The sequence below is a fragment of the Amblyomma americanum genome, chromosome 8 (assembly GCF_052857255.1).
Source record: "Amblyomma americanum isolate KBUSLIRL-KWMA chromosome 8, ASM5285725v1, whole genome shotgun sequence".
Lineage (NCBI taxonomy): Eukaryota > Metazoa > Arthropoda > Arachnida > Ixodida > Ixodidae > Amblyomma > Amblyomma americanum.
In genome coordinates this window covers 22,395,487-22,528,041 of record NC_135504.1, presented here as the reverse complement: position 1 = coordinate 22,528,041, position 132,555 = coordinate 22,395,487, and the positions used below count along the sequence as shown (strand labels likewise).

At 47.8% G+C, this 132,555-nt stretch overlaps 6 protein-coding genes and 1 pseudogene across 7 annotated transcripts; 4 read left to right on the top strand and 3 right to left on the bottom strand.

Moving 5' to 3' along the window:
- The first annotated feature begins 4,541 nt into the window (after positions 1-4,541).
- Positions 4,542-11,576, top strand: LOC144100136 (protein argonaute-4 pseudogene; annotated as a pseudogene). Its single transcript, XR_013307529.1, has 3 exons — positions 4,542-6,601; positions 8,036-8,165; positions 10,943-11,576. The product of XR_013307529.1 is annotated as a protein argonaute-4 pseudogene (transcript).
- A 6,790-nt stretch (positions 11,577-18,366) lies between these two features.
- Positions 18,367-27,744, top strand: LOC144102217 (protein argonaute-2-like). The gene is made up of 4 exons (XM_077635529.1): positions 18,367-18,505; positions 19,345-21,625; positions 24,361-24,490; positions 26,936-27,744. Exons 1-4 carry the CDS (start codon positions 18,367-18,369, stop codon positions 27,623-27,625), a joined length of 3,240 nt encoding a protein of 1,079 aa, XP_077491655.1. The 3' UTR covers positions 27,626-27,744.
- Positions 27,745-34,611: 6,867 nt separating this feature from the next.
- Positions 34,612-80,616, top strand: hdm (meiosis specific with OB domains hold'em). The gene is made up of 12 exons (XM_077634108.1): positions 34,612-34,919; positions 35,954-36,103; positions 40,188-40,263; positions 40,795-40,996; positions 58,084-58,184; positions 66,115-66,167; positions 67,954-68,046; positions 69,920-69,997; positions 74,606-74,759; positions 76,058-76,250; positions 77,236-77,322; positions 80,336-80,616. The coding sequence occupies exons 1-12, from the start codon at positions 34,757-34,759 to the stop codon at positions 80,444-80,446; spliced, it is 1,461 nt and encodes a 486-aa protein (XP_077490234.1). The 5' UTR covers positions 34,612-34,756; the 3' UTR covers positions 80,447-80,616.
- Usp39 (ubiquitin specific protease 39) lies at positions 41,415-56,160 on the bottom strand. Its single transcript, XM_077634107.1, has 6 exons — positions 55,884-56,160; positions 54,661-55,059; positions 52,373-52,576; positions 50,044-50,202; positions 47,103-47,419; positions 41,415-43,676 (listed from the first exon to the last, which is right to left on the bottom strand). The coding sequence occupies exons 1-6, from the start codon at positions 56,139-56,141 to the stop codon at positions 43,502-43,504; spliced, it is 1,512 nt and encodes a 503-aa protein (XP_077490233.1). The 5' UTR covers positions 56,142-56,160; the 3' UTR covers positions 41,415-43,501.
- On the bottom strand, positions 62,070-63,418 carry LOC144101092 (uncharacterized). The gene is made up of 2 exons (XM_077634106.1): positions 63,127-63,418; positions 62,070-62,528 (listed from the first exon to the last, which is right to left on the bottom strand). The coding sequence occupies exons 1-2, from the start codon at positions 63,299-63,301 to the stop codon at positions 62,104-62,106; spliced, it is 600 nt and encodes a 199-aa protein (XP_077490232.1). The 5' UTR covers positions 63,302-63,418; the 3' UTR covers positions 62,070-62,103.
- A 2,472-nt stretch (positions 80,617-83,088) lies between the features above and the next one.
- LOC144101091 (ADP-ribosylation factor-like protein 16) lies at positions 83,089-84,737 on the bottom strand. Its single transcript, XM_077634105.1, has one exon. It carries the CDS (start codon positions 83,852-83,854, stop codon positions 83,339-83,341), a length of 516 nt encoding a protein of 171 aa, XP_077490231.1. The 5' UTR covers positions 83,855-84,737; the 3' UTR covers positions 83,089-83,338.
- Positions 84,738-85,071: 334 nt separating this feature from the next.
- LOC144101090 (ras-related protein Rab-40B-like) lies at positions 85,072-131,993 on the top strand. Its single transcript, XM_077634104.1, has 7 exons — positions 85,072-85,346; positions 127,350-127,642; positions 128,257-128,491; positions 129,322-129,420; positions 129,905-130,007; positions 130,802-131,091; positions 131,952-131,993. The coding sequence occupies exons 2-6, from the start codon at positions 127,455-127,457 to the stop codon at positions 131,080-131,082; spliced, it is 906 nt and encodes a 301-aa protein (XP_077490230.1). The 5' UTR covers positions 85,072-85,346; positions 127,350-127,454; the 3' UTR covers positions 131,083-131,091; positions 131,952-131,993.
- The last annotated feature ends 562 nt before the right edge of the window (positions 131,994-132,555 follow it).

The window sequence follows — 132,555 nt, the reverse complement described above, 5'->3', positions numbered from 1 at the left end:
CGCAGGAGGCTTCTACTCGAGTCGTGGCACATCCAACAGACACGGGAGAATGTTCACCGCTCCCTGGGGACACTTCCCTCTTCTTACACCCATGGTTTGCGGCCACTGACCCGGAGTTGCAGTTGTCGGTTTGTTACTGTGTAGCGCGTTATTCAAGCCAAATGTACAACGGTGGCTCAGTGGTTAGGGCGCTCGACTACTGATCCGGAGTTGGCGGGTTCGAACCCGACCGCGGCGGCTGCGTTTTTATGGAGGAAAAACGCTAAGGCGCCCGTGTGCTGTGCGATGTCAGTGCACGTTAAAGATCCCCAGGTGGTGGAAATTATTCCGAAGCCCTCCCCTACGGCACCTCTCTCTTCCTTTCTTCTTTCACTCCCTCCCTTATCCCTTCCCTTACGGCGCGGTTCAGGTGTCCAACGATATATGAGACAGGTACTGCGCCATTGCCTTTCCCCCCAAAACCAATTAAAAAAAAAAACTAGCCCACATTGCTGCCTTGCTTACGTCAATTTTCACATTTTCGTGTGTGGGCCATTTTGGGGATGTCTCAGGTCAGTTTCGATCTTGGGACAACTCAGTCTTCAAATTTTGGTGGGTGGTACATCCAAAGTGTCGGTCCCTCACTATTTAGAGTGATCTGCCTGCCTTCTGGATCCATACGCTGTGCGTCAATAAGAGTTTATGTATCGCCTGAGCCTTCCTCGGTTGCTCGAACTGCCCCACATCCGCATCGCTGAAAACGTGAAAAGGCGCGGAATGCCAGGAAGCTCAATGGAAGAAAGGCAAGTATCTGATCCCTACGTGCTGACAGCAAAAGAAAAAAAAACGAAGAAAAAAGAAATGAGTGGGAGGGTGCCTTCAGCAAGGCCGAGCGCTTTAAAACAGGGAGTTGAGAGAAAATCTACTCAAGGGGATTTACCTACTGCATTAAGTGTTTTTTTTTCCTTTTTCTCTCTCTGAATAAGACCAAGTGATTGTTAAATTAGAAATACAACTAATTACGTTAGATAATTGAGCCTGGCGACGCCCGCCGTCCCATAGCTCCAAAGGCCCGTTTCGCGCTAAATATTTTCTGTTGGTACGTGTTAAGTTAGAAGCACATGGCGTCGGTGGGACTGCAGCTCGAATTTCGTGTGAGAATACGTTTCGAAGCAGACTACAGAGTCGATGTGACCGTGGTCTCGCGGTGATGCAGTACAATCAGCCATGTTACGAGGCAATCAGATTACTAGAGCAGGCGATATCTAAAGAGCGACTGCGATGAAGAAAACGAGCGGAGGGTGAAAGTTGGTTCCGATAGCAGCGCTGGTAACGCTATCAGACGATTTTCCCGTGATTCTTTGCGTTCGCTCTGGAAACGCCCCTAACCCGTAACGACAACGTCATTGTTGCGTAGACAGCGCTGCTATATATTTAACTGGGCTGCCTAGAAAGCGCTCAGAAAGCCTGTGCTGGTGCTAGCAAACGGACTGACCTAGCTGGAGCCACGGTAACTGCGGTGCCGTGCGCAGGACCGCGTGGTTGCAAAGTTGCAGCCGCACGGAAAGTGCGCAGTGTGGCCGTAGGAATTGCTTTTTACTGCAGCAGTCGCAGCCTGACACGTTACGGCACCGTGAACTTGAGGAGGCAGGAGTGACAGCGGCAGTGTTGTGCGGTGTACTACTTCTCGACGAGTGCCGACGATACACGAGACATGGCGTCTGAAGGTGCAGGTGGCCGACGTGGCTGGGGCAGAGGCAGAGGCTGGGGCAGAGGCAGAGGCTGGGGCAGAGGCGAAGACCGAGGTCGCGGACGCGGAAAGAGCCCCTACAGAGGTGAGCACATATTTCAAAACTGTTCGAAGGTGGCGCGCTCTGCGGCAAAGTGCACGCCTGGCATGTGACGCTGTTGGGGCGTGTCGGCGTTGCAGCTGCGTCTAAACTTGGCGGCATTCACGTGCATTTCGTAAACACTGCGTGCACAGAACACGCTGTTAGGCTTTCCTGGGCGTCTTAACTTCTTTCGACAGTGAACGTGATGGTTAGGCATTTGTTTGCGCTCTAATGTTAGACTCCCGGAATCTTTCGCCTTACTGATACCCTCGGTTGTTTGCTGTGTCGCTCGTATTCAAGAGAAAATGTCTGGGTACACTTCGCCGGCACCTTCTACTCCATGTGTTGCGTCAAATTTTTCCTCACTTAACTTAGCAAAGCGTGCGCTGTTTCACCGCTCCGCGCACTGTGTGAAAACAGTGCTTTTCCTGTGGTAATTCGCTGCGCTGTAGTCAACCGTGAAAAAGCAGACGCCGACCATACGGGATTTTTGTTCACTGAAATGAAGGTGCAAGTGATAGCTGTTTAAATACGCCTGAACAGACACCCCAGGAGGCTTGCGTACACAAGGGATGGAAATCCATCGTGCAGATATAGTGCGTGTGATTTGTCGTTTTCATGAATGATTGCAAGTCTAGGCGAGACATCAACTTGATAGCATCAGGTTGATGTCATATTAATTATGGTTTCCCAGGGGAACATATTCGAAGTTGCAATGTCTTCCAGTGTGATTTGTCTTTCTGCAATCGCGTTTTATCAGGGTACACAGTCATTCACCATTCGCCTCTGTGCCGGGTGTTTCGCCTGAGATTTTCTAATTTTTAACAGCGTCTTTTTGGGTTGGAAGAGGGCTTGTTTTCGGCACAGCATTGTTGGCGCTATAGCCTATCAGAATACAGCTCAGATGTTCTGTTAGGTTGGTTAACTAGTATTACATGGATGCCTTTATAACCATTCTTGTCAGTCGCCTGTAATGAGACAGCATTAATAGGTTGTGGCGCCGGAAGTGTCCGAAAAATGTGTCGTCAGCTGGTGACGTCATCAGTCATGATGTGAGGTATATGAATTCAATGCTTAAACAGTTCCGAGTCGGTCATGATTGATACGCATTGTACAATATAACGACAGTAATTTATCACAATTCATGAAGAAAATAAATTGCCTTAATTAATGGGGTTATTCAGTGCGCCCACGTGACGTCATATATGTTTCGAACGCATATACCAATCTGATGCCTATGCGCATACAACCAATTACAGTACAGAAACAAAGTACGCATTGTCAACTGCTATAGGATTATAGATCCAAGAGTTGCGGTCATATCTTAACGTAGTGGGTAAGTAGGTGTAGAGAGGCGTTTAACAGGAGCCACCAACGTCGCACAAAACGGTCATGATTTTGCATTTCTCCAGTGCAGTCTCTGTAGTGGCGTATAGATCGTTTTTTTTTTTTTACCCAGAGGCGTGTAGCCCACCGTATACAATTTCCATATCACTTCTCATAATTATGAAAACGCAATTGCCCTCCAGGTGGTGGGCCACCAAATTTTTGCCTAAATCGTGCCAAAATACATGCGTTTTCGAAAAGCTCGCAGGCAAAGCAACCCCTCCTGTGCACGCAATTGAAGGGAAGCATCACTGAATCCGTGATTGCGGCCGAAATCGGATCTCGGCTAGGGCAATTCGCTCAGCCGGCCACAGACTCCGAACAGAAGGGGCGCCAATGACGTCATACCAGCAATGCTTGCTCTCCGGTCGCCTCCGAGAATTTTTAAAGTAGGCTCTTGCTACCAGTAATGGTACTGCGGAAGGTTTCAGCCACCACTCTGCTCAAGGCAGCCACTGAACACATTCCGAGATAACGCTGATATACTGCAATTAATACGCAGTCTGGTGGCAATAGCGCGTTCGCACTATACAGCTGTTAGTGCCAATGACTGTCTCGCGTATATCGGTGGACACCTGCACCGCGCCGTAAGGAAAGGATAAAGGAGGCAGTGAAACAAGAAAGGAAGAAAGAGGTGCCGTAGTGGAGGACTCCGGAATAATTTCGACCACCTGAGGATCTTTAACGTGCACTCCCATCGCACAGCACACGGGCGCCTTAACGTTCTGCGTCCATAATAACGCAATCGCCTCGCTCGGCTTCGAACCCGGGGAACTCCGGATCAGTAGCCGAGCGCCCTGAGCACTGAGACACCACGGCGGGGCTTTCGTTACTAACCATCCGAAAACTGTACTCGTATACTACATATCTCTCAACAGTCTGCATTTGTCGTTGACCTGCATCTCTTCACTTATCTGCACTTTTCACACCTTGTGCGTGGCTGTTCTTATTTGTCCAGACCTTGTCCGTTCCTTTAAGATTGCTAATTCAACGCATTTGGTCTTCACTGCAGACGAAGCCCCTCGTGAACAACAGGGACCTTCCCGGCCCGCGGCAACGCAGCAGCAGCCCCCCTTACAGGCAACGCAACAGCAGCCCCCCTTACAGGCAACGTGGCAGCAGCCCCCCTTACAGGCAACGCGGCAGCAGCCCCCCTTACAGGCAACGCGGCAGCAGCCCCCCTTACAGGCAACGCGGCAGCAGCCCCCCTTACAGGCAACGCGGCAGCAGCCCCCCTTACAGGCAACGCGGCAGCAGCCCCCCTTACAGGCAACGCGGCAGCAGCCCCCCTTACAGGCAACGCGTCAGCAGCCCCCCTTACAGGCAACGCGGCAGCAGCCCCCCTTACAGGCAACGCGGCAGCAGCCCCCCTTACAGGCAACGCGGCAGCAGCCTCCCTTACAGGCAACACGGCAGCAGCCCCCCTTACAGGCAACACAGCAGCAGTCCCTCGAGGCCGAGCAGCCAGCCCACATTCAGGACGGAGGTGCTAGCAGAAAATGGGCCGCTGTTGTTGCCGCACCTGCTAAACCAGTCACGCCTCGGCAGCCGGTCGCCCAGCCTGAGGGTGCTGCGGCAGCCGCCAGAGAGCCCGTGGGCATGGGCGCCATACGGAAAGCCTTGCCCGCCGTAGCACCTTCTCCTTCTTCTGGTGTTCCGCAGAAAATGGCTTCGTTTTCCGAGCGAAAAGAATATCGCAAAGCGAAGGATCAGATATCACTGCTGGTCAATCACTTTGCCATGAAGCTGCCACGCGGCAATGTGTTTCATTACGATGTCGCGATCCGGTCCTCTTCAAAGCAGGTGGAAGCCAATGTACCTGAAGAACAGACTCTCTGCCTCAGCGCACGCGTCAACAGGACGGTCATCAAAAGCCTTGTGAAAAGCGATCCTGTAATGGATCAATATCTGCCAGTATTCGATGGCCGGAAGAACTTGTACACACGCGAGGAGCTGCCCTTCGCGAAGCGAGACTTCGAGGTTCCGTACGACGAGGATGGCCGGCAGCGGAAGTTCAACGTTACTGTTAAGTACGCGGCCACGGTGAGCCTGGATGCGCTTAAAGATGTGGAAAAACGCAAAGCTGCCCTTCAGGTGCTCGATATCATCGTGCGGTACGGCCCTAGCATCGAGTGTACGCCCGTTGGTCGGTCATTCTTCACGGAGCCAGAACAGGGACAAGACCATTCCCTTGGAGTTGGCCGCGAAGCGTGGTACGGCTACTACACCAGCGTGCGGCCTGCTCAGTCCATGGCCATGCTCAATGTTGACCGCTCGGTAGCGGCTTTTTACAAGACCATTAAAGTTACAGATTTCATGGTCCATCTTTTTAAGGAAGGCGTCCGCAGAAAGCAGTTCATACTCGGTTCGGAGCTCGATGAGTTTGACCGCGCAATGCTCTCCGGTGAGCTGAAAGACGTGAAAGTGAAAGTCCATCATGCGGCCTGTAAGCGGCAGTATCGAGTGGTCAAGGTGACTCACGAATCGGCCGAGGAGCTGAGGTTCGAATTAAAAGACCACGGCGAGACGACGGTGGCGAACTACTTCCGCCAGAGGTACCCAGAGTTCATGAAATTTCCTCAGTTGCCCTGCATTCAGTCGGGCACCTCGCAGCGCAAAGTCTACCTTCCTCTCGAGGTCTGCTCCATAGTGGGGAAACAGCCGTGCAGGAGAAAGCTGAGCGAGAGCGTGACCGCCAAAATGATCTCGCATACCGCACATGCTCCGGCAAAGCGGTTTAAGTCCATCGCTAACTCTGTCAACGACGTAGTGAAGTTCAGCGAGCCTTACCTGCGCAAGTTCAGCATCACAGTAGACACGAACCCAACAAAGCTAACAGGTCGCGTCCTGAATCCCCCGTTACTGCTCTTTAATGGCAAGAACAAGCATCCCAAAGACGGCACGTGGAATATCGCTGGCGTCAGACTCTTCACGACCAAGCCCGTTCAGAAATGGGCACTGCTGGGCGTGAACTGCGAGCTCGGGGATGTTAAATCTACCCTGATAAAAGATCTCCGGAACACTGCTGACAACATCGGTATGTGCCTGAAAGACCCCGTTCCCAATGTGCCGACAGGCGTCAAACGAGGGGAGATTGTAAAAGCGCTACTTGAACTGAAGGACAAACAAGTGGAACTCGTAATAGTGGTGCTCGGGGATGAGGCGCCCTACGCCGACATCAAGGAGGCCGCGGAGGTACAGGTGGGCATCCGCACCCAGTGCATAAGAATGCAGAACGTGGTGGACAATTGGAGCCGTCCGCTGATCATCAACCTCTGCCTCAAGATCAATGCCAAACTGGGCGGGACCAACAACGCGCTCGCGAGCGCGCAGATGCCTCAACTGCTCAATGAGTTTGCCATGATCATCGGCGCCGACGTAACCCACCCAGCGCCCGGAGACAGGTGAGCCACTTCTCGCCTCTCCGTACGGTGCGCTGTTCTGCCATCCATTTGCGCGAGTAGTCATAATGGTAATAATGCGAAATCATCATTACTAATGTGAAAGCATTTCTAGTCTGTCAGCACTGGAAGTGTCCGCAAAACGTGGAAATAACGGCACTAATTAACAACTCGAATCACTTATACTAGTTGATGATGGCTAATGTACTGATCAATGAGATGTTTAACATGTGTAATTATTTACGCTAAATAATGGGACCAGTTGAGACCGTGTGACGTCATAGATGCACGACTTCATCCTATACGTCTCATGACGTCACTCAAACAGCCAATTAAGGCACAAAAAAAAAACCGGAGCCCTGGATGTCAGTGTCTGAGAAGTAGGACGATGTGCAGGTTTTCAGATAGTTCTGGAATATTGCGTATGACGTCATATGGACAATAGCTACCAAACGCTACTATCGCGACGTACTGATACTTCCTGTCGGTAATAATAATGATAATAATAATTGGTTTTTTGGGGGAAAGGAAATGGCGCAGTATCTGTCTCGTATATCGTAGGACACCTGAACCGCGCCGTAAGGGAAGGGATAAAGGAGGGAGTGAAAGAAGAAAGGAAGAATAGGTGCCGTAGTGGAGGGCTCCGGAATAATTTCGACCACCTGGGGATCTTTAACGTGCACTGACATCGCACAGCACACGGGCCCCTTAGCGTTTTCCCTCCATAACAACGCAGCCGCCGCGGTCGGGTTCGAACCCGGGAACTCCGGATCAGTAGTCGAGCGCCCTAACCACAGAGCCACCGCGGCGGGGCCTCTCGGTCATAGCGATTTGGTTTCGGTCGTACGAGTTTCGGCCCAGTTGCCGCAGAAATTGTTCATTTTTATATTCACTCCTCTGCTTGCTGACACTATACCACACCTAGCAAGAGCCATACAATCGAATTTTACCTAATAGAAATTCGGGGGGTCTGGGTCCTCTCAATGTACTTTGTTCGGTATTGCGCGCAAACCATATGGCATTTGCCGATTGCATTCTAAGACATCATTGTGATTTACTCGACCATTAGTTTCGCAGTACCGCGCAAAATTGCTTGCAGCTCATTCGGGCCGCCTTGGCTAGCGGGTTTCAAGTTTCATCATAACTTGTCGGCCTAGTTGGTATGATTCTTCATTAGGGACAACACTCTTGAACTGCATAGATATGCAGTCTCTCTCAATATGTACCTGTCCATACCGAAAATATGTAAACACCTTTACAGCTGTCGGTTAATCTAATGTTACAGTGGTATCCGTCCCGTCAATATTTCGGTCCCTCTCAAACCTTTGATTTGAATGCGATGGTCAGGGTCGCCGATCACTGAATCTGCCAGTAGAAGGGTCACTGTGTCGGCGCGTTAAGCGGGACGGCCTTCTGTACACTCCTTGTTTTGCACAGCGTGAAGCCTTCCATTGCTGCCTGTGTGGCAAGTGTGGACAAAGTTCCCTCCCAATACCGAGCGGCCATCCGTGTCCAGATCCAGCAGCAGGAAGCCGTGGCCAGGGTGGAGATCATCGAGGACCTGAAGGTCAGTGCCGTACACTTCTGTTTGCAGTCGCAACACAGTGAAAGTGCGCAGAATGAAAAAAGCAGTGCAGCTCCATGTCGTTCTGAAGATGGTGGCTAATTGTCTTCCCGCTATGATACGTGCCTTCGTGCAAGATTTTTCTAGACAAAAAAGTGTTACCGGAATGATACCGGAGGCTTGGAGGAAGGCTGTTGTCCCATTCTGCAGTCTTGGAAAACCGCAAGCTTCTCATAGCAGTTACAAGCTTATAGCCCTGACTAGCTGTTCAGCTAAATCCGTTTTAAAATTTCGGATATTGGGTTGATGGGAGAGTGAGAACAACGCTATCGACCTTTTTTTTTTATTAGTTAGCCCCCATGTAGTTCGGCATTTCGGGGCTTTGTTTCCGCTCGTCCGGCAGCGAATGCTACATTTATCGCTACCAGATTTCGATTCCAAGCTAAAACTTTTCCCGCCACTGCGATTCAAACCCGGGACTCTCTGATAACTCGATAGAAGAGTGGCGTAAGGCGGCGGAAACTGGGACTTCATGACTGCTGGGTACTGATCCGGAGTTCCCGGGCTCGAGCCCGACCGCGGCAGCTGCGTTTTTATGGAGGAAAAACGCTAAGGCGCCCGTGTGCTGTGCGATGTCAGTGCACGTTAAATATCCCCAGGTGCTCCAAATTATTCCGGAGCCCTCCACTACGGCACCCCTTCTTCCTTTCTTCTTTCACTCCCTTCTTTATCCCTTCCCTTACGGCGCGGTTCGGGTGTCCAAAGATATATGAGACAGATGCTGCGCCATTTCCTTTCCCCCAAAACCAATTAAAAAAATTTAAAAAAAAATGACTGCTGGCGGCGAGCGCTGCTCTCCCGCTTAATAATAATTGTTTTTTTTGGGGGGGGGGAAAGGACATCGCGCAGTATCTGTCTCACATATCCTTGGACACCTGAACCGCGCCGTAAGGGTAGGGATAAAGGAGGGAGTGAAAGAAGAAAGGAAGAGGTGCCGTAGTTGAGGGCTCCGGAATAATTTCTACCACCTGGGGATCTTTAACGTGCACTGACATCACACAGCACACGGGCGCCTTAGCGTTTTTCCTCCATAAAAACGCAGTCGCCGCGGTCGGGTTCGAACCCGGGAACTCCGCATCAGTACTCGATCTGCGCTCCCGCTTAGTAGCAGCTTTCAAGCTCGCCCCGTCTGCCCACTGACTTCATCGGGGTAGGGGACGCGCGGACAGGTGCGCCGCCCTAATCGGTTGAGAGCTGCTGCGAGCAGATGATTTTTAAGAATTGTTGCTAAATTACAAGCTCCACGCAGAGCTTTCAAATTTGACTCTAATACCCACAGGGACTGCTTCTATAGATCTGCTGCGCTAGATTATGTCCATCAAAGTCATTTCAGGGTCCCTTTAATGGAAACAACTTAGTGGACACAACGGCAGCCGTGTACCACCGTCGCGAAACTCCGATCGCGACCGGGGTGATATGCCCGCCAAAGAAATGTCCTTGGGAACAGTTGTTTTACGTTAACAGACACGTTGCATAGCCCCATGCAGTTCAGTAATCCGGATACTGTACACTGTTATAACAGACGCGAGCGAAAAGGCTGCTTTTCCTTTCCGCCATATCCAGCGCGCTATAGGAAACGTAACCGGCGATAACATGTCAATCGCAGCGCACAATCATTTCTAAGACACGTGGCAAACAGCCACTTCATCACTGCCACGATCAATATAACATCTCTGCTATCACTCGGAGTTCTCATTGTGGTCTTTGATACTAGTGTTCATTTCATTACCTTACTGCCCCCCCCCCCCCCCATTGATAACAAGAGGGGAGGGCAGTAAGGTAATGAAATGAACACTAATATCACAGACCCCCCCATGGATAGCAAGGGGGGGGGCGGGGCGCCCTTATTGTCGCATGTGACCAATATCTTTCACTCAGTTGCCATTTTTCCTTCAAGGCATTGCAGACCTGTCCACCGAGTATGTGTCACTTCCTGTGCCATTTCCTTATCTCAAGACACAGCTGCGCGGTTGCCGCCGCGCTGATGTGTGCAGTAGAGGAGCCCACGACCGACGTTAGCCAAAAGTGTGCTCCGTGGGATGCTTGCACATTCGCTGCTCCGGCGGCAGGCCATGCTCTCTATTCCGGCGAGAAAGACAAAAACCTGTTCATATCGGAGCTATGTGTAAGGCCGCATAAAGTTGTGTAGGGCAGTAACCACACAAGTTCGAAACAGAGGAAGTGCCTAAACCTGCTCGAAACCAACAGGCCACAGTCAAGTAAACATGCTGTTAATCGGAAAGTAGCTGTTTGTGTCAGGGTGGCTTGCCGCGTGCATAAAATGTCTAATTGTTCTTGTGTCAGTGCTAGTGTTCTTATTCCCTTATAAAAATAGTTTAGTCTAGACTTCTTATGCTATATTGCCTTTCTATAGGTATTTCCTCTGTAGACCCGTCTACTGTATGGCCATAAATCCATACATCGTCTATAGGATCTGTCTGTATTGCTTACTATTCTCTAACATTTGTCCATAGACAATCTATAGCCTTTATAGCCAATTTCATAAACTGGCCAAAGAGACTTTTGTCAGGGTTGTCTCATTGCATGCATGCGCCAGACCGAACTTTACCTGCTGTAAGTGCCGCCAATTGCAACCAGATTTCGCTGCATAATTCACTAAGCACCTCCTCTGTAATCTCTCGAGTTCACTTTTGTATACCTCGTTTTTAGCTTTGCTACGTTTGAGCCGAGCCGCCAACTATTGCGCGTCATTGTTGCAGGGGATGGTCAAAGAGCTGCTGACGGCTTTTCGACAGGAGATTAAACAGAGGCCGCAGCAGATCATCTTCTACCGAGACGGAGTCAGCGAGGGCCAGTTTGACATTGTACGGGACCAGGAGCTGTCGGCCATTCGGAATGCCTGCCGCGAGTTCGGCCTAGACGACTCATACAACCCGCCCGTGACGTTCATCGTCGTCCAGAAGCGTCACCACACCCGCTTCATGCCGGTCAACGAGCGTGACGGCGTGGGGTCGGGCAACAACATCCCTCCTGGCACGACCGTCGACAGTGTGATCACGCACCCCTCCCATTGCAACTTCTTCCTCTGCAGCCACGCTGCCATCAAAGGCACCAGCAGGCCTGCCCACTACTACGTACTCCATGACGATTCGGAATTTTCTCCAGATGACCTCCAGAAGCTGAGCTATTACCTTTGCTACACCTACGCTCGCTGTTCCCGCAGTGTCAGCATTCCAGCGCCGGTGTACTACGCGCACCTGGCGGCGTTCCGCGCAAAAGAGCACATCGCTAGTGCATGCAGACAGCGGAGAACAATGAGCTTAACCACCAAGCAGTACGAGAGGGCAGTAACAGTGAGAGAAAACTTGAAAGACACAATGTACTTTGTGTGAGTACTTCCCCCACGCTCCGACTGCTTTTGCGTTGCATGACATTTTAATGACTCGCAGTTTTCTTTTACGCGTGCAATTCGCGATGAGCAGTACGACAGCTTCAGTCATGGTGACTGAGGCAATGCAGAAGACAATGTATTTCGCGCCAGTACTTGGGCTACTTTAGCTTCGAATGATATATGGTTTTATGACTCGATAATAAATCTCACTTTTATCCTGTTTGTGGAATTCCTTTCCTTTTCAGATATCGATATCACTGCGACTGCCCGTTTTCTGTAGTCACTTTTTTGGGGGACTGCACTGAATCCATGAACAAGTGATCCAGATATGCTGGGGCGATTATTGACACCAGTTGTAGCTGTACACTCGGCACGCTGCAAAGAGGTGGTTCCCTGGAGATAACATAAACAACGTGAGGCTGCTGTTGGTGCTCCCGTTGCCCGGCACAATGGGGGCATGGTGCACAAGCCTCATTGTACATAGCATCCCGGTCACGTCATGGTGGAGCGCGTAGTTGGAGGCTGCTTCAGCTAGCATAAGCGGAAAGTCTTGCATGTGGAGCTCTGCCGTTTGCGCGACCGTTGAATTTTGCACGAGGACGAGTCCATAAGACCGCTTCTTAAGCTTGCCCCCCCCCCCCCCCCCCGTATACCTTACCCGCCACGTGGTGGAGCTGATCTGGGTGCCTGCGCTCCCAGGGTACCCCGGCAACGAAGCCGCCATAGACGATGCCCCTAGGCCTCATCAACCGGACAGCGGCGGAATCTGCCTCTTCCCGGGAGTGCATGCACTCCTCAAGCGAGTTGACACAGGCATCTACCCCACCAATCCCTTGACATTTATCCGATTAAATTGGCCGATTAAAATCTAGCGGTAACCCCTTTCATGTGATTTCCATGGAATGTGATAAGCTTCTAAGATGGATGAATAGACTCGGAGACAAACCTAAACAAGAAAAAAAGTTTGTGGTGGTTCCTTACGCACATTGTGTTGGGCATGGTTTAAGGAATGTGGCTGCGAGATACGATGTTGATGTGGGTTTTTTTCAGCGCCAAGGAAACTTAAAGCTGTGTGCAGACAGGTGGAAACGAAGGCAAATTCAACATCCCCGAAGAAAGAGTGGAGGCTGTCAGACCAACCATAAGAGCCCTTTTGTGCCCTGCAATGTCGGGGTTGTCTACAGGACACCGTGCACTTGCTGGGTGACTTATATTGGCCAGACTGGGCGTTGAGTTAACGCTCGTCAAAGTGAGCACCACAGGTCCCGAGATAATGGGTCATCTTGAAAACTTGCCCGTCACTGGAGGGAAGGTACATGCACCCCTCTGTCTTCTAAAACAGTCTTCTTAGGTAAACATAATGAAAGCCCAACGCGTGAGATATTGGAGGCTTTTCACATCCGCTTGGAATCAGATAGTTGCATGTGTGACCCTTCTGTCGCACTAACTGATAAAGAAATGATGTTCTTACCCGGCCAAAATGTGGGCATGATGATTAGCTTTTGTGTCTTGTTTTCCCTCCGGTTTGTATTTGGTGTTAGTATCTAAGATGCTTTTGACGTGAATAAAAATCTAGTTGCGAGTCAGCGCTTGTGGTGTCCATTATTCGTTGTGTCCCATTGTTTTCTTGCGCTGTTCAAATATGAATTATCACCAAATATTAAGGCCCCGCCTCCAGGCCCCTATTTCCAGCATCCACCCGGCAGCATATATACAGCCCCCCCCTTTTCCCCTCTGCACCCGCCCCCACGCTACCCTTAGCCGCATACTCCTTGAATGCCCTGCGGACCCTCCGCCAAGGGGCCCGCAACTCCTGACCACTTGGGAGGAATGGGAGACCCTACTGCGCTCGACGGACCCAGCCAGGCAAAAGATCGTCGCTGGTCGGGCCACCCACGTTGCGGAACTTCGCCAACTCATCAACGCATAGCGCAGTGTGGTCGTGGGGGGCCCACAGATTACTAGTAACACATTACTAGCAGTGTATCAGATTACTGGCAACCCACTACTGAAAAAGGAAAAAAATAACTGCAGAGAGCGTTATGCCTTAGAAAAAATACTAAATGCCTTAGAAATTCCGACAAGATGTAATTTATTAAGATGGATAGCTGGGCGAGTTAATTGGCAGTCGTTGATTGTGGGTGGTACAGCGCGAAAAACACGAGACAAAGTAGAAGCCGACACGGAAGGGCGCTGATCAGTGATCAGTCGGAACTAACTTGTTGAAAAACATGTTTTATACATCCGTCCTGTGACGCTGAAAAGCCCAGAGCACTTGCAAGCAACTCTTCAAGGTGATGTAACATTGTCATCTCATCTGCAATGTGATGATTCTCTGTAAAGAAACCGAGCCTCTCCCTTTTCTATCTGATGTCATCATGATTTATGAAGAAACGAAACCTCTTTATCAACGAGCAATCATAAGTCTGGCTAACACATTGTAGCTGTTTCTTTCGGATGAAATATGCTTATTATTTCTTTTGTTGTTTTATCCCGGTGGCGAAACAAAATGTGTTTGCAACCAAAGCACGGCACTTTGTCATGTCTTCTTTCCCGCAATTGCGGCCATCGTTGATCGCGGCATTGTTCTTTCAAATGGGAATGAATTGATTCCGGCACTGAACTGAGACGTTCACGCGGATGAATGTTAGTGCATCGGCCGGTTTAATTCCTTGTTTGTGGCTTTATGTTTAGCCACCAGCCAGTTGCAGCAACCTTGCAATGAGGTTTCGTTTCATGAGAGTTCATGATGACTTGGGGTAGAAAAGGGGGGGGGGGGGGTGGGGGGGGAGTGGCTCGGTTTTTTTTAACAGGGGCTTACCACGTGGCAGAATGAGTTAGAAATGATAACGTTACACTAGCTCTAGGAGGTATGGGAGGCAACGCTCGACCATGTCGTCTTCTGCTATGTCTTTCGTCTTTTTCGCGCTGTACCGCCCACAATGAGTGTAGTCTATTGCAAGTAATCGGTTACGTACAAGTCTGCACTCATGCGGAGTCAGCTAATTGTTCGGAAAGTTTTCAGCGCCGGGATTCTTTCATTTGCGACACGTTACGTGAAGCAGATGCGAAAAAAAAAACGTGCATTTTTGCATCGCTCGAGAAAAATGCATCATAGCAGGTGCAGCACCAATAAGTAAATTACCCTTCAGTAATCTTTGTTTGTTTGTTTGTTTGTTTCACCCGTACCGCTGCTAGAACGCCACAAGTGTTCTTCGCTCTAAAGTGAATAAAAAGCGGGATATAGCAGGTGTTTCAGGGAAGACTTTCAATAATTTTAAATAATAGGTTTTTTGAGGTAAAAACACGGCCTTTTCAGCATAACATTGCCAGTTTTGGCGGACACCAGAAAGCCGGTGAATCGTTTTAAGTAGTAAGCTCGTTAACTAAATTTAAATAACCAACTTCTTCACTAGTTGGTTGCAATTAGAGATTTGTAGTCGTTCGTTTGATAGGTCTACGGTTTAAGCGGTTTTAACGTCCCAAAGCGACTCCGGATTTGAGGGACGCCGTAGTGAAGGTATCCGGAAATTTCGACCACCGGGGTTCTTTAACGTGCACTGACATTGCACAATACATGGGCCTCTCTCAATTCGCCTGTATCGAAATGTGACCTCCGCGGCCGGGATCGAACCCGCGTCTTTCGGGTCAGCATCCGAGTGCCATAACCGCTAAACCACCGCGGCGGATAGCCATGGCTGATTTTAGAATTCCGAAAACGCGCTTACCCTTGGCGCTGTGGCTGCACAAAATATGGCTTGTTTGACTTGTTACGCGCACTAAAAAAAGGTTGCCTTGCTTGCATGCTTTCCGAAAGCGCATGTATTTTGGCACGATGTAGCCAAATTTTTTCGATCCACAGCGCCGATGGTAATAGCGTTTTCGAAATTCTAAAAAGTTATATGGCTATCGCTAACGACAGGCTACAAATCTCTAATTACAACTACGCGCCTAACTCTAATAGTTGGAAAGTTAATTATTACAAAATTAGTTAACCAGCTTACAACTTAAAACGATTCAGCCAATGTCGCAGAAAAGCCGATGTCGTCACCGTCACTGAGGATGACCGAAAAATCTACGAAAAATATCCAAATATCCACAGAAGCAACTTGGCTTTGCTGGCACGTGGGCCACAAGGTCACATAACCTTGTGGCTCACCTGCCAGCGTTACCAATTATGGCGTCATCACAACCTGCACATTAGATTTTCAGCAAGCTGTCCACCGTGTCATGTGGAAGTTAATGATTGGTCGCCCCCCCCCCCCCCCCCCCCCCCCCCGCTGTTCCGGTGTCTCTGGCTGTCGACATGCGGGCGATGTCAAGGGTTTGCCCAGACTTCGGGAATGCAGGAGATACGTCTAGGAAGGATCAAGTGATCATTATTCCCTTGACGACATTATTCCCTTGACGACTGTCTTTTTTTTTTCTGTAAAGAACCGCACTTGAGTGATCGTTCCTTAGGCGTATACGATTTTCTACCATGAACGTGTTCGAAGGAGATGACAAATGTCAAAGTTAGCAATGTAACTTCTGTGCGGTGGGAAGTGGTAGGGGTGTGTATTAATTGTGCTGTTTGTGTGCTTGTTTGCAACATCAACATTCCCAAATGTTTGTCTAGTCGAGGGAACTGCAGAGTTTTGGCCTTCCTTTCCCCGACCATTGTTTAATCAATATTCTTTCCCCGATCAATTGATTAGACGGCGGAAACCTTATTTTCCCTTTTCTAATCACTGATTGGTGAGGAGGTTGGTGAGGAGGGTCACTTGTTACCTGATTGGTTGCTGTCCCCGCTAAGGGCGGAGACAGAGGGTTGACAAGTAAGCGCTCTGGGTTGAACCAGGGCTGAATTCGTCCGATCAACGGTTTAGTCATGTTCTAAATAGTTTTCTCCTTGCGTTCGTTTCTTCTTGTTTTATTTATGTTGTAAATAAATAGATAACCTTCTCCTTTCCTCGAGTAACGTGGATGTTTCCAAGTTAGAAACAAAAATAATAAATCGGAGTTCCCGGGTTCGAACCCGACCGCGGCGGCTGCGTTTTTATGGAGGAAAAACGCTAAGGCGCCCGTGTGCTGTGCGATGTCAGTGCACGTTAAAGATCCCCAGGTGGTCGAAATTATTCCGGAGCCCTCCACTACGGGACCTCATTCTTCCTTTGTTCTTTCACTCCCCCCTTTACCCTTCCCTTACGGCGCGGTTCAGGTGTCCAACGATATATGAGACAGATACTGCGCCATTTCCTTTCCCCCCAAAAACCAATTATTATTATTATTAAGCGCTTGTTTCCTTGCCTGTTATTTCGGTTTGGTTTGGCTTATGGGGATTTAACTCCCAAAGCGACTCGGGCTATGGAGGGACGCCGTAGGTGAGGGCTCCGGAAATTGCGACCACCTGGTGGTTCCTGTCCACCCAAAAGGGGAAACACAACTGGCGCAGTCGAGAGAGGATCTCAACTGGCGCAGTCGATAGGGGAAGAACAACTCCAAGTAGGAGACAGGAAGGCGCTACTGCCTGTTCTCACGTTTTCTTCGCTGGTTCCGCAATGCCAGATGTAAGCAAAATAGCCCGCATTGCGACTTAGTTATCGTCCTTGTGGCATTTCACATCTTTTTAGCTATATATTCGTGAGCATATGTGTCTAAAAGTGTTTCCACACGCTCGGTGTTTAAATTTCTCGCGGTTCATGTAGCCCCTTTATTTCGTCACATCTTAGAAGTGGTTTCTTGAAAACAAAAAATAATAAATCGGCAAGCACTTGTGTTCTTGCCTGTTCTTTCGGTTTGGTTTGGTTTATGGGAATTTAACGTTCCAAAGCGACTCAGGCTATGAAGGGAAGCCGTAGTGGAGGGCTCCGGAAATTTCGACCACCTGGCACTAGGCTTCAAACAGTACTCGCGCAACAGCGTTTCGCCTCCATCGAAATGCGACCGCCGCGGCCGGGATCGAACCCGCGTCTTTCGGATCAGCAGCAGAGCGCCATAACCACTGAGTCACCACGGCAGCACAAATATAATTTCTTGGCATCGTGTAAAAGCTGTCATTGGGACAGCAAACGATCCATTGACAATAACATTTAATAGTATCGTTTATTTCCTGCGCAGAAGTACAAATGCTGTCTTGCCGAAAGCCTCGAAAGGCTTCAGACGCCCTCTGCACATTTAACACATCGCAAGGCGTGCTCCCAGAAAGCCTCATAACATTTTCATTTTGGGAGCACTTCAGTTCGAATTTCGTGTGAGAACACGCTTCGAAGCAGTCTACAGAGTCGATGTGACTGTGGTCTCGCGGTGATGCAGTACAATCAGCCATGTTACCAGGCAATGAGATTACTAGAGCAGGCGATATCTAAAGAGCGACTGCGATGAAGGAAACGAGCGGAGAGTGAAAGTTGGATCCGATAGCAGCGCCGGTAACGCTATCAGACGATTTTCCCGTGATTCTTTGCGTTAGCTCTGTAAACGCCCCTAACCCGTAACGACAACGTCATTGTTGCGTAGACAGCGCTGCTATATATTTGACTGGGCTGCCTAGAAAGCGCCCAGAAAGCCTGTGCTGGTGCTAGCAAACGGACCGACCTAGCTGGAGCTACGGTAACTGTGGTGCCGTGCGCAGGACCGCGTGGTTGCAAAGTTGCAGCCGTACGGAAAGTGCGCAGTGTGGCCGTAGGAATTGCTTTTTACTGCAGCAGTCGCAGCCTGACACGTTACGAGCCCGTGGGCTTGAGGAGGCAGCAGTGACAGCGGCAGTGTTGTGCGGCGTACTACTTCTCGACGAGTGCCGACGATACACGAGACATGGCGTCTGAAGGTGCAGGTGGCCGACGTGGCAGAGGTGGAGGCGGTGGCTGGGGCAGAGGCGGTGGCTGGGGCAGAGGCGGAGGCTGGGGCAGAGGCGAAGACCGAGGTCGCGGACGTGGAAAGAGCCCCTACAAAGGTGAGAGCACATATTTCAAAACTGTTCGAAGCTGGTGCGCTTAGGCTCCTTACACTACCTCCAGTGCACGAGCTGCTGCAAACGAAGCCATGCCATTCTTCTGGAACGACGTCTTACGTTATCCAGCTCATTCCGCAGTTTGCTTGGGGGAACACGGTCCACATTCAGGGGAGGCGAACTTTGTGCGCCTATGTAATTTATATCCAGCTCCGCAATGCACTACCAGTGAAATCGTGCAATTTGTTTTCTTAATTTACTGCTGCATTTTTTAAAAGGCGCCTTTTGTGTCATTGTCTAATTACCAAAAACAATGACAATTCATGATATGATTATCGCCGTTCCTTGCACAGCTCCTGCTTAGGTGCGTTTAACAAGCAATGAACTGAAATTGGCTGTTGGCCCCAGATGAAACATGTTTCATTCCTTCCTACGACCAATAATGCATTTTCTGCTTATCTCCTTTTGGAGTCTTTTTTTCTTCAGAAAAGTGTAATGGTGCCTTGAAGATAATAAGGAGGCAGCTCCAACCCCCCAATTTCAAAGGGAGACATAAGTTCTGTTGGTCCCGAAGGTTGTTCTGCTCCTGTCTTGCACCTGCTGATGATCTTAAATGCGTCTTGGTGTCTCGCAGTGCAAGGGCTACGTGCGTGCTGGAATATCAAGGTGTATTAATCAGACTAGCTATTCTGGCGACTTCTTTGGTTACTAACCATCTGAAAACCATACTTGCACACTAGGTTTCACCTGTCTGCATTTGGAGGTGTCAATTTTTCGTTGACCTGCAAGCCTTCATTTCTCTGCACTGCTCACACCTTGTGCGTGGCTATTCCTTTTTCCAGACGTTGTCCGTTCCAGTAAGATTGAAAATTCCACGCACTTGGTCTTCACTGCAGACGGAGCCCCTCGTGAACAACAGGGACCTTCCCGGCCCGCGGCAACACAGCAGCAGCCTCCCTTACAGGCATCCGAGCGGCGGTCCACCGAGGCCCAGCAGCCAGCCCACATGCAGGCCGGAGGTGCTGGCATACGATGGGCCGACATTGCTGCCGCACCTGCTAAACCAGTCATGCCTCGGCAGCCGGTCGCCCAGCCTGAGGGTGCTGCGGCAGCCTCCAGAGAGCCCGTGGGCATGGGCGCCATACGGAAAGCCTTGCCCGCCGTAGCACCTGCTCCTTCTACTGATGTTCCACAGCAGGCGGCTGCCGCACCTGCTAAACCAGTCACGCCTCGGCAGCCGGTCGCCCAGCCTGAGGGTGCTGCGGCAGCCGCCAGAGAGCCCGTTGGCATGGGCGCCATACGGAAAGCCTTGCCCGCCGTAGCACCTGCTCCTTCTTCTGGTGTTACGCAGCAGGCGGCGCTGTTTCCCCCGCGAACGGAATATGGCACAGCGGGGACTCTGATAGCCCTGGAGGCCAACTACTTCCAGATTGAACTGCCACGCGGCAACGTGTTCCACTACGATGTTACGATCCGGTCCTCTTCAAAGGAGGAGGACGGCAAGGTACCCGCAGAAATGACTCTCTGCCTCAGCGCACGCGTCAACAGGACGGTCATCCAATCCCTTGTGGATCAGCATGGTGAAAAGCTGGACAATATTCGGCCAGTATTCGACGGCCGCAAAAACTTGTACACACGCAAGCAGCTGCCCTTCACGAAGCGAGACTTCGAGGTTCCGTACACTAAGGATGGCCGGGAGCGGAAGTTCAACGTTGCCGTCAAGTACGCGGCCACGGTGAGCTTGGATGCGCTGCATAAGATGTACGAGAGGGAAGTGCACGTGTCGCAGCAGGCGATTCAGGCGATTCAGGCGCTTGATATCATCGTGAGGCACGGCCCCTGTATACAGTCTACGCCCGTCGGCCGGTCAATCTTCGGGACTTCAGAAAATGGGTACACCCTGAGCAGTGGCCACGAAGTCCGCTTCGGCTACTACACAAGCGTGCGGCCCACTCAGCAGAAGCCCATGCTCATTGTTGACAGCTCGGCAGCGGTGTTCTACGAGGCCATTCCACTTACCAGTTTCGTAAAAAAGCATTTTTCTGATGGCCCCAACAGGGTCAATCTAAACAGTGCCACGCGGCTCGACGAGATTCAGCGCGATGCTCTCTCCGCGGAACTCAAAGACGTGAGAGTGCAAGTTGATCATTTGAAGCCCCCTCGCAGGCATCGAGTGGTCAAGGTGACTCATGAATCGGCCCAGCAGCTTGAGTTCCCATTCAAGGACGGCAGTATGACGACGGTGGCCAACTACTTCTTAAATCAGCGCAACATCACCTTGAAGTACCCTCTCCTGCCCTGCATTCAGTCCGGCACCCTGCAGCGACCCATCTACCTGCCACTCGAGCTCTGCACCATTGTGGAGGGGCAAGCCTACAGGAAAAAGATTAGTGCAAGCATGACCGCGCAGATGATCAAATGCACCGCACATCCTCCAGATGAGCGCTTCAAAAAAATAGCGAAGTCGGTCGATGAGGTAGTGTGTGCAAGTGAGCCGTACCTACGTGCATTCGGCATCACGGTTCTCAAGGGTAGCACATACCTGAGCGGTCGCGTCCTGCCTGCCCCTTCCCTGCGCTTTGGCGGGGTACGGCAGGAGGCACAGCATGACTGCAAGGGTGTGTGGAACTTCAAGGACCGCTGGCTCCTGCAGGCTATGCCCGTGACGAAATGGGCGATTGTCTACGTGGCATGTCGGAGATCAACAAGTGATTTCAATACCCTCAAAGCAAAGCTGCCGGTCGTCGGTGGTCAGCTGGGGATTACCGTGAGTCCTCAGCCTGGTGGGTATCGAGCCAGGACGCCACAGCAGACTTTGGACCTACTAAATCGCCTCAAATCCGAAGGCATTGACTTCGTCATTGTTGTGCTCGGGGATAAAACTCTCTACGCGGACGTTAAGGAAATTGCGGAGGTGAAGGTGGGTATCATGACCCAGTGCATCACGGAGGAGAACGCTACGTCCAATTGCACATACTCTCTCATCACCAACCTGTGCCTGAAGATCAACGCCAAGCTAGGCGGCACCAACACTGGACTCTTCCGCGGTGACCAGCTGGGCCGGTTGCTCGGAGAGTCTATCATCATCGGGGCCGACGTAACGCACCCAGCACCAGGAGACGGGTGAGCCGCGGAATGTCCTATATTTCGCGCAGAAGCGTATCCCACGAAGCACGTACCTTCTATAAGACTTCAAACATCTAGCAACGTCTAACTCTAGATTGAAACGTTTAAAAACATTACAGCAATGGAGGTTTATCCACGAACGTTTAAAAAAAAAGTTGGGCTGAGGCTTAGCTAAAGTGTTAAGCCTGGATATCTCGAAGCGAAAAGCTTCGTGGCGATGCTCGTGGTTTAGCTTAAGGTTTCATACATAGGGTTGCAATTTGGGTATACCTTTCTAGCTTTTCCAAAATTTGTCTCAGGTATACAAAGCTTGTACAATCGTCAAAGATCCGGCAAAGGTCATAGTCTTTCACACACGTGGCCGAACGGGTTGTCCACAAAGTCTGTCGTAAAGACCTTGGTCACGCTGGCACTTTCAGAGTTTCAACATGTAGTCTGTGTAGCGGCGAGTCTTTACCTCTTCATCCATATCGTCGTCGTCGTCTTCACTCTGTTGGCTGCTAACACTGGTATAGGAAGGAAGGCCTCAGACGTTGCTGGCACATACCCACTACGGGGGAGTGGCCAAGACACAGGCGGTTAATTGCTGGATACAGGAAAGTTTTGACGGGAAAGGGAGTGGTAATAGGATCCAGCCTGATAGATTGGAAGACGGAAGGACAGGGGTCCTGTTAACTTGGAGATCGAAGACGGGACAATGGCTTAATGTGCATAATAGTATACAATGCCTGTAATGTTCCAATGTCGTACTGACTGAGAGCGGGAAAAAGAAATTAGAATGTGAGTCGCTGCGTTTCTTGAATAAAAATTTGCACAGCAGAGCGCACAGTCCTGTCGCTTCGTCCAAGCAAAGAAGCGCCAATGGAAAGAACAACCGCGGAAGACACAGGCAAGCCCAGTTGATGAAATGGAATGTGCAAAAGACGCTTCCTCAAATGATAGAAGCGGCGGCAGAACAGCAGGAAGTGATCTATTGTCTCAGGTTCGGCACAAAAAGGGCACAGTGGGGAAGCCGCAGTGAGGCACTGGTAGCAGACGCGGCTAAGAGCCGCTTTTGAGCGTCTTGCCGTTCGTCGTTTAGCGAGACGCTCCTATCGTTGTGCTCGAGTGTTTCGGTTGCTCGTTTAGCTCTGGCCTTTTCATTCGTTCTTCGAAACCGCTCGACGTCTCCCGAAGTAGTCTTCGCTCACCTGTCCACTCTCAATTGACGCAACCAAACGGCGCTACTCAGCGTCATTTTGCCGCCGCTTAGCAAGCTGTGCCTCTCGTGATTCTGGCGTTTCAGCCGATTGTCTAGCCTCGCACTTTTCATATCTTCGCTGGTTTTGAGCAAACTCCCACGCTACCACTTCTGGGTCTTCTTCTCCTCCTTCCATGGCGAAAGGTCAGACGACGGAGTCAGCGCGCGGTGGCTACGACAGCAGTGGCTGCGGCAGCACCTGCGCTCCGCGTGACGTCACTCGGTTTCGCGCATGCGCAGCTGTGGCAAATCTGTAGTGTGGCTCACGCGAAGCCCGGTGTTGACGAGCCTAGTGAAGCTTTTCGCTTCAAAATACCGTCAATTGAGGTTTATTCACAAACCTTTTAGAAGCTTCTTTAAACATACAATTTCCAAGCACCGTTTTAAAAATTTCTGGCGAGAGGTATACTCGGGAACGTTTAACGTGTTTATTTACCAGCCATTTGTTCCCAACGCATCTTTGCATGCATGTCCAAGTATACTTGACGCAAACAGTCAGTAGGGCCGCCGCGGTGGCTCAGTAATTATGGAGCTAGGCTGCTGTCCGGAAAGACGCGGGTTCGATCCCGGCCGCGGTGGTCGAATTTCTATGGAGGCGAAATTCTAGATGCCCGTGTACTGTGCGCTGTCAGTGCACGTTAAACAACCCCCAGGCGGTCAAAATTTCCGGAGCCCTTCCCTACGGCGTCTCTCATAGCCCGAGTAGCTTTGGGACGTTAAACCTTCATAAACCAAACCAAACAGCCGATACATGTGAACTAACGCCACAGTGAACCTAAGTCCAATCATATGAATTTTTGTGAATCCTTTATTTCGATGATTAGTGACGACTGAGCTAGCCATGTGAATGACTCCGTGCGCAATTAACATGAGATAATTGCGCACGGCCATTACGGCAGCACATATCCTGAGCGAACTGCACATATCATGAGCAAACAATCTGCAGTTCTAAAAAACATGGGCACTAAGCCTAATGCAGTCCTACTGGTTGATCTTAGAGGATTCTGAATATATAGCACACTGTTGTTGAGTCTATAGGCTTCATATAAGCAGCGATTTCCAAAAAAAAAGTAAATACGTTCCTACTAAGAGGTTTTCTAGATCTTTTTTGGCGGTGCATTAGCAGTCATATAACACCTTTTTTTGCCTCCTGGTCTACAGAACATCTGAAAATAAATTTCTTCTAGACAATACCGTGCACTTTTGTAGACGTTTGTTACACGATGCGTAGCGTGATTCGTGTATCATTGTAACTAAAGAAATGGAACAGCAATTGGAAAACGGGGTGTTCAAACGTGTCTGAATACTCAGAATGGAAAGCCAGTGCTTGATGACCCTAATTCAGCAAATTTATTGTGTCGTTGCTGGTCTTCTGTCGTGTTGGTCTTTCTCTGCCTAATGCAACAGCTCGGTCTCTCATGGCCGGTCCGCCGACCGGTTGGCCCGTCGTGTTGTGCTCATGACGGCCCCCTTTCCTCGCTATCAAACACAGGCAGAGACCCTCCATTGCTGCCTGCGTGGCAAGTGTGGACAAAGTTCCCTCCCAATACCGAGCGTCCATCCGTGTCCAGATGCAGCAGCAGGAGGCCGTGGCCAGGGTGGAGATCATCGAGGACCTGAAGGTCAGTTGGGTGCAGGTCTGTTTGTGGCGCCAACGAGGTGCAAGTGCGCAGAATGTATTAGACGTATAGACCTACTATGCTATTTCATCCTGAAGCACCCCTACCCCCTTAAGCCCAGTCTGCATTGTTCGAAAGCAGAATTGTAAGCGGCCCTGGCGTACTTCGAGACCAAGCGTCTTCGGAATATCTGAAATGCGTGCGTATTTTTTGGCTCGCAGCACGAGTGCGCATTTGTATCCGTGAAAAACTTCGTTACATTTGAGAGGTGCCTTTATTACGCGTAGAATTTAACTGATGCAAATGGAAAATGGAATCGAAGTGCCGTAGTGGATGGCTCCGGAATAATTTCGACCACCTGGGGATCTTTAACGTCAGTGCACGTTAAAGATCCCCAGGTGGTCGAAATTATTCCGGAGCCCTCCACTACGGCACTTATTCTTCCTTTCTTTCACTCCCTCCTTTATCCCTTCCTTTACGGCGCGGTTCAGGTGTCCAACGATATATGAGACAGATACTGCGCCATTTCCTTTCCCCAAAAACCAATTATTATTAATAAACCGCCCTGGAAAACAAGAGGGTTGAATTTTTTTTTTTGGCAGGCCTCGTATAGTTATTGGTTAAATCTGAATCGTAACAGCACAATGTTTGTAGGCAGTTCAACAGCCACTAAGAAGAGCTATACAGACAATCAGCATTCAGACGTGTACTTAGCCACCCAACTAGGGGCAACAAGATGGCATACAGTTTCGAAGCGAAATGTGCCGTTACAGCATGTCATTCTGCATCACTTGGTGCTGTGACAGGACGGAGGCGTTCCAGCGATGCAGTTACGGCGGAGAAATGCTAGCTTTGGGAGCAGTCTCGTTCAAACAGCGAATGCAGCGTACTCCTATGCAGTTTCAGCGATCCGAAAACTGTAAATTACTAACGTAATGCAATAGGAAGCGGTTGCTTCTTAAATTTTTCTATACGGCAACCGCACTAGGGAACGTAACAGCCCGTAACAACTTATGAATCGCAGAGCAGGCGCAGCGACTCCATCCTGCATAAAACTCAAGCCCCCCCCCCCCCCCCCCCCCCCCCCCCGAAAATCGAGGGTTGAACGGAAACCCTCTTGGTCGGGTACGGCCAAGCATATCGTGTCCATCCATTGAATGAATGTTGAAGAGGCTCCGAAACTCATAACCAGTGCATTGTGTTGCCTGTCGGATACAAACAATGAGTTAGTGACGCTATTCGGATCGGTTATGGCCCGTGTACTTAACTGGCTCGCAAATAGTCATGGCGCTGACGGTACGTGACTATATAGTGGAGGTTTTTACCAGTGGATATGACATCATTGGATGGGAGCTTGATGATTGGACAAACGGTAAATATACTGCAAATTGTTCATAGCTATGTTTCGCGTTCTATATTACATAAGCAATATATACCACCTGGTTTGCCTTAGATAAAAGCGCTGTACAACAAAAATACACCACCCGAGGCTCTGGCTGTTTTTCCTTCGAAGGACTTTGCGCCTCTCTGTACACACCCAACGACCTAGCGCACAGCAAATTTAATTATGGCTATCTGTTCGAGCCATTGCACTCTACAAGCGTTCGTTTCGGTCCCAAGGAAGGATGCGTAGGAAGGTTATATCGTCAGCTTGAAGGATCACATGGCGCCACGTTCCCGTCAACAGCGCGTGTGCCTAGCTTGCCGTGACCAATCAGCGCGTTCCTATAATAGCGAGCCATGGTCCGCGGTAAACAGGAGCGGCACGCTACGCGTGAAGTGTCTAGTATCTTGCGCAGGCGGTCATTCCGCCGCAGTATCTCGCGCTCGAGTTGCGATCCCTAAGTCTCGCAACGTCACACATCAGCGTTCCCTTCTGCGCCGCCGACGTGACGATGAAGCATCGCTGGGTCAGCTGGGCGTTCACCTGGTTGCTGTAGCAATGAAAACGACGCTACCAGCCTTGGAAAGAACGAGTTACAGAGATTAGGCAGCCACGGTGTGCAAACTTCCGCGATGTGCACAGGTAGGCTGTTTTGATTGGTCCCTCCCCGTGTCCTCATTGGGAGAAGGGAATGGAAAGCCCCACTTCTTTTGGGATACCTTCATTGAATATCTCTCGTTCCTATGCATCTATTCCTATAATTCTTTTTGGGTAGGCATGTGACATACAGAATCCATCTCAAGCATAGCCGGCGTCTGGTCAAGTGTTTCGCAACCCCTTTAACGTTAGGACCATTCCTACAGTGGTCCGTGTTTCGCCTTCAGTTTCAATGTGACAACCTCTGCTTGCAGCCTCCATAGTCTGCCGTGAGGAGCACAATTCACCGCTTGAGCGAACTCGGTACTGTGTACACCTTGCTCGCTTATTGGCGGTGTTCGCTTTCGTACACCTCTTGTTTCGTGCATCGCAGTACAGCAACCAACCTCTGCTTGCTGTTCGTGCAGGAAATGGTCAAAGAGCTCCTGCGTGCCTTCTACCAGGCGAGAAAGGAGATGCCACGCAAGATCATCTTCTACCGGGATGGCGTAAGCGAGGGCCAGTTCAGCTCTGTACGAAACTCCGAGTTGTTGGCCATTCGGAACGCCTTCCGCGAGTTGAGCCCAGAATCTCAGCACGAGCCGCAGGTGACGTTCGTCGTAGTCCAGAAGCGTCACCACACTCGCTTCAAGCACAAATCCAAACATGAAGGCAACAAGCGCCAAGGTGGAGCTACGAACAAGGATGTCAAATCTCAGGGCAACAAGCGCCCAGCTGAAGCTATTAACATCCCTCCAGGCACGGTCGTCGACACGGTGGTCACGCACCCCTTCGATTTCGACTTCTTCCTCTGCAGCCACGCTGCCATCAAAGGCACCAGCAGGCCCGCCCACTACTACGTACTCCATGACGATTCGAAATTTTCTGCAGACTTCCTCCAGGAGCTGAGCTATTACCTTTGCTACACCTACGCTCGCTGTTCCCGCAGTGTCAGCATTCCAGCGCCGGTGTACTATGCGCACCTGGCGGCGTTCCGCGCCAAAGAGCACATCGCTAGTGCATGCAGACAGCGGAGAACAATGAGCTTAACCACCATGCAGTACGAGAGGGCAGTAACAGTGAGAGAAAACTTGAAAGACACAATGTACTTTGTGTGAGTACTTCCCCCACGCTCCGACTGCTTTTGCGTCGCATGACATTTTAATGACTCGCAGCTTTCTTTTACGCGTGCTATTCGCGCTGAGCAGTATGACAGCTTCAGTCATGGTGACTGAGGCAATGCACAAGACAATGTATTTCGCGCGAGTACTTCGACGCTTGGGCTACTTCAGCTTCGAGTGATATATGGTTTTATGACTCGATAATAAATCTCGCTTTTATCCTGTTTGTGGAATTCGTTTCCATTTTCAGAAACCGAGAACATTCTGGCTGCCGGTTTCTGCAGTTATTTTTTCGGGGGACTGCACTGAATCCATGAACAAGTGCTCCAGATCCGCTGGGGCGATTATTGACACGAGTTGCAGCTGTACACTCGGCACGCTGCAAAGAGGTGGTTCTGTGGAGATAACTTGAGGCTGCTGTTGAGAGGCTCGGTTTTTTAACGGGCTTACCACGTGGCAGATTAGTTAGAAATGACAATGTCACACTATCTCTTGGAGATATGCGCAACTGCTCTAAGCTTCTTAGTGTCACGTGGCTATGATGTATACAATGTTTTTCGCAATAAAAATTCATCGCGAGGCAACGCTCGACCATGTCGTCTTCTACTATGTCTTTCGTATTTTTTTGCGCAGTACCACCCACAATGAGTGTAGTCTATTGCAAGTAATCGGTTACGTACAAGCCTGCATTCATGCTGAGTCAGCGAATTGTTCGGAAAGTTTTAAGCGCCGGGATTCTTTCATTTGCGACACGTTACGTGAAGCAGATGAAAAAAAAACGTGCATTTTTGCATCGCTCGAGAAAAATGCATCATAGCAGGTGCGGCACCAATAAGTAAATTACCCTTCAGTAATCTTTGTTTGTTTGTTTGTTTGTTTCACCCGTACCGCTGCTAGAACGCCTTAAGTGTTCTTCGCTCTAAAGTGAACAAAAAGCGGGATATAACAGGTGTTTCAGGGAAGACTTTAAAGAATTCTAAAAAAAAATTTGTTCGAGGTAAAATTACGCCCTTTTCATCATAGTAATACCTGTCTTCGCGGACACCAGAAAGCCGGTGAGTCGTTTTAAGTAGTAAGCTCGTAAACTAAATTTAAATAATCAACTTCTTAACTAGTTGGTTGCAATTAGAGATTTGTAGTCGTTCTTTTAATAGGTTTACGGGGTTTTAACGTCCCAAAGCGACTCAGGCTATGAGAGACGCCGTAGTGAAGGGCTCCGGAAATTTCGACCACCTGGGATTCTTTAACGTGCACTGACATTGCACAATACATGGGCCTCTCTCAATTCGCCTGTATCGAAATGTGACCTCCGCGGCCGGGATCGAACCCGCGTCTTTCGGGTCAGCATCAGAGTGCCATAACCGCTAAACCACCGTGGCGGATAGCCATGGCTGATTTTAGAATTCCGAAAACGCGCTTACCCTTGGCGCTGTGGCTGCACAAAATATGGCTTTTCTGACTAGTTACGTGCACTGAAAAGGTTGCCTTGCCTGCATGCTTTCCGAAAGAGCATGTATTTTGGCAGGATGTAGCCAAGTTTTGTCGAGCCACAGCGCCGATGCTAATAGCGTTTTCGAAATTCTAAAAAGTTATATGGCTATCGCTAACGACAGGCTGAAAATCTCTAATTACAACTACGCGCCTAACTCTAATAGTTAAAAAGTTAATTATTACAAAATTAGTTAACCAGCTTACAACTTAAAACGATTCAGCCAATGTCGCAGAAAAGCCGATGTCGTCACCGTCACTGAGGATGACCGAAAAATCCACGAAAAATATCCAAATATCCACAGAAGCAACTTGGCTTTGCTGGCACGTGGGCCACAAGGCCACATAACCTTGTGGCTCACTTGCCAACGTGACATGAAGGCGTCATCACAACGTGCCCATCAGATTTTCAGCAAGCTGTCCACCGTGACATGTGGCGGTTAAATTAATGTTTGGTCCCCTCTGGAAAAATGTTGGATGGCGGCCATCCCCCTCCCCTTGTTCCGAGGTCCCTGGGTGTACCCTCAATTTTTTTTCATAATAGCACTGCATTCGTTCATTATAATCTTGACATTTATTTTTTTTTCCACAATAGCACCGCATTCGTTCTTTATAACCGTGCCATTAATAAGTCGGCTTGGTGGTACAGCTATTTCCTCTTTAACTGTTGTTCCATTTATAATTTCCTTCTCCTTCTGACCGTTACATGTTTACGTAATTGATCCTGTTGTTGGACGTATGTTATTTGTCTTCCTGATCTTCCCACTGACCATTTTGTTGGCCTTGGCCTCTGTTATTACGCTGCCTTCTTCAATGCCACGTTACCCGAAGCTAAAGAGTTCCCACTGAGCACCCCAAAAAAGCTACTGCACAGCCCGCAATGCGCCAGCCTATCTTTCCTAGCCCCTATCCACTCAAATGGATGCCGTCTCGTCCAAAATCTCTGCCAACGCTAGCTCCTCGCACTTCTCTGTTCATGTTTACAACATAAAAGCGCTTATTTCGTGGCCTAACTTCCAGACCTTCCAATTCATTACTAGCACATACCGCTCTACCTCTTTACTCTATCATCCACTGGTGTCCAATCCGAACGAGCCGCAAGGCATGCTGGTTACTCCGACTTCCGGGTGGTTCGGCGAGATGCGCGTTGTGCGCGTGTACAGCGCTTTGCTTTAAATGCGGAATTGACAAGCTTGAATTTGGCTCTTCATGTGTTAATACGCGCGAATAAAGTCGTAAAAAAAGGTGAGCATGCTGTACGTGCATTATGATGCCCGCGCTCGACGTTCCGTACTTAATGACGAAAAAGCGTTGCAAGTGCCAACGTTTCGGCGTGCGTAGTCTGTTCGCGCAGAAGTTAAGGACGCTTCATTCACGCGCTAAAAAGTTCTCCTGTTGTTACTCGGCCGCTGCACTGATATCTAATATACGTTAGGGTGCATATTTCCGAGAGGTTTCGCGCTACCAGGCACTGAATGTATGGACTACCAGCAACTGTAGCCTAGCGTTACGAGCGCACTGCTGCGCACATATTGTAGCAGAGTGGCTACGGCGGCGAAGAGCTTGCATCATGCAAATCCTCGGAGGACTTCAGGTACTTTTTTACACCAGCCGCGGTGGCCTAGTGGTTAGGGCACTCGGCTACCGAGTCGGAGGCCCGCGCGTTCAATCCGGGAAGCGGCGGCCGCGTTTCGATGGCAGCGGAGGGCGAAAGGCGCACCCGTGTGCTGTGCGATAGAACCCGTCTAAACTAATCCGGAGCCCTTCACTACGGCGTCCCTCATTGCCCATGTATCGCTTCTAGACGAGACACCATACAATTTGCAATATTTTATGATTTTCTAGTCTACAAAGCTTTCATGTGCACTGCATCGGAGCTGCAAGGGTTTCTTGCTACGCGGTAGCACCGGAGCTTTCGTTGCTTGCAAGCAAGGTATGCACCGCGTTTTAGTTGCGCTACAATTGGCACATGCGGCAGGTTGAGCTCCTCCCAAAAATCTGTACTTAACAATGCTTCACAACCTTAGCAAAGGTGCACAATCTGTTTTACTGTCTGTTATGTTCTTGTCAGCTCAACTGCTTTTGTCGAATATTTGCTATGGCTTATGGAATAATTACTGCACTAGCTGGCATGCATAACAACAGGCTCAAGAAATCGAATTTCGGTTCATCTGTAATGCAAAAATGCAACTGCATGACAAATGTGTTGCATTTTCAGCACTACTGTATTCTTTCTGCTAGTACGAATTGCACCGAGCATGCGCCTAGACTTTGTGGCTGAAGACCTCTACTATTGTGTGTCAAGGGCATGGATAGGCAAGTGGCATAGCAGCTATTCCAGCACTGAAAGAGGTGTGCTCATTCACTTAGGCTTTGGTATGAGCACAAGAACCTCACTCACACGCAAACTTAACCACGCAGTGCATATCACAGCCCACACATGATGGTGCGGGACATTACATGCCATTTACATATAACTTGCAGCTCTCAATGTTAAGAATTCATGAGATTGATTTCCCAATGCTGGCTGCTGCTTTATGTACATGAAAAAGAAGTACTAAAATAAATGCTTTGTTTTATGGCATCCCTTGAATGGTCACTAGCTTCAGAATGTAAATCAAGACAGAGGCGAGTCTGTAGCAATTTTGCTGTCGTGTACTTAGTGCTCAAAGCCTGGTCGAATAAGAAACACCAGCCAATGTACGGACAGATGTCCCAGTGTCTGGCACCTCAGCTGTTGATGCATATGTACAGAAATGTGGAAATGTAAAACTTATGCATTGTATGCAAAGTGTTGAAGGTAAGGTAGGCAAGTAACAGCACAAGCAGCTAGGCAGAAGATTAGCCTGCCTTGTGTTTTTCCTGATGAAAACCCCAAGTCAAAGCAAAGCATCAAAGCCTGCTGAACAACTTTGCTACAGGCACCACAACATAAACAAAGTCAGGCACACAGACAAAACATAAAGCAGACCACAGCCAAAAGCAGAACAAACTCTTCACATAGGAAGCTTCACTGTTTAACTGCAAGAGAAAGTTCATCAGCTGTTAACTGGAAACCCTTCTTGTCATGTGGGTAATAACATCTGATATAACCTTTGTCTTGCAAAAACTCTTGCAGGCACAAATTATACAGCACAGCATGTAATAAATAATTTTAATGCAGGAGACCTGAGTGACAAATAGTAAATTATAATAAATAGCATGGTAGAGCGTAAAAAATCCCGCTTCGGCTTTTCCAGCACATACAGAGGCTTGATCCGAGTTTGTTTCAGCATTTTCTACAAGTTCCTTTGACGAAGTCCTGTGCTATGTTGAACGAAAGGCATTCCCATCCAGTTTTAGTTTTGGCGTGAGCACAGCTGTGGCATAGCTTGAATGTTAACTGGCTTTGGTAAACTGTCCCTAAGACACTGGTGATACCAAAAAATCTGGAATGTCTGAACACAATCTGCTCCTTGGCCTTTCAAAACTAGCAATTTTATAGTATGTTTATTACTCTTTATCCTTATGGATAATTGTCCCAACGACCACCAGACTGGTCTCTTCCGTCCTTGCAGCATTTCGCACTCCTTGAAATCACTAACGTCCCTCGCAATAAGACAACCATTCAGTGCAATATTCCTATATGCAATCATGCAATGCATCACGTGTAAGCTAGAGACGCAAACATTTATTTCACATGCATGTTCAGCACCTAACAGTTTTCAAATGATGCTTTGCTGCAGAGCGACAGCTCAGTATTATAACATTTGTCTCGGATGTCAATTCTCCCACGTGCTGTACAATAAAAGGTGAAAGCAGTTGGACTATGTTGACTGCTATATATATTTTTTATTCGGTTATCCTGAAGTGAAGCTTCTCATAGCTTACTGCCTGAGTATGAAAAGAATAGCGGTGAATAAGCCTTATCACTTTTTAATGTGATCAGCTTGTACGTCACTCTCCCTCTCCGCACACAGGAAACGGAGAAACACGTAACTTCAACATGCGGGTCCACACAAACGGGTAACTTTAACACAACAGCTATAGCTTATAATTTCCCCACACCTGCTGTGTGCTCATGTCGATCGACTGGTCTGCTGGTAAAAACATGATACTGTAGAAGCTTGGGCAAGTTGGTGTGACCCCAATGGGCACTGCAGCTCCCTTGGATGTCCTGGGGATGTGTGGGACGTCCTGTGAACGTCCACTGAACGTCCAGTGTAGTTTCAGTGCCCGTTGGGACATTGCTTTTCAGCAGCGCAGCGGACAAAGGGTGTCTGTACACTTGTCTCGTCCTTTGTCCCCTGCGCTGCTGAAAAACAATGGTAAAAACATGTGTTTCACTTTGGACATGAAGTTGGGAAATATGTTCACATAAAACAATTCTTAAATCTTAAAAGTGCTCGTAAACACATACTGCGACCAGCAACGTCAGGCAACGGGACCAGGCCGTGGCCGGTGTCCCCGTTTCGGCAGCTGACTGTTGCGATCGCATAGGCCTCTGAATTCCAGCAACTCGCATGCAGCACAAATTCCTAAGCAATAAATCGTTCTGTCCTTTAACATCTTGCCGAGTTGTAGTGACGGAGGCCAAACAGCACATATCTGCACCCCTACGACAGCGTGGTGCTACGTAACGCAGTCATGCGAGAACGACTGTGTCCGAAGTTGTCCGAGTGAGAAATTGGTGCTCCTCAAGGACAGAAAACAGCATACTTAACCGAACCCCCAAACTTCCACAACGCTCTGAAAGTTTACCACCAACAAAATGCTCGAAGCAAAGCCAAGAGCTGTCCGTGGAGCTCGTAGCAGGCAGTCTGCCACCGGATCGCAACGCCGTATTGTTTTCGCCATTCACTACTTAATGGTACTCGGAACATGTTGCATTCCGCTGCTTTGAAGTTACTGCAGTTTGAGGCAGCGCATAACGTCATTTTTCCAGCGGTGTGAGCGCTAGTATTAAGCGAAGGCCGAAACCGCACGTCTGCAAGCCAACAAAACAAAACCGCAGAAACGACCCGGAAGTCCAAATTCACGTGAGAGTGCTCAGTCGTGACGCAATGTCCGATGTATTCTGAACAGCACCTCTTGCAGTGATATTTCTCGCGTATCCTCAATTTCCTGCGCTAATTGATCAACTGTAGTTTTGCTCCATTGCTATCCAGAACATCATTTAGCCTTTCGGCTAACATTAGGAGGTGTACAACCTGCACATGCTCCGATTTTTTTTTTCCTAGTGGACATGCTATAGTAGAGATCAGTGAATGAAGAACGGGCTGTAAGCTGGCGCCACTGCACGGTCGTTCAGTGAAACAAACTAGCAATCTGCAATCGCACGTTGACACTGCCGCGGCGCACTTGCAGACGATAATCGTCATGTTTCGCGATGAAATATGCTTGCGGTATATCACAAAATAAAATCCTATGAAACATTTATTAAATCCCTGCTTAATCTTTAGCGTGATTGGTTTAGTGAATGAAAATATGCTTGAGCAAACGGCGACGTAGCGAACCCGTCGCAGACGGCAAACAAAACTGCACCTCGCGCAGCACTTCTTTTCCGACGCCGCCTCACCTCTCCGTCGAAGAAGCTCGAAATTGGGAGAACGCTCGCTCCAGGTGCTACTTAAAAGTTATAAGCTACCTTTTACACCTGTCATGTTTCCGTCCAACGCCGCTGGCAATGCGCTGACTCAGATGGAGCGCGATGCTGTGCTCAACCGGACGTCCATCGACAGGTTGGATCCTAACACGACCAAAGTGACTGTTCTTGGCATCGTTATCGCCAAACAGTCTGTTCGAACAATTGCTGCAGGTGCAGGTGAGGTACCTCCAAACATGTTATACTTTGCAAACACGTGATATTTTACGGCTTCGTTCGGCTGAAGCAAGCGAATAAGTTTCAGGTCTTCGGAGCAATGCGATGAGCTCTACAAATAGGCTTGAGATGAAATCTCCTACCCTCGGTTCCGGAGCAGAATTCAGGCTATCCTTCATATCGACTCACTGGAAGTTACTTTTCGGCACCGTACGATGCGTCACTTGATGACTGAATCTGTTCACCGAGGGAAGTTGTTAACCGTTTCTGCGATCAACGGTGCGTTGTGTTCCTGTTCTCACAGATGCTCCGAAAAAGCTGTACAGGAGTTAAGCCTGTGTATCGTCTGTAGTATGCCTTAATTGTCGGCTTTCCCGCACTCGTGCTAACACAGAGGTAAAGCCCACCGTTGGTGAATGTTTCTGCGAACGAATCTTTTCGTCGATTGAAAACGAAACTGATATTTTGTCTGACCAAAAGTTTTTCTTTCCTTTGTTTGCTGCTCCTGTATATATTAATTTTCGTTTTCACTTTCTGCTGTTTCATGTAAGATATTCTTGCCCAAATATCGTCGTGTAGAGACCCCATTTGATGGGGATTTTTAATGGATTTACACATACTATGCATGTGAACACAAATCGTTTGGCGAAGTTGACTAAAGCCCATTGTAGTAGTAATACCCTTTCTAATTTTCAAAATTAAAATTCACAGGGACATCCAATTCCGTTACTTATACTATCTATTGGCAATGCGATATCATTGGCAGCCATTGACGCCTTTACTGGAAGCGACGTCACGTCCGGTCTCGTGGCGTCACTTCACCTCAGCCAGTGGTAATGCTCCGGTCTTATGACGTCACTTCTCTCCAGCCAATGGGAGTGTTCCGGTTTGATGACGTCACTTCTCTCCAGCCAATGAAAATGCTCTGGTTTGGTGACGTCCTTCCCTCCGGCCAATGGGAGAATTTTATGACCGACATAGCATTTTGGCCCATAGTGCTTCTAATGATATCACGTTAAAACGCATAAATTTTTCAGGCCCATCGTCATCTGGCCGCTCGAGCGAGGAGCGTAGCGTGCTCAACTTCACGCTGCGTGACTCCCCCCGCGACACGGTGAATGCCGCCTGCTGGGGGGAACCCAACAACGTACTGCGTGTGGCCGGCATCTTCCGCATCGGTGACTGCAGTGAGCCCCCCTTCGCATATATTGGTAGCACTGAGACATCATGCAAGACTCAGACGCATGCCCTTCCAGAGCTTTTGCGAAGACGAGCAGTGGTTGCGCTGCTCCTTGCTGTATGTGTTTAAAAATTACTTTGAATGTAGTTACCTCAATAATTACTAATTGTTATACTAAAATGATCCAAATTTAAATAGATTGCATTCCCAAGTATTGCTCACAAAAAGTAATATCATTGAAAGTAAAGGAGTTATTGGTAAATTACTTTCTTTCTAGTTTTGACGCACACACCGGGGAACACCATAGTGGCAGTTTTCAAAACACTTCTGTTTCTTAGTTTGTTGTGCCATAGAATACTCAATATTTACAAGAACCTATATCTATGGGGCTTTCAATTCATCAGCACTACCACGAGCCATCAGATTATGGAATGACCTAGCGGACAACATCGCTTCCACATCTAATCGAGATTCTTTCCATACTCAACTCATCACACATTTCACTGAAACCGTCATTTAGCACGCCTCTCTTCAAATGTATTTTTCTTACTTTTTGTTCCTTACTTTGCTGAAACTGTCGTGCCAATTTTTACGTTTTCTTATATACTTATGTTTGCCTGTTATGTTCCGTTCTTTTTTTTTTTCTCTAACATGCTTGCTTTAATCCCGCTGTGCTACTCATTGTTACCACGTTCTGCAAGCACATTATCCTTTATTGTTGTGCTTTATTTTGTGTCGCATATTCTTTTAGTTTTTTTTCCCCCTGTTGTTATTTCTGCATCGCTTCTACTTCTCTACTAATTTGTTGATATATTGCTTATCATGATTGTATGTTTTGCTTTTGTTTCCTTTCGTTATTAATGCACTGTATAGTACTTTTATGGCCACCTTACACAATACCCAATGGGCCTGTAAGGTACTTCACATAAATAAATATGAAGGTGGGCTTGAAAAATACTTGTTGAAAATTTTGCCCTGGTTTGACGGCACACAAACCAAGGCACTGCCAGCACAAGGAGGAGTGCTTGGTAATTCCTAAAGTAATTAATTATTTTGCAATGAAATTACTGTCATTGAGGAATTCATTACAGCACTACACTACTAGACAAGAAAAATAATTCATTGCATAACAAATTACTGAGACAAGTAATAAATTACTCAAATTTCATTTCTTCAGAGTGACTGTTTTCAGGAATAAGTGTCGCTTTTTATTATAGAGCCGTGACAATGTACCATCGGAGGGAAAAAGTAACAGACCTCTCATCCTCCAGGTTCCGGCCTTTGCTACTCTGCGTGGGGGCGCCACCTGAAAAAACATTTCTGATGTCGAGACTGGTGCTGTGGGCCCATTTCGACACCAGAAGTCCTTTGTCAGGTGGCGCCCCCTACACAGAGTGGAATGGGTCGGAACTTAGAGTGGGGGAGGTCTGTTACTCCCCCCCCTGATGGTACATCAATCTTTTCGAGAATAAACCGACACTCTTCTTATTTTTATTTTACACTTTAATATATCGATGCAGTGTAAATAGCATCGGCCAAAAAAAGGGATGAGAGGAATGGGTGGGAGGGGGGGAATGCAGCGCTCAGAAAATTTAGGGGGGTGTTCTGACACCAAACCCCTCCTGGCTACGCCCCTGCAGGATATATATTTCCAGCTTTGCAAAATACAAATGCAGGGTCGAGGAAAGTAGACAAAAAGCCTTCTGAAGGCTTGATTGATCCTGCATCCTGCTATACACTTGGCAGAGTAGCGGGTACAAACACCTCATTACGAACACGAGAATGAATAAAAGGAAGCCGAAAAGAAAGCATAAAAAAATTTACAAATTGCTTATCATAATAAGGAGGTATATTCGGTTAAGAGCAGTTGGTAATGAAGCATTTCCCACCCGTAACTTGTTAGAGTACATGGTAGTATTCAAGGGTCATTGCTGCGCGGGTTGTGTACATTGGTTCATAATGTTAATGAAGCAAGTTCTTTTATAAATGCATTGTTTTTTGCTATGCTCTTCCTGTACTGTGAAATAAGTAGGAAACTATAAAGGATGTTAGAGGCAGAACTTTTTAACTATAGAATTTTTTTTTTGTGTGTACGTCAAAGCTAGCATTGGTAGTTATACACATCTCTTTTTTTCTGTCTGTGTTAGTTTTCGAAGTTAGAAGAATGTCTGTGTTGGTTTTCGTGGTAGTGGCCCAAGTTACGAAACAATAACTTAATGTGGCGAAGAACAAGGAATTGCAGGTTAGCATTTTGATAGTCTGAGGTAAAAGAAAGCGTAATCGCGATATCAAGCCAACAGTGCAAGCGAGTTTTGGTTCGAATACAACTAACATGCGAGTTCCGGGACATATTTTTATAAAATACGACGTCAAGGCTTCTCGCTTCCGATGTTATTTCTATGTTGGAGGAACCAATACAAAGATTAAGGTCAGCATCTCTGATTTTATTTCGAGGGTGAAATGTTACTGCTTTCGTTTTGGAGGCATTAATGATCGATGAATTATAGGTACTCCAATTTTTTAGCAATGTGAGTACTTTATTAGCTATAACTTGCACTTCAGGTAAGGACGTACAGGGTCAAACCAAATTAGTGTCATGGCATAAATTATAAATTGGGTAGCTGGATCAAATCAGCACTGACAGGAATAAAATGGGAGTAAACTATTCTCTAGCGCACACCCTTACTCCGTTTTACTCCCATATAAGTGTAATCGTGTTTAGAGTGTGTTCACTGAAAATGATACTCTTGTACTCATCTTTAAGAGACCTGGTCCACGTCGATATTATCGTGCTCTAACGGCAAAGACGCTACTTTTCCAGAAAACGGAGTTTTCATGAGCTAGAAAAAGTTTTGGTTTCCGCGGGCTTAACGACCCAAAGCGACTCAGGTTATGAGGGATGCCATAGCGAAGGGCTCCGGAAATTTGGACCAACTGGGGTTCTTTAACCTGCACTGACACCGCGCAGTAGAATTTCCTCTAGAATTCTGCCTCCATAGAAATTCAACCGCCGTAACCCGAATTAAACCTGCCTCTTTTAGGTCAGCAGCCGAGTGCTTAACCACTGAGCCACCGCAGCGGCATTTTTAAACTAAAGCCTCAAATCACTGCCCTTAGTTGATCCCCTACGCAATAACTCAGCTTTCGACTTTCGCGCCCACCACGCTTCTCTGTCTACTTTAGACGATTTGCACAGCCAGCACACATGCACGCAATGATTAATCATGCATAGGCCATCGGTGTGTACTTGACCAGCATAATTGTAGAGTTTCAATTCTGCAGTTTTTTACTGCCTTTTTGGGTTGCCATGTTCTTTCTGGGATGGTGTCACGGGAGGTTTAGAGACGTACTTCGGTTCCCGCGCTTGGTGGAAGTGAATTTTTCGATGGCAGGTGCGAGTTTACGGCACCTCCTTGTTCGCTATAACCGAGCAATGCGAGTGACAGTTGTTCGTTGTATCCGAAGAGCATCGCTAAGTGTGGAGGCCACTGCTATCGTGTTTCCTTTCATGTTTCTACTACCTGTACTCTGCCAGGAGTGGTAGTAGGAGAGGTTCGGTCTTCGGGGGTGAAGCGAGCCAGCTCTCCCAGTTCAGGGCTTGCCTGTCTTGGTATAGATTTTGTTTGTTGCCTTGTATGTGCGGGCACTCCCAAATGGTCTGCTTGTTGTTGGGATAAGCATGCAACCTGTGCAAGTTCGCCTTCCATGGCAGATAGACGATAAATATACTGCTTATAGTTTTGCGTCATCAGTGCGTGTGTCTGGGCGTGGCAGACATGTGTTTGGGTAGGCATGGGAATGCTCTTCGATTGTGTCATAGTTCTTTGAATGTTTTGCAAGCGCTGTCTGTGAAATTGTTTATGTTGTCATTGGTCGTAGTCCTCAGGCCAGAGAGAGGGAGGTCACACATTTACAACAGTGGGGGAGAGTGCATGCTTAGATTCCCTCCTATGCCCTCATTACCGGGAACCCATTGTAGAGTGACGTGTGAGGATGAGTTTGTAGGTGTTTTTCTAGGATGGAGTGAAGCTGTCGATGAATCTCGCGATACACGGTGGTACCCATCCTGTGTCTATTTTACTTGGCTGCAGTACGTGTGACCAACGCCGTAGTGAGGAACCGGAACCTTGGATCAACGCACGACCAGTACTCGCCCGATGCGTCCAGGTGTGTGTGCAATTCTACATCACTTGTATATGTGTGCGCATGAAGTGTATGAACAAAGTGCGAATGAAATAAATGACAGCACTAAAACGTGAATGACTGGCTACTTAAAGGGACCCTGAAACGATTTTGATGGGCATATTTTAGAGCAAAAGATCTGTAGTGATGGTCTTTGCAGGTATGGTATTCGAGTCGAATTTGAAAGTTCTACGGGGACCCTAAATTTTGAAATACTTTTTAAAAATCACTGCTCCCAATAACTCGCAACTGATTAGGGTGACACCTCACCACCGCGTCCCCCACCTCAGTGACGTCAGTAAACAGCGCCACTGCGCTTGTGTAGAACGTCCCGAGGGCGCCAGATGGCACCACCTGCCTGGGACCAATCAGCGCGTATGCAGTGGCGCCCTGTGGAAGTGGATCACGGCAGCGGACCATGCTATGATACAACTATTAAAGCGATCAATTGAAATGGCTGGTTAACAATGCTGACGGTGACAACACGTTTTCTCTCCCTGATGCTCAACACGGTAGCCAGTTCCACCTGGTGCTGAGTGTGGACCGCGAGCCGCGCAGCGAGGTGTCCATCGCTGACGAAGACACGTTCCTCGAATTCATCCCGCTTCTACAAGTGCCGCTGCGGGGCGCTTCGCACGTGACCACCATTGCCGACCTGCTCTACTGTGGGCACGAGATGAACGGCCGACACGTCTCGCTGCTCGTCGGCGTTCAGAAGGTACGTTCTGGCAGCACTAAAACTTGTCATAGTCTTACAATTAAAAATTACGGACAGCACTCAAGACTACTTACGTGCTTTGAATGCAAAAGCACTGGCTTTATTCTTATTACCTTTGTTTTTAAAATTTTTCTTTCCCTTCTAATGATGCACCTGCTCCCTAGAATGCAGTCATTAAAAAGCCCAGGGTTCAATTCCCCATGCCTTCAGAAGATATTCAATTTTTCTTTGATTTCATGATTTTCTCTGATTTGACATCATCTGGGATTTTTGGGACTACTGTTGCTGGTCGACACTGATGCTGGGTTTCGTTGCCGATGAGCTGTATAGTAGTTTCTCATTAAAAAGGACAGTGAGAACAAATTTAAGTATCTTGCATCAACAGATTACCGCGTTCCAAAGACAGAGTTCGAATGACTTCCCTTAAAACTGGCCTTTATGAATTATAAAAGGTCAAAAGGTGAAATACAGGTGTCGCCACCGCAGGCCGTTTTCATAAGCAAACTGCAATGGCATCGTGTACCTTTTTATGTCATGGATCTGCGAGGCTAGACCACACTGCCATTCACTTTCGAGGTATCACGGAGTCTAATTCTATCATCACCATCATCAACATGACGAGGTTGAATTTAGTGGCCGGAAAAAATATTCCACTTTCAGCCCCTAATTTATCAGCAGAAAATATGCCTCTGAAGTGCTGGCGAACAAATTTCAAAGAGCCACAAAAATACTCAAATCAAATTTTACGTTTTGCCAAAGCAAAAATTGAGTGAGTTGTCCCTAGTGTCCACCAGCTACAAAGCTCTAGTTTGAAGCCTAGCTACCAGCTGGGGTAAGAGTAAGAAGGCTGGCAAATGAAGACATTGCTTCTGAGCTTGTGAGCTGCACCACAAAAAAGCCTGAAGACCTCAAAAATTTGGACAAGTCATTGCATTCCATTTCAGAAGTGACCCGAGTAAAGAGCTGCAGCAACATCCACAGTGTGTGCTTCAGGTTAATGTAAATATTGGAACGTGTTCAATTCATACTGGCAAACATGCAATCTATTGTGCCTTATTATTAAATTAAATGATTAGTATAGGTATTATTAAAAATGTTGACAGCAATAAACTGCGAATGTTTGCACACGTGATATTTACAACTGAGAACATGCCCAGTGGCACAAATGCTTCTGAATAACTGTTTTCAAGGTCATCAATTATGACAGCAAAGTATATAGTGTTGATGCAGAGCACAATTGGACCATTCTGGCAGTTAGTGAAGGACATAAGAAACTGTTAGTCACCGCAGAAACTGGTGTCTACTTAGCCGTCTATTAAGGAGCTTGAGCACATTCTTAGTGTTGCTAACATTCATTTAGTGGCAAAAAGTGCATAAGCAGTCTTGATAAGGAGCCTGCGTCATCAAATTCCATGTTTCAAACTCATAGTATCAAGAAAATAAAAAAAATTAAGTCCACAACACAGGAAAGAATATAATTGGATGTAGCCCGAAAAGCAAGTAGCAAGCACACAACAAGTCTGCATACAATAAGCAGTCACTATTGTTGGCCTACACTTGCATGAAAGAAAGACCACCAGCACATTTGTTTTAACTTCCAGCAGGATTTGTGGAGATGGCATGAATTAAACACCAAAATTCAAAAGCCGTACTATAAAAATACAGCCACTATGCGGAGCGCTTTCTTCTTCACGTGGTAGCTGGATATAGTGCTAGGAGTAGGCCTGGCTGACTGTAACGTCACATTCTATTGCAAAGAGAATAATGACCTCAAACTCATGATCGAGTTACATAATAGTGTTGTTTATCATCATTCATTCCACCTCCTCTGCCGCTGAACATGTTAATGCAAGTTTGATCCTCAACACACGAAGTGAGTTTCAACCAGGTGACATATAAAAATACTTAGCATGTGATCAGATCCGATGTCATGCCAGAGAAGCAGCATGGTGGAAAACAGAGCCCTTTGATCTCACCAGTTGTGAAACTTCCCATCGGTCCCATGTATCAGATAACAGCAGTGCAATCTGGATGAAATTCAAGAATTTACGGATTGTTGCGACGCCCGCAGTCAATAACGTAGACTGTGTTTAAGTTGCAGACCCCATGATTGATAAAAAAACAAGTGCCTAGCAGCAAAATCAGTGGAACAGATGCAGTAACAAAAAGGCATAGGTACAACAATCCAAGAGTTAAATCGGGAAGCAGAACAATTAAAAAAAAGCGCTTCTCAGAAGATATAAATGACAAATGATGGTAGCGTATATTTTCCGTGTCTAGGGAAAGCCACATCAGAATCATCATCACCACCACCCACAAGAAGGTTCCTGGGATTAGTCCTTTTTTGAAGCAGAGTTTCGCAACTGGTATGATCTAAGAGGTCTGGTTAAAAAAATTTGCAGTGCCAAGAATCACGGCTTCGCATTCAACGAGTAGAACGACTTTGGATTTATTAAAATGAGTGGATGAAAACAGCTTCGAAGAGAGGGTAACCCTGAAAACAAATTATTTAGCTGGTGTTGTTGCCGCTGCCGCAGCCTGTGTTGCAGGCTTCTTTCGTCGCCGCTCCCATATCTGGATGTAGGCCTCAGACAACGTGATCATCTGGGGCAAGATCTCAGTGACGTGAAGATCCTGAAGCTCGTACCACTTTCCCGAGCCACGGTGCAGAATGTGAGCCCTGTGAAAAAAAAATCAAACGTTCAAAGCCAGAGTCAAAATTTGTTACAATGAACACCGATAAAATCAAACCCTGGTACTACTACAAAATAGTATGTCATGAAATAATGGCTATAACAGAAAATAGCTATTCCCATAGGTAGCTCCCGTAGAAGCCCATGTTTTTAGCATCTTGCTTTTATGAAGTAAAGTACCTCCTAAAAAGGAAAACAGAGTACTCACTTGCCCACACTGAGTATGATCAGCATTCAACACTACTTGCATTCCCGTTCCACATACCAAACTGAAATTGCTGTGCATTGCCTGCTCTGTTGTGCATTGCGCCAAACAATGCAGAAAACCTTTCTCTTCTCAAGCAGGGCTCATATGGAAAGCTTCTCTAGATGATTTGTGGGGTCTGGTGCTTGATTTGTTGCAGGCATGCCTAATGTTTGTCAAAACTAGAGTGTGTAGCCCGCTGAATGATGCCACACTGCAAAGTACACGTGGCCCACTTGGCGCGTTACGCTGCGGCTCAAATGGGTAGCCACAGCCACTGGAGTTGCCTCGCCGTCTAAACTCCTCACTGTGAGCGCACTGTGCTTCTCAAGGGCTGTGCACTGCTTAAACATTCAGACTAAGAAATTATTAATTTATCCGTATTACCCTTAAAGGCACTCGCAGGGAGGGTAGTCACAGGGTTTTGACTGTCTGGTAGTGGGTTTGCTGTGCTTGGCAATACTGATGTCCAACTGGCTTCACAAGTTCAAGCGGTGGAAAACAATAGTGCTAAACAAATTCCGCTGACCAAAAGGCGGCTATTATTACACAGTACTATTGATTGTAAGAGAGCTGACATAGGTCTGGCGTAAGCTTTCTCTTCCGGACACTGCTGTCAATTGGCACAATTAGTAGCAAGTGTTTTTGTGTCATGCAGGGAAGCGAACCATAACAGGTACTTGTGAAGAAGTTGCCGTTGCCCACCATCTCTAATACAGCGGCCCACATTGGCTTCAGTCTCTAAAAAAACGGGCTAAATATTCTGAAAAGGCTTCTCCCTGTCCTTTGTGTTATTATTCTTCCAGGAACCCTACTCTATGCACAGAAGCCAAGGCAGGCTGCTGAAAAAACTACAGAGAATGTTTACTATATTCGAATCGGTGCGAAAGCACGGTATTGTGCTACATAGAAGACGACGATGAATGGGCAGTGCCGCGGGACAGAGCACTCGCGCTAGGCTAGCTGTGGACACGCGAGGGACGATTTTGTTTGGGTTAGTGAAATCCACCGGGTTAGTACCACGTAGAAGACAATGATGAGCAGGCAGTGCCACAGAACGAAGTGCTCGTGCTGGGCCAGCTGCGAGCAGACAAGGGAATAGACAACGGACGATTTTGCTCTGGTTTGGTACCCATCGAATTAGTGCAATCACACTAGAAAAGGTGCGCGCGTTGGCAAGCCTGCCATATTTTCTTGCTGCGTATACATTCTGCTGCACAGTGGGCTCTCGGCACATGCTTTGAATGTTCAAAGCCAGCTTCGCTGTCCTTAGTCCACACAGTGGCAAGTAAGTCTGCTGGCATGCGACAATTGCAGTCATGTATGTCACATACTGCTGTAACAAGGCAATGGCTATAACGAAGAAATCACGGTGTCCCTTCGACTTCATTATGGCTAGGTTCAACTCGACAGAGATCACTGTGCTTTATGTCAGTGGGCATTCGGTCACAAAGAAACAAAAATGCACAGTCAAACAATTCGCCGACAAGAGCGAAGCAATCTATCACTTGTGCACACATTTATAATTTATAACTGCAACCTTCAGAACATCTGTACAGTATGACATGCAAAAGAGTGAACTGTGCTTGCGTCTTTCATGAATTGACACTATTTTTAAACTCCACAGAAGGTGAAAGGTAAAGATGTACTATCACGATCAAATGCTTACAGGGCGCCTGCTCTCAGAAAAAAGTTTATAGTAACCCTGCCCCGTGACCCAGAAATTGGTGTGGAACAGCAGTCAATCCTTTCAGTCACACCTAATGAGCTCATCTTGTTCAAGATGTTAAGCATGCTTTAGCACTCGTCCATGAAAAACGTGACTGGTTTTGCAAGTCTTTAATTCGCCTAGAAAGGTCAGTCCCTTCACCAGTGAAACATTCCATTTCACAGCTTTATGCATGACAGAGAGGAGCAGGGCCAGTCTCAAATCTGAGAGAGTGTGCAGTCTGGTGAAAGTGGCTCATTTGCCAGGCCAGGTGACAATGAAACCAACTGAACCATTAAACAGACAACCCAACTGTGCAAACGCCACTGGGACTTCACGATTTTGAATTTGCTGGATACAACAGCTTCATGTGAACTCAGCAAGCAGATTGCAAACTGAGGTACACAATCTTATATGTCAGCAGTACTCCTTGCCAAGTTTTCATCCAATTTTGACAGTACCCATCGAAATCGAATCGGTGTTCATAAAAAGCAAAAAGCCACTCATGGACAAGAAAGTATGCATCTGATCAGGTGCAGCTGCTAGCATATAGATGGGGTGCTGCTGCTACATGTCCTCATTTTTCTTACCTTTTTAGGTTATGAAAGTTCTGTTTCCAGTACTTTGTTATCCTGGAATGCTAACCTATCAAATAGCTTTATTTAATATTGCTGCAAAGCTTGTAAGGTTTGTTTGTTCATGCTCAAGCCACCAGCACGCACTTTGCTTGTGATGAGAGATGCAACTTTATCTGCAATGTTTGTAGTCATGCACAACTGCTTCTATGTTGTTCCGAGAAGGTTGTAGGTGCTTTCCTTGTCTGACCACGAAAGTTCTTTGTCAGCCTTAAACTGAGCAAAGCCGAGAGCGGCAGTGATTCTGGACTTCCACAAGTGCCAAGTGCACTTACCACTCTCACCGCTGCCAAGTTGCTTTACTGTTTGTGGGCACATTATCGCCCAATGAACAGTTTTCTTTGGGATCCTTTTTACTGTCTGCCAGCCTGCCCGACTGCCGTCCCAACTGTGTCACAATATGTAACACGTATTTATTACAGTGCAGTGCTCGCCTGCCTTTTCTCTGTCACACTATTTTGAGCTGTGGCTCGCCCAACTTTCCGTCCTTCGGAAGACACAATGTCCCTTTAGTGTCCTTTAAGTAGCAACACAGGAACTGCGAAGAGATCCGTGATCAAGCTTATCAACAATATTTGTAGAATGAAAATAGCCGAAGAAAGCGATGCCACATCTGATTTAGTTTCTTATCTAAAGCATCACTCTCGCTAGAACCTCAAAGCGAGCATTCAGAGCTTAAACATGTATTGAAAGGTGTGCTCAACATGAAATTTGTCGCGAAGTAAAAACAGCTCCCTGCAACAACATTCTTAAATTTTTCGCGTGGAGATCTGACAATACAAAACCACCATGGCTAATAACGAAGAGCTCCGCCTGAAAAACCCACCTGTATGTTCCTTTTCCCGATCCAGGTTCACCTTCATGCACAACGTTGGCGATGAGGTCATAGACGTATGCTCCCTCAGAGGCATCTGGCACGTTCGCAGTTATCAGTTCGCCGAGGTCGACGTCCTTGATGGGGAAGTTGACGATGGTGGGATTCTTTTCGACAAAGAAGGTGTTCTTTGTGAAGCGCTTGATGTATAGGATGAGGTATGGAGGCAGTGATGTCAGCTCGAAGCGCTTCAGCGTCGAGTCCTTGTACGTCCTGTACTCCTTTTCGCTCGTTCCGTTGAACTTGGAGAGAATGGTGAATAGTGGGACCTGGAGAAGGTAAAGAAGTACCAAATGAGCTCAGCGCCTCTCACTTAACATGAATGAACATGACTATGAACCCATGGCCCTGATAACGATATAAAACACGCACCTAACCACAACACAGTTTGCAGTGTAATTTAGTTGGTAGAATAACCACACCTCCGACTCACTTTTCAAACAGATTTTTAGAAAAGGTTTAGCTCCTTGACAGCTATTTCATGACTATGCTAATCTAAACGCCTGCATGCAAAGCTCAACAATAGCTTCTACAATAGATGCAACAAATCCAGTCTTTATTTCGTTCAAGACAGCACTTTGTCAGTGAAGGAAAGCATTTGTTCTATTTGCTAGTCCTCTCAGGATGTCTGGCAATTTCGCAGCAGCTGGTGTAATTTATGTGCAAATAACATTCACAACCACCTTCCTCTGAAAGGCTTTGAGCAACTATGGGTTTTTATCATCACAAGACTGCAGCCACCACCGTAGCCAATGAGCATACCACACTAAATTGACTCTAAGCACCTTATTTCTTTACACAAATGATGGTCAAGAGTAGTCGAGGAAAGCATCTTTGGAGTTAAACTATAATTTAATACCAGTGCTACACAGGTACGCTTGAACGATATCCGAGTCGAATGGCATTTGAAACTTCGAATGGCATTCGGACTCGACGGACTCCCGCAGTGCTACAAGACAACTTCCAAACACATCAGAAAGCTCCAGCATTCGCTCGCCGTATCGCAATGGTGCTGCTGCCACTGAGTTTCACTTTTGCCGTTCGCTCGTTTTCAGTGTGTACATCAATGCGATGGCGGCATCAGTGGTCACAGCGGGCGCACTAGACCGACAACAGCAGCCTGACCAAAAGCCACATATCATTGTAATGTGAGATGTTTTTCAGGCCAATGACACCTACACATCAGGTCAGCAAATGGTCGTCCTTCATGCCCATGGCAGACTGGTGGCTGAGCGAAACTCACGCTGATGAGAGGTGACTGTGTTACTATATATGCGCTTGTTTCTGCCTTATCTGCATTACAAATAAGAGAAACTATAGCAGCTACATTTCACATGCACACAGTTCTACACTCACCAGTGATAAATGCTCGACAAAGTCTTAATTTTGATCAACAATGACCCCCTTCTGCGATGAGTAGGGCTAGGAAGTCCATAACATTTGTGTGTGCAATCTCGACTATTATGGAGAGCAAATTCACCAGTTTTAGAGAATGCAGGTGGTTAACAAGAGTACTTTTGTCAACAGTGACCCGATATCGACTGTTGCTTACATTGCAGTTTGTGCAATGAAAGGTTGTACAATGAAAGAGAAGTGCCAGTGTGACCTAGACTGCCCAGCAATGCTTTAGGTGGCCAGCAGCAGTCATCACCATCGCTAGCTTGTAGATAAAAAATTAGGACGTTTCAATTAACACGAACGGTCACCAAACACACTTCTGGATAGAGTGATTAAATCAAGCACACTTGTCACATCGGAGAAAGCAGGGACAATTAGATAGAAGCGTCGGTCCTATGCGATGTCGGCTATCAAGTGTTCACTAGGTAGGTGGCGATTGCGTTGGCGGGTACATTCAATATAAAAGAGAAGAGATTAGTACTCAATATAAGTGAATAATGCATTTTATGTCATGCAAATAAGCACTAGCTGTTTGTACACAGCAATGTAAACAAGAGCACTGAAGTGCAGTTGTCTTGATCGACACACTTGTGGGGAAATTTGTGCTCACGCGGTATAGTATGCTAAGTGGTGTACTATTGTCTTCAAGCACTCATTTAGTGAGTACAGTAGCTATCTTCTAAACAAACAGCAGATATCAGAATCAACAGCCACGGAGCCAAAGCAGCTGCATGGCTATGGATGGGGCAAAGGAACGGCTAATGAACGACACAGGCTGTGTTTGCGTTTGGAAGGAATTCCAAAATGTGCAGCATCTTCGTGGTGCTCCGTGGACTCGAATGTCATCTGAACCGAACGCCACTGAAAAACTTTGCGCAGTAGTTCAGCAGTACAGCCGAATGACATTCAGCTGGAAAGCATTCAAAATGCCCGTGCAGCACGGGGGTATAAGATGTTACAAATATTTTTTGAATGGAACAAGACAGCTGTGATGTATTGAAGATGTATATACAAACTGAAAATGCATGTATATATATAATATAGGCATATGAGTCTCTCCTACATGATACAGAAGTGCATTCAAGCAGCCAGCAAGCCTTCCTTTAAATATTTCATGGAAAAGCATGTATGACTTGAAAAACTACACCAGGTGTGAAAATGAGACAATAGTAAAAAAAAAATCAACAAATGGCAACGCAATGCCAGGTGTTGAGTACAGTTCAAAAATAGCTCATTTCCCTGATTCAGCAAAGGCAGGCGTATCGTTAGCACTTTGGGACAAAGGGCTAACTGAACCAATCTCAATAGCAGTATGCATCATACATACAAGAAACAACACATGGCTACGAAAGGTTTAATCAGTGTTTCAAAAATTCATCAGGCACTTTTAAATGGTAATCATTTTACAACCCAGAGTATGTGCTCCACAGAACAAGCAATGAGTTTGTCAAAAAAATAAAAAAGGCGAAGTTTGAATTCAGAGCGCGAATCCAACCTGAGGGATGATGTTCTCCCGCAGCTCATCCTTGAACAGCGGCTGTGCAGGTAGATCCGCAGTGAGGTACATGAAGCCCGTGCTCTCGACCTTCTCATCATACTCTGTGGTGCGCAGGGCAGCACGCCTCTCTGCTTCCGTCATTTCCACAGGGATGACCTGGACAGGATAAAGTGCTGCTTGTACTAGGGCAGTGTACAATGGAAACAAGTGACTCATGCGCTCGACTTCTGCCGATTCCACATCTGGTGAATCCACAGCTGCTGGTCTGTGTTTTCCTTCAGATCGTATTTCCTTAGAAACTTAGCATGTTTATTTATTTATTTATTTATTTATTAATACCTCAAAGGCCCCATTGAAGGGGTATTACATGAGGGGGTGGAACTTTAGCAGTAAATTTCTTCAATTGACGATCTGAATGACGATGGGTCGATCTGATCAACGATGGCGTTTGGCAGGTCATTCCAGTCCCTTGCTGTATGAACGAAAAATGATGAGAGATGCGCAGAAGTACGGGCAGGGGGAGGGTAGACTGCCTTCCCGTGGTTTGTGCGATTGGAGATGCGATGTGCGGGGCTGATAATGGAGTTGAGATGTGGATGATGATAGAATTTATGAAACAGACACAGTCTGGAAATTTTTCGGCGGTTCGCTAAAGTTGTGAGTTGAGCATTGCATTTTAGTTGAGTTACACTTGCATGATAAGAATAGGCTGAGAAAATGAAACGAGCTGAGCGATTCTGTACAGATTCGAGAGTAGTGGAAAGGTCCCTGAACATGTTCACAGACAAGCTTTAGATCAGGGGTTCCCAAAGTGGATTCTGTAGAACTTTTTGGTTCCTCAGAGTGCCTTTTTGTTCCCTGGAGCACATAAACCCATGCATGCCACAACTCCAACATTTTGTTCTGCCCACTTTATTTTCACTAATCATACTGTAATTTTTAACAGCAGACTGTTTCACTGTACACCCAGTCATTACTAACTGAAATTGGGTATTTTTGAGAGGCAGCATGCCTGCGCACTCTTTAAAGAAAGCATGCTAGGCAGAAAGGGACTTAAGCCAGGACAGGACATGCAGAGTTGCTCAGCACCTTTTGAAAGTCACTGTGGCTCCTCGAAGCTAAACAGATTTAGAACCCCTGGTTTAGACTTAGCCCTAAAGTCCTGACAGGTGTGGATGCTCTAATACGGGAAATAAACATTTTACCTCAAACATCTTTACCTCAAAAAGCCAAATATTGATTTGGACCAGGTTCAATACCCAGTGGACGGGTAACAAACACTAGCTGTCACAGTCAAGAGGATAACAGAAAAAGTATGCATGAACTGGCAGTAACTGGCAGTATTCCGCATGTCGCAAACAGAGAAGGTTAAATTGTCTAGAAACTGTGACCGACTGCTGCTAAGTGGAAGATACACTCTGACTTATAATGCTTCTTCATGAGCAACAACACTGGCAACCTTATTGCTCACATCACTACTTTAAGGTCTTCTACAGAGGGCACACTTATGAGCAGAAATAGAACATTACAATAACAAAACATTTCACGCCAAGAAAGGATTAAGTGAATGCAATTATTCAACCCATTCTGCAATCATAACTCCAAATTATTTTCAGCTTATTCTGCATGCTGCAACACTGTCATATTAATGGAGGTCACATGTCATCATGATCATCAGACTGACTACACCCACTGCACGGCAAAGGCCTCTCCCATGTCTCTCCAATTAACCCCTCCTTTGCCAGCTGCGCCCACCGTATCCCCGCAAAATCCTTAATCTCATGCGCCCACCTAACTTTCTACTGCCCCCTGCTATGCTTTCCTTCTCTTGGAATTCCCTCCTTTACCTTTACTGACCATCAATTACTTCACCTTCGCATTACATGCCCTGCTAAAGCCCACTCCTTCCTGGTTTCAACTGGGATGCAATTAATCCGCGTTTGTTCCCTGACCAACTCAGCCCTCTTCCCGTCTCTTAACGTTGCACCTATCATTTTCCTGTCCATAGCTTGCTGCATTGTCCTTAATGTAAGCTGAACCCTTCTCGTTAGCCCCCACGTTCCTGCCCTATAGAAGAATAGCAGCAAGATACAGCTGTTATATACTGATCCCTTGAGGTCGAACATGTGTAGCACCAAATAATGCACAATCAGAGGGACAAGAGTATGCATTTCATGGGTGGATAAGATAAGGCAAACTGGATTTCCAATGGCATTCAGACAAAACAGCACCTTTCAGGTTGATGCGACATCAGTGGCACAACATCAAAACTCGAAACGCTCGGCACTCAATTTCATCTTTCGCGGTAATGGGACACAAGAGGCACCTTGCGCGAGTAGACGTTCATTCCACCGCGGAACGTCCGGTAGACGATGCTGCTGTTCATGTTCTGCGTGCCATTGAGGGCCATGTGCAGGCTGTTGAGGAACCAAGAAAGGAAGTCGATGGGGTCACCCTGCTGGGTGATCTGGAAGCGCTTCTTACTGCACAGCACCACGGCCTGCAGCATCTCGTGGGGGCTCACATGGGCCTGCAAGAAAGCACAACAAAAAGTGAGGGAAGAGAAAAAGAAAAAAAAAGGCAGCTTATATCAAAGAAACATTGAGGACAATCCCATTCCAATGTGGTCCCTAGTAAAACTGTTTTTTTTTTTTCGGCTCTTTGCAGCTCTGTTGACATTCGTTCAGCAGCAAATGACACACCGATTACGGAGAAATTTGCAGTTAAAAGCATAACCTTTTTCCTATCACTATCCAAACTTGTGACATCGATGATGTCACATCATGGACTCCATGCCTGCTGGCCGCCAGCTGATGGTGGTGGGCTGTGGCTTCACGCATTAGGTACAAAAAAAAACAAAAAACGCCTTGGCGTCCCCAAAATTTTCTTGTAAAAATGGCTTGTGGCAGCAATATCTGTCTCATCTTTCGGCCCCTTCTGGTGCTCTCTTATATATGCGGCCACAACCTTAACACTATCAAATCTCACCTGTAAAGGGCACAATTTACATTAAAAGCGTGAACTCAATAAATGCACTAAGTCTGAAAAACTTGCGTAGAAAGCTTTAGGTCAGGCATGCAAAATGAACGCAGGCACCTTTTTTTTTTTTAATGTTTTATGGTAACCCTGGTATGGCTCCGGTGAGCGTCAATTTTTGTTTGCTTGTTGTGCAAGCTTATAACTTTTTAAAGTGTGTTGATTTGTTTACAAAATGACTTATTATGACCAGCATGAGTGAAAATAAGTGTAATTTAGACCTTGAATATAGTACTGAGTCATGATAACGACATGCAAGGGCCCAACAGAAATTGCAGGTTTAATCATTGGGGAAGGTTGGAATTTTTCCTGTGAAATCTTGGCACGCTGCTTTGCAAGTATCTTAAATTATAAAATTTTTTCCTGTCCTGGATCATAATTTGCACCTGAAAGGGCTACAAAAGCTGTGTTTTCGGTAACAGTAGTCTCTGTACCGTTACAGCATTATAATTAGTCATTATAAGATAAGATAAGTCTTTCTTCAAAATTACTAACGGGGTTTTCTAAAATGGTAGACCCACCATGGTGGCTCAGCGATTAGAGCATTTGGTTGCCACGGGTTCAACCTCAGCCACGGTGGCTGCGTCTCAATGCAGGCAAAACGCAAAAGACACCTGTGTGCTGTGGCACGTTAGCACACATTAAAGAAACTAGGGTGGTTGAAATTAATTCGGAGCTCTCCACTAAGGTGCCTCTTTCTCTCCTTCATCTATCACTCCTTTGTGGCTTCCCTGATGGTGCGGTTCAGGTGTCCACTGAGATGTGAGACAGTTACTGCATCTTCTCCTTCCTTGACAACGAATTATTGTCATCACTCCTCCAGATGAAACTCTTACCACACATTTAAGGAAGCAGAGCCATGATCACTTGGACGGCATTTTCTTCTTGAAAAGAATAACTGCAAATCGCAACACAACATCTGGTAGTGAGTAGTAATTCATTCCCAAAACTACACTATTTTAAAGCTTTCAAACACAATGCAACTGCCACAAGCATGAGATGGAATGTAGAAGTTTTGGGAATAACGATGTGTCCACAGCTTTACTGTATACAGGACCCCTTCATATTGTCCGTACTGGCGGCAATCTGTTTTGACTGCAAATTGTGTACACGAAAAATTTGGTGAAAAAAAAAGCTTACATTTTCCAGATAGTACAGAGTCAATCAATCATGCTCGCTATAGCTTGAGCAGCACATAAGGTTTCAACCATGTTAGCATGTGAAGCAGCTGGCCAGTAATTCACAAGTGGATGTCTATATACCTAGATAATGTCAATTTACTCAAACGCAGAAACAAACTTTAAGTACTGCTTGCATCATGATAGCTTTGCGGGTTTATATTTTGGAGCAAGGATGTTATGGCCTTGACAAAGAGTTCATGCAGAATTACTGTGTTTTCATTGCTGAGGCATATAGGTAAACATTTAGAATTCGCTTCCAGAGGTGTGGGCATCAGCAGCTAGGTTTAAGAGAGTGCTCAGGGGCTAAAACAATTTTTGATAACCAAAACAAAGGCGCAAGTGACAGATATAAGAAGAAGTGTGTTTTCTAATGGCTTTCCCAGCGACGAAAGCGCACCTTGAAGTTCCTGGGGTTCCATAGTTTGCGAATGAGCTCGCCAAAACGCTGCACAATGAGTGAGTTGATGTCGCCAGGCGGCCTCTTGAGGGACACGTAGTTCTCCTCCCTGAGGAAATAGTTGCGCAGTGGTGGTACGTGGGAGAGGGCTTGCAGGATGACGTTGCAGTAGTCATTGGCCTTGATGTTGTTCAGACCCACGATGCCCGGCAGGTACGTGGTCCCGTCGTAGGCACGCGACAGGCGGTCACTCGTGTCCAGCCGGACAATGTCCTCCTTGGTGAAGGTCGGCCTCAGGACGTACGTGATGTCGTCCAGGGACGAGTCAACGATCTCGTAGTTGTCTGGCAGGCAGTAGAAGCGAAGAGTCTGGAGGTTCAGGAATACGTGGTGGCTCACCTGCGCACAGTGTTGGAACAGAACCGTATTTGCTTGTTATTCATTCACAGCATCCACGAACCAAAATCACTACAGATGGGTGGGGGCATGAAGAGGTAGAGCAACTAATAACATAAAAACAGTACGGAACCTAGCGAACAACTACAAACCAGGAAGAGTAGCTAGCTGTATTAGCTGATGCCCTCATGGCCAGTGCTATCCGTACAAATCCAGTAGCTAAAACCTGGTAGTTCCAACGCTTACGGATTTGGTAACCAGTAGCTAAAACCTGGTAGTTCCATAATAATAATTGTTTTTTTTTTGGGGGGGGGGGAAGGAAATGGCACAGTATCTGTCTTATACAGTGTTGGACACCTGAACCGCGCCGTAAGGGAAGGGATAAAGGAGGGAGTGAAAGAAGAAAGGAAGAAAAAGGTGCCGTAGTGGAGGGCTCCGGAATAGTTTCGACCACCTGGGGATCTTTAACGTGCACTGACATCGCACAGCACATGGGCGCCTTAGCGTTTTGCCTCCATAAAAACGCAGCCGCCGTCGGCTACGGATTTGGTACACGAGGTCATCTAAACTAAACTAAATAAATAAAACCTAATCTCTGATCAACTATTCCGTGTTTGATTTACATAAAAAGAAGACATTGGAACCAAGCTGTTGAACACGAAACGAATGCGCCGAAACGCCACATATGCAGCCGCGCTCTAATGGTATGTTCCACACTGACAGAACACGTCGCTGAATCGGCTGGCGACACTGAAGTAGGACGCATGAGAGCGGCGCAGTCAACAACCTGAAAGTGAGCGAAGATAAACACAAGATCGCCGACTCACCTGAACGCTGTGCGTGTAAGCGTGCGTGTTGGTGCCGCGGCCCTGGAAGTACTTGCCGCAGACCAGGCAGGCGTACACGTTGATTCGAGACAGCGACACCGAGCACAGCTTCTCGAAGTCGAAGTCCAAAACATTCCGGTTGATGGTGTCCAAGTAGGGACAGTTTCTGCGCTTCGTCTGGCCCAATTGCGCGACGACTGTCGTCGGTTTGGTCGGATCGCTCAGTTTACGCTTTTTCGCGTCCGGCGGGGCCGCCATGTTTGCCGGTGGATTGGATCGGATTGGATGTGCGAAGAACTGCATGGCCGATCACAGTGGTGTACGCTTTGCTGGTTTCGGTTTTGAGGAAACGTTAGTCGCAGTAACTTTCTCACTTCTTTGGGGGACACCTCAACCATGCCGTAAGGGAAGGAAAGAAGGTAGGAGTAAAGCAATAAAAAATCGGCATAGACACTTAAGATTGCGTACGTGTGGGAATGCTGCAGCATTAACGTCCCCGGGTTCATTGTTTACGCGTAATGTTTGTACATGTTGCATGCAGCATAAAAGTTCTTTTCTGCGATTTTATCTCTTTGCGCGCCAGACCAAGCGCTTTCGTTCTCTCTCACGCGCGAACGCACGTGCTCGCGCATATGACACCAGCCAGATCGCTCTAGGACGGACAGTTCCATCACAATTTTGTTACGAAAGTCTGGGAATGCATATAGTTGAAAGTGCATATGCCGTCACCTCGAATCCTTCGCAAGCTACCCAGACAACACTAATGTCCTGAGGACGTACTCAAATGATCAAACGTATTCATCCCGAACAGGACATTTTGAGTACCTTCTGAGTGCATCCATCGATGGCTAAATGTCCTCAGTTCGCACTTTGCTGGACGGCTCGAAGATAAAAATTCGTCAAATGGCCTATCGCAGGATTATACTGTGAAACCGAACTGAGACAAAGCCAGCTTTTTCTCTCACATTCGGCTCTCATTAATTAAAAAACTGCAGGTTTATTAAACGATGTGTGTACAATAGTGATCCAATGTTTAGATTTTTGGGCCACTTTTCCATTCAGGCAGAATTCAACTCTAGAGAGCTACTCTCTGTGGCCCCTGGTAAACCCGTTCTTTTTGCTTGTTCTGGTTACCTTAATTCACTTACATTAGCTTTCAATATAGCGCTCCCATGAAAAAAAAGGTCTTGATACAAATCCTGAAGTAGTACTGAAAACGTCCCCAAACATGATCAAGACATCCTGAGTGCGCAACAGATGGACAAATGGATCCCAGTTGTACTGCTTGGGGACAAGTTAGAGGCAACCTGAGGACATCTGAACATCCTGACACGGACATCACCCACGGTCAGCTGACTTCTGCTGACGGCGGCCGCTTTGTCGGTACTTCCGGTTATGCCGGCATTTGGGACTTATTAGGTTGGGGTGGGGTATAAAGAGCCGTGTACTCCCCTGCAATTTACGCCACTGTGTTTGGGCACCTATTTGATTCCCTGACAGATTGCAACTGATTCCAGATTCGGTGAAAGAACTTGGTGAGAGAAAGCGGACAGATATAATTATAGCTATAGTTATAACCAATATAAACAAGCCGCATTTAGATGTCTCAACAGACCCCCGAAACAGGTATTTATGTTTATAAGATGCCTTGTCAACATGTGTTGGACATCTTGCGGACTGCTTGCAAGACGTTGCTAAGGATTTTGAAAAATCTTGTAAACTCAGCTAATGCTCCTATTTTACTGAGCTACAACACGTTTTGAAAGACATCTAGTTATCTCAGACACAATTCCAGATGACTACGAATGACTTCCCACTGAACACCGATTGGACAGACATAAGGCGTCTTACTAAGCTGAACAAGACGTATCGTAGACTTCTCAACTGGCCGCTGAGACTGTTAGTGAATGTTTATAAGACGTCTTGACAAGATGAGCAAGACATCTTGCTGAGTGCTTGCAAGATATTTCTAGACATCTTGAAACATTCGGCAACCATCTTCTAGCTCTGCTAATGCTCCCACTTTTCTGAGCTTGACGTCCTGAGCTACATTTCTTATCATTTCTCAAGGCGCCCGATAAGCATTGACTGTCGGGGAATACCTTTGTCCATGCATCCAACTTGATTCGAGTGGTGACGATTTTGGGGCCACTCCTGCCCTTTACCACCGAATTCCAGACCGCTTCCCCATTCTTCGCAGATCGGGACCGTGACTCCGATATCGACGAGGGACGGCAGACAGGCGCAGAAGCTGGACATAACCGTGTGCGACCAGTCCCACTTCGGCTTCAAAGTCACCCTGTAAGCAACTGCTTACCTTGTTGGGGTTTTAATAGTGGGATAAATACGTTTTCCCCCATCTAATCGCGACTGACATCATTCAAAACCGCCGGACCACACCCCGTGATCGCGCACACCGATCACGGCAGGCCTTGCTCTGAAGGAAACAAGAGAACGACACTATCCCCCGTATTCTTAAACAGACCTCCACTTGAAATTTCACTCGAGTTGCTCCTCGAAGCCCGTTTCGTGCTTCTTAAACCCTCCTCCACTCCTACCGGCCCTCGAACGGAGGAACTCCTCCACGCTCTCCTCCGAAATCTCGAGGTGGCGCTGCTGCTACCTTGAACGCCTCCTCGACCGAAGCGTCCCCCCTCAACCGTGTTGAGATGGCTGCCGGCTCGCTCGCCGAGTTCGCCGAACGTGTGCTACGTGTGGACGAACTGTTCCACGACGGCGCCGACGATAGCGAAGCTTCAGTTGTGCCACGACGGGCGTTGCGGGACAGAATAAACCCGCTCGAGCATTTCAGCGATGGGGAGTTCCTATCCCGGTACCGGTTTTCGAAGGACACCGTGCGAGAGCTCCTGAAGTGCCTGCCCATGGAAGAAAGCGTCAGCAATCGCGGTCACCCGCTACCACCGATGCTTCAGCTGGCCATTGCACTTCGATTTTATGGAAGTGGAACGTTCCAAGTCGTCACCGGTGACTTGGTAAATGTTTCGCAACCGACGGTGTGCCGTGCAGTGGAACGAGTATCCACGCTGATCGCGGCACATATGTTCCCTCGAACTGTTAAGTTCCCCGCTACTGCAGCCGAGTTTCAAGCGGACACGAGAGACTTCTACCGCCTTGGCCGTTTCCCTGGGGTGACTGGGTGCATAGACTGCACCCACATTAGAATCACGTCTCCTGGCGGGCAGCTCGGAGAGGTGTACCGCAACCGGAAAGGCTACTTTTCGATCAATGTGCAGGTGAGCCTATTTTTCTTTTTGCAAAACTTTATCGCGTTCTAGGTGGCATTAAATTGTACTAACGCGCGTTGATATAGAACCAACTTGAGGGCCACTTTTCTTCACATTGCCCATCTTAGCTGTCGTCTTCTTCAAATAATGTTCATGTAAATATTGACCAAAAAAAAAGGATCGATCTCTTGGCGTGCTGAACCTGCACTGCATCACTTTTCAAGATTGGAGGGTCCGGTTTAATTATTGCGTGTACGTATACGCAAACCCGTTTTACGTCCAAAGCGACTGCTATCAATTCATCAGTGATGAAGGTATTTTTTGTACAATATTTTTGTTATGCCTCAATATTTGCCTTGCGTTGTATAAACACCAGCACATCTAATGATTTTACTCTCTATTTCTTAGCTAACATTGTATATATAGGAGCAATAATTTGTTTTTCGCATTGCTTGTTTTGCATTTCATTCTTCCTGCACCCTTTTCAAATGCCTGTATGACCCCGAGAGTAAAAATAAATAAATACCATGAATGTTACCTAGCGTTCCTGTTACATGATGCACCAAATTTTCACTCGCATTGAAAGTAAACAACTTGCACCATTTCAATGAAAGTGCTAATTTTTCTGGCTCTTGTTTCCTGTAAAACATAGAACCTAAGTTTTATGAATATATATTAATTGCTGAAGAGTAGAGTGATCTGACATGTAGGCACAAAAATTTATTTTCATTTCCTGAGAATATTTTCACGAAAAAGACATAATATTTTATCCTCAGGCAATCACAGGGCCAAGGCTTGAATTTTATGACTTGGTCGTCGGCTGGCCTGGATCAGTTCATGACAGCAGGATTTTTGACAACAGCCGTGCACGGGTCCTCTACGAGACAAAACGAGTTCCTGGGTTGCTGCTGGGAGACGCAGGTTATCCCTGCATGTCATTTTTAATGACACCTCTGGCAGATGCCAAACCGCCAAATACCCCAGAGGGCAGGTAAGTACAAGAGGGAACGTAGCACCATAGTTTCTTTGATTGAAGGCAGCACAAATGTACGAATGTCATCTCCTTTTGTTGCTGTACTGCTCCGTAAACACTTTACATCAAAGAGTGGAATCTTCATTTTTATTTGTTACTGAAACACATAATTTTTCTATGCTTTTCCCATTTTTTCATTCAAATTCAACAAGAAATAAAAATTCAGATTTAGTATACATTTGCCACCAGTTGACGGACAACGCCCCTGAAGCTGTCTTGCTACTTTCCGAGGCGTGCAAATGTAATTACAGCTTTATTATTAGCTGCAGAGGGGCCACTGAGAAAGTAATGCGCAGACTGCTGTGCTCTTCAATTTAGCACATCTATACAAATTTTTACTTCGAACTGCTCGTCTTTCATGCAGGTATCAGGCGGCCCACATCAAAACGAGAAATAGTCTGGAGAGGGCTTTTGGAGTTTGGAAGCGCCGCTTCCCATGCCTAGACATGGGCCTCCAGAACCGCCCTGGGTGCTCAGCAGTTATAATAACTGCTTGCGGCGCCCTTCACAATCTCGCCGTTCTACGGAAGGACCCGGAGCCACCTGCTGTGGCCCTCCCCGTTATCCAGCAGCCACAGCCCAGCGTACAACCACAGCAGCTTCATGTGCCACCGCAGCTTTCTGCCGACACAGTGAATGGCTCTCGTGTTCGGGTGGGGCTTATAGCAGGATCGTTCCGTTAAATGTCCCAATTACCTTCTCCGAAAATGTACACGATACTTTTCTAGTGTTAGAGAACCGCTATTTTTATGGCATTTGCAGTGTTTTTGTCTATTTCTTTGAACTGGGTTCTCTTATAGCGTATAATGTCATCATCAGCTGAACCTCGTCCATGGGAGGACGCAGGCCTCTCCTGTATCTTTCCAATTAACCCTGTGCTGTGCCAGCTGCGGCCACCTTGTTCTTGCAGAATTCCTAATCTCATCAGCCCACCGTACTTTCTGCCGCCTTCTGCTATGCTTACCTTCTTTTGGGATTTATTCCGTTACCAATGGCCCAACATTTATCTTGAATTCACATTACATTCCCTGCCCATGCCCATTTCTTCTTGATTCCAGCTTGGACATTACCAACTCACGTTTATTCCCTCATTCATTCTGCACTTTAACCGCTACTTCTATCATTTTCCTTTCCATAGTTCGCTGCACTATATCTGCCCCATAGGTTATAGGCTTTGCCCCACAAGATATGGCTGTTGAGGAATACTAGTAAACTGCCATTCATGGCTGGAGAGTGCCTGGCAAATGTGCTGCACCATCATTCTTATTCTCCTAGTTAGTTTACACATGTGGTGCAGATCTGTGGTCACTATGCTCTAAATAGGTGCGTTTACCTTACAACTTTAATGCTTTACTGCCTCTTGTCGGCTGTTCCGTTCTGAGTGTTAACATTACTGAAGATCTCAATATGCATTTTTACTCCCACCGTTCTGCTTCCTTTGCTTTGCTTGTCTTCGACCATGTTTGGAAGTTTGTTCTCAGCTACTTAGCAGTGAAATATTTTTAGAAAATCTGAGATTATTAAGGCATTCGCATTCAATTTCATACTCAGTTGTTTCCTCTCGAGTTCTCTGAAAATATCCTGGAAGCACGTGACGAATAGTACTGGAGAGAACGCGTCTCCCTGCGTGACACCCTTCACAACTGGTATTTTGTCACTTTCCTCGTGAACTATTATGGCACCTTCCAATTTCTGCCAACGAAAGATTTCTTTTGGCTGCTTTTAGGCTACTTCCTTATTTTACTGCTTGATCCTTTCCATATTATATTTCCTTATACTGTTTATACATGTGCAAGTGTGTTAAATAAAGAACATTGTTTTTAAGAAACTGAAGGAACATGCAAATAATACTGTACGACTGCATCAAAATGACGACAGTGTTGGTAATTGTACACAGAAGTGTTCCGAGACAAATATGTACAAGTTAATTTTATTTCTCTATTTAGCGCTTCAGTGCTTCTAACTGCCGCTTTTTGATTTCAAAATCCAGAGAAAGCAGCTTGCGCTGCATTTTGTTTTTGAGCCGCTGCTCGGCCAGCTGGCTCCTGCGGAGTTGTAGGTCGAGTTGGTGTAACTCTTCCTTCCGCCGGTCCTCAGCTTCAATAGCCTTAATTCTGGCTGCTACTTCAGGAGCCAGTGTCCGCTCCACCGCAGCAACTCGGGGGCCACCTGCCCTCGTGCGAGCAATTTGTGCTGGTGTGATGTCCTCAGGCACACTCTGGCACGACGGCACGACAGGCACGAGCACTGTTGGTCTGCCTGCACTGAGGCACTCTTCCTGAACAGGAAGTGCCTCGTAAGTTAGTGGTCGGCTGTTCAGCCATGGTGATGGTGCTGCCTGCATTGATGTGGGTGCAGGAACCTCGCCTGCAAAAACATGCACACACATACAATACCTTCATGAGAAGTCTGCAATGCTGTAACAAAATTGGTGGGCTCTTATGCTTACATACATACTACTGTGATATGACATGCAAAGAACAAATAAGACCATAAACAGAGGCTATTCAGACCATAACAGGGAACCAAAAACAAATGCTTTACATGGTCGCGACTAGTGTAGACATCTAAAAACAAACTTCTCAACATGTATGTGACATGGCGAAAAATGGACCCAGTACGAGCCCGCAAGAAGTCCTGATAAATATGTGGCCCGCCTGCTTGAGCACGTGCACATACCACGAGCAGAAAATAACTAGTGTTTGCTGCAGTGCCGCTCGATAGCCGAGCACCAGTTGCGAATTGAATCTGGGATGCTGCGCCCACATATCGACAGGTGCAAGGAGCTGTGTAAACGCCCGTGTAATGCGGCATGTAAGCGGGCGTTAAAGAATCCCTTGCAGTTGAAATTAATCCATAGCCCTCCCCAACAACGTCTTTCTCAGCCCAGGCTTTGGACTTCATGCACGAGGAAAACTAACCGTGACAGTTGTAACTAGTATTTAAAGAGGGCAGCCTTACTTACTGGAAAAGTCGTCTTGGCTTGGTTCGTTGTCATTTACCATCGCCTCCAATAATGCAACAGGTGGCAGGGATAGCACTGCCTCGCTGACATGGGCCCCGTCGCTGTCAAAGGAATTTGGCAGTCTGGTCGCCATATGGTCGGCGACTGCACCAACCAGTTCTGTTGCCGGACTCATTGGCCAGCATTCAAGGGTACCGCCACCTGCACCAAAATTCTTAATTGTAGATATCCTACAGCACAATCTGCGCAGTGAAACACACTGAGGTGAAGTGCATTCTGTGCGCAGCACGCAATGCTTGAAAAGGAAAAACAAACAAAATCGCTAACCAGTAGAGTACCACCAGTAATGTTTTGCTCAAAAGTAGTACGCAGATTTTTAAAAATTTTTCACAAAAATTCACAATAAGAAAAAAGATTGCATTTATGCTTAAGGACGGAAATGCGAAAGCCTTCCCTTTTTCTCTTGCTCCCTCTGTTCCTTTTTTTGGTTGGAAACTTCTTATTTCATTTATTTTGTAGTTGCTTGTTTTTCATTTTTTAAATTTGTTTTTTATACTAAGTAAGCCTTGTCGTGCATTTACATCGTTTTTCATCGAATCGGTCGCACAAAACCTGCTTCAAACACAGCAATTTTTATTTCATTATTTCAATTTAATTAACTAATTACAATTCATCAACCAAACTTTTCCCACTTCAAGATCTACTCGCGCACTGCCTAACTCAAACTTTTGCATATTTATCTCCACAGAACGACATAACCGTGCAGACAGAATTCGCGGACACGTTTTGCTGATGCGAAGTAACCATATAATTTTTTCGCATTATTAAATAATGCCAAATTGTTAGGATTAAAATGATGTCAGAAGATGAAACGTGCGAACATGCAGGAAAATGTATGGGACAGTTTTTGAATGTAAAACTGTTTCGCTCACCTGTCCGAAAGATTTCCCTCGTTTCTTCAGACTTCTTCTTTTTCCACCGGGACTTCATATTATCCCACAGTTTTCGTAGCTGTGCTACACACACAGTGCGTGTGCCGGCCAAGCTATTGTAATCATCGCAAAGTTGAGACCAGGCTTCATCCTTTGCCTTTTTAGTGGTAGTGTCCGTTCGTTTGTTTTCTATCACGTCGCGATACTTCGCCATAATGTTCCTAGAGACGTGGCGTTCATCTACGGTGAAGATGAATCGCGGACAGGCGGGTCGTTTCTTGGCGCGCTGGGTTGCGTCAGAAGCGGATGCCGATGGTGTCGTGCTGAAGTCCGAAATGTCGAGATCGGACATTGTGCAACCAAAAAAAAAGAAGGGCAGACACAAAAACACGTGCACACACGAACAGTCGAACACGCGCAAGCACAGACACTGCAACAAAGCTGCAAGAAGCGAGTCAGGAGCACAGCAAACGGACGAGAACACGCGGCGAGCAAGCGGAGAAACGAAAGAGGGACCGTAACAAAAATGCCGCGCCGGACAGCTGCGACTGCTGTGGTTGCCAGACAGGTAAAGAAAACTGGTTATTTCTTCTGAAAGTACACGTTTTTTTATGGAAAAACAAAAAATATGCATTTTTATTGTTTTTACCTTGCAGTTTACCACTAAAATAGACAAATTACTTCTATATTACCAAATAGGTGGTGTTTTATTTGCATAAATTTACAATACTCTCGTCATCGGCAGTTTCTTTCTTCTCCTCGAAAGCACTGGAGTGGAGGAGGGCTACTCGGCCAGCTCCTCGATGGAGGAATGTTCGAGGTGTGTTCAAGAAGCGCGACTGCTCCTCGGGCCGAGGATGAGCGCTCTCCTCCACTCCTATGAGTGGAGGCGCAGCGTCGAGTGGAGGGTTGTTTGTGAATACGGCGGTATGGCTGACACAAACAGGCATTTATTGCAGCAACAACAATAACTCCAGCTAGCAACAAAATACGCTAAGGAATCGAGGTCGTCCGACTCACCAGCAAGGTTACGAGCGAATGTTCGCCCACGCTTGGGCAGGGGGAAACTCTGAGGCCGGACGGGACGAGATGCGGGAGAACGTTCCTCCCTACGAGGCCTCGACCTGCTGGCGGAGAGCGGAGCGTTAGGCCGAACAGTCCGTGCGCGCCGAAATCCCGAGCCAAAGAGTGTGCTCTCCCGCGCGCGCGCAGCGGTCACGCCGTCCGCGGCGCTCATGTCGCTGCGACGCCGGCGCCCTCTCTTGTTAACAAGTTAAGGTAATTGACCAGAGGAGGATGCATTTCGGGAAAGCAAACCGAAGGGAACGTCGTACGTGGGGCAAAGTCTCCACAACCTGCGTTTAATTCTCACAGTTTAGTTAGCTAACGCCCCTGATTCCAGGAACTCGACTAGCACTGTCATGGCACAGTCATGGAACAGCGCCTGTGAAAAAAACGAAATATTTTACTCGTACATTTCCAGCTACCATGATTCACGTTTCTGGTTGAAAGGTCTAGAGAAGTATATATTCATAAAACGGTTGGAGAGGGCGAGGGATATACCTTGTTGCAAGATAGAAAAGTAAGGCATGTGTGCGTTCGCGTTTCAATTCGGCCCTATATTACGTCATGAGCTAACTTAGTTTGGTCTATCAGACAATACACCGCTTACAAAACTGGGGTTCTGAACGCCGACGTATACCGTCTTCGCCAAACGTAACCAGCTTGCCCCGACCGCCGCACACATGATCAGGCGACTTATTATCATTCGGGGGATATAATAGCCGTTATATTTCAATTGATAAAAGTATCACGTTATCTGTTGCTCACTTGTGATATTACGCATCTTTCGACAGCTAAAACCGAAACTACGTGGAAGAAAACATTGAGTTATAAGTTAGGTACAAAGCTTAGGGGAACTTCACGCGCTGATTCATGTTTACTGATGTCTTACGCATCATTCGAAAGCAAAGATACGCTACGAAAATTTTGGTTCCTCTACCCTTTTAAATGTGCTACTCAGAAAGTATTGTTCGTATGGATTCTTGCACTCCAGGTGGGACGAAGAACACATTCACATGTCGCACCTGTGGAAGGCCAAGGAAACAGGTGAGGTGAATTTCTTGCCCGTTAGCACTTGCTTTCTTCATATTTATATATATAGGACCGTATTTTTTCACCCTATAGCATGCATGATATACTCTGCAGGGCTCACGGTGTACCATGGCAGGGCTAGTCAAGTGCGCATCGTTATAGTTCTCATAGCGCACCGAGATGCGAATTGACAGAGAAGGAAGACGAACACAGCTCTCCATTGCTCTCCCATAACCGTCCGTTTGCGTCTTGGGCCGGTGCAAGAACTACAAAGATATTAAGCGTCTCAGGGAAGCCCGCTAGTAATTTCTAAAAATAGGGTAGGTAAAGGAAAGCTCTTTTGCGGCATATTAATACCAATGCTGGCGAACGCCAAAAACAGGTGAATCACCAAATAGTAAAGTGGTTAACCAAATTACCGATAGACGACCAATCGCAATTACCGCTTTGTAACCGGATGTTATTAATAACTACATTAGTTTTTAGAATTTCGAAGATGCGATTACCGTCGTCGCTATGGCTCAACAAATTTGTGCCATTCCTCGCGCCATTCGAAAAACGCGCGCCTGCGGGGAGTGCGACGCGACGTCAATCAAATCGCGTTTCTCCGTGACGCACTTACTACATGACAATCTCTGCCCCGCCAGTGCTGCGGTGCTCCCCGCTGCTCCAGCGCGTGAGGGGCTGAGATTAGGCACCGTTAGCATATCGTGTGCCGTATTACCGGTACTGGAGTACCGGGAGCTCGCGCGCAACTAATATGCATGCTCAAATCGCCTTGACGGCGCCAGATGGCGCCAGGAACCCGGCAGCTGAGGCAGCTGCTCTCGCCTGCAGCATCCGGACCAATCAGCGCGTGCTCGCCGGTGGTGGGCGGGCTCCCGATATTCCGGTAACGGCAACGTTGTTACGGTATGCTAAATGTATCTGGTGTCTATTGTCGCGTGGTACGTGCGTCACGTAGTGACGCTATTTGATTGACGGCGCTTCGCGCTCCCCGCAGGAGCGCCGTTTCCGAGTGGCGCGAGAAATGGCCCAAATTCGTTGAGCCACAGCGGCGAGGGTAATAGCATTTTCGAAATTCTAAAAACTGATATGGCTGTTACTGGCAGCCCGCTACACACCCCTTTGAAATCGGGCGCCTGTCAGTAACAGTTAAAAAGTTGGCTGTTATAATAATCACTTATTGTTAACGCGATTCGCCTGTTTTTTTTTTTATGACCACCAACACTGGTATTACTATGTCTAAAAAACTTCTCTTTACCTCAAAAACCCTATTTTAAAAAAAAAACATTACTGGCCAGCTTCCCTGAAACGCCTAGTATATGGTATACGTATCTATTTTAAATTTCGCCAGCCTCAATGGCGTCGGCTCAGTACCGATACTCGCCCTGCATAGTTGGTGCCCGTTTTGTAATTGGCATGATTGCTGATGCGCAGTATCATTTAGGTGCTTCCCTAGAATACGCAGACTCGCTGATGCGCAGTACCAATTACGTGCTTCCCTAGAATACGCAGACTCGCTGATAAAAAAGCGTCGAAGCCACGGTAGCCTCGAGAGCCTCTTTTTTATTTTTTTTGTTACCGCATGCCCAGAGTGAAGAAGTGATGAACTGCGCTAGCGCTCTGTTCGAGAGTTCTATAAACGAACTTCAAATGCAAATTTTCTATGTACTCTGTGAACACGTTCACTGGCTGCACAGTTCTGCCTCTGTTAAGCGCGCGCTGCCCTTAGACCATAGCATTGCAAATACGGTCCCTAAGAACTAAGGGGGCCGCGTTTATTCTTCCTTGAAAACAGTGCTGTACATCGCCGACGTACGAGTGAGGCTCAACACCCTCTTCGGACTTGCGGCTTCCGCGGACGGGAAGACTGTGATCACCGTGAATCCCGGTAAGGATCGAGACAGCTGGCGGCGCGTTCAGGTGCCAAACTGTGGCACACCAGACAGACTCTCGCTGTGCGAGCGAAATTTTGGTGCGCTTGATATTATAAATTCCGCGACGCTGCATGCAGTCAACGACAATGCCTAGAAGACGTATCAGGGTGTGTACAGCTTGAACCCTTGGTATACACCACGGCGAGTAGCGATACTGTAGTCAGATACAACTCAAGAACGAAGCGGCAAATGCCTCCCAAAGAAGCCCCTCTAGCCAATGGCGTCGGCCTATACTCCCCCTCCCTTCCGTTGACCGATCCCTTTGGTCTTGCTATGTAGGATACAACTCAAGAACGAAGGGGCTCTTCCCTGTCCAAGGGCCCCCTTCCAGCCAATGGCGTCGGCCGATTATCATGAACCTGCTTGTTATAGCAGTATAGCGCCTAGAATATCTGGGCACTATACTCCTAGTGGGACAATGCAGGAAGGTGACTATCCCCTTTCATCTTCCGCTCCCTGCAATACTGTCGCGCTAGCAGGGTCATGAGAATCGCCCGACGCCATTGGCTGTAAGGGGGTCCTGTGAGGGGGAAAAGCCGCTTCGTTCTTGAGTTGTATCCGACTATAGCGTGAAAGTCAGCATCTCCCGAAGTAAAAAAAAAACTTGCTTACCTAACATTTGTTCGTCCCAAACTTGAATTTACATCATCCATCTGGCATCCCTCTCAAGCCTACCTCACCGCCGAACTTGAGGCCATCCAAAACCGCGCGACCCGTTTTATCACCTCTGAATACACAAAAGAAATTGGCATCACTGCACTCAAGCGTTCTATCTCCCTGCCCACACTTGAGTCACGCCGCATTATTTCACGCCTTTGCCTACTACACAGCTTTTTCTACCATCCGACGTCAAAGCACCCCCCTGCTGAAACCACCGATCCGAACTTCCAGTCGCCTAAGCCACAGCCATCCCATAGCAAGCATCAAGAGTTGCACATTAGCAATGAGCAGTTCTTTTTTTCCTGACGCAATAACACATTGGAATGCCCTGTCAAACGACATAGTTTCATGCAACGATCGCAAAACATTTCGCGCGAAACTCACTAGCCATATTCAGAACACGTGAACCTGTAGTTGCCCTGTATTTTTTCCCTGTATTTTTGTGCTTTTTTCATTTTTTTTTGCTTATCCTTTTTGTAACCGCTTGATCCTCCTTATTTTATCCTTTTTTTAGACGGTTTACAGTTCCAGTGTTAAGTTCATTGTGCCTATGTTTTCATCATGAGTGCATATACACAAAACCATTTGTAAGCCCCTCCTTATGTAATGCTTTCGGGCCTTTAAGGATGAAATAAACGAAATGAAATCGCAGGGGGTGGAAGATGAACGGGGAGTAACGGCGGGTTAATCGGATTAACCGGGGGATCATGAAAATTGGTCCACGCTATTGGCTGGAGGGCCTTCTTTGAGGGGCATCTACGGCTTCGTTCTTGAGTTGTATCCAATTTTATAGTTTCGTTAAATCATCAGATATTTGCTTAACCTAAATGTACTCAAATGCACAGAAATAATGAAATATTAAGACGGAAATAAAAGCTACAATTTTTTTCCCACAGACCAAGAACCTCGGTGACCACGCTGAATATAGCTATAGGCCCCGAAGAGTTATTCCCGACATAGACAAAAAGGGGCTGAGGAGGTACCCAAATATGGCATCGACATATCCGCCGAGGTGGTACTTAATACGTTTATCTTAAATATTCGGCGAAGGGGTCGTGTCCTTTGTTCCTGTCCTGATTATGTGTTCTCTGCTAAGGAACTCTCGACCTTTCAAAAGGGGCCAACTAATCCACCTTGCGTGGCCTGTGTACCTCATTTTCTGTCAAGACATGCCCGAAGCCGTGGCGCTCTTCGACTACCAGCAGGGCGTCGATCTGGGGGACGACGTCAGCGAGGAAGCCTACGGTGAGTGATTTCCGATGACGTCTTTGCATATGGTAGAGCTTGAGCCAGTGCTTCCTAGCGTATGGGCTTCAACGGCTTTTCACGATTTCATTTTGGCGGGGTGCCCGAATGTACAGCCCCTCCGCCCACACATTTAGCATTCAGTCCTGCAAGCTTCGAGCCTCAGTCCACCCCAGTTGTCCACTACATATGTGGCACATGTATGGGGATGTAGTACAAACACTCGTGGTGCACAGAACCATGGGAGCATAAATTAATTCAGCTAATACACGTCTGTAATGTGCTCAGCAGAGGTGGGCATTTGACCTCAAAAATCTGGACCTCACCTCAACCTCAAAAAGAATTTGCCGACCTCACTCAACCTCATCAGTTGAGGTTGAGGTCTCCTTAGACGCCCTCACCTCACTTTTTCTGAGGCCACTGCTGACCTCACTCAACCTTACCTCAGCCTCAAATTGTGAGGTTGAGGTCGGCTGCTAGACCTCAGAGAAGAAACTATAAACAAAACAAAAAGCGATTAAGAAGTTTTTCAGTTAAAAACAATTCTGAGAATCATGTGAGAGAGGAAAGACAAAATGATGATGGTATTGTTTAATTAGGTGTGTACAGACACTATCGATGTGCGCGCAATAGGAGAAGCTTATAATCTGGAATGAACCCTCAGAGAGTTTATGGCCTGCGGGCAGGGGTGTCCCATATGCGGTTACCACCAGTACGTCGGTAAGTACTTTATATGTGTCGATACCTGGCAACCTGCTTCGTGTATACTTGTTCGTATTGGAAGCCTCTCGCTCATTCACGCACGAACCGGCAATCGACAAACACAGCCTTTCTATACCATCTACCAGAAATTGGGAGGAGGGGGAGGTATTCACGATACTCTTTTCAGGCTTGACAATAGTTACAGGATATTAAGAAACTGATCGTCGATGTACCTTCCAATGCGACGGTTATGCAGACGCATATAAGAATATTCCGATTTCCTGGCTCTATCCGGCATAGCGAGAATACTCTTTCAGTCATCTGTATGGTGCCTTCGGAAACACTTAACAAGCTGCGACTGTAGTACACCAACAGAGGCACGTTGTATTTATGTCTGTGTAGAAGCGAGCGGCTTCTTTTATTAATGCGAAATCATTAGATGACTCACTTTCAAGGTCATATCCGCAAAAAAGTGTCCGCAAGAAACCGCGCCATGCGACGTCACGAGCCGAAGGTGATGACGTCATATAATTAATGAATACTAATTATTATAATTAGGTAAATGCTAAGACTAATTAGTATAATTCTTGATGGCTTCATGTGAGTGTGACGTCATACCAGGTCCCTTGACAGCGATGTAATGTGCCACTAAACCTGGTCACGTGACGATTCTGTAATATGAAATCACACCTACTCACGTGACAACGATGTAATTTCTCGTCATACCAAGCCCCCATCCACACCCCTTCCACCCCCATTTCAAGATCCATATGGATCCCACATTACTACACATGCGCGCATGACGCATTACAAAGAGTGCCCACAACCCGGTCCACATCAATGACATTAATATTGTACAGCAGGTAAACGCGCCAGTTCTCATGTATGACAAGCTGCAAAGATCATGCAACGACACATGCCTTTGACTCTCGAGATGATGGCGATGATGATGATGCTAACAGTGTATCCTTATGAGTCCGGGGAAGTCTGATACACTGCTACCAAATTAAATGTTGCCAGAATATTGATTAAATATTGTACATACACAGCAACCAAAGATAATTATTGTGCGAGAAAATAGGAATACCTGCAGCTAATAATTAGTATTGATGATGTTGATGTTCCTGGTAGGTCAAGACCCTCCCCCGTTTCCGCCACTTCCCTCCAGGTGGCGATGGTAATGGTTTCGAAATCCTGGGGATTCTCCGATGACTTGATGAACCCGCGGTATTTTGCAAGAAAGGGCTATATGACGTCTTCGAACATTGTGCCAACTATTAAAATCACACGGGTCAAAACAACTGGCCTAGAGTGGACAGCGTGAATCGCTTTCTGTAAAGAGCACCATGGCTCTCCGCTCAAATTTTCCTGCAGCGAAATCTTTTTCCGAGCTCCCCCACCCCCCCCCCCCCCCCCACCCCCCCGTGAGAAAAAAAAAACGCCTAAGTACTCATACGCCTAACAGAATTCTGCGTACCATTTCGTCAACCAATCTGAGAGAAGCTGCTTTAAGTCAATCACTTGTTTTCCTTCAGAACTGAACTTATCAATGGTATGCCAGCATCCTCGACGTTTTTCACCCGCGAGCACCGCGCGAGCATTCTGCGAAGCCGTTTAAGGCGAACGATGGGTATCTGCAATATAGTTAAAGGAAAGATAACGTATAGTGCCTCGTCGTCTGCAAGGCAGGCCGCCAACCTACTGATCCCATACGAGGAAAGAAAAAAAACAATGATTAGAAACATGCAAACAAAAATCGCACCTGCACCAAACCCTGGCGAATCCCCCACCGTGGGTATGTGCCATCGTATTTCAGGCAATAACAACAACACCAACAATAGCACACTAAAAACTGAAGCGAACAACACTGTGTCCCATTAAACGTTATATTAGGAGGTTTGAAGCAGCGACTCAGCAGCACAGCGCCAGCACGTAATCAGTTCTATTCACTCATCCTCATTAAAAACAAAGAGGAAAAGGAATCAGCTACCACACCACCATACATTCATTAGAGTTTGCATTTTTTCGCCGCTGTAACACCGCTACGCTGGCACGTTCGCCCCGTGTTGCGGTGTTTTGGCATATTGAGTGAATTTTCGGGAAGGAACAAGGAACCGGAGACCAAGGAGAGGTTATTCGGAAGGATTTAAAAGTGAAATTATGTTTGCATCTGCTTGCATTACGGAACGGGAACATACAGATGTAGTGGGAGATTCGAAAGGGGAAGTCACCGATCAAAAGCTTCGATGGTGTTATACAGGTTTTTCTGGCTTCGTGCTTTTTTAATCAAATCAGCAGGTGTCCTTGTTAGGAACCGCCTGAATCACATTCTTGCGCGCCTGTGCCGACAGCTCCAGTTTCTGTAAGTTGGCTTGTAATATACAGCAGGTTCCCCTTTATTCGACTGCAAGTCAAGACCCGTGACGTCAGCGCCGGCAACGAGCATGAACACGAAGCAGTCTTGCTTGGGGCCATCCGCGCTGCGACGAATTTATTGCGCGCTTGTTCGACTGAACTTATTTGTTTGCGGCATCAAACAAAGCTACCGCGAGTCAACGTGAGTTATGTGATTTGCGCGCTCCTGGGAGTTTGAGCCGACAGGCAGGCAGCCGGATGCTAAGCCAGCGGGGCAAGGGGGAGGGTGAGTGGCGTGCTGTGACAGTAACACTCCTTCCGGGAAGACCAGAGGGGTGCGTCTTCCTGTAGGCTCGGACTGAATGGACATTAGGGCGCAGTACCGGAAGCTACGAGGGAACTGTGGCATCCGGTTGTACAAACAAGGAAAACCAAGCGTCATGCCATCAACACTGCGGTGATGCGCTGCAACTCCGCTTCGGAAGCGGCACTCGTCGGAGGAAGACGTGGCAACTGCAAAAAGTCTCGACATCAAAATTTCGACCTCACTGAATGACGACCTCACTCAACCTCAAACTGACGCTCGAGGTTGAGGTCTGATTTACTGACCTCACAAAATTTCGAGCAGTCGCCGACCTCACCTCAGCCTCATCTCACGACGTGAGGTTGAGGTCATTTTGACGTTGAGGTCGACCTCATGAGGTCGAAACCTTATGAGGTTGCCCACCTCTAGTGCTCTGCAGTGCCTCCACTTTCTGTCTTCCATCTCCCCTGGTACCTCCTTCTACCCTTTCCTATCGGTGTTGTTGACGTGTTACTGCATCGCCATTCCTTTTCCTCATCGCTCCTATTAGAGTGACTGACGGAGTGTGCAGTGTTTGAACGTGTGATGCGCTCTGGGGAGGATTTATGGGCTAATCTTAACTTAAGTGGTGGTCCCATTTGAGCCATGTATCTCTTGGGTTCAATATGGTTTTACTATGTAAAATTTCTTGCTTGAGGAGGACGGTAGACCCCCTCTACCCCTTTAAATATGCCCCTGGATGTGCTATATATGTGCACGCAAAGAACTCCAGATGGTCAACCCTCCACTAGGGCCCCTCTTCTTTCACTTCCTCCTTCATACCATCCCTCACAGTGCACGTTAAAGATCCCCACGTGGTCGAAATTATTCCGGAGCCCTCTACTACGGCACCTCTTTCTTCCTTTCTTCTTTCACTCCCTCCTTTATCCCTTCCCTTACGGCGCGGTTCAGGTGTCCAACGATATATGAGACAGACACTGCGCCATTTCTTTTCCCCCAGAACCAATTATAAATATAATTATATTATAAGGTGGACGTACACCGGGAAGTGGTACAGTTGCTGCGCCTTTTCCTTTCCGCCCAAAACCACTAACCACTAAACCATCGTGCTCTCCGAGATCTCATAACCGACGACCAGTCGGCAGGGTTGTGCTTCGGTTGCCGGGGTTCGATTCTGCCTGGACGAGCGCTTGCGTCGCGGAGGCTTTGTCGACTCCTGATGACGCACTAACAAATCGCGCGTGCAGTGGACACGACGGTGTACACGGCCAGCCAGGTCAGCCGCGAGGTCGCCTCGAGGATGCAGACCGGAAACGTGACACCATTCACAGGCGTCATCTACGCTTTCCTCAACCACTTCGACCTGGACGGGCCCGGCGCGCGGCTGGTGACGTCACGATGGTGAGTGCCGGGTCGACACCTCCTGGTTCACTATACGTTGAACCTGATCTTGTTAGTTCGTCCTTCGCGAAACAGTGGAGGTGTAGAGGACAAGGGAGAGGGAAGAGACGCAGACAATATGGCCGACGTTAGAGGTTGGCGCTGAAAGGTGTCTTATATACTCGTGTCTTCTTATACATGCCTCTTCTCAGCGACTTTCCGATAGCTTTTCGTACATTGTTATTGCGCTACTCATGGTTTACACAAACAAGAACGACACATACAGACAGGGCGCAAACTATCAACTGGTTTTATTGCGTGGGAAATTCGTTTTATATGAACTGTTAAGATGAAAAAAAGAAGGGAGACAAAAACATGTAGCTTCGTGGAGATGAGTTGTCTAATCTTCTTGTGCAGACAGGCATGCGTGGAGGATGCAGTCTTTTCACTTCCTTAAAAAGTTAATCCCTCTCTTCGTCAGCGCTACCGAACGGTCGCTTACGCAAGTGCCTTCTTTCTCAGACGTCATGCAAAATGCGTCATATAGCTCCCTTTGCATTTTATTTTGGGATCGAAGGATGACTGTGGTGTTATTAAGCAGTTGCTTACAGTTTTTGCACTTGGACCAATGCGACGCCAGATTTTTGAGGAAGTGAAAAAGACTGCATCCTCCACGCATGCCTGCCAGCAGATGAAGATTAGACAACTCATCTCCATGAAGCTACTTGTGTTTGTGTCCCTTCTTTTTTCATCTTAACAGTTCATATAAAACGAATTTCTCACGCAATAAAATCAGTTGATGGTTTGCGCCCTGTCTGTATGTGTCGTTCTTGTTTGTGTAAACCACGAGTAGCGCAATAACAATGTCGAAGATTACAAACCAACTAGGCCCATTTGAAGCTCTTCTTAGATTTTCGTTGTCTTGGTTTAGTCATCGGTATGGAGAAGCTTGCCAAAGGAAGAGTAGGTATGCTTCTTTTTTATTTATTTTGTCCTATAGATGAGTCCGTGCTCCTGCACTCACTCTGCAATACGCATCCAGACTATGTCGAGCCTGAATACACTAAATATCGATTAATATAAGGGTACGCCAGCCTCAAACAATTTTGGCTCCAGCCGCCTCCTAGCAGACGCTTGTATTAAATCTTTGGAGTGAGCTCACGTTTTTCTGATGAGAATGAGACACTCAAATGGAACCCGAGGAAGAGGAACGTTCCGGTGGACGACGTCTCTCGCATCGTGCACACTGGAGTGGCTTTGCAGGATGTGACTGATCTCTTCCCCGAACTTCGCCACATTCTCCACGCATCACTTTCCAGCGGCCACTGCAACTTCAGGCTGCGTAGCGGCGAGCCCCTGTGCGCCAACGGTACGTGCCCCGTGGCGATGGGCCAGGCGGAGCCGCAGTGCACTGAGGAGCTGGACATCCCCGTCATCTGGACAGACCACACGGGATCGCTGGAACGGTCGCGCATCAGCGGACGCACTGCCGAGGCACTGCTCGGGGTCACGGTGAGGAAATCGCATGGCAGCCAAACTTGCAAGCCGAGCCGGAAAGCTTATCTGAGAGTTCCACTACGAATAACTGCGCTACCATAGGGTTAGCAGATCAGACGACGCTGGCGTTGCGAACATATGACAGTGTCCACTTTCCTGTTCGTTCGTACGTTAGGTTCCTGGGAAGATGGACACGTCGGAAAGTGTCTTGACATTTCTGTGTTTGTCCATTACGAATCACGGACCATTCGTACGTGCAGCCTTTGTCGAAAGTAAATAGCTGAAGGGATTTCCTCGTAATCAATCTGGTGGGACTTTTGAGGACAAGACTTCCTATGACTTTAGAGAGATTTCGAACGCTGGCTGTGCATAACCAGTCAAAGAACAAACCCTAGGAGCAAACTATTTGAGCTCGCTATACTTTTTACAGGGGCTGTACATATGATCTTGCGCTCAGTGCATGGTGCTGGTGTCGCGCAATTCTGTTCGCGCGTGATGGTTTGCGATACATGAGCGCGCTGGCCAGTCACGGCGTCGTAGTATGTCAGAGCTAAGACGAAGTCCATTCAGGAGCCTATTTTACGACGGTTGGCGCAGCGGCTATATGGGAGTTCAGTGGTCGTAAAAATGTGTAGCTGTCCAATCAACCACTCCACTCGGCGAACCGCCTTGCTAACAAAGGATGAGAACGCGGTTCCGGCATACCACGATGGAACTCAATATCTCGCCCCACACCAAAACAAAAATCCCTACGTTGATCACACTTCCGAAGGCTACTTCTGTTCATTACTGACTGCAGAGTACGGCTGTTTCGGAACAAAACTAACAGGTCGGCGAATCTATGGCATACGTGCGATGTTTTGCGCATTAGACTACCCGGCGATTAACGGAGACTTAAAAGTGCCGTGAACTAACCAAACCCACAACGAAGTGCTATAAATAGTCGATGACAGTGAAATAGCGACCATGCATTTACCTTTATTCGTGTCCTGCACTGAAGGTGGACGAGTTCAAAAGCCTCACGGAAAACGAGCTCACAGCCCTCAAGTGGAACTTCTTGCTGGAGCGCTTCAAGGTCCAGTTCAAGGTATATGTGCCTGCAGGAATTTACACTAGCTCCCTCTCTCTGTGAGCGGTACACGTATACGTCCTATATCGACAACCGTAGGGTAAGTCAACGAGTTCATCGGTTTGAAAGCTGCTTTTTAAACTCGCAGGAAACTGATAAACTTTTGCAAACAGCACTATATTACCAGGAGAAATATAATATATACCGTAAAAAAAGTCAATTGCGATATAGCCCGAAGAAGGGTACCTATGTAGCATGTATTCTTGAGTTAGATGTTTTACAAATGTTTATGCGGGAACTTCTTATTGCAGACGTTTCAGAGAAATGCTGCAATGGCGGCTGGTTGGTTTGTCATCTTCAGGTTGGCGCGCTATAGTTTGGCACAAGGACTGGTTACAGAAAAGAGGACAAAACAAGTACCTGTCTTGTACTTTTTTTGTAACTAGTCCTTGTGACAAAGTATCGCGCGCCAACCTGAAGAAGGTTTCAGAAAGCTTTCTGAGAAAATGACTTGCAGCTGACGTCTACCTTATATACTATACCCAAATAGAGATCACTGGCAGACACTGCTGGACAAAAAGTATGGTGGGACAGCCTAAAAATAATGTAAACAATTAAGCCCCTGCCTGTGCCACTACGTATAACAGGCTTACACTGCTGGACAGCTCGGATCTATACAGAACTTCTGGTCAGAAGAACTATAATAAGCTAGCGCAAGACAGCAGAGCCCTGAAATAGGGGCCCCGACTGCTGATATGCCTCATTCGAGGCCTCACGAAATCCAGTTTCCAATAAAGTTTGTTCGCTCTCTCTCTCTCCACGATGAATCACTCATTGTACCGGTGGTTAAGGCAATCGTCTACTGGGCCGGAGTACCCAGGTTCGAACCCAATTGCGGAAGCCGCGTTTCGATGGAGGCGAAACGCAAAAGGCGCCCGTGTGCTGTGCGATGTCAGCTGGACATTAAAGATCCCCAGCTGGTCGAAATTATTCCGGAGCCCTCCACTACGGCACCCCTTTCTTCTTTCACTCCCTCCTTTATCCCTTCCCTTACGGCGCGGTTCAGGTGTCCAACGATATATGAGACAGATACTGCGCAATTTCCTTTCCCCAAAAACCAATTTTCAAGTTTCCAAGAGACCCGTCGCTGTGGCTCAGTGGTTAGGGCGCTCGGCTACTGATCCGGAGTTCCCGGGCTCGAACCCGACCACGGCGGCTGCGTTTTTATGGAGGCAAAACGCTAAGGCACCCGTGTGCTGTGCGATGTCAGTGCACGTTAAAGATCCCCAGGTGGTCGAAATTATTCCGGAGCCCTCCACTATTTTTCACTCCCTCCTTTATCCCTTCCCTTACGGCGCGGTTCAGGTGTCCAACGATATATGAGACAGATACTGTGCCATTTGATTTCTCCCCAAAACCAATTATTATTTCCAAGGAACTTGCAGTTTTCCACCAGGGGGTACCATGGATGAATGGATGGATAAGGCTGAACCTTTAAATCGGGCGGTGGTTCAAGCCACATAGCCATGACCTGTGAAATTTTGCTCTTGTCTTGATTTTAGCCGCCAATCAGATAACCTTCGCAACCATGGGGCATGCCAATGCGCCTCTGGTGGCCGAAGACAACAACAAAGATCGCGGTCACGAGACCCATTTGCGCGTGGCTTGCTGGGCAGAGAACATGGATTCCAACAGCGTCCGACCAGCTTTGAAAGACCCTGCCCCGAAGCGCAGACCCGCAACACAAGGTAGACAAGGGCGCCTCCATCCGACAATGCGCTCCCTGCAGCGTCTCGTCCCCGTTCGGCGACCGGGACGGAGTCTCCCGCAGTGTTTTCGCCCGGTCCATCTCAATCCATGCCGGCGGAGAATTCGCCGCGAAGCGACGACTCTGCGCTTCGCCATCTTGTGTCACGTTCTGCGAGCAAACTCCTTTTTCTTTGCGCGGATGTTGGGAGGCGGCTGGTAGCAGGGATTGAGTATCTGCGGTGCAGCCTGGGTTCCTCTGAAGTTCCTGGTCTGTTCCTGGAATGCGCTCATCTCCGCCGGAGCTATCCTTCGAAGAAGCAAGTTCTGCGGCAAAAGAGGGCTAACCAGTTCCGGTGCCAGTTGGGCCGCTGAACTCTACCATGCTGTCGGGCGCGGTTTCCCTCGACCATATGGATTCGCCGCGGATATCGACAGCGGAGCCGTCCGGACGGCCACGCAAGCAAATCAGTTTGTCCGAAATCTCACCGCCGGAGGATTACGCACAGATTTTACCCTGCCCCTCGGAGTGTACTTGAAGATGCAGAGAGGAGAACTGCAACAGACTGGCGCTAAGTTCATGCAGTGACTGCGGCGTTCGTAAACGCAGAACGCTACTGTCTGGTGCGTGAGCGCTCTGTGTTATTATTTCGTTTTTTGTGTTATGCTTTTGCCAATTTGTATCTTTGTGTTCTTCCACAATCGGGCCCTTCCAAATAAACTCAACTCTGTGCTGCAGTATCAGCGCCCCTTTGTTGTCTACGTACCATAACCGTATGCACGCTTGCGTACGCTAAATGCAGCTATTTTGCCGGACGTTACGCCATTTCTAACATTCTCGCTTTTAAAACGATAAGGTTAGCCTAGTGGCGCCATCTGGTTGTCAGGAGGGGAACAATTGTGAACAAACCGACGCCTCTCTTAAGCCTAAAAGGTGAAGAATCGTCACCGAAAATTAAAAACAAAAAATTGGGGGACGCTTAAGTTTCGTCTTTAAGAGTGAGACGCTACAGCGTGTAGCAGCACTGCCAGTGAGTCCACGGAACGCCATCGCCCGTTCGGCTCGACGCGTGGCCCGTTGGAAAATTGAAGGAAAGGACGCCTGTCTCACATATATGTCGGTGGACACCCGAACCGGGCCGCAAGGAAAGGAAAATGAAATGAAAATTGGTTTTAAGGAAAGCCAATTCACTGTCGGAGGTACTGGCTGTATCGGTTATACTTGGAAAACAGGCCAACGGTAGCACAGGGGTTTCAAAATTGCTCTGTTCTCTTTTGTCTGCAGGTGAACTTCGCCACGACATTCAGCAGTTCGGATCCCGTCCTCAGAGTCGTCAGCGTCAGTCCGGTGTCGATGCAGGAGTTCGTGGAGAAGGTCTTCCACGTGCGCGTTTAAGTCACGACTAATACCAAAGCCGTCTCTTATTTCCTTGAAGCGTTAGCAGCGTTCTTGTTTTCGCAGATACACGTTCCCTACTTAAAAAAAAAAGTAGTTTTTAAGACATTCCATGACCTCAGAACAAGCAGGCTGTTCGTTAGGGATTATTAATAAACGTGTTTTCTTCAAGAATCAAATTTCGAAAGTTTATTTGCCAAAGAGATGGCATCAATTCGCGATTAATTACTTACAGTGGCTCTGAAAGGGGCTCTCAACCAAGGTGCGCTATATATGCCTTGTATGTTAAATGGGCTCTGCAAGGGTCTCCACTCCAGGGCGGAGTGCTTGGTTTGAAGCACTCTGGCACGGGTCTGCCCGGTATTGCACTGCCTCCGAGATCGGCCCGGGGCATATTAGTGCGGCGCGTCTTTTCTTTCACTCTGCTCTCCTATCCTTTACCCCTCTATACTCTCAGCACGCGGCAGCGAGCGTGGCTCGGCTTGAGCCAGTAGGCAGGCCCGAGTACTTTCCTTTTCCTTCTTCCTCTCGGAAACATCAGTCAAAACATCAGTCTCCAATAAAGCTACGTACGGGACGCCGCTTCACGAACATCTTCCAGAAAGAATTTTTAAAACGAAAGCTTTACTATTCCCCTCCGTACCTTCTCCGTGTGCGCGATTTTGACGTACGGAAAGCTGAGCAAGTTGGTTACTACTATCTATGGTAAAACAGCGCGGAAAAACACGAGGACGGAACAAACACAACGACACGAGCGATTTTGACCTTGAACCGAAGAGAAACCAAGTGACTTACGGCGTCACTCAGCTGCTGCCGTCGCCAAACCGCGCGGTGCCTCCGTTTTGGTGTTCATTGTGCTCATTGGAGTAACGTTCTAGACTCCGATGATTCTGATTAAAAGAAGGGCGCATAACCGGCCCCCTGAGTCAGTGGACGCCTCAACTGCGCTTTGAGGTACGTGGCGGTGGTGAGAGAGAGAGAGATGTGTGCTGCATGCAACAGCGCTGACGACGTTGTGGCAGACACGCGGCCCTGCAGAAATAGGCCGCAGCGTTCATTCGGTGACCAACCTCTCGTGATCAACGATTCATATAACTGCCACTTGCCAGGGTGGGCGCGCTGCCTATCCAGTGTGCACTCAACGTTACAGACGCCAAGCCGCGTCTACTGGCCCAATACACCACAGCTTTCGCTCTCTAACCAGGTTCAACAGTAGTTAAACCGTAGCTAGTTTTTTTCTTTCATTAGTTCAATGCGTTGTCCTTAACTTCAGCTGAACCCTTTTTGTTAGCCTCCACGTTTCTGCCACACAGGTGAGTACCGGTAAGATACAGCTGTTGTATAATTTTCTCTTGAGGATGTGGTAAACTGTCCTTAATGATCCGAGAGAACCTGGCATATGCGCCCCACCCCATTCTTATTCTGGTTATTTCCCTCTCATGATCCAGATCAGCAGTCACTACCTGCCCTAATCATATCTAACCATTACTGAGGCGAGTGCAGCAGACCTTATAGAGTTAATGCTAAATATTGCAACTTCTTACATGCAAAAACTCCCACTGATACAAGTTTGTTGCCCCCTCTATGTCTGCATCTGGTAAGTGGACTAGACATTTTTAAAGACAGCAGCCAACCAGATCAAGAAAAAGTTCTACTACATGCACAGTTTTGCAATATCTGAGATTAATGTTAAATGAGTAGTGGCAACAAATTCTTAGAGCCATGCTTTTTTTTTGGAATTGTGTGTAAGCCAATAGTATACATGTGTTACAATGTTGAATTCACCTATGTCAGCTGAATAATGTAAAAGTTAATTTTTTTCTCACCATCATTTTGTTTTAACTTTCAACAGTAGAATGACAGCTGTGATGTAACAGAGAAGTTGAGGTCACAAGAGGCACGCAAAAACTGCAATATAATTGATGTTCTTTTTTTTTTGTCATTCAAATTCTTGGGCAGGCTTATGCTGGTGTAAATTAAAATGAAGAAAGCAGTAACTATACTATAGTGTTTGTATGTCTCATGTAACTTCAATTGTTCTTTCATGTTTCAGCCATTGTTTGGCTGTTAAAACTGAGATGACACGAAAGAAGACAATTCAATTATAAATTGTTTACCATTTGTTGGTGAAATTTATATGGCTTTCTAAGTTTTCTAATGTGCTGCAAATCATTGCAAAGAAAGAACATACAACTCAGTTTTTACAGTCTCTGCTCCCTTAATGAAGTTCTTGCAATACTTGCATTTTCCAGCAAATTTTCTAATGCAGGCAGGAACTATAGCCTTACAGTTTTTGCTAATTTGCTAGACTTTGTTATTACAACACGCACTTTACAGCAGACACTCATGTGGTGGCTTCTCAGTGATGCATTTTGCACAGTTCACGAACACGTCATTCTTTTCTAGAGTTTTGGAGCATTCTCAGGACGTGCGATTGCAATTTAAGCATAAGGGTTTAGTTGCAAGTAACCTGCAACAGGACTTAGCAAGATAGGTGACAGGGACCACACTTGACTTTTGTCACTAGCATTATCACAATCTTTAATATTTTACACGTTCTCATCTAATAGACAGGCTGGAATTGGAATGTTGAACAGAGAAACAGTGTAATTGCAGCCTTAATGACAAAACAAACACTTCCATAAAGGCATATGCTTTTAGCTCAAGCAACAAGCTAATTATCATGAAATTTGGAGCAAGAGCTCATTAATCTATCTATACAGAAACATCTGGTATGCATTAAGACATATTGGCAGGGTAGATGTGCACCCAGAATTACCATGCTATGATACACTCCAGAAGTACTGACATAGTGCTTATGACTGCCTTTTCACAGAGACAATGTTTCGATGCATGGAGCTCATTGTCAGTACCTACAATGGTGCCTTGGATTCAATCATTTGTGTTACGAGATAGCCAGTCGAGGACACTGTCCAGGCCGTAACCCGTCAAACAGCTTGTTTCCACAGTTGCCACTTCCTGAGGAGCACAATCAACCACGTCGGTAAGCCTCATTGCATCTTTGTACTCTTCCAAAGGAACAGCCTGGTTGGCATCAGTCTTGTTGAACACTAGCAGGAAAGGTACAGTCTTGAGGTGCTCAAGGGTGAGCAAGTCTAGGAGGGTGACGTAGGTCTCACCAAACTGGAACACGTTTGAAGAGTCCGCAACGAACATCAGCCCTGTAGCGTCCGACGTTTGCTGGTGTAGAAACGGTGCCATTTCACCGCCTACTTCACGCACCTGACACATCTTAGTTTTGGAGATTTTCAGGATGGTCATGTTGATTCCTATTGTTGGCCGTGTGTCCTGCAACTCAACCCTTCTTCCCTTGCCTTCTAGCAGCTGCTGGAGGCATTTCAGCAGCGCTGTTTTTCCAGAGCCTTTGGGTCCGACGCAGACGATCATTTCTCATATACAACGCTGCGTTTTTTAGGTCGAATTTCTCACTGGACGTCAGCAATAAACAGAATAATTTCTTGGGTCTTCAGTGCAATCTCGTCGCAGTATTTAAACGGATGTGATGTTAGTACGCTATCTTAAAAGATGTTAGTGCAGGAACCCGCAGTAAAAACTTCGTTGCAAATTAAACCAATTGAGGGCACAATATCATGCCCAAATGAATTTCTGCGGTGCACAACATTAGTCCAGCGATTAGAAGAGTTTCCTCCTTCTGCGAATTCCGCTCTTAGCAGATTAAAAACAAAGAACGCCACCTGACTTGGTATGCGAAATGCGCAGCTTTGGTAGCTTTGTCGCGACGCAAGGTCCGGCGCTTTTCAAGTTTCTTCAGCCAGCTTACCTACGTGGAAAGTCTTGAGTTTGGATAGGATGAAGTTGAAGACGCACCTGTGTGCCGGCTGTTCGCTAACGGCTTTGGAGGCGTCTTTGCCGGCATACCTGAGCAGAGCATCGCCTCCGGGGTGTTCGCCGACGTACTTGGTAACGTCGTACACTTCGCCCCGAAACAGTATCCAGACGTCGTTCTTGGAGTCGTGCTTTTTCAGTTCTTCCAAAGTGACCGTGGTGGTCGTCATTAGTGGCGAGGCAACGGCTCCCGCTCGTCACGCGACGGTGTGTAATCTCGGCAGCAACGCGAATCATGCGACGGCGGTTGCTAGGCAGTGAATCGTTTCGATCGAAGGAGACACCGTGGGGCGGACGCCCAAACAACCAAGGCAAACCAAAAGCACTGATTTTCATGGGCGCTGCCATCTTGAAAATCAGTGTAGTGAGCAGACAACATTCGCTTCCGCACAAAAAAGTTTAATTTCGGAACAGCAGTGCGATATTCCTGATATATTTGTGAATTTTTAAGAAGTTTAAAAAAATAAAAAGCTTTGTGCATAAAAATTAAAAGTAAAATTAAAAACTGGTTGCTTTAGCACCGATTTACTCTGTCGCGTTGTTCAACAGATAGACTAAAGTACACACAAAAAGAGTTTTCAAACGTTTTCGCGAGGCATATAGAGCTATTTTGTATTATGCGAGAATTTTTTTGGTTTGTTTTAATTGCCACACACCATCTTGATGGATCTAGACACCAAAACCAGAGGAGTTTAGTTTCATCGTTTTCTTAGTTTCGGTTCTGCGAATCCAGTTCTGGTTTTGACTTCGCCTTCTGCGAGAGTCAAGAAGTCAAGCCACAATCCAGACGCGCATATGTGTGTCGTTTGGCATCAAGTTTAGCGAGCGTGTTGTACGCCAATTCGGGTCAGTTTTTTGGGCTCCAAAATCGTTGGTGCGTGTTCTACTTTGTGCCGAGATACGCTTTTCGGGGAGAGGAGCATCCAGAGAGTGATTTCACGCCAGTTCTGGGCTTTTTTTTCGTCGCCGCGCAAGAAAAGGTTTTGCCGGAGCGACGGCTGCAGAGAATGCTTCTGTTCTGGAACGAACCACGGTGAGTGCTGCTCCCTCGGAGCACCAACAGCTTGGAAAGCCTTTGACAGCGCCCGTTTTCTACGCGTTTAACGCCTCGGTTCGTGGTGTTAAGCGAGCAGCCGCGGTTTGCAAGCGGTGTTATTCGTTTTCCACTCTTGTTTACGCTGCGTGCGAGGCTCTGTAGGGTCAGCGCTACGCGGGCGCCGTACCGTAGTCGTAGCTAGGCCTATTTCACGCGACACGGCGAGCGCGTCGCATGTTACGCTAGTCGCCAACGCTTTTTCATTTTTTTTCTTTACAACGACTTAACAGCTTGTTTACGTCGGTAACGTGACCGCGAGATGCTGCCGCCTTATACGTATTAAGTCCCCGCGTATTTTTTTTTCGCATTTGTTTCGCGTTTTTTTTACGCTGGCGCTCGTAGTATCCGCGCTCGTCGAGATCGGCGTGTTTATTTTGGACGGAGTGGCGAGACGGGAGTCCTGGGAGGAGAAAATATTTCCAACCTACGTCACGTTGCCGGAGCTGCTTTGGTGGGAGCCTCGGCCATCTGTCACGAAGGCATGCGTGTGTGTGTGTGTGCGCGCGCGCGCGCGTTCTCCTGGCTTTCGTTCGCGTCATGGGCACTCCCATCCTTTGCAGACGCGTAGCAGCTGCAAAGAGCGGCGCGGGAAAGGGGGGGTGTCGTGTGCCAGCAGTCGTTTACATATTCTGCGCGAAACTTGGGTGGATCGTCGCATGAGAAATGTGTGCGCGCGCTTATCGCAACTTCCGCTGGGATTTTGTTTTATGGTTGCGTCGGCTCTCGGAGACGTTGCGACGTTCGCACTTGTCTGTGCCCCCCCCCCCCCCCCCCTTTTTTTTCTTTTGCTTTTCTTCGCGAATGCCGCGAGTGACCACAGAACGCGCGCGCGGGAGGCTCGGTGGCCGTGAAAGTAACGGTTGCGGCCGGCGGCACTGGCATTCTTGGCTCGGCCTGCCTGTTAATCGAGCGCGCAAAATTGGATTGCCGCATTTCGCGTTGCGGAAAGACCTTTCCTGCTTTCTGTTCTTTTTGTTCGTTTCGTTTATTTTTCTTTCGACGTCGCTGTTTGCGCGAAAGAGCCGGTTTCGTTCTTTTGCGGGCGGATGCCTGGCTGACGGCGCGCCATTTTTTTTTTTTAAATCCTCAGATGCCGAGCTTTCTGTGGTGACTTGTTCGACTTGTGGGCTTTAGCGACGCAACACGTGGTGTGGCGTCTGGGATTCTGAGGGCGTCAGAACCAGCTTGTTAATCGGAATACAGCACGAACAGTGCTACACATAATGAAGTTTCGTACTCAGAGACCGTCGAACGGTTTTTGTGTGCGCTTTATCGAAGACAAAAACGCCCATCGGCTACACAGGGAGAGCTCTCTTTAGGTAATGGTTTCGTCGTAATATCGACGACACGCTTGTCTGGCGTGTGCTACGAATGGCAGCTAAATGCTGCCTACGGCGGGCGTCGCAGGGCTATAAGCGGTCGAAATAGCGCACCCCCGACCGTATCGCCGTTCATTCATAGCCTGTCTGGCACAGCTTTTCCGGGGTGTGCGGTGGTGAACACAGCTGTGCGTTGTGGGCTGTTTGTCGAAACAAAAAGCAGCACACAGTGCACATAGGTAGCGGTGATATCTCGCTGTCAAGTAATGACGACCTCACATTATGACGACCTCACATTAGGCCGCTCGGCAAAAAAGTAGCCGTAGAACTCGGTGAACGACCTTGCTGTTTTGATGGATCTTTTCCCGTTTAATAGAGCGGCTTTTATTAATTGACCCATGTTCATTGGGACAATGTTGCTGTAAAACATTTCGCTCTTTTTATTTACTTGCTGTGCTCAGAGCGTTAACAGGCAGGAGTCCGAATAATGTACAGGTTGTGGTTCACCTGCATGTTAGTGGGGAAATATTGCGAGTATGGCTGGCACTTGCACCTTTCTTTTTTTGCGGGCCAGTTAGAATAGCTCTCCCCTCAAAGTGCAACATTTTAGTTTGATAAAAGAACACTTACGTTTAGCACTTATGTCTTACATCAGGTGTTTCAGCGATGATAGCTGCTATCGGTTCCTACTCAGTGAAAAAACTTGCCAGCTGGATACTTGTTTTTCAACCTCTTGCACCACCCATGCTGTATGGAAGTAAACAAATTTTATATTAAAGAGCTTTCAGAATCACAAACTGGAAGTCTGCTTTGATGGAAACAAATTGCTCACTGTAGAGGTAGTGTGTGTGTTTTATTAAGTCATTCTTTTGATATCGTTCTACAGATGTATCATAGTCTATGAGTAGTATCTAAATATATATATTTTATGCAGATATTCAACGCTCATTGTGTGTTGCTGATTGCCATTGAACATATCTAGAGAAAGCCCGTATCAGAGAAAAGTCTCCACTGCAATGTGTTCGGGGTAATCAACTTCAAGAGCCACTTGGTGACAGCTCATGTCAGGCAACAGCTGTGTCTTTTGTTGTGCACATAAAGAACCCTTGATAGGCTTGGTGGTGATACCATTCAAAGGCCATTGAGCTTGCATTTGTGACTACATCTGTTGCCAGCTCATATAGAGGAGCCTTGCACAATGCAACAGGGCTGTTGCTAACACCCTGAATTTTTGCAGTCAGTTGTTGCTTTAGACATCTAACAAGCCTGCTTTGTTGTAGATTCACAACAGCACTCCTTGGTATATCTGAGCCATGTTCCATGAGATGAGTTCCTTGTGGAGAAAGTGGCGCATTTGCAGCTGTTGAATCTGCTGGAAAAGAAAAAACATTTTGCTTGGTGCTGTTTGAAATCCCTTGATGCCATGAAGGTTGTAAACATACATATCCATAGGCCGTAGCAGAGAAGACTTAGAGACGAGGAAACTGTTACTATTTTTTGCTTGTAATGGTGCAAGTTTTTTTGTCTAATTTCCTATTTTTTAATCTATAGATTTGACAGGTCTTGGAAACAGAAAAGTGCCATAAGTGCAATTTGCGTGTTTATTCTTTTTGAGGCAGGCTCTTTATTTCTTTTTATGAAGATGGCATGAACATCATGTAGCTATTCTTTCACTCCCTAAAGTGTCTGTATGCAGGGCATGCATAGTACACGTCCACAGTGGATGGTGCCTTGCTTTCTTTGGCATTTTGCCTTTGACGTACCTCACGGATGGAACTAAGTGTAGCGTGTTTAGTCTGAAAAGCGGTCTTTTAAACTTTCTTCACTTGATGTTATTGGCTGGGTGAGGAACATATAGAGCGAGGTTTCTTTTCTTGGTGTTTCCCATTGGAGGGAAGGTTTGTTTACACATACTGCATCCCCCGCAGGGCTTTGCCAGGAGCCCTGTACAAAACGCGCTGCACAAAAGCTACAAGATAAGAGACAGATAAAACAAGGGGAGAGAAGTGCAGTTTGGCCGGAGATAAGTGGAGAGGGAAAATGAATGACATATTTGTTTATTTCACTCCAAGGGCACAGTGAATTCCCATGAATAGCCACGCCAGGAATATGACTGTATGTCATTGCCTATAGTCTTCATTTGTCTGTGTCATGGTTGCACTATGTCAATGCACATGTGCATTTTGCACCTTGCTGTACAGCGGGAACAGCATGGATTTCTTTCACAAGACGTCACGCGCACTGGCTGGAGCACATGGGGCAAGCGGTTTATAGAAACAATTGGCCTTTTCTTGCGCTCCCGCTTTACTAACATGGTGGCCACAGTGACATCAGTGATATCGACTTGTGTGGCGAGACTAATTGCTACTTGCGCAAAGTAACATTGACGAACGAGTGTGAGTGACAAGACATGGATTCTTTGCTTGAAAAGCTGTTATTTCCACTACACTTGACACTGTTTGGCCTCTCTTTTTTTGTTTGAACATTTCAGTTACTCTGATATATTTCATTCCTTGGCAGATGTTCGTTTGTTCTCGTAATTATGTGTCGCTATTCTAAATACCAGCTAGCCCCAGATTTGTGCTTTAGCGCCATCTGTAGGGGCACAGAGTTAAATGGAAGGGGTTTGAAGCTTCGAGAAGGCTGAGATTAGGACTGGGCGCATGACAGATTCGGCGAGAAACGCGCCTGCGCCTCCCACCACTTTTTCTGTCGACCGTGTCCACTCGTCGCCATTCTGGTTGTTATCCTGTAGAGTGTTGTAATCTCGAGGGCCACCCCGATAGCAGTGCTAAGCGTTTGCTTTTATGATGCCGTGTTGTCGTGCGTCGTTGTTTTCCCGCCTGTGACATGTACACACCGTCGCGTCGCGATGCATACAACTGGCAGGCAAAATGAAACGGACGCAGCCGCACATTCACCTTCGCATGTCATTGCTAGGTTGCACGGTCGTCGTGTAAAAGTTGCTGACTTGCGGGGTTTTTACGTGCCAAGGCTGCATTTTGGGCAATGTGGCATGCAGGAGCGGGAATGTACGGATAAACTTTGACCACCTGGCTAAAGGAACGTGAAAGACAACTCAATTCAGTTTTCATTCATTCTTAAAAGACTGCAGACACCAAATTTTTGCTTGCATGCTTCCTCCTTCCAAGTGATGTGTTAGGCATTAATAGACACATGTACCGCGACGTGATATTCGCTTGCAACCACGAAATAATTTGTAATTGCATTTCTTTTTTGCGTGGTTTTGGTTTCATCAACTGGTGCATGGCTATGGCATGTAGTCGATCACATTTATATTGTATGTTTTTTCGTGCCTTATGTTACTTTAAGGTCAGCTATATGTCACAGCCATTGTTCGGTCGATGAAGCCGAAAATACACGAGAGAATAAATTTGATTCCAAATTATTTAGTGGTCGTTCATATTACTCGTAAAAAATTCATCGTAAAACGTTGTTGCTCGTTTTAAGATGGACTGCTGCATAGCGCAATACAAGGCACACAATACATAAAGGTAGACGGGACAAGCGCTGAATGCGTAGAGACCGGTTGCGCAGAGCAGGGACAAAGGTCACAGAGAAAGACCTGTTAGACCTATAACTGCATAGGTTTTTTTTTTTGTGTGTTCACTCACTCTAAACACTAATGGCACCTTTATGGGAGTAAAAAGGGAGTAAGCTGCCATCTAGCCCACCTCCTTGTTGGGATGTGCTGTCCAAACCCTGAGGTAGATTTTCATCAACGTTGACAATGTAAATGAATTCCCTCTCCACAACAGGCGAAATTCTAGCAGTTACGAAGATTATTATAGCGAGGTTTAAATCTCCTCTGTTTACCAACCTCCGGTGCTGCTTTTAAAAGCCTCCTCCCATCGCTTACTGCATCAAGTTACTATGCTTTGCAGTGGCAATATGCCTCTATTTCCAAGAGTGAATTCCATGTATGTAGTGATTGAAATCTACTCCGGGACTTTAAGGGAGTGTGTTAGATGACAGCTTGGACCCTTTTTATTCCCATATTGGCGTATTAGAGTGTTGTGACACCCAGAAATTGAAGAATTATTTTGATTTTAGCACCAATAAACGGGAACTTTTGCTCAGGTCTGCAAAGGGGTACACAAAGCGCTGCAGTGGAGAGATGCGGATTCCAGTTTGAACGCAGCAGAAACGGGAACAAAATCAAGGCCGTCGAATATGCCCGTCAGCTCGCCCGAAAACCGAGCAGAAATATCTTCGCCATCGTCCAGAGAACGTCGTTTAACAACAGCGAGCCCTGAGCGTAGCACGTTTTGTACATCGTCGTCCGACCCCCTCACCCTGCTCCTTCCTCTGCGACACGGCGGTGCTCGATTAATGGAGAGACGTGGGGGCTCCCGTGGGAAGCCCGGTTGTCCTCTTTATTAATTCCGCAGCGAACGAGCGAGCGCTGCCCGGTGCTCGTAAGTGGCCGTTAACCCGTGCCGCCGTCTCGTCCGTGGGTCGGCTTCGGAACTGCCGGGCTTCTTCTGCGGGACGGCGCGCTTCCGCTGCACCCCCCCCCCCCCCTCCGTCTCGTTTTCTCACAGTGCCGACCGCTGTAGTAGGCGGTTCTTTGCGTAGGATCCGCGACGGTGGTGACGTGCACGCAACCACGAGTAACGTTAAAGAAATGGGCAGTGGCTTAACTTGGCTAACCCTGGAATTCAGCGAAAATCAAGCACGCTTGCTAAGCGTCTGAGGCTCGTCCATGGCAGCTCCGCTACACAAACACTCGCGACAGCCTTTCTATATATACACCCACATGACCACGTGGTTGTGACGTGGCATCACATGGTCTTACGACACCCCCATCGGATGCCATCACCAGGCTTCACATCACCCCATCGGATGTTCTTAAGGTCAAAGGTCACCCAATGTCAGAGGTCAACTAAAGGTCATGGGTCAAGGTCAGTGGTCAAGGGTTCGACGCCATAACTGTACCGCATATGGTCATACACGGCTATTGTGGTTGGGCTGAAGGTCGTTCAAGGTCATTCTCCGGCATACGCGGCGACTGCTTTACCTAGCGTAGTGAAGCTTTTCGCTTCAAAAGCTACAGACGCAAAATTTCGAACACAGACAGACGATATTATTCGCTTCGTGGCCATAAGTAGATGCGTTCGAGCAAGTTTAGGTTTTAGGGGGTTTAACGTCCCGAAGTGAGTCAGGCTATGAGGCACGCCGTAGTGGAGGGCTGCTGATAGTTTCGGCCACCTGTGGTTCTTTAACGTTTCTACGGCGCTTAAAAAGTCCTCGCCAGTTTGATGTTCGTGGGGCGCCGAAAGATCCGCGTATTGTTGAGAAAATTGCGTTTAAGCGTTTAAAGATATTCCGCCCGCTCGATTCTAACACGTGGCGACTGCACTCAAAAAGGATTCCGTGATAGCAGCTTTGGAGTGAACGGTGGGGAAGCCTAGCCTCCAAGATTCGTGATGAGGGAAACCGCCGACGCAGCACTAAACTGCTTTGAAATCAGTTGGCGATAGTTACGCCTATATTTTATTTTTTCCCTTTTCTAGCTCATAATAGCCAGAGTTCAGTTTTCCGAGAATTCAGCCCCTTTGTCGTTAAAACTCGCCACCCTTATCTACATTGGCCAGCTTGCGATTTTCCCTGAGCTGTGCGGTCGGCAGCAAAAGTTCACGGTACGTGTGTGCTCGAGCAGAAATTTACTGCAGTGCCGCCTAGCGGTTCAGCCGTCTGGTATAGCGATATCGGGGAATGGAGGGCGCACGTCCTCTCATTCACACGCAGGCATTTTAGGCGGTCCGCCTGCGTTCCGGAATTCGTGTACCACTTGCGAGACTCCGCCTCGCATTTTCGAACCACGGCGATTCTCCGTGATCACTTTGCGGAGCTTAGTCGGACAGGATCGGCAGATTTCATCGCTTGCAGAAGCGCTAAACTATGTTGCTTTCATTAGCTTTCAATTTGTCTGCCGGACTAATAACGTCTCTGCATTTGTATTGCTGCATCTTATTCACCGATTTTGCCGCCAGACTCTATAGCGCCGTTTACAAACCGCCTGGGATTTTTAAAACTTGTAAACTGCTTATTTTATTGCCCGCGTGGGTCGCGCCAGTCAGCAACTACCGAGTTTCGGCCCAGTCGATAAATGTTTCCAGTTTCCGGCCATTTATCGCAGTTTGTCCCGGAGAGGTTGAGACAAGTCTCAGTGATATTTGTTTTTCATTTTTCATTTTTTTTGCGTTTGGATGCGAAGGCGGCGGAATAATAATAATAATAATAATAATAATAATAATAATAATAATAATAATAATAATAATAATAATAATAATTGGCCTTTGGGGAAAGGAAATGGCGCAGTATCTGTCTCATATATCGTTGGACACCTGAACCGCGCCGTATGGCAAGGGATAAGGGAGGGAGTGAAAGAAGAAAGTAAGAAATAGGTGCCTTAGTGGAGGGCTCCGGAATAATTTCGACGGCGGCGGAAGGAGTCAGAACAGCGAGCGCACGCGGGCGGTTGCTTTCAGTTTTCGCTGTGCTGTAGGCACACTTCTCCGAAGCCTTTACTGGGCGGCTGGGAAAAATGCTCCTCGCTGCGAATAGTTATCGGCGTCCATTCGAGGACTTCCGTGATCGGGTGGTGTCCTTTGCCACGGCGGAGCGCGAGAGCCGAACGCAGCCCTGCAATACTCTCTAAACTGATACGGCCGCCGAGTGGGACCTTGCCTGAGGAGATACGAGGGTCTGCAGCCGCAATCCTTTGACGGGAGCGCCTGTACCTGCGAGATTGGGGGTGCTTTGACAAGATGGCGCAAGGCCGATGTATTCTGGGGAGGGAGACACCCAAGGTGGAGTGCGTGTCTCATAAGGGAGTAATTATACTCATTACACTCTAAGACAGAGCGGAGTGGAGGGATGTAAGCTATGTCATCTAGCGCACTTCCTTTCTATATAATAATAATAATAATAATAATGATTTTTTGGGGGAAAGGAAATGGCGCAGTATCTTTCACATATATCGTTGGACACCTGAACCGCGCCGTAAGGGAAGGGTAAATGAGGGAGTGAAAGAAGAAAGGAAGAATAGGTGCCGTAGTGGAGGGCTCCGGAATAATTTCGACCACCTGGGGATGTTTAACGTGCACTGACATCGCACAGCACACGGGCGCCTTAGCGTTTTTCCTCCCTTCTATATGAGAAAATGTGTTAGAGGACTGCTCACTTGCCTTTTACTCGAGGACTGCTCACTTCCCTTTTACTCCCGTATAGTATTAGTATTTCGGGTGTAGTGTCCACCATCTTGTTTCAAATCTACTAATAATTGGTTTTTTGGGGAAAGGAAATGGCGCAGTATCTGTCTCATATATATCGTTGGACACCTGAACCGCGCCGTAAGGGAAGGGATAAGGGAGGGAGTGAAAGAAGAAAGGAAGAAGGAGGTGCCGTATAGTGCAGGGTTCCGGAATAATTTCGACCACCTGGGGATCTTTTAACGTGCACTGACATCGCACAGCACACGGGCGCCTTTGCGTTAAATCTACTGCAGTTTGGAGATTTCCGGCAACGGTGTTCCGGAGTGAGGACCGCCACCCAGGCAAGGGAGCGGTGAAACCCTCCGCTCTCCTCTAAAACCGGCCCCAGTGCATCCAGTAAAGTTTTACCACCTCCAACACACCAAGCGTATTGAACAAAGACCGTTTAATGCTTCTTGTTGATCAATCCAGACATGTCGTGCCATCTACCAGCCGCCCTGGTTAGCTCAAGTGGTGGAGGCACTGCCTTGTACAGGCGGTGGTCTCGGGTTGGAAGGGTTGGAACCCCGGACGGGGCGATTCAGCGGAGGAGTTTGTGCGAAAGCTGCGCAAGTGTGTTGGTTTGACATGTGCTATAAGCAACGAATGAAGCGCGAACATGAGAACCGAAATGTCAGCGCAAAAACACCCGCCGCTGTGGCTCAGTGGTTAAAGCGTTCGTCTACTGAGCCGGAGTACCCGGGTTCGAACCCGACCGCGGCGGCAGCGTTGCGATGGAGGCGAAACGCTAAGGCGCCCGTGCGCTGTGCGATGTCAGTGCACGTTAAAGATCCCCATGTGGTCGAAACTATCCCGGAGCCCTCCACTACGGAACCTCTTTCTTCTTTCACTCCCTCCTTTATCACTTTTCTTACGGCGCGGTTCGGGTGTCCACCGAGCTAAGTGAGAAAGTTACTGCATCATTTCCTTCCCCAAAAACCATTTTTTTTTTAAAAAAAAGAGCCCCGCCGCGGTGGCTCAGTGGTTAGGGCGCTCGACTACTGATCCGGAGTTCCCGGGTTCGAACCCGACCGCGGCGGCTGCGTTTTTATGGAGGAAAAACGCTGAGGCGCCCGTGTGCTGTGCGATGTCAGTGCACGTTAAAGATCCCCAGGTGGTCGAAATTATTCCGGAGCCCTCCACTACGGCACCTATTCTTCCTTTCTTCTTTCACTCCCTCCTTTATCCCTTCCCTTACGGCGCTGTTCAGGTGTCCAAAGATATATGAGACAGATACTGCGCCATTTCCTTTCCCCAAAAAACCAATTATTAATTATTATTTAAAAAAAAAGACACATTAGCTAATAATAATAACTGGTTTTTTGGGGAAAGGGAATGGCGCAGTATCTGTCTCATATATATCGTTGGACACCTGAACCGCGCCGTAAGGGAAGGGATAAAGGAGGGAGTGAAAGAAGAAAGGGGCGCCGTAGTGGAGGGCTCCGGAATAATTTCGACCACCTGGGGATCTTTAACGTGCACTGACATCGCACAGCACACGGGCGCCTTACGTTTTTCCTCCATAAAAACGCAGCCGCCGCGGTCGGGTTTGAACCCGGGAACTCCGGATGAGTAGTCGAGCGCTCTAACCACTGAGCCACCGCGGCGGGGCAACACATTATCTGCTGAAGAGTAAATGCCAAGCGTGGTTGATTATACGTATCTAAGTCTTGGCGCCTTCGAAGTTAAAAAGAAAAAAACCTGCGCTGGGTTTTGGTTTTTGAGGAAGGGAAATGCGTGGTAATTGTCTCACATATCTCGGCGGGCACCCGAACCGGGCAGTAAGGGAAGGGATACAGGAGGGAGTGAAAGAAGAAAGAGGTGCCCTGGTGTAGGGTTTTGAGCTTTCCCGGCTGAGATAATCCTGTTTTGTTGTTCGTGTTTCTTGTTCGCGTTTCATGTGGTGCTGATAGCGCAGTTATACTGCCGTATTTTGAGATGGTGTAAACTGGGTTTAGGGAGCGTAAATGAGGGCATGAATAATTTGCTGTCTTTGTGAGAGCTCCTTGATCTTGTTGCAGATTTAACTGGTTATGGTGATGACGATTGTGACGGCGATGATAAGGTGTCTGCTACGTCGGAAGAAGGGAAGGTCATGGTTGAAAGGGAGTCCTCCTTTTCCAGGAGTTAAAATGGAGGCCTGCCGTCGTCGATCGACGTTTAAATTTGAATTAATTTGGTTTTTGAGTAAAGGAAATGACGTGGACGCACGAACCGGGCCGTTATGCCTGTGGGCATGCAGGGGGGGGGGGGGGGGGAGAAGAAAGGAAGAGGCGCCGTAGTGGAGGGCTCCGAAATAATTTCGACCATCTGGGGATCTTTAACGTGTACTGACATTGCACTGCACACGGGCGACTTTTGCGTTAGGCCTCCATCGAAATGCGGCCGCCGCGGCCGGGTTCGAACCCGGCTTCTCCGGTTCAGAAGCCGAGTGCTCTAACCACTGAGCCGGTCTCTCTTGGTTTAGGTTCGCCCTATACGGTCCAATGTGCGGTCACCATTGTGAAGACAGACCTCTTGTTAATGACGTTGGCGGTCTGTTTATAGAATATAAACCGGACCATAAGGTGTAGAACGTGAGGCAAAGCAGCTGAGCCCATAACTCGCAATACAGCCCTGGGGTGTAGCTTTTGCCGGCAGGATTATAACTGGACGAAGTGTTTATCGTGTATCTGTGCATTATCGCGCTCGCGTTGTCTGTCGCTTACTGTGCGATGATATCGGGTTTCTCGATTACTCGTCGGGCACACGTGGGTGCGATTTGTCATGGAGCGCGTGCACGATGTGTATGTTGAACGCAGGGTAGTGAAGCAGGCACTTTGTTAACAGTTTCATGGCCGTCGGGATTATGCAGGTAGGCCACCGTTCTTGACAGATCATCTGTTTCCCCGAACTCCACACAAAGCAGTGTGCTAGGCCTGTTCGTGGCATATACCAGGTGCTGTAGGGAATGCCGTGACGAATTGGTAAAAATAAACTTTTTGAGGTATAAACATGGCTTCTGCGGCATACTTAACGCTATTCTTGCGATGTCGTGCTGACCAGCAAGCCGGTTAACTAAAATCTAATCGTTAATTTTATGACTATTACGGATAGACAGGTGGCTCTCATGAGGGATTCGTATAGCTGGCCATGAGCAGTAGCCGTATCAGTTTTTACAATTGTACCCGTTTACCCTCGGCGCCGTGGCTCAACAAATTCTGGCCGTTTCCCGTCGCGATATGTTGGACGTCGTGATACGGGAAGATAGCAGAAATGGGGCACAGAACAGTGGTAGTCTCGTTGAGATTAAGAACATGGTATGGACATGGATAGGGCATGCACTGCGGAGGAAAGATAACCGATAGCCTCTTGGAGCAACAAACTGCTCCCAGAGAAATCAGACGCCGCTGGGGGCGTTCACTGAGTCGGCTGGGTACAGGTGGGATTGTGAAATTAACGGACATAAATACGGCGATCGCAGCTGGCACAGGACCGAGTTCATTGGGAGTCATTGTGGGAATTAAGCTTTCGTCTCGCAGTGGATATTGGAGGTCCGCTGCTACCGCCGATGATGGTTATGATAATTGTTGCATGGCACGTTTAACGGTTTGTTTCGCGACCAGTAGCGTGGCAGCAGCGTTGGTCGCGCACGTGTGTCACCCGCTCTTTTGCGCGTGCGCATTTGTTCGTGTTGTTGTTTTTTTTCGATGTTCCGCGTAAATGAGGGCGGGCCCCGACTTGTAATCGGCGTCGTGCAGCTCGATCGAGGCGTCGCGCCCCGACATTGACTGGCAGGTCCGGATATCGCATTTCCTGCTCTCGCGTACCCCCCTTTCGTGCCAGCGTTACTGGGACGAGTTTCGTGCTGCGCCGAATTGGGCGGAAGGGCGCTTTCTATATAAATTTCTTTCTTTTTGCGCGGTCGGGTCGTGACGTAAGCCCGCGCGCGCGAACGGCGTTGCGTGGACATTTCGCGCGTACCGCATTTACTCGCGCGTAGGAGGCCGAAAACGGAGAGTGACGAGGCTGCTGCGGAAGGCCTAATTGCCTTAGAGCCCCCGTAAGGCACGCCGATCCCCCCCCCCCCCCCTCCTCCTCCTCCTCGCCTTTTGATGGGAGCCGCGCGAGAGATTCCCAGATAAATCCGATGGTGGTGGTAAGATAAGCACGGGACTCCTGCCTCTTCATCTTAAGGCGAGACTTCCCAGTCGATGGGCTAGCTGCTAGAGTAGTCTTGCGCCTCCCGAATGTTGGTGCAGCGTTCTCGGCAGCGTTGAATACAGCCGTCGTCCTTGTGTCGCGCGTAGCCGTCGCAAAATTGAGCGGCGAGCACGGCAGCGAGAGGCGTGACAACGCCAAGCGCGCTTCCGCCCACTCGGAGGAGCGTTTCCGTCAAGGTAGGACGTCCGCGGCGGCGCGCACGATGGCGGAGTTTTTAGGAGCGATAGCTCTTACTCATCACGTTTATCGATTTCTTCGGGTCTGCTACCACCTCCCTTCGGCGTGAAGTCCGAGGAATTCAAGATGGCGGCCCCCACAGTATTCCGAGATAGCAACCCAATCGGTGATTGATTGTTGACGTCATTACGATATCGAAGTGGTGATCGATTGAGGACGACACTTATAAATCCAAGATGTCAGATTCGTGTTTCCATTGGTGTACCTCACTTTAATCTCATTCATATCAATTCTAGTTAACCAAACAGCTAACACTCGTTACTTCAACGTCTTTCAGACGGTGGCGGCATCTTTTTTTTTTTTTGTTCTCCGTAAAAAATGATTCCGTGGCCCGTTTTGGGACGCGTTGACATTTCTCCGCCAGCGGAAGACGCATTTATTGCTTAGAGAAGTGCGTTTGATAAATTTCCCGCCTCCTTGATTCAACATTTTCACCTGAATGGACTCCGTGGTCGCCGTTTAATAGCGAGTGGCACTGTAGCCTAGCCTCAGGGATCCGCTATTCAGAAAAAGGTCGACGCACCATAGTTTGAGAAATCGAACTGTGATGGGGAACCGGTATCTATTTTTTTTTTTACTTTAAAGCTTATAAAGCTGTGTCTTCAGTGAATGGCGTCCGTGTCGTTAGAATGGGGCAATCTATCGATACAGGCCAATTTCAATTCATCCTCAGTGGCCCTTTAATGGAATGTTGGCGCGTCGGAGCTCCCGTTGGTCGACCTATACAATATTCTCTTATTATTTTTTCTCTTTCCCTGCTCCCAAACTTTGGCGGTCGACCTATGCGACGTATCGGTCAATGTGCGAGTAAACACGGTATTTGCGCGCGCTCCTTCTTGATATCATTTGCGCCTTTTTGTTGCGTCCGTTGTGTTGTCGGCGGCTATTTGATTTGTCATAATACGACGATTGTTTAGCTTCCGGCGTTGTGTGCTTCTCTGTTTCGTCAGTGCATATTTAAGCGTTTTTTATCACTTATATCCGGTGTGCCGATTGGCTTCCCGATAACGAAGGTCGAGAAAGAATCGGAACAGGAAGGAAATTGCGTAACAGGACAGTTAATACACGCAGCGAAATGTCGATAAATAAAAATCTCTTAATTGGAACCTCCGGTTTACTCGGAACTCTAGCTTTGGTCCGGTCAACATCTGGTTTCATAATAGTAATAGTAATTGGTTGTTGGGGGGAAAGGAAATGGCGCGGTATCTGTCTCATATATCGGCGGACATATATCCTCGGGTTTTCAGAGAAACAGATTTATGGTTCCTCTCGACAGTCGAAATTCGAAGAGGTCGATCAATTTGTCCCGAATGCTTGCTCGCCTTAACGCGCGTGCGCTGTGCGATGTCAGTGCACGTTAAAGATCCCCAGGTGGTCTAAATTATTCCGGAGCCCTCCACTACGGCACCTCTTCTCCCTTTCTTCTTTCACTCCCTCCTTTATGCCATCCCTTACGGCGCGGTTCAGGTGTCCAACGATATATGAGACAGATACTGCGTCATTTCCTTTCCCCCCAAAACCAATTATTATTATTATTAACGCGCGTGCTAGTGAAGACGCCAGAAAGCATCAATTCGAGTAAATCGGAGGGGGTTCGAATTAGGCTACAAGTTCTAGTCGTCAATATTCCGGTAGCTTTACGAAATCCGATCCCCTCTGTTACAGCCTCCGCGACGAATACATTCGGGCAGACAGCGCTGGCAGGAAAGAATAAAAAAAAAGGTTAAACATCGCGTGTCCCTGGAAGAATAAGAAAAAACAAAAACGGACCGACCTTCTAGAGCAAGTGGGCCGTTCCGCCCCCGTTCCTGTTCTGGTCTCGGCGCTAATCTCGGCTGACCGCGCGAGCTTGTTTCTTTTTTCTTTTTTTTTACTATTCTCCGGAGCGCTTTAAATGGGAGACCCGCGCCGTTTGTATCTGAGAGGGGGTTTTTTCAGATGTGCGTTACTTGGGCACCAGTGTCCATTCGGGTGATGCGTGGAGGAGGGGGGGGGGGGGGGGGGGGGGGGGGGAGGAAGATCTTCGTTCGTAGTGCCCCCTTCCTTCCTTCCTTGCTTAGCAGTTGTAGTTGTTGTTTCTATGTAGTCTCTTCGTCGTTGTTGTTGCCGCTGCTTGCTTATGTTGCACATCCGTTTGTCTCCCCTCTCTGTTGGCTTGTCTGCTGGAACGCCGGTTGAAGGATGGGGAGAGAGAGAAAGGGGAAGAAAGAAAGGGAGGGAAGTGGAAACGAGGGGGGGGGGGGTCGAGAATTAGAGCGAAGTAGTCGGGTGGTGTAATGTGTCAGGCATTCGAAACGCAACAGAGAGGAAAGAAACAATGGAATACCAAGAAGGTGGACGAAATAGCGAAATAAATTAAAAGAAACAGTGTGGCGGGATAACAGTGTGGCTGGCTGTTCTCTCCTTCAGCACGTGTCGTGCGTTTCTGCGCCAACTGTGTGGCGTGCTTGCCACTGACTGGCCTGGCGCTCGGCCTTCTTTCCTCCCGAGGCATGACCGAAACGCAGTGGCCCACATTTCTTCTCGTCTCGCGTCGGCCGTATTGCTTAGGCAGGCGTGGGAGGCGCGTAGGCGGGGGAGCGGAAAGCTTGGATGGGTGGGCTTCTCCGGGAGCACCGCGACTTGCCTGCAGTAGAGCGCGCGAACGCGGTGACTCGTTTGTCTATTTTTATTGTTTATTTTTCGACCTGTTTGGGAAGAATTCCGTGCAACCATCACGGGCTTATTGTGTCAATTTTTTTTTTTCAATTTTGTCGAATCAGTGTTTTACGGTACCGTTTTCTAAACTCGAAACGATTTCGTATTGGGCGATGGTTTTGTTTTGTACAGTATATCATGTATACGTTTCACCCCTGAGGCGGGGATTCTTGGGTTAAGTGGCACATCCGCCTTGAGAAGTTCACGGAGGCCGATTCTGTGGGGAAAAAAAAAAAAGTTTCTTTGGGTCCTTAACGGTGCACTGTGTAATTTTCGGGCGCATATAGGGGTTTCATCCGCTGATGTTCCGTCCCTGGGAATATTCACTTTTTCGGCGGATTTTGAGCACACTTTCGGGGAATTTCGAGAACACATTCTGGCACTTTTTTTTTTTCCAAATTAGCGAAGTTGCCAAGGTGCTCCAGGGAAAAAAAAAGCTCTAAATAGGGACTTTCGGGTCCAGTTCAGGGAATTTTCGTTACGGCGTGGTACACACCCGATTCCGGGATGGATAGAAATAATGCGATGGAATTAAATATTTCAGCTAACATTGCCTTCCGTAAGTCTTTGTTACGGACAAACTGTTATGGACAAAAGTTTGCGGGATGCTGGTTCTCGATTAAAATAATTTTCCTTCGCTAGCCAGTGAGTTTATTGGTAATCATTTCAGCGTGCATCTATGAGCACACTTTCGGGGAATTTCAAGAACAAATTCTGGCACTTTTTTTTTCCAAATTGGCGAAGTTGCCAAGGTGCTCCAGGGAAAAAAAAAAGCTCTAAATAGGGACTTTCGGGTCCAGTTCAGGGAATTTTCGTTACGGCGTGGTACACACCCGATTCCAGGATGGATAGAAATAATGCGATGGAATTAAATATTTCAGGTAACATTGTCTTCCGTAAGTCTTTGTTACGGACAAACTGTTATGGACAAAAGTTTGCGGGATGCTGGTTCTCGATAAAAATAATTTTCCTTCGCTAGCCAGTGAGTTTATTGGTAATCATTTCAGCGTGCATCTATGCTTTTCAGTAACATGCTTCCCCTGACAACGAAGAGACACGCACGCGCGCGCGCGAATTTTTGTTCATTACTACATTTTGAGGCTGCGCGACTTGAGAGCACCTATCCCATCGTGTCGTCTCTTGTAATGTTAAGGGGCTTTTTTTCTTTGTTCCAGTCCAGCTTACGACTTTTTACAAGGCTATAATTATGGCATAGAGAAATAATGACCTGTTTTAATGCTGTTTTCCGCACAGCCGCCAAGAAATAGACCCACATGCACACAATTGGCACCAAGCATTCGGAGCCCTGCCGAAGAAACGGGAGTTGTAATTAACGGTAAATACTCCCTTATTACAAACCTACTCTATACCTTGCGAGGGTTCCCCTAATAAACACATTTAACCAACACTGTTCCCACATCGAGTTACTGATCAATTCGCTCAAGCCCTACCATAAGATTGCCGGCCCGGTTATCTCAGTTGGTAGAGCGACTGGTCCGGTGTCGCGGGGTTCCCGGGTTCGAACCCCGGACCGGGAGGAATTTTTCTTCAACCACTAAGTTTCTGAGAAAGCTGTATAGCGTTCCTTTGTAGCCGTAAGGCTGCGCTTGGGTGGACGCCAATGAGTAATTACTCCCTTATTACAAATCTACTCCACCCTGGGGGATTCCCCTAAGCATTTGACAGCTACTGGAGAAGCGTATGCGCTTTCGGTACACCGTTACCGTACGTCAAATATCGAATGCAGACTCTTTTTCTAGCGGTGTTTCTGTTTCGTGCAGGTATACTTTACTTAGACGGCGGAGTATCTGTGCGGTTTGACGAATCGAGCTGCCACTGCGCAAATAGATTTTATTTATTTATTCATTTTTTTTTCTAGACGGGCATACCTTCGCGCCGGCGTTGACTGTGTTCCGGATGGAGCACTCGCTCTATATAGTCTGTGTAGGAAGAATCTCGTGACTGTCGACTTCTAAGTGCGCGTATCCTGCGCGAGATATAGCGGGCACTGGGCACGCTTTGAAATTCAGAACACGAGAGCGCGCTCAAGGGATCTTTTTTTCCCCCCTGAACCGTTTTTACGTGTGTGGTTTTTTTTTTCTTTCAGCGCTCTTGACGTGACTGGAGTGCAGTTATATAGGCTATGTATACAGTATAGACCGCATTGAAGGCTGAGTGGAGCCAGTCTTTCTCCAAGTTGATGTATCGTCCTCCTCTGTTTTTTTTGTTCTTGTTTTAACTATTCGAGAAGTGGATGTGCGCGATAAGTGTCCGGTTTTAAAAGCTCCAGGATCGTCCCCCCCCCCCCCCCCCCCCCCCTCCGCGCGTATCTTTGACGGCGAGTGTATACACAGAGACGGGGTTACTTGAGAAGCTCTCGATAAACACGATGTACGTGCACTGTCGGAGTGCCGCGGCTCTGTATCTGAACGTGGTTCCCTCGCAGTCTTGGCGAAGCACTCGAGGCGTGCACTCGGGTCTTCAAGAACGCGGCGTCGGCGTTTCGCCTGTGTTCCGAAGCTTTCGTCTTCCGAGCCTGTTGGAATGGCAGCGGCTTTTCCCCGTCAAAGGACCTCCCCTTCCAGCCAGTGGCGTCGGCCGATTCTCGTGACCCTGCTAGCGTGACAGTTGCAGGGAGCTGAGCCACAATGGAGAGAGGGTTCTATCACCGACCATAGAGGCCTGGATTGTCCCCTTTTCAATCTACCACTCCCTGCATTGTCACACTAGCAGGGCCACGAGAATCTGCCGACGCTATTGACTGGAAGGAGGTCCTTTGAGGGGGGAAAGCCGCTGCGTTGTTGGGTTGTATCCAACACTATTTTATAGCAGTGAAGAAAAGAAAAATATTTATCTTTGTAATGATTTATTCTCTGGCTCTTTCTGGCTGAGTTAACTTTTGTCCGGCAGCAAAAAAAAAAAATCGCGGCTGTTAAAATTGGATTTAAAATCTCCCCGCCGCTCGACTCAAGTTCCTGACGTCCACACCCGAGGACTGGATGCGGCCGTCTCGAAGTGAATAGCGACGCAGCATAGCCTCTGACATCCGCGCGTAAAATTCGATGTCGACGCACGCATTTTACTTGCAAAATCAACCGGTGGCGGCACCACCTGTGTTTTTCTTTTCCGTCCTTTCTAGCTTACAAAAAGCTTCGTTTTCGATTGGAGTGGACTCGTTGCGATTGTAGTGCCGTGGTCTACCTGTGCAAGCCAGCTTCATTCAGTCTGTGCTCGGTGACCCTTTAATCTTGTCGCTGTGACTTCTCCATTCTGAAACCGGCCGAAATAGTCTCCTAGTCGACGATGCGCTAGTGTATAAGTGCACCATGCCGTGGAGTCTGGCTGGTCTCGTAGCGCCTTGTCTTTAACGACTCTGTAAACGACGTGTAATGCCTGCAAGGACAGGAGCGTTTTTAAACGTGCGCGCAGGAAGGTGCTGGCTGGTGGATGTATACTGGGTCTTTGTCTTCCTCCGCCTTTCGCCGTTTTCTGAATGGCGTATAGCGAGTCGGGTGCCTGGCTGAGAGAGAGTAGTGCGAAGGCTGCTACTCTTTTGACCCCTGCATCGCGACTACTACGGTGGTGGTTTAATTGTTCTCGCGGACGGGGGGAAGGGAGGGAGTTGAGTTTCCCCTTCCGGTGGCGATGAGAGGAAACTACTTGATGATGAAATCGGGGTTTCTTGATGACCCGGTGGTTCTACTCGAAACATTCACATTACTCAAGGAAAGGAGAAGGTTAACTATTTATTTACAACATAGGTAAAAAAAAAACGAGAAGAAACAAAGCAAGGAGAAAAGTATTTACATGACAAAATCGTGGATCAGACGAATTCAGCCCCCGCTCAACCCAGAGCGCTTGGTTTTAAACCCTCTGTGTCCGCCCTTAGCGGGGACAGCAACCAATAAGATAACACACGACCCATCTCGCCAATCAGTGGTTAGGGAAAGGAAAATAAGGTCCGCCCACTGATCAGAGATTGGGGAAAAAGTTCTGATTAAAACATTTGGGAAGGAGGTTTCAAATAACCACACAAACACAAATGCGACTTCCGTTCCCCACGCCACCCACGGCACCACAGATGCTAGAAACATGTGCCGACGAGGCGATGACTCAGGTTGTTGACAGCAACAAAGAGAACACAGTCGTTAAGGGAATAATCCGTTTCCTGGTCACCCAGCACTCGGTCCCCACCCAGCTGTATCTCTCCCGCATCGCCGAAGTCTCGTCACCCCTTGACGACGCACACATGTCGACAGCTGTATCTGGTTAGGCTTTTTCAAAGCGGATCATGCCCGTGACGGCGCGGCGTAAACGAGGACGTCCGCCGCACGAAGGGTAGGCAGGGACGGGACGGGCCCCTTTGTTGGGGACTTCCGACCCCACTGGAGCGGCCTTCCCTGCGGACACAACAATATCAACGAGTTCGCGGAAAGGTCAGCGAACTCCACAGAGGAGTAAAGGGCAAGGTTGTTGCGTATACATAATGGCATCGTTCGGCTTCCCCCGGCCATTTTTTTTTTGTTGTCCGCCGGCGAGCCGGGGGGGTATTTTCCCCCCCCCCGTTTTTCTCGCTCTTGCTGCGTACGATAATGCTCTCGGAGCAGTTGTAACCGTTCTACTTTGGCGTATCATGTGCGGCCGTAAGCGATATCCAAAAGAAAGAAACGCGTGCTTTGCACTCGGGGGTATTTTCGTTTCACGGAATTTACAGAAGTATTGCGAGGATTTCGTTTCCGAAGAAAAAGTGTTGAAAGAGAGCGAAAACACTTGTGCATTCATTTAATGATTATACTCCATGATTATTTGTGGCAAGCGCAGTTTTTTTTCCCCCGTTTTCTAACTAGTTTTCCTCTTTGCGTATAATGTACAAAAGTTATTCTCTAAATTTGACGGAGAAAATAATCAGAAAATTCGAAATTTTGTGCTAAATGTTTGTTCGCGACTACTACACCTTTAGCAGGCGGGAAAAGGCGGGAACACCTTGCACAAAATTGCGAATTTTCTGGTTAATTCTCCGCTAAATTTTGAGAATAACTCTTGGACATTATACGCCAACCCTTACAAAATGGTCTATAGACTTCTTATAGACTCTATTGCCTTCCTATAGGTAGTTATTTTTGTCTATTCATAGTCTATAGACAAAAGTCTTCCAGAAGTGTAGGGCCATAAACCTATTGATTGTCTATAGACTGTCTATAGCATTCGTATTGCCTATAGACTCTTCTCTAGGATTTGTCTATGGACAGCCTATAAACTTTTTTTTTTGTAAGGGAAGAGGAAAGGTAGTTAGAAAACGGCGAGGGGGGAACTGTGCTTGCCACACATAACCATCGTATAGTCAATAAATGAATCGTCAAACTGTTCCCTTTTATATTTTTCTCTACGAGAGGGATCGGTTGCTGAATAATAAAATAATGATAATAAAACTCGGTGGTGCCCATATTTCTTGAACATGTTCGAAGGAATGTGGTGACGGGTAGCTGTAGCTGCACAACCATAGCCCCCGCACTGTAAACAGAGATTAAAATAAAAATACGTGCTAACACCGTAGAGTTAGTTGCGCGCACTTTCCGCTCGGTATGGGACGCAGCGAACGTGGAGACAGAACCGGAGGGAGCCAGATACCATCGGGGGTAAAAAAAAACACGCCGCGCCCTCCTTACCCCTTTCTTTCTGTACACACATTGCAGCGTCCGTGGCGCGTGCTATTTTCTCTCTCTCTTTCTCTTTTTGCGACGAGGGGTCAGCTGCGAATCGTGCCTGGCGGCTGTTTTGGTCCGGGAAGGGGAAGGGGGGGAGGGAGGGAGGGCGCGCATTTTAATGAAGAGACGGCGACTGTTTAGTCTACTCCCAAGGTCGGAGTGGGAAGAAAGAAAGAGCAACCCGTATCCGGCAGCTGCACGGCGTCTCGGTGTCGATTTCTTTGTTTATGCTTTAGTTCGTAAGGAGCGCCAACGAAGTCTCTTTCAGTGCAGAACGCTGTTTACCCGCTGTTCTTGCCACACATCTTGCGCTTTATAACACTACGTCAAACCTCACGTGCTGAGCTGGAAAGAGTCTCCGGCGAATTGTTTTCCGCGCGTATATCTTACACTAATTTTTAAATGTAGGGCTTCTAACGCAAAGAGAAGCTTTTTTCGGCACAGTAATGCCGTAGTGTTGGTGGACGTAAAAAAAAAAACGGGCAAATCGTGTTAACTGGTTGCGTGATCAACTAAATTATAATAGTTAACTTTTTAACTATTATCGATGTGCACCTGATTGCTGCGAGTCAAGATTTGTAGCCGGCCGTTGTTAATTGCCATATCAGTTTTTAGAATTTCGAAAGTGCGATTACTCTCGACTCTCGACGCTGTGGCTTAATTCTCGCGCCAATCGAAAACCGCGCGCTTTCTGGACGTTGCAGAGCGAGGCCAATCGAATAACGACACTCCGCCAATGAAGTGTAGCGTGACATTGTCTACCCTGCCCGCGCTGTATAGCAGCGAAGTGGCGAGGAGCGGAGACCACAGCAGCACGGGCGGGGCTGGTTGTGTCGCATGGTATACTTGGGTCAGGGAGTGTCACCATTTGATTGACGTCGCTTTGCGCGCCATCCCGCAAATGTGCGGTTTTCGAATGGCGCGAGGTAATAGATCAAATTAGTTGCGCCACAGTGGCGCGGGCAATCGTGTTTTCTAAAATTCTGGAAACTGATAGGGTCATTACTAACGGCCGGCTACAGATCTCTAATTTCAATCAGGTTCACACCGGTAATAGTTAAAAAGTTGGCAAATAGAATTTATTTAAGGACTTTACTACTTAACGTAATTCGCCGGTTTTTCGATGCCCGCCAACACTGGTATTCCTATGCCCGAAAAAGCTTCTCTTTGCCTCGAAAACCTTACCTAATCTGCGTTTTTATGGAGGAAAAACGCTAAGGCGCCCGTGTGCTGTGCGATGTCAGTGCACGTTAAAGATCCCCAGGCGGTCGAAATTATTCCGGAGCCCTCCACTACGGCACCTCTCTCTTCCTTTCTTCTTTCACTCCCTCCTTAACCCTTCCCTTAAGGAGCGGTTCAGGTGTCCAACGACATATGAGACAGATACTGCGCCATTTCCTTTCCCCCCCAAAACCAATTATTATTATTATTAAAATTAGCGACCGGTTTCCCTGAAACACCTTGTATATAGAATGGCATATCTGTTCCCGTCGTTTAATATACATAAGCGCCACCGCATGGAGGCTCGCCGCGAGAAGAAAAGGCAGCGCCCCCATTCCCAAGTGCGCACCAACAGTTTTTAGTAGTGGACAGTGACGTGTATGCAATTGGCCCATTTCCGCGCCACCACTGCTGAGAGGAGGAATGCCGCAAGTGTACAAAAGAAAGTACGGCTTTGATCAAAGGGTTCCTTGGCGTTTTGTACGGAGGGCTCCTCTCAAGTTCATCAAGCGCTCCGCTACCCCCCCACCCCAACCTACACACACGCACACGCACGCACACACATGCACACCGCAGCGGTGGCCTAGTCGTTTGAGCATCTGCCTCGCATGCGGTAGGTGCGAGGTTCGATCCCCAGTGCCGCTGAGTACTCACCACCGGTGATACAATGGGTACAAGCTTTCCCCTGGTCTTGTGTTCGGGCTGCTTTAGGGTGGAATGCTTGGTAAATGGGTCTTTGCTTTGTGCAATGAAAACTGCCTTGTGCCGTGGCACTCATTGGCCAAAGATGCCCTTGAACCGTAAAAATTCATCATACCCCCCCCCCCGGCACACACTCACACACACACACACACACACACACACACACGCACACACGCACACACGCACACGCACACACACACACACACACACACACACACACACACACACACACACACACACACACACACACACACACACACACACACACACACCTTCTTGCGTCGCTGGAAGTCGGACTCTGTAGCTGCGGTCTCTCTCTCAACGTCGGCAGCTTATTGCTTGTTTTTACATTTTTTTCTGAGCTTGGCGAGGTGAAAACGCGGCACGTGTTTCTGCGTGTCGTCGGCGCACGACTGTGTGTGTACAGTACACGTAAGAGCGTGACGGGTCGGTCTGTAGCTACAGCGGCGCGCGTGAGCCGATTGTCCCCGCCTGGTGCGCCTCCGGCGTGACGCGACGTCCTCGGCCACTGTTGTGTATACGCCTCGGCCGGGGGCGTGCACGCTTTCCACTCTCGCGTCTTCGCAGGTCACGCCGCGGTTTGTCCGCCGATGTTGCGGAGGGCTTGGGAAAGCTGCGGCAGCCTCTGTGTGTGTGGGTCCCTTCAAAATTGCCCATTATTAGCCCCTTTGGTCAGGGAGTTTTGGATAGCGGGATCACGAGGCGCCGGTGCGCATGCGCACAACAGCAACGCCCCTGGTGCTTATTCTCCCGCGCATGCGCGCACTGACGTTTCTACTATTCTCCGGTCCCACCAACCGGTTATGATCACGCTATTAGTGCGAAAGCAGTATTTAACACGTTTCCAGCCAAGAATATTGTGTGAAGCCTCGGAGTAACTCTGGTTAGTTCGGAGGAGCGTCGCGCTAGCTGCAGCCAATGGGAGGAAGCTCGGGTAAGCTGGGAGGAGCGTCGCGTCAGCTGCAGCCAATGGGAGGGTGGCCTTGAGGGTGACCTTAACACCTCACCAGATATTAGCCGCGCCCTCACTCCGGTTCGGTCTAAACATATTTAGGTAAAGTGGTCACTGCAAAGTCGGCTGTACCTGGTGAAGGTTTCTACCTATTCTTTTTTAAATGTCCCCCCCCTCCTTGGTGGTATAACTTGGGCTTAGAGCGCGGTAACGTGCATCACAATATTAAAGAGCAGAGTTGGCGACGCTAGCGCAACGGGACGACACAGAGTTGAGCAGACGAGGCTCCGTACGTACTGTGTGCAGCGACGTCCTGTCGTCTGCTAGTGTCGTCCCATAGCGATGCAATGGACCCTTATTTTTGAAACGTCTTTCCCGAGGACTCTGCTGCTCTCCTCTCGCAGTTGACGGCGCAACAGGTAGGCATTGTCATGAGAAAAGACGAGAACGTCGAAAAGACAAGATGCTTAGTGGAAAACGAAAACTGAAACTGAAAAACCGTGCTGAGGTCCGATTTCGTGCACTGCCAAAGGCTGACTTCCGGGACATGCCGCCCAACTTCCGGTGGCTTCACTTTCGGGCGCCCGATGCGCCATCCAGCCCCCTAGTGGAGATCACTGGTCGCACGAGGGCACCGCTCGTGCTTCTCTGTGCAGGTCGAAGCGTGAGGTCTGTTATTAATCTTGTCACACACTGTTAGCATGCATTCCATTTCTCCACATGTGTTGCGAATAAGAGGCGCGATTTATTTTTCTAAGCAGCTTGCGTGGATTGCATTACTCCTCTAACGCCTCTCGGTGTTCGGTACAGACGACAGAACACATTCTAACCCGAGTGCTCAACAAGTTTCCCCCCTTCGTGGGAAGGGGGAAAACTTGTTGAGCACTCTTCCCCCCTGTATCAGCAGTTCAGCCCTTGCTCTTATTTACTTATTTTGAACCTGAAGGGTCCCTGGCGGGACACTACATTTGAGACAAATTTGAGACATTTGGACAGCCTACAGACTGTCCGTAGACTTCTGTCTATAAAGTCTATAGATTTCTGTAGACGAAATTTAGAGTACAGTCTATAGGCAATAGAAATCCTATAGACAGTCTATAGACAATCTATACATTTATGGCCGTGCACTTAGTAGACATGTGTGTAGACTATGAGTAGACAAAATGAAGTATCTATAGAAAGGCAACAGTTCATTTCCCTAAGGCAATTTTTATAAGGGAGTAGTCCTGCCCAAGGGAAGTACGTTAGGGATCGGGAAAACGGCAGCTGGACATACTAAGGTTGGCGTACCTAAAGGTCATGTCTCCGTTTCCCGTTTTACTTTGTTCAGTTACGATTTACGTTTCGTTTTAATTTGGTTCTCCTATTTTTATACGTCTCGATCATCCTTTCGTAAGTCGGAGCTGCCCTTCGTCCTGAAGGTTGTAAGAATAAACTGGTGGTCATAAAACGGCCGATAAAAAAAGCCTCGCTCCTCTGACGCAGGAGAGTAGTTCCTGTTGACGTCAGAGGTGACGTCACAAGGCGCGGTAGCAGAACGGGGGGCTTGCGGAGTGGTGTCGGCGCTTCTAGTGGAATTATCGATTTCCCTGCCACCGACTCAAAATAACAAAGCTCCCGGAGCTGTGCTGCGCCGGAAACAAGGAGAAAAAAAAACAATAACGGGAAACTAAAAAGGAAGAAAACGGTTTTTCGGTTCCAGTCGAAATGTCAACCTTATTTATTTTATTTATTTGTTGTTATTTTATTTATTTGTTGTTGGCAGTTCGTGATATACTGGCCGTGGGGCAGGGCAAAATGAGGTAATTATAGTCGGATACAACTCAAGTCTGTAGCAGTGAACCTGCGCCCACATTCAGGGCGGCCGCACAGAATTCCTCCACGACAGAAAAGTAACCATTGGTAAAAGCCTTTCCTTACGTAAACAAGAAGCTAATCACAACAAACATATTATTAGGACAGTTATCTCCAGCTACGCGGCGGTTATTTTTAATGGAATGTAAACGTTAATTATTTTGTGTGGGAACTTAACAACAAGGCAGTTAGCAGTCCTCTAGCGACTCCACTCCTTTGGGGCGGGATATATGCTGCCCAAGCTCTGGGGTAGATTTTGATTACTAAAATGTACTGAATGCTTACTGTTGGCGACAGAGGCATGTTCCCACCTCAAAATGACGTGAAGCAGTTAGCAATGGCAGAAGTCTTTCAACATGGCACTGGACGTGTTTGAAGAGGAGGTATGTTAATGGCTTATGGGGGTTTAATGTCCGAAAGCGACTCGGGCTGTGAGGGCCACTGTAATGAAGGGCTCCGGAAATTTCGGCCACCTGGGGTTCTTTAACGTGCACCGATATCGCACAGTACATGAGCCTCTAGAATTTCGCCTCCATCGAAATGCGACCGCCGCGGCCGGGATCGAACCCGCGTCTTTCGGGCCGGCAGCCGAGCACCATAATTGAAGCCTCGGTTAAAATCTTCGTAACTGTTAGAACTTCGCACGTCTCGATGGGGGAATGGGTTTCTGTTGCTAACCTTCAAGTATTCCGTATTTTTAGTGATGGGAATCTACCCCCTTTAGGGCATGAGCAGCATACCCTGCACCTATTGGGAATTGCGGTACAGGACGGCTTGCTCCCTTTCTGACTAATTTGTGTATAAAGTGTTCCTGAAAAAAAAAAAATTCGTACTTTTTCAACCGCCCCATTCTTTCAGTTGTGTATAGCCTAACTCGGAGTGTGCAATTTACAGTGTGAACCGTTAGATCTGGAGAGACGCGCCCTCGGTGTGAGGAAAGTCAGTTTCTTCGCCAGTGTTCTGTTCCGTAAACTTTTGACGACGGATGCACACTAGTTTACTGATCCGGAGTTCCCGGGTTCGAACCCGACCGCGGCGGCCGCGTTTTTATGGAGACGATCGACGCTAAGGCGCCCGTGTGCTGTGCGATGTCAGTGCACGTTAAAGATTCCCAGGTGGTCGAAATTATTCCGGAGCCCTCCACTACGGCACCTCTCTCTTCCTTTCTTCTTTCACTCCCTCCTTTACCCTTCCCTTACGGCGCGGTTCAGGTGTCCAAAGATATATGAGAGAGATACTGCGCCATTTCCTTTCCCCCAAAACCAATTATTATTATTATTATTATTATTATTATTATTATTATTATTATTATTATTATTATTATTATTATTATTATACACTGGTTCGAACTGTAAACTTCTTTTCCCAAAGGAGCCGCCGCGGTGGCTGAGTGGTTATGGTGCTCGGCTGCTGACCCGAAGGACGCGGGTTCGATCCCGGCCGCGGCGGTCGAATTTCGACGGAGGCGACATTCTAGATGCCCGTGTACTGTGCGATGTCAGTAAACGTTAAAGAACCCCAGGTGGTCGGAATATCCGGAGCCCTTCACTACGGCGTCCCTTATAGCCTGAGTCGCTTTGGGACGTTAAACCCCCATAAACCGTCTTTTCCCAAAGGCGTTGGGCGGCGTGCGTTGTCGTTTTTGTTATTCGTCTAGGCAGGCGCGACTGCTTCCGCTGCCTTGGTTATATACGTAGTACGTCGTTCATTCGCCTCTGCGGAGCTGAATTGGAGTAGAACCGTTTTCCGTGTACCGAAGGGTAACCAGAGCGACGAAGATTTTTGTTTGCCGTCCGGGTTCATAAAACGGGGGGCTCGCCAGCACTGACGATGTGGTGTATACGACACGCTTCGCGAGGTTAATGTTGGAATTCGGAGATGCGGAACGCGGTCCATCCGGGTCGTCCTTCGTGTCCGGTTTTATTCGCACGATAAGGGGTTTCATTACCACATATGCCTCCAAAGCGACAACAATTCAACGTACCCCCCCCCCCCCCCCCCCCTCCTTGAGGTTCTTGAGTGCAGCATCGCCGGGTGGGTTTGTTTTGACGCGAAAGCGTTAAAGGCCGCGTCGTCCAAAAAATCTGTCGCCGTGGCGTTGTTAGCACCCACCATCGCAGAGCAGTGGCGCAGCGTTGAACCGCTGCACCGGTTATGAGGACTCCCCCAGGGATCTGTGAATGTGAAGTAGAGGATGACCTTCTGCACATATGGGAATTAACTCATTGCGTTATCGCGTCATAATCTTAAGGTAGAACTAAAGTATCCTCTGGCATTTTTCAGAACATATCATAGTAACCCTGAAATCGAGAAAAAAAATAAATTCTACATCAAGGTGAAAACGTTCCAAGTGCCGGCTCCCGAATTCTACGTGAAGAGGTCGCCATCAACAGCGATCGTGATCCGAATCATAATTAACTAATGGTTAATCGTATTTGAAATGCGTTAACGGTACAGTGTGAGACAAGAGGGGCGTCGAAAACGAGACTGCGCCGTGTCGTTTACTCCTGTCGTCGTCTTCTGTTCCAGCATAGTTAACCAGTACCCACTCGTCGAGGTTTCTGTACTGCTGAAATTATTATCGGGCGGATGCATAAATGGCGCCTGCGAGCTGTGCAATCAGCTGCGCGTCTCTGCAGCTCAGCTTCTTTCGCAGTCCTCGGCAGTTCCGTTTTACCACCACAGGGGACGCGATAATCTCGCAGTTACTCCGAACTCTGTGATTATCAGTGTGCCGAATCATATGAAGGCGCTGCGAGTCAGGAGTTTCGCAACTGGTGTGGTTAAAAAAAAAAATAACCCTAAGGGACGGGCTAAGTATGGCTAGGTCATAAATTTAACGTGAGATAAAATTAAAGCGTGCCCCGCTTTTGGCAGGAATTATAAATCAATAGGGCGGAGAGCTAAAAAGGCAGCAAGAACGGATTCCACTCCGCCAGCTCAATTTTCTTGTTCCCCCCCCCCCCCCCCGCCTTTTTTTTTCCTCCCGTTGGCTGAATTAAGCAGGTCAGGCCAGTTGAAGCTATCGATGGTGGCATGATGTTGTAATGAAGTTCTGGAAGTAAAAAGAAAATACCGCATTTAATGTCCTCTCGTGAGCGTTTACCATCATGGGCGGTTGTCTGAGTGTTCCATGTTAGCGTTTTTTCTCTTTAATATTCAATCCCGTGTCCACCCCTTTTATGTCCATCCCATTTCCCGTTCCGTGCCCTTTTATCGTAGTCGCTGGTGCAGTTTCGTGTTTTTGTTACTGGTTGCGACGCCATTTACTGCCATCGACTTGTGCGCCGTAGCCTCCCATGTTATGCACTGTTAAACAGCTTTTCCCTTGGCCGACGGCGTCCTTTGGCAGTGTCTTCTCGGGATTCATCCTACCTACCACAACGACCATCCCCATTCTTCTCCCCCTGGTGTCCTATTGGAGTTCTGTTTCTGCATCGAACCGACCCACTGTGTATACGGGCGAGAAACTGCTGCAGAGATGGATTGCCGTCGACTGCGCAGAGGAGGCCGCCGCTCATTCTGTCCGTGCCGTCTGCTTCTTCGCTGTTTGCTTCCCTGCACCATCCATTTCCTTTGCAAGCGCACGTGGGTATAACAGGGATAATTTCTCCTATACCCTCCCATAAGCGGCCGTGCACGCTGTGTACACCTATCTAAAGACACGGGAGGCATTTGTCGCTGTCCAGGCGAGCTGGCACCGGTTTTGTTGCCCGGGATGAGCTGTTCACTGCGCGCGCGCAAAAACTGGGTCCGTCAAAATCCGCTCGCGCGGTCCCCGTAATGCGTTTCTGCATCGCAAAGAATATCACGCACACGCACAAAAAAAAAAAAGAGTGGAGCTGGGCCAGTGTTTCGGTAGCTGTATAGCTATGCCCGTTCCCCCTTTTGTCGCCGGAGAAGCGACCTCGGCGTCGTTGCGGAGATAAGAGAGAAGCGGGTCGATTGCGTCGCGGGGAGGGGGGGCGGGGGTACGGAACTGTTTTGGCACGCGACAACGACACGGCCTGCGACAATCGAGCGGCGGCGACGCTCGCACGCGGCCCAAAAGAGAGGGAGGGGGGAAATGGGGAGGGAAGGAATGGGAGGAAGCGAGCAACAGCCTTTCGCGACCTCGCCTCCTCACCCTTTTCCTTTGAGCTTTGCCGTGCGTGTTTTTTTTTTTTACCTCATTCTTGCCTGAAAGGACGACAAAAAAAGGAGGGAACGGGGCCAATAAACCCCGTTGCGCGCGGGTTGATATCGCACACCCTGATTTCCATCGGCAGCAGCGCGGAATAATAGTGTCGGGTGCGCTGTGTCTGTGTGCGTACGCCCCCCCCCCCCCTCCCTTTTTGCCTCTTCCTCGCTTAATCGCGGAACTCGTTTTGTTTCCACGGTTGCGGAAAGGACCGCCTATTCTCCCCCTGCTCGCTTATACTGTACAGTCCTGTGAGCAGTCTGTGCTTGCTTGGCCACGCGTTCGCGTAGTAGCCGGCTTATTCAACTGCAGAGCACAGGCTGGCCTTGATTACGGAAGCTCGCCTAAAGCGTCCGCACAGCGAGGGGAAGGCGTCATAGAAGTTTTATAAGTCGAACCTCGTTATAGCGAAACGGGCTATAGCGAAGCTACGGCTATAACGAAGTAATTGCCGGGCCACTTCAACTTCGTTATAACGAGGTCGATCTGTATATCCGCTCTTTATTCTGTCGTCCTCGGCACGTGGCTTTGTCAGATTTTGCTTGCCACTCGAGATGCGACCAGATTGCTCCGGAATCAGCGTGACCATTTGCACCAGCCTCTGCGATGTTGTAGATTGTTGTGGGTCTTATATAAACGCCTTTGTTCGATAACGATGGTCATTTCTGATCTTCGACGACCGCCGCCCATGCTGTGGATTTGCTACCGTCGTCGCCAAGTTTTATTATTTCCTGTCACAAGTTCTCCCAGTAAAGAGTTAGTTCCGAGTGCCACGCCAGGTTGCTCTGCTGTTGACCACGTCGTCTCTGCAGCCACGGGACAGTATGAACGTAAATAGAGCAGCGTTATATAATAGAGAATAGTGGCACACTTGAGAGAAAAAAATGAGCGCACAACTCAGGATTAGAACTGGCTCCTTCCGCGTTGTAAGAAGCGCTGTCCTAATGCGCTGTAATCATGTTAGTATCCACAGCCATGATGTTCCCGCCGTTTAGCACTGGCTCTGCTGGCCGCACTCGTGCGTTTTCCCTTTGATTGGTCGTGTCTTTCATTCGCTCGAGCGTGGCCTTCGTTCGAGTCGCGCACATAAGGGCGTGGAAACTGCCGCCCCGCAAGTAGAAACGGGCAATATACTATCTATTGACTTCTTGTAGGCTCTATTGCCTTCCTTAGATATTTCATGTTTATTCATAGCGTACAGACTGTCTGTATATATCTGTAGAATAAAGTCGACTAATAGAGTATGGCCATAAATCTATAGATTGTCTGTAGACACTCTATAAAAGATTTGTCCCCCTATAAAAACGGTCTGTATACTATCTTTTGACTTCTTGTAGGCTCTATTGCCTTCCTTAGATATTTCATGTTTATTCATAGCGTACAGACTGTCTCTATATATCTGTAGAATAAAGTCTACTAAAAGAAAGAGTATGGCCATAAATCTATAGATTGTCTGTAGACACTCTATAAAAGATTTGTCCCCCTATAAAAACGGTCTATATACTATCTTTTGATTTCTTGTAGGCTCTATTGCCTTCCTTAGATATTTCATGTTTATTCATAGCGTACAGACTGTCTGTATATATCTGTAGAATAAAGTCTACTAAAAGAGTATGGCCATAAATCTATAGATTGTCTGTAGACACTCTATAAAAGATTTGTCCCCCTATTAAAACGGTCTATATACTATCTATTGACTTCTTGTAGGCTCTGTTGCCTTCCTTAGATAGTTCATGTTTATTCATAGCGTACAGACTGTCTCTATATATCTGTAGAATAAAGTCTACTAAAAGAAAGAGTATGGCCATAAATCTATAGATTGTCTGTAGACACTCTATAAAAGATTTGTCCCCCTATAAAAACGGTCTATATACTATCTTTTGACTTCTTGTAGGCTCTATTGCCTTCCTTAGATATTTCATTTTATTCATAGCGTACAGACTGTCTGTATATATCTGTAGAATAAAGTCTACTAAAAGAGTATGGCCATAAATCTATAGATTGTCTGTAGACACTCTATAAAAGGTTTGTCCCCCTATAAAAACGGTCTATATACTATCTATTGACTTCTTGTAGGCTCTGTTGCCTTCCTTAGATAGTTCATGTTTATTCATAGCGCACAGACTGTCTGTATATATCTGTAGAATAAAGTCTACTAAAAGAGTATGGCCATAAATCTATAGATTGTCTGTAGACACTCTGTAAAACATTTGTCCCCCTCTAGCAACGGGCGATATACTATCTTTTGACTTCTTGTAGGCTCTATTGCCTTCCTTAGATATTTCATGTTTATTCATAGCGTACAGACTGTGTATATATCTGTAGAATAAAGTCTACTAAAAGAGTATGGCCATAAATCTATAGATTGTCTGTAGACACTCTATAAAAGGTTTGTCCCCCTATAAAAACGGTCTATATACTATCTATTGACTTCTTGTTGGCTGTATTGCCTTCCTTAGATATCTCATGTTTATTCATAGCGTACAGACTGTCTGTATACATCTGTAGAATAAAGTATACTAAAAGAGTATGGCCATAAATCTATAGATTGTCTGTAGACACTCTATAAAAGGTTTGTCCCCCTATAAAAACGGTCTATATACTATCTATTGACTTCTTGTTGGCTCTGTTGCCTTCCTTAGATATTTCATGTTTATTCATAGCGTACAGACTGTCTGTATACATCTGTAGAATAAAGTATACTAATAGAGTATGGCCATAAATCTATAGATTGTCTGTAGACACTCTATAAAAGATTTGTCCCCCTTTAAAAACGGTCTATATACTATCTATTGACTTCTTGTGGGCTCCATTGCCTTCCTTAGATATTTCATGTTTATTCATAGCGTACAGACTGTCTGTATATATCCGTAGAATAAAGTACTAAAAGAGTATGGCCATAAATCTATAGATTGTCTGTAGACAGTCTATAAAAGATTTGTCCCCCTATAAAAACGGTCTATATACAATCTATTGACTTCTCGTAGGCTCTATTGCCTTCCTTAGATATTTCATGTTTATTCGTAGTGTATATACTGTCTGTAGAAAAAAAAGTCTACTTAAAGAGTATGGCCATAAATCTATAGATCGTCTGTAGGCAGCCTATATAGGATTTGTTCCCCCTATAAAACGGTCTCTGTACTATCTATTGACTTCTTGTAGGCTCTAGTGCGTTTCTTAGATATTTCACACAAAAAAAGTCTACTAAAAGTGTGTATGGCCATAAATCTATAGATTGCCTATGACAGTCTGATTTGTCTCCCCCCCCCCCTATAAAATAGGTCTGTATATTAGCTGTTGACTTCTTATATAGACTCTGTTGTCTTATAGATATTTCATATTTATTCGTTCTCTGTAGGATGTTTGTAGAAAAAGTCTACTACAAGTGTGTGTATATATGGCCATAAATCTATAGATTGTCTACGGCAGCCTATAGGATCTGTTTGGCCTATAGACTGCAGCGGGCATCACGTGTCCTCGCTACTGACATTGTCCCGAAGCGCGCGCCGTCTTGCCTGGTGTTTGAACTAGCGGTCTGCCAAAAGGCAGGCGCGTCTCCCCGCACAACCCACGCAGTGGTTCCTTTGGGACTCGCTGCTCCAGCTCATTAGGAGTGCCCGAATGGGGGGCACCTTGCTTGACACGCCGCAGCGAGGGCTCGTACGCGGTGGCCTTTTCTTCTTGCGGTTATTGGCTCGCTTCTTTTTCTGTTGTTATGGAGAGGAAAGAACGTGTCGAGAAAGTGCACCACCACGTGACTCCTGTACCCCGGGAACGGCGGCTTGTTTCGCTGTACTATCTAAACATGAATTCGCCTATCGGGAGTAAAAAGTGAGTAGGCTGTTAAGCTGGCCTCTAGCGGATTTCCTTTACAGCTTTCTCCCTTTTTACTCGTTTAAGACCACCGCCAATGCTGTGATCATTCGTTGTCGATATGCGTGCTGGGGCCATAAAAAAAAAAAACACATGGGTCAGGAAGTAAGCCTTTTTTCTTTATTTTTCGAGAAAGTGCCATCAGCGCAGCGAGGGTATCAGGGCTGGCTGTCTAGGTTGCGGTCGACTATCATTTCCCGGCTGTATTTCAACGGGCGACGGCAAACGCCGATGGGCTAGGAATCGGCGCACTGACAGCGGAGAATCTTCCTCGCCCCAACAGAGATACTTACCGTGTGTTTACCGCACGGTGGCGTTAGAAATCCATGCGCTATATAACTCAACGCGACCGCGCAGAAACCTTTCTTTAGTGGGGCTCGTTGTTTGTGCGGCCAAAGCGTCAGTTCGTGTAAACCGGAAGTTCGAATTAAGCGAGTTCGAATTGACGAGGGCCCGCTATAAAGCGTTCCTCTCGGAAGCTCGGCCCTATACGGTGGGCCGTGCTTGCTCATACGTGCAAGCACGCTCGGCTGTGCCTCACCCGGGAACCTCGTTTCTCCCCCGGGGCACGATCGAGTTACATAAACGGGTTTCAAAAAGGCTCTAAACTGGGCATTCATTGCGGCCCGGCTTCGGCTCCGCTCACCGGCTTTCTCCTCCCCTCGTTCGGGCGTGCCTCGTCGGAGAGGGCGGGCGGCAGCCGTTTTGGTTAGTGGTGACCCTTTTTAACCCTACTTGACGTATTTTTGTTGTCTTCTTAACCGGGCACCCCTTGCAACTGGGGCGCCGTGGCTCCTTTTACGTTGGTGTGTACGCGCGTGGTCTGCAGTGGTGTACGATCGTGAGACTAGCTTTCCCTGTACGCGCAACCTTACAAGCGACGGTGTGCGCCGGGCGAGAGTCGAAGGGGGCGAGCAACGCTGATGCGTGGTAGGAGAGAAAGACATAAGGAACGGCGCATAAATAGCACGGCCGCGCAGAATGGCTAGACAGCTTCTTTGCTACCCGCAGTCTGTATGTCGACCAATTTGCGCCGCTAACCATCTCAAAAATAGGCCACGCTGGCGCACGCACGGTTTTGTGAATTGAATTCTGGACAGTCTGAAAACAGGCTGCAAAGGTTGGTGGGGCCTTTGTAGTCTATAAAGTAGAAAAAAAGGGGGTGGGGAAATTAAGCTCCGCCTTATGGATATGACGCGTTAGCGTTGATGATTATTTGCTGCTTTCTTACTTGGTGCCTCTTTTAATTACGCGTGCTAATTAGCGCAAATCAGTAGGCATGCTAGACCACGTGTTACGCCACAACACGCAAGTTCTTTAATCAAGTCGAACGAGCGCGCCTCAATGGCCTGTGGGGGTAACGTCGTGTCTCACTCGCAACCCAACGGTCATGGGTTCGATTCGCAACCAGTTACCCTGATATTTTCTTTTTGGCGAAATTTATTTACTTTGCATTCATATATATAATAATAATAATAATAATAATAATAATAATAATAATAATAATAATAATAATAATAATAATAATAATAATAATAATTGGTTTTGGGGGGAAAGGAAATGGCGCATTATCTGTCTCATGTATCGTTGGACAGCTGAACCGCGCCGTAAGGGAAGGGATAAAGGAGGGAGTGAAAGAAGAAAGGAAAGAGAGGTGCCGTAGTGGAGGGCTCCGGAATAATTTCGTCCACCTGGGGATCTTTAACGTGCACTGACATCGCACAGCACACGGGCGCCTTAGCGTTTTTCCTCCATAAAAACGCAGCCGCCGCGGTCGGGTTCGAACCCGGGAACTCCGGATCAGTAGTCGAGCGCCCTAACCACTGAGCCACCGCGGCGGGCAGTCATATATGCCGTAATGACATTTCAATGTTGCTACGACCGCGTAGTCACCACTTGACTCGGGAGATTTAATCGTTTTCATTCGACAACTCAACGTGTGACGTCACGGCCCTCTCGACCAATCCTGAATTAGCGCGGCAACTCCGTCGCGCGGCTTTCTCCTCCCAACGTCCGCTTTAACGCTGTCGCGGTACAATAAGACAAAGCGGAAGAAATTAGCGCACAAGCCCGTGACACGCAATTATCGGAGAACACGGGGATCGTTGCAGCATCGTTAGTCCGTGTGTACACCTAGCGCCTCTGGGTCTCACGCGGTCCAGGGGTGGGCGCTGCGGCGTCACCCGCGGCAGCAGAGTGTTCTTCCTTTGTCACACGGGAACTGACCGACCGACGTGTATTGTTTCAGCCGTAAGGCCTCTTCTATACGCTTGACGTCGGCCGTTTACAGCTGTCGGCTCCTCTTTCTGGCCTTCGCTGTAGTTTCCTAGCGCTGCCACGTTGGCTGCTATAGATACACTGCAGGTTTGTCCGCATTTCAGCCACGCTTTGTTGGATGGGGACTGCGCAGGCAGGTTTCGCTGTCGACGCGTCTACAGCGGGCGATGTCAGGCCGCTAATGACATGTCGCGTACTCGTGCAGAGGCTAGCCGTGTGTGGTGCTGCTCATGCGTGCTGTGGTTTAGATAACTCCGGACGATTTTCGAACGTTATGAGTTGACTATCGCATTATTTTGCCTGGAACTCGCGGTCTTAGTTGCGAGGAATAATTAGTTTCTAGGGGAGTGAAAATTTTACTTTTTCCAGTCCGAATCGAGCACATATAGTTCAGCCTTACTAATAATAATAATAATTGGCTTTGGGGGGAAAGGAAATGGCGCAGTATCTGTCTCATATATCTTTGGACACCTGAACCGCGCCGTAAGGGAAGGGATAAAGGAGGGAGTGAAAGAAGAAAGGAAGAAGAGGTGCCGTAGTGGAGGGCTCCGGAATAATTTCGACCACCTGGGGATCTTTAACGTGCACTGACATCGCACAGCACACGGGCGCCTTAGCGTTTTTCCTCCATAAAAAACGCAGCCGCCGTGGTCGGGTTCGAACCCGGGAACTCCGGATCAGTTCCCGGGTTCGAACCCGACCGCGGCTACCGAATGGAATATTTTTGCGAATGTTCGCGCAAGTACCGAATATTCGAATAACGAATCGTCCTGCGAAGTAGCCTTATATATGCGAGGTGCTGCACAACAGAACGTCACTCTTTAAACCTTATGATCGTCTTGTCACACGCGTAGGAAAAATTACGATTTTCTACTCACTACGACGAGAAAGAGACTAGCGCCACATCTCCATAGATGAAAGCCAGAGTTACGTACCAACCATGGTGTTCGAGATCGGGCACAAAGGCACGGTTTGCTGAACGTGCCTGAACACTGCCGCGTCGCCCATTTGTTAGACCACACACGAGCATTATGAAGCCGGCGGCTTCAAGCTGCGGTGGCCCGATAACGCTATCGCGTTGTACTCATGAAGGCGAAGCTTAAACATTTTTCAAGTTTTATTATTGGTCTTAAAGAACAAAAATAGAAGCCTGATTTTTTTTTTCTCCTGGAGGAAACGCAGAGCGAATGTCGACGGGCCTGCAACTCGTGACGTCACACACTAAAGTTGCCTGTAGAAATTACCCCAATTAAGGCAGAGAATCGGGGAAATTTGAAATTAATTTGCACTGAAACAAGACGCCCACTCCACTGCAAAATTTAGTACAAAGGGTCAAAGGACTCAGGAGAAACTGTAGAGTGAAGGTTTTTGGTAAAACGGGTGGACGTCAAACAAAAAAGGAAGAGAAGCCCCGGAGCGTGGCGTAATAATAGCTAGCCCGCCCTCTATTGTTCCCCTTACAATGGCTGTAAACGGCGCCTGGCTTGTTCCGCGGTCGTGCATGACCTCCCCGTCGTTTGCCGTGGACATAAGTACCGCACACGTGGTCCACTTGTTAACTGGGCGGGGAGCTGGGCGGATCGGGTGGCACGTTCACCTTCCAAGAAGCGCGGAACACGAGTGCACTGGAAGAGGCGACACGACGTGCGCGCTTTTTTGTTGTTGTTTCTCGTCTTTTCGCGCTTCTGCGAAGATGAGCACCACCTGTGGCCGTATGGGTCATGGGGGAAAGATGTGGCACATCTGTGCCTATAGAACGCTCTGGAGTCATACTGGGGGTTTACACGCGTCCGACAAAGGTCGGGTCGAGTAGGCTGTAGGCCTGAAAACAGGTATAGGGGGTCGAGCTAAGTGACCGTCGTGTCGAGGTGGCCCAGCCAGACTCCAGGCGGTGGGTTGACTCGGCCCGACCCAGGAGCATGTATACGCTGCCGCGTCGGCTTAAGTCAGTCCTCTGGTCTGGCGGCGCAGCGCAGGGCTTGGGCGTTCTTCCTCCTAGCGTCCGCGCGTGGGTTTGCTTGCTCGACGCTAGGGGTCGCGGCTATCTCTGTCCGACGGAAAACGGGTTCATATAAACGCGGTCGGGTCGGGTCGGGTCAACCCGACATCTGGCGCGCCCCGACTCGACCCGCCGCTGTCGGGTTCGTGAGCGCGGTACGACTGTCGGTATCGCTTCGTCCCGAGAATGCCGAGAAGCGTGGGAGCCTGTCCTCCAGACTAGACTCCGTCGGTGTTGGCGTAGTGCGGAGTAACTGAAAAAGCCCCGCCTACTCGCGGGCCGAAGCGCCAAGAGGGTCGTCTCGAAATACGGCCCCGGATCGGCTTGAGCTATGACGGACACGTGGGCGTGGAAATATGGGCGGTTTATCTTTGGTTGTGTCTCTGTTTGGTATCGGGAATGGAGGCCCTCGTCAAAAGGTCACCGAGGTCACCTCCATCGTTGTACGGTTCTCGGCAAAAAATTTATTCGCTGGCTCATTCTGTTTATATGCTGACATTTGTTCGGCAGCTGACAACGCATTTATCGCGGAGAAAATTGGATTTGAAAATATTCTCACCAGTAGATTGAAACTTGTGGCATCCTTGTCGAAAAGTGCGTCGCCATTGTGAAGTGAATGGCGGGGCAGCGTAGTCTCTGGGATACCTCTTGCAAACATTCCCGTAGACAGTCTGTTTTTCTATGAAATCTATGCACTTTTTAATAGACAAATCCTATAGACACCGTACATTTTTAGTAGACTTTTTTCTATAGTCGGGGTACAGACTGCATAGACAAAAGGAAATAGCTATAGGAAGGTAATGCAGTGTATAAGAAGTCTATAGACAGTCCATAGACCATTTTTATAATGGACGCGCCCAAAATTCGGTGTCGAGGCGCGTAGTCCACTTACGAAATTGGCCGGTGATGTCGACACCTGTTTTTTTTTTTCTTTGGCTCAGTGCAGCCCAGACCTGGTTGCGGAGATGTCGTTCGCGCATAGCCTGAAGATCGGGGCAAGTTCCCAAAAAATTGCTGGTAGTTTAGTATTGCTAAGCACGAAATGTGCGAAGGCACGATGAGCCGCCGAAGTTTCGGGTTGTGCCAAGCCCATTACGGGGTGTGCCAGGTCGCTTCCGAACATGGGTCAGCTGTTTTCAAATATGCGGGGTGGGCCACCCAAATTTCTGGGGTGGCCAAGCCTATATGGGCTTGTGCCACTTTGGTTTGGGAACATGGGTCAACTCAGTTTTCAAATATTCGAGGGTGGGCCATCCAAATTTCTGGGGTCAGCCAACCCCCTTCGGGGGTGTGCCAGGTCAGTTCCAAAAATGGGCCAACTAAATTTTCAAATATTCAGGCCATGGGCCAAACTCGTTTTGGGGGTGTGCCAGTTGGGTTCAGAACCTGGGTCAACTCAGTTTTCAAATATTCTGGAGATGGGTCAAACCTATTTTGGAGACCTGCCTGGTTGTATCCCAACATGGGTCAGCTCAATTTTCAAATTTTTGGGGGTGGGCCAACTCCATTTATGGAGGTAAGCCAATTCCACTTTGAGGCTAGGTCAAGCCTGTTTTCCACCCGAGCACACCCAGGTTCACGGGCAGTCAAGTTCGGCCTAGGTCATTCCAAGGGCGGCTTTCTGGTGTCCTAACCATGTTTGGGACATGACTCATGTGCCATACCACGTGTTGCTATCCTTATCCTGCAGGGCCATCCTCAAAATTGAGCTTTGCTTGGTCCATGTAGACATCGTCGAGAGTGCTGGGAGTAGGCTATAGAAGTACTTTTGCCCTAAAGGTGAACAAGTGTTGCTGCCGTAGCGGGAGCGGGGCAGGAAAGGCATGTCAGTGGAGTTGTGTGCGACCTGGATGCCCGGGAGTCAGCACAGCGCCCACCCGAATTCTCGTCACCGCGACCTCGTCACGGCGAGTTAGTCTGCCAGGAAGCTTATGTCCATGCAGGGGATTTAAGCACGTGCAAAGTGCCGCAGAGGTTCATTTTGTACAAGGGCTGTATCTCCCGAGGAACGTTTCAGCATAGGTAGCGAGTGTGTCGTGTCCAGTGGGTGAGAAGCATTATCAGCTGCAGCGAGGTTGGGCGATGTGTGTCACGCCCAGAAGACGTGGGCAGGGCACGGTAATGATTCCACCACGTGGCATAGATCACTAACAGTTCGGAAGCAAAAATACACTACGGAAATTTTGGTTCTTCTGCCTTTAAGGTGGGAGAAGTTTCTCTGTTTAGTGCACTTGTGTGCACACTTGTTATTTCTCAAACACCGTCGTTGCCAGCTTGGGTTGGACGTTCATTGAACATGTCGCAAGCATCCGCATGGTTTTTAGTGCAGTGAATGGAAAGCATCAAATTTTAAAGGTTTTTGTCTTTTTTTTTATCAGGTGAATGTACGTTGCGTGTGCTGCATCCTTCTTTTCTGGCTCCGGCAACCATCACAACAGGTGTCGACTTGTGTCTCAGAATTCGCCACGTACACCTTGTCCTCTTGGAGTAGTGGCAAAGCACCTGTGTGGTGTTATTTTTTTTGCTGATAAGGAGAGTCACGAAATAGAAACTTGTCAAGTTTGAGCCACTGCGGGGCAGCTCCGGCGGAGCCTTCATGCGCACAGCCTATACCCAGCTTCATGCGCGTTCGCACTGGCTGCCTGCTACAGATGAGCAGTTGCTTCTTGAAAGCAGTGCATGATTTCGCACTGCATGGTAATGCTTGGATGTGAAAATTTTGTCCACATTGTCACTATATGCGGCTGCTTTCAGTGCAGCCCAGCCAGCGCAGTTAACCGTCCTTGACACCAGGCTTCTTTTATTTTTTGCTCACGTTGAAAACTTCCAGTGGCACACGTTCTCACACTCGCAGAATTGTCTTATTGTTTCTTGCTTTCTCCGCAGCGCCCCAGAGGACACCGCAGCCTTCTTCGTGCTCTTGAGGGCGCATTTTAAACGCGGTGGTCCGTGCCTTTGTCTTTGAACGCGTGTTGTAAACGGCCTGCCACTACTGCATCTTGTGACATTACCCTCCTCCTCTCCCCCACCTCTTTTTTTTTCTTCTCCAGCGTATTGTGACATTAGAAATGCTGCATGGGTTGCCTTTTTATAAATGGCGAAAAAAAAAGTTGTGAATGAATAATATCTTGAGATGTGCTGGCATGAAGGCCTAGTTGTGGAAGAGGAGCAGTAGGGACAAGATTAGTGTTTTTGTGTGACCGCAGTTATTTTCTTTGTGTTGCTCGTATGTGTGCAGTTATTCTGAGCAAACAAGGAGTATAGTCACCTGTTAGTGCACCCATGTGTGTGTGTGTGCTTACTTCTTATCGTTAATCCTTTGGCACAGATTGTGTGCAGATTGTTTGCTGAACTGATGTTCCAAACAGTACTGGTTAGGGCAGTTTTATGAACGACCTTGTCTTTCCCCACTTTGTGCAGCCGCGACTGGCGGTGCTTGCCCCTGTGTAGCGTGACTGGAGTCCGCGAGGTGGCGTGCCGCGTTGGCGTGGCCGCTAGGGGACACCAGCAACAGCAGCAGCAGCCATGGAGGCTGCGCTGAACGGCACTGCCAACGGGCCGTCGGCGGTGGTGCCGAGCGGCCAGGGCGGCGGCGTTCCTTCGGCCAAGGCATACGACTACCTGCTCAAGTTCCTGCTGGTCGGTGACAGCGACGTGGGCAAGGGCGAGATCCTCGGTGGACTCGAGGACGGCGCCCTGGAGTCGCCCTTCAGGTGAGCTACACCAGGCTGTTCAGTCAAGTTTGCCAAGCCTATCTCTATTTAGCAGTGATGAATTGCACTGAAGTCAGAGCAGCAGTTATGCAAATGACTAGGCATTTGGTGGAGAGCTGTGTGTTTATCTAATCCCCTTATTAACGCCAGCTCCAATGTGATCTGTGGCGGAAGCTGCATGGGCCACCATCTTGGTGCTTGCGACATCTTGTGAAGCACATCAATACCACATGTCAGGCTTAGTGTGCAAATGTCAGTATGATTTTATGCAATGTACAGTGTATACAATCTTCAAAGTGCAGTGTCAGGCTTAGTGTGCAGTGGAAGCTGCAAAAGTAGCGAACTGCAAATTATGGCAGTAAAGAGGAAGTGAGAGCCGCAGAGATGTTTGCAGTCGTTATTTCACTTTTCTAGTTAAATGTGGTGGCACCACTTCCTCAGTTTGAAATTTAAGATCTTTGGTGTCGTCGCTTGTGGATGATGCATATATAAATTGTTTTCATTTTATGCGTGACATGTCTTCATGTCCAAGTTCCTCACCTAATAGTGAGTCAGACGACCTTAAACACTGCTTTCATGTCCTGGTTAACATTGTATCATGGTGTGGTGTGCAGTGCCCCTGGTGGCTTTGCTTCGTATCGGACGACTACGGTGCTGCTGGACGGCAAGCGAGTGCGGCTGCACCTGTGGGACACATCAGGCCAGGGCCGCTTCTCGACGATCATCCGGTCATACTCGCGTGGTGCCCAGGGGATTCTTCTTGTATATGACATCACGAACCGGTGGTCTTTCGATGGCCTGGGACGCTGGCTCCAAGAGGTTGAACGCCACGCGCCTGGAGTCTCTAAGGTGAGAGAGCTCTGGGGCCATGTTCATGACTTCAAGGTCGATGATTTAAAGTGACTAATGATTTAGCTCGGAAACCTAATGAGGAAAGCTCAGGAATAAAAAGGATAAAACTTGCATTAATGGCATCGTCTTAGAGGAAAGTAGGAAAGAGAGAAACAAATTAAACAACCTGGCCAGGACATGTAAAGCACTGAATGGATAACCGGTACTCTCTAAGCAGAAGGAATTCTAAAGGAAGGAAACGAAGACAGGGCTGGTTGAAAATCTCATGAAAAGATGAGGCGAGGTATGGCCTACAAAACCATGCCGTAAATTTCATTTTGAAAGCTTGTAGTGTCATGAGTGCTAAGGGTGTTATCGGAAAGGTAACATCCCGATAATTTATGGGACATGGCAAACGTCCTGAATGGAATTCCTTTGTGCGACCACTGCTGCGAAAGTGTATGCTACAACAGACCTAGTTGTGGGCAGTGCCATGGGAGGGCACTAGTGTACCCTTAGTTGTGAGAATAAACGCAGGAGGGCAGGACGATGTTGCAGGACGATGTGGGAAGTTACGTACAGGATGGAAGGGCAGGAGAATAAAGGCTGCCATAGCTGAAGCATGATGGTCTATTTAGGCTATCTAAGCTATTGTGTCAACTTTAGCTTGAGCACTACAGAAGAGCTAAAACTCACTTGGGTCCATGGTAGGTTTGCTCATTGGGCTCACTTATGTATTGCAGTTTCTCCATGTAGTGTCATCATTGCGAGAGAGAACATAGCCGTTCATTAGTGGCTCTAGTTATCGCAGAGCAATTTGCTAATCATCAAGACTGCCATCCTCTCAGGTTCTCCTGGGCAACCGACTTCACTTGGCCTTCAACCGCGAGGTGGGCCGGCAGGAGGCGGCTGAGTACGCCCACAAGCATGGCATGGCCTTCTTTGAGGTATGCTGTGTGTCGCAGTCTGACAGTTTCTTGGTTTGAGTCTGCTTCATGCGTATGGATGGGGTATGACTATGAGGCTAAACGAGATATTTGGAGCCATGTTTCTGTTGTGCTTGCTTGCTTATGTGATCACTCTGGATACAAGATGTCATTGTCCCTGAGCACCTTGCACATTCAAGCTTTTCTGTGCACCATCCAGAATAATTGTGCATCATTCAGCAGCCAGCACTAGTACACACTTAGTGTCAGCTTTTATAGCCAGACCCTTCCTCCATTATCTTGTGGTCATTGTCCTTGTGAATTTATGCTTTCAGAACATGGCAGGTGATGTGGCCAATTGTCATCAGTCATATGACCCATTTAAATAAGTCATGCGACCCCTGCACTGGTGTTCGTGCAAAGATTACGTGTATGCCCCTTCAACTTTTTTAAATTACGCTGGAATTTGGAATTGGTGCAAGAATGGATGCATTGTTCTCACCAGGTGAGCCCGCTGTGCGACTTCAATGTGACAGAGTCCTTTGTGGAGCTGTCCCGCATGGCTCTACGCCGCAACGGCATGAAGCACCTGTGGCGCTCGAACCGAGGTGAGTACGTTCTTTCCTTTCCAGGTGTGTGTAAGGCAGCAGAACAAAAATGGTACTGCATAAGCTGTAGGTGCGTACCATTCAGTTCGGGGAGGGTGGAGTTGCTTGTTTCATTCCGAGCTATTTATACTGCGTTTCAACTGAAGCAAACTGCAAAAGAGCTTGTGCACTGGCATTCGACGTGCATTTGAGATGGAAGAAATTAATAAGCTTGCAGTGCCTCATATGACTTGTGTGAATAGCCTTGTAATGTGAAAAAAAATGAGATGACAGCACTAGATATGGCTTGTGCCGTTGTGTGGAAATGCAGTTGGACCCAGATATAGATAACCTCAAGGAGGTCATGAAATAGTTCGATATATCGGTAATTCGATGTAAGAAAATAGAAGTAAATAAGCTTTTCTGTAAACTAGAGGCAAGTATAATGGCACTGATGCAAGTGACGCACCTGTTGCAGCCACATGCCGCCCACTTGCTTGCTGCCAGTGCACCGGTTGGAACTCTCTAGGTGTTACCAGGCTTAACCTGCTTTGCATTGATGCCGCAGCAGGCGGTGCTCTGGAAACAGCCCCTGCCTATCATAAGGTGCTTGTTCCTGTTGCGAGTTGTGTGAGTTTAATCCTGTTATGTGTTACTCACACACTCATTTGCAGATTCACTCTCATTGATTCATCGGCACACACACATGCACTCACTAACTTGCCACACGCTCACTCACTGTGAGTGAAGAAGGGGAAAATGGTATAAGCTGTATCGTTCACGCTCGGTTCCCATCTGTTCTGGTCTCTTTGCAGTGCTCTCGCTGCAGGAGCTGTGTTGCCGGTCCATTGTGAGCTGCACCAGCTCACACCGCATCGAGCAGCTGCCGCTGCCAACACCCCTCAAGTCGTGCCTCAAGTCGTACTTCATGAGCTCGCCCTTTGCGGAAGGGCCGGGAGGCCTGTCTCTGGTGGCCCCACATCACCCCGTTGGGGTCCGTGGGGCCGAACTCCGGCTGGCGGGCCGCAAGCATCGCCGCCACTCCTCTTCAGCCATGGCCAGTTTGCACTGTCGCAAGAGCTGCTGCATCTCATAGCCCATCAAGGTGGGGGGTGCACTGTTGAATCCTGAGGTAGAGCAAAGTAGGAGCCAAGACTTGGTGGCTGGCGTAAGAACACGAATGGAGGAAAAGTGGGCTAAGGAGGGGTTCTGTTTGGGACCTCATGAAACACATGGTGAATACTACGGCGTAAACTACAGATGTGCTGTGGGCTTTGCCTCGTGGTCTTAGTGCCATCAAAAAGTTTGCTTCCCATAGTGCTCTAGAGCTTGGCGGCGAAGCCATCTCAGAAGGCACCGTTTTATTGTCTTTGGTATCAATTTGCCTCTGAATGTTCGCACAATCCTTGACTTCGCGTGTGCCACGATCTCATCACTCCGCGGGAAATACGTTGCCACGGCCAGACGCTTTTAATATAACTGTTTCTCGTAAAAAACTTTTACTATAAACAAAAAAATGTACATTCGTCTCTGGAAAGTGGAATGGGACCGCAGTTCCACTTTCTATATCAGAGTTTTTACTGTATCCGAGTGGTGGGGTTCTGCTGTAATCACTTTACCGGAAAAAAAAGAAGTGCCTGAAAAATCGTGACTGGTCTGCACCACACTTGTCCACAATACACGAAAAAGTGTATATAAGTTATCTGAAGATATAAGTTATATAAGTATATATAAGTAAGTATTTAAGTTATCGCAAGATAAGTTATCTGAAATGCCAGCTTGTATAATGGGACTCGATTGATCCATCCACTGTTATTCGTTACCAGGCAACTGGCTGTGTGGCTGTGGCACAGTAAATTTGTTCCCAGTCATGGGCATCCTCCTGTACACTTGTAGTCTTCACTGTACACCGTAATTATGCTTCTCTTTATGCCCATTGCACAGGATTGCTCTTTTTCGTTCCAGGTGTTCTTTGTGACCTGACGTCTATTGTGCAAGAAGCGTTGGGAGAAAACTGACGAGTCAACAGCGTGCCTGTGTTGTGGTGACCTCTGAAAAACTCCTTTGAGAACCCTGCTCTGCAGTTGCGAACTTTTGTGACAAGTGCATCTTGCACACAGAAACGGACTTGGGCATGGTATGCTCAGAAGCAAGTGTTAACTCGAACACTGGGCCGTTTTGTGTAAATGGCCTGCTGGCAAAAAAATGGGCTGTGGTTCCCATCACCTCTGGTTGTCAAGTCTCAACGTGCCTGCTTTGAGAAGAAGCCTTGTATGTAGTGTAAATAGTTTATGTTGCTTGAGGGCAGTGACACATGTGGTGTGTCTGTGCGTGTGCTATGTTTGTGTTGTTGTTTTGTGATTCAGATGTATGTGTAGTGTTAATGTATAGACAGGATATGAAGCCGGCGTTTTGGGATTGTCGTAACTGTGCGGCCGTGACTTCTTGCACGCTGGAAGTTCTCACTTAGGCTGTGTTCTGTCATTAGCCCTCCCTTGGCCAGATCTTATTTTATTTGTTTTCCCTAACTGCAGTCAAAACATACGAGCTTATTTAAGATGCTTGCAGA

Coding starts and splice junctions, on each gene's coding strand:
- LOC144102217 (XM_077635529.1), top strand. CDS start 18,367: ATGGCGTCTGAAGGTGCAGGTGGCCGACGTGGCAGAGGTGGAGGCGGT. Junction 18,506..19,344: donor TGGAAAGAGCCCCTACAAAG/GTGAGAGCACAT, acceptor TCCTTTTTCCAG/ACGTTGTCCGTTCCAGTAAG. Junction 24,491..26,935: donor AGATCATCGAGGACCTGAAG/GTCAGTTGGGTG, acceptor CTGTTCGTGCAG/GAAATGGTCAAAGAGCTCCT.
- LOC144101092 (XM_077634106.1), bottom strand. CDS start 63,301: ATGAGTCCGGCAACAGAACTGGTTGGTGCAGTCGCCGACCATATGGCG. Junction 62,529..63,126: donor AAGCCAAGACGACTTTTCCA/GTAAGTAAGGCT, acceptor ATGTTTTTGCAG/GCGAGGTTCCTGCACCCACA.
- hdm (XM_077634108.1), top strand. CDS start 34,757: ATGTTTCCGTCCAACGCCGCTGGCAATGCGCTGACTCAGATGGAGCGC. Junction 36,104..40,187: donor CTTCCGCATCGGTGACTGCA/GTGAGCCCCCCT, acceptor ACTTGGCTGCAG/TACGTGTGACCAACGCCGTA. Junction 68,047..69,919: donor TGTGATCACCGTGAATCCCG/GTAAGGATCGAG, acceptor TTTTCTGTCAAG/ACATGCCCGAAGCCGTGGCG.
- LOC144101091 (XM_077634105.1), bottom strand. CDS start 83,854: ATGATCGTCTGCGTCGGACCCAAAGGCTCTGGAAAAACAGCGCTGCTG.
- LOC144101090 (XM_077634104.1), top strand. CDS start 127,455: ATGGAGGCTGCGCTGAACGGCACTGCCAACGGGCCGTCGGCGGTGGTG. Junction 129,421..129,904: donor ATGGCATGGCCTTCTTTGAG/GTATGCTGTGTG, acceptor TGTTCTCACCAG/GTGAGCCCGCTGTGCGACTT. Junction 130,008..130,801: donor CCTGTGGCGCTCGAACCGAG/GTGAGTACGTTC, acceptor GTCTCTTTGCAG/TGCTCTCGCTGCAGGAGCTG.
- Usp39 (XM_077634107.1), bottom strand. CDS start 56,141: ATGGCGGCCCCGCCGGACGCGAAAAAGCGTAAACTGAGCGATCCGACC. Junction 55,060..55,883: donor CTTACACGCACAGCGTTCAG/GTGAGTCGGCGA, acceptor CACTGTGCGCAG/GTGAGCCACCACGTATTCCT. Junction 43,677..47,102: donor TCGGGAAAAGGAACATACAG/GTGGGTTTTTCA, acceptor TTTTTTTCACAG/GGCTCACATTCTGCACCGTG.